At 38.6% G+C, this 144179-nt stretch overlaps 3 protein-coding genes and 1 long non-coding RNA gene across 6 annotated transcripts in view; 2 read left to right on the forward strand and 2 right to left on the reverse strand.

Moving 5' to 3' along the window:
• Positions 1 to 548: 548 nt before the first annotated feature.
• rpp25l (ribonuclease P/MRP 25 subunit-like) lies at positions 549 to 6720 on the reverse strand. 2 transcript variants are annotated; one of them, XM_067600387.1, is made up of 3 exons: positions 6572 to 6703; positions 4253 to 4313; positions 549 to 2684 (listed from the first exon to the last, which is right to left on the reverse strand). In XM_067600387.1, coding segments are annotated over exons 2-3 (666 nt in total). In that variant the 5' UTR covers positions 4255 to 4313; positions 6572 to 6703; the 3' UTR covers positions 549 to 2020. The 2 variants fall into 2 exon arrangements, with proteins under 2 accessions (XP_067456488.1, XP_067456487.1); XM_067600386.1 differs by lacking the exon at positions 4253 to 4313 and having other exon boundaries at positions 549 to 2686; positions 6572 to 6720.
• A 6556-nt stretch (positions 6721 to 13276) lies between these two features.
• On the forward strand, positions 13277 to 69364 carry LOC137190747 (collagen alpha-6(VI) chain-like). Its single transcript, XM_067600329.1, has 38 exons — positions 13277 to 13392; positions 18962 to 19066; positions 19412 to 19999; positions 22767 to 23324; positions 25305 to 25919; positions 26295 to 26846; positions 30289 to 30840; positions 31716 to 32384; positions 32480 to 32826; positions 33803 to 33881; positions 34960 to 35102; positions 36545 to 36637; positions 37522 to 37575; positions 37970 to 38041; positions 39484 to 39510; positions 39700 to 39744; positions 41260 to 41313; positions 41487 to 41549; positions 42396 to 42461; positions 43061 to 43114; positions 44379 to 44414; positions 45161 to 45223; positions 48183 to 48245; positions 53399 to 53461; positions 54857 to 54919; positions 55025 to 55075; positions 55366 to 55401; positions 55516 to 55578; positions 56593 to 56655; positions 56826 to 56861; positions 56955 to 56991; positions 57141 to 57152; positions 58576 to 59066; positions 60308 to 60404; positions 63351 to 64001; positions 64385 to 64475; positions 65996 to 66131; positions 68767 to 69364. The coding sequence occupies exons 2-38, from the start codon at positions 18976 to 18978 to the stop codon at positions 68815 to 68817; spliced, it is 6825 nt and encodes a 2274-aa protein (XP_067456430.1). The 5' UTR covers positions 13277 to 13392; positions 18962 to 18975; the 3' UTR covers positions 68818 to 69364.
• A 5384-nt stretch (positions 69365 to 74748) lies between these two features.
• On the reverse strand, positions 74749 to 76081 carry LOC137190772 (uncharacterized). Its single transcript, XR_010930284.1, has 3 exons — positions 76049 to 76081; positions 75521 to 75646; positions 74749 to 75053 (listed from the first exon to the last, which is right to left on the reverse strand). It is a non-coding gene; the product is annotated as an uncharacterized lncRNA (long non-coding RNA).
• Positions 76082 to 79915: 3834 nt separating this feature from the next.
• Positions 79916 to 144179, forward strand: part of LOC137190746 (collagen alpha-6(VI) chain-like) — a 75899-nt gene continuing 11635 nt past the window's right edge. Inside the window, exons 1-33 of one of the 2 annotated variants that reach the window (XM_067600327.1) lie at positions 79916 to 79996; positions 92675 to 92779; positions 93125 to 93712; positions 95813 to 96370; positions 98352 to 98966; positions 99342 to 99884; positions 103242 to 103793; positions 104662 to 105393; positions 105477 to 105832; positions 106809 to 106887; positions 110045 to 110190; positions 111070 to 111162; positions 112206 to 112259; positions 112830 to 112901; positions 114262 to 114288; positions 114478 to 114522; positions 116522 to 116575; positions 116749 to 116811; positions 117972 to 118037; positions 118643 to 118696; positions 119955 to 119990; positions 120734 to 120796; positions 132332 to 132394; positions 137612 to 137674; positions 139075 to 139137; positions 139243 to 139293; positions 139582 to 139617; positions 139731 to 139793; positions 140796 to 140858; positions 141029 to 141064; positions 141158 to 141194; positions 141344 to 141355; positions 142755 to 143236. In XM_067600327.1, the coding sequence (XP_067456428.1) occupies positions 92689 to 92779; positions 93125 to 93712; positions 95813 to 96370; positions 98352 to 98966; positions 99342 to 99884; positions 103242 to 103793; positions 104662 to 105393; positions 105477 to 105832; positions 106809 to 106887; positions 110045 to 110190; positions 111070 to 111162; positions 112206 to 112259; positions 112830 to 112901; positions 114262 to 114288; positions 114478 to 114522; positions 116522 to 116575; positions 116749 to 116811; positions 117972 to 118037; positions 118643 to 118696; positions 119955 to 119990; positions 120734 to 120796; positions 132332 to 132394; positions 137612 to 137674; positions 139075 to 139137; positions 139243 to 139293; positions 139582 to 139617; positions 139731 to 139793; positions 140796 to 140858; positions 141029 to 141064; positions 141158 to 141194; positions 141344 to 141355; positions 142755 to 143236 (5856 nt within the window). In that variant the 5' untranslated portion in view covers positions 79916 to 79996; positions 92675 to 92688. The remainder of the gene's footprint in view (positions 79997 to 92674; positions 92780 to 93124; positions 93713 to 95812; positions 96371 to 98351; positions 98967 to 99341; positions 99885 to 103241; positions 103794 to 104661; positions 105394 to 105476; positions 105833 to 106808; positions 106888 to 110044; positions 110191 to 111069; positions 111163 to 112205; positions 112260 to 112829; positions 112902 to 114261; positions 114289 to 114477; positions 114523 to 116521; positions 116576 to 116748; positions 116812 to 117971; positions 118038 to 118642; positions 118697 to 119954; positions 119991 to 120733; positions 120797 to 132331; positions 132395 to 137611; positions 137675 to 139074; positions 139138 to 139242; positions 139294 to 139581; positions 139618 to 139730; positions 139794 to 140795; positions 140859 to 141028; positions 141065 to 141157; positions 141195 to 141343; positions 141356 to 142754; positions 143237 to 144179) is intronic. The other variant, XM_067600328.1, reaches the window with a different exon arrangement.

The following is a 144179-nucleotide window of genomic DNA, read 5'->3' on the forward strand; positions in this document are numbered from 1 at the left end:
CTATAGGTGACGATACAACATTTGGAGAAAGAATTCCTGTTAAAGCAGCAACTTGCAGTGACAGTAGCAGTAGTGGCAGCTAGCAGCAGTAGCTAGCAGTTTGCAGCTCCCACATGCAATTTCTTTAGAAATTGCATAATTTTCTAATTATTTATAAGATTTGTTCTCTGGTATTATTAATCTATCTGCTGCAACCTTCCCATTTGCAATATTATATGCTGAATATTTTGTTTGTTTTTAATGGTGTGTTATTATGTGTAGTTTATGTACTTCTGTTGTACTTTGGGAGAAGCCAAAGACAAATTTACACTTAGGAGGAAAAAGTCAATCAATAGGTATAAAGTCCAATGACCATCAGCGACAACAGGATTCATCCTCAGTGGACAGTCTCATGATACCAGACATCAGAGCCAATCAAAGATTGGGGATTTCTAAATGCACAGTAGCTGCTTGAATGGCGGCAAGAACAGCCACTAACAAACCTACGGCTCTTACATTTTATGAAGGACACGCCTTCCCTGGAAATGATGACCAAAAAACAATTTAACTAAATTCGGAGAAACAAATAAAACCTCTTTAATTATTTTTCACTCATTTGCAAAACACATTTTCAGAACTCAGATTTCAGACACACAAAACCTTCAACAGATGAAAAAAAGGTCAGAGATTTACCAAAAAATCATGTCAGGATTCCTCAAAACACTTAATTAAAAACATAATGTTAAAATAAAAAAAGCTGTTGGTGATAAACTTTAGAAAAACAAATTACTGAACAGAAAGCTGCAGATTATCATCTTAATATAATATAATATAATATAATATAATATAATATAATATAATATAATAAGAACACATTGGTGGTGCTTCATGTTCACTCACACACTCACACACACACACACAACAGCAGCAACAGTTTTAGGAGACAGAATACATCACAGTCAACTTGTTCATATAAATTAGATAATCTGTGTTTCTGTAACAGAGAATATGGGTTGAATATGAATGATTCACCTCATCATTCTGTGCATCAAGTAAGCAGATTACTGTGGGCTTTCTGCAGTAATCTGATAACTAAAGCATCATGTAAACCTTGTTTCTGTGACCAGGATAAAGGGTCAGAGAAACCTGATTTCATGTAACTGGATATATGAACATCTTCAGACGGGAAAAGTACCACTGTAACTGCAGACAATCTTTAAAATTAAGATAACTTTAATGTCAGATTGAAGTAACTAAAATTGAAAGTTATACAAAGGAGGTGACGAAACCATCTCACTTGTTCTCCCCTTTGCTGGCTTGTTCCAGAGCTTTTGACCACATCACACAGTCTTCATTAGCACATTGTTCTCACTTTCAGTCACTTTAAAAAAGGATGTAGGACCCACGTTTAACAGTTCATTAGTAACCATGGAAACAGCAGCCGATGAACACCGTGTGTTAAAAGCTGCAGAACAAGCGAGTAAGTGGACCTAGAGTTGAGATTGTTTAGTCAACTGGAGCTGCATCAATTAGTTAATCAACAGACGATTAATCTATCAAGTATTTGATCAATAATTTTGAGTCATTTTTTTAAGTCAATAAACTTTGTGTTGTGAATAAAACAAGACATTTGATGACATCATCTTTGAGAAACACTGATCCACATTTTTCATCATTTTCTGACATTTTTTATGTCATTTTTATGTAATTGACTCATCTAGAAGATAAGAGTTAGTTGCAGCAATGTTGTCAAATCACACAAAGTCGCCTCTGCACGCTCAAATAACTCTATTTCAATAATAATAATAATAATAATAATAATAATAATAATAATAATAATAACTGATGACAATCAGTAAAAATGTAACTTCAACAGAAGAGCGTTGAGCTGACTGTGATGGATTCTCTCTCTGCAGGTTGATCTTTACAGAAATGAACTGAAACTAATTTTGTGTGAAAGTCTTTGAATCTGCCGACTTGTCACTTCGTTCTGCTTTAAAGCGCTTCAGTCTTTGTGTCCATGCAGCGTGTAAAACCTAAATCAGCTCTGTCCTTTAATCGGCTCTCTGGAGCGTCCAGTCTGACGGCCGGGTCCCTTTCCTCTGCTGCTGCTGCCGCTGCCTCCTCCTCCTCCTCTCTTCCTCCTGTGTCCTGCTCTCTGTCCAGTGAAGCCTCCACCCTCCTCTCTGCTGACAGACTGAGCCCACAGGGTGTCGTAGCGGCCGGGCGCCTGGTATCCGGGCTGGCTGCAGTCCAGCGGCTCCCTGGAGAGGAGTATCCAGATGGCGGGCAGGTTCCTGCTGACCGTCAGGCTGTCGAGGCCAGCGGCGGGCTCCAGCGGCTCCCACACCTCCTCCACAGTGTTGTACAGCAGCCTGGTGAGCTGGTGGAGCCCCTTCACACGCCGCTTCACAATCTCCGCACACGTGATGGCTTTGGACACGCCCTTACCGCTCGCTGTGAAGACGACATGGCGGCAGAGCGGCCGGCCCGGCGCTTCCTGTTGCCCCTCTTCAGCCACGCCTCCCCCCTCCTCCTCTCCCACCGCTGCTCGGGGCTTGGCCTCCATGCGGCTCAGGGCGTAGCGCAGCAGGTTGCGGATCTTGCTGCCATCTTTGACGCGGACCTCAGGTGTGTCGGCGGGGAGGCCGGGGAACGGACAGACGGACGGCTGCTCCACCGTCCGAGCTTTACTGTAGTTCTCCATCTGCAGATGGACAGACAGACAGATGTTACTGATGCTGAGAACAGTCACAATATTCATCACATCTTTTCTTATATTAAAATTGGAGCTGCAACGATTAATCGATTAGTTGATCAACTGGGAAAAAAAGCCAAACATTTGACGGTTCAGCTTCTAAGAAAATGGAAGAATCTTCAACTTCTTCTTCTGGAACATTACAGTAAATTAAATATTTGGGGGTTTTTAAACTGTTGCTCAGAGGAAACAAGACGTCACCTTCAGCTCTTTACAGATGAATCCTCACTGTTTCTTATTCGCAGCTTTATCAGAATCACAAAGACAAATGTACACAAATCTCCATGAAATAATCATAACTAACCTGTTTTTGACTGTTATGCACTACATGAGACCAAACTCTTCATATCCGTTAAACAACTTAGTTTATTCATTAATTAGTTAATGTTTAAAAAGGAGTTTTATGAATCTTTAACACTTAATAATCTAACAACTATTTTCATTATCAATTAATCTGTCGTCCTTTATAAAATCTCTTTAACCAGAAACTGAGATATTAATTTTTTTTATTATTATTGACAAAGCAAATAGATGCATTTACTTTTTATTTTATTTTCATTATTCTATTTTATTATTAAAGGTTTTAAAATTCATTACTGTTTTCTTTTCCTCTGTTAGTGTGTTAATATTTTTATGGCCACTCATGTAGACAGCTGCATTTTCAAAGTTTCAGTTGTTAAAAGCAAAACAGAAACTGTTAAAACAAACATTTAAATTTATGAATGTCACTCTTAATTATTGCAGTTTCGGAACTTTATAGATTATTTTTTAATGGGGCTTCAACTGACGATTATTTTCGTTATTGAATATTGTCTTAACTCTTGTTATTTTCTTGTGTTATATGTTTTTAATGCTGTGAGATTCACTGTGAATAAAAAGTACAATACAGATTAAATGCATTATTGTTAGGTACATAAAATGTCAGAAAATGGTGAAAAATGTGGATCAGTGTTTTCCAAAGACCAAGACGACGTCCTCAAACATGATATTCAGTTTACTGTCAGAGAGACTAAAGAAACCAGAAAATATTCACATTTAAGAAGCTGGAATCAGAGAATTTGGACATTTTTTCTTAAAAAATTATGTCAAATGATTAATCAATCATCAAAATAGTTAATCAGATTGTGTCTTTGTGATATGAATCAATGATGATATTGAATTACTGTCCAGCAGCAGCTCCATAGTCAGCATCATAACATTATAAAATCAATACTTTGGGATTATTTAGCTGCTGATCACTTTGGGCTCTTTGATAAATATTTACATTGTTTAAACAAAAAACAAAAAACATAAATCCATTAGGAAGTGTTTCAATACTCTAGAAAACCAAATGCTTCATCCCAACAACCCTCCAACTGCTGAGGTCTTGAGAATTTTAGTGATTATAAGTCAGAAAAGTACAACACAAAATGTTTAATTGATGTATCCACACTATTATTCAGTAGGTAAAGATGATCAATACTGAAAACTATGTCTTGCTTAAATGAATCAAACGTATTTAAACTGTTGATACATATCACAAGGTGGCGCCAAATCACTAAGAAATCCTTCCACTGTAGACGTCTGCATGCAGATCCTGAGTGACAACGTTAGACGGGATAAAAGCTGATATTTACCAGTAATGGAAAGCAACTAAGTACATTAACTCAACTACTGCACTTAATTTTGAGGTTCTTGTACTTTACTTGAGTATTTCCATGTGATGCTACTTTCTACATTTCAGAGGGAAATATTGTACTTTCTACTCCACTACATTTATTTGACAGCTTTAGTTACTTTTCAGATGAAGATTTGACACAATGGATAATATAACAAGCTTTTAAAATACAACGCATTGTTAAAGATGAAACCAGTGGTTTCCAACCTTTTTGGCTTTTGACGTCTTACAAAAAGCAGTGTGTAGTCGGGGTCACATTTCACATGTCTATGAGTTGTTAACAGCTCCACCAAATAGTGATTTTTCCCTCTAAACTTCTCACATGCTTTCATTTCAATAAATGTTCAAATGATCCAATATTTCAGCAAAAATCAAAGATTAGAGAAAAAGTCCAAAAACTGAAAACAGATTTGTGTATCAGAACTTTGTTTTTTCTTCTTTCCTCTCCCATTAATCATCTCACCACCCCTCAGATTTATCTGCTGACTATTTGGAGGGGCCCGACCCCTAGGTTGGGAACCACTGGACTAAACTAGCTAACTGTATATAAAGTAGTGTAAACTAGCTCCACCTCCAGCAGCTACAACAGTAACATGCTGCTCTAACACTGATGCTTCACTATTAATAATCTAATGATGTCATATATAATAATATATCAGTCAGAGGGACCAAACCACTACTTTTACTGCAATACTTTAACTACATCAAGCTCATAATACTTATGTACTTTTACTGCAATACTTTAACTACATCAAGCTCATAATACTTATGTACTTTTACTGCAATACTTTAACTACATCAAGCTCATAATACTTATGTACTTTTACTGCAATACTTTAACTACATCAAGCTCATAATACTTATGTACTTTTACTGCAATACTTTGACTACATCAAGCTCATAATACTTATGTACTTTTACTGCAATACTTGAACTACATCAAGCTCATAATACTTATGTACTTTTACTGCAATACTTGAACTACATCAAGCTCATAATACTTATGTACTTTTACTGTAGCAGGATTTTACATGCAGGACATTTACTTGTTATGGAGTATTTTTACATTAGTGGAGTGGAGGTATAAAGTAGCATAAAATAGACATTTCCAAAGAGTACAGTACTTGAGTGAAAGTAAAAGTACTTTCCAACACTGCTTAGGAAGGACTTCATGCAAACTTAGTGATGGATTTCCAGACAGCAGGTGCAACCTAATCCTGAGGTTGAATATAGTCAAACTAAAATATAATTAATTTATTAGGCTTTTAGCAGCTTACTGAGGTAAAAGATCTGAACACTTCTTTCATCACTGTTGTTGAGAAGTACAACAGTAACTTCACTTTCAGAGCTCAGTTCAGTATTAACAGTGTTGCTGTGCTGCCTAACAGGATTATGCTTTATTGTCACTGCATATTAAAACACAGTGAAACTTAGTTTTGCAGCAATCCACTCCAACAATCACACCAAACTGCCTTAACAATTCACTACAATACCACTTAAAATGTTTCTTACAGGCCAGACATTCAACATGAAGGAATATAAAAAAAAATCTGTATCTTCCAGACAATTTGGTTTATAAATAATTACATTCCACGGTGAAGAAATACGTATTTTAGTGATTTTCTTACTTCTGCCATCATGGTGACACGTTTAATTGAAGGCTGAGTTAGCAGCATGCAAGCTAACGAACTCATTGTATAGTTTAGCTAAAAACCAACAGTGTTCGGGGTCCTGGATGAATGCCGAATTGAGGAAGACACTGAAATAATTCAAGACATTATTTAGACATGTTGTACTCTGAGTGCAGTTTCACATCTGGCAACGAAAAGTTTAAATGTGGTAAGTTTTTAACGGAGATCGGCGCAGTGGCTTTTCGACGCCTAACAGACGTTTCACGGTAACGTTGAGGGTGAAAGTAAACTTCATAGAATCAATTAACTAAATTAACAGATGCATCGTATATCTCAGATAATATTGTACAAACTGACAGAAAACGAAACCGACTGGGTTATTAGCTGTTAGCGAAATGCGGCTAAACTACAGTCTAACAGCTTTAACTTAACTAATTTTTTAAGGGAAGTGCACTGAATGCAAAAACAGACGCGTCATAATAAAACGCGTCTTCTATGTGATAATTTCATTTTAAAAGTATTTAAATTCTGGGTTTATGCTCTCACCATAAGGGTTTTCTCCGGCTACAGGACTCTCCTCATGTTTACTTCATAGATGTATGAAGATAAGAAGTGTCGTAAACTGCCGTGCTGTTTTTCCTTCTTCTTCTTCTTCTTCTTCGTCCTCCTCTTCTTCTTCTTCTTCTTCTTCTTCTTCTTCTTCTTCTTCTTCCTGTTGAGTATTACGGCTGTTTGCAAACAACGTTATGGCGCATTACTGCCACCAACTGGAATAGAGAGTAGATCGGGATTCCAACTATGCAATCATTAATTAAATTATATTCTCTCTATCATGTTCTCTCTCCTAAGATATTGAAACAAAAACAGATAACACTTTACTCCAGAACTTCTTTGTAAAAGATCACCTAAATCAAAGCATAACTTTATTTCTTTAAGGTTCAGTATTACTTCCCTTCTCTCAGCCTCATATTTTAGACAGTAAAACATAAAGTGTTCTAAAGTTTCTTCTTGATCACAAAATTCTCACCTTCCTGTATGTTTTTCTATTTTAAATAATTCACTGTTTAATCCTGTATAACCACATGTAGCCTGGATATTGTTGTTTCCTCTCTCCAGGTTCTCACCATGCTTCTCATCATACCTGCTTTCCTTTGAATTTCAGCCACCTTCAGCTAGTTCATCTCCTTTAATTCCTGTATGTGCTGGAATCCATACACATGTCTTACTTAGTCCCATCATTTGAATTCTTTAGTGTTTGCTGCATCTCTGTTAAAACATTTGGTCGGCGGTCTGAATGTTTGTGCTTCAAGCTGGTTAATGACGAGCTGGAATCAGAGCATATTATTGCTCTCAAAGGTCTCACATCTTCAACCCACTGTAATGCGAACAAACTTGCCAGCATGTCTCCAGTATACAGTATACAATGATTCACTGATTCGTTTGTGAATTTTAATGTTGAAATCTGGAACTATGAATGAAATACCAACTTTGTTAGCTGAGTTCTTTGGAGCATCTGTATAAATTTGAACATAACTTAAGTAGTTATTTTCTATATAGGTTTTTATTGTCTGTGGAGGTAAAATAAACTCCTTATCCTTGTTCTTGTTGCCAATCAATGTGAGATCTACAACAGGGTCAGGAAGTATCCACAGATGCATTATTGATGTCTTACCTTTGGACTAATGTTTATGTCAGTTATTTCAAGTTCTTTTGCTTTCTGCTCTATTGTCCATCTAAAACATTTTGTTTCTTCCCTCTCCTTTTCCAAACAGGGTTTTAGTGCATCTTGTGTTGGATGATCTTCATAATGTCCTTTTAAATTAACCCAGTAGTTTAAAGACAGCTGCATTCTTCTTAATTCCACTTGTAATGCTGATTTTGGGGTTGTTCTACTGGCACCTGAACATAGTCTTAAAGCCTGATATTGAACATTGTCCAACTTTTTGAGAGATGTGTTTGCTGCAGATCCAAACTCCACACACCCATAATCTTATACTGATTTTATAATTCATATGTACTGTAAATGGTTTTCAATGCTGTTCTCTCTGCCCCCCATTCACTTCCTACCAGACATCTAATTACATTTAATGCTTTCTTATACGTGTAGTTTCTTCACAATAAATTTCAAATTCCTTCCTCTCTTCCAAATTGCCCCATCACCTACAAAAAGAGAAAATCTCATCCCATTCTCCAAACTTACAAAAACATCATTTATCATAATAGAAAATAAATAGGACTCACTAGTCTCAACAACAAAATGTCCTGATCAACACTTCTCTATTCTTACTTGAATCGATCTTCCATATAAAAAGTCCTTGAGCCACCTATAGATCAGGCCTTTAATCCCTAATTTACTTAGTTTAATTAATAATCCTTCCTTCCAGATGGAGCCAGAAGGAAAGATTATTAATCCAGACAGACCATCCGGCTCAGATAATACTCACACAAGATCAAGGAAGACAATACACTATTTTATCAAATAATTGAATTTGTTGGATATATGGAGACATGGAAAACCAAATGCCGTAGAATATTCCTGTTATCCCAGCACATATAAAACTTATTCACGTATAGACTATTTTTTAGTTGCAGCTTTACTTGTTTCCAAAATTGACGAATGTCAATATAGCAGTATAGTTTTATCTGACCGTGCAGATATACTAAACTCATGAATGATCCTTCAATGTGTCGCTTTCAACCAAGATGGTTTATGAACCCCACATTCATAGATTTTTTAGATTGACTTATATTTTGAATGTAATACTTTCCAAACATCTGCAAGCACAAGATGGGAGGCATTCAAGGCCTTTATTAGGGGTCAAAGAATTAGTTTTACTAGCTCAAAGAAAAAGAGTGCACAACTTGAAGACATTAAATGAAAAAATAAAAAAACTTGAAACAGATCTCTACCAAAACAAGCCTGGCTCTATAGCTGCACATGCAAAACTACTCCTACTTAGATCACAGTATAATGAACTGTTAGCTAACAAAGTAGCTGCCAGTTTATTGAGACTCAAACAGTCCTACTATGTCCGGGGGAAAATCTGGGAAATTTTTAGGACGGTGCATTAAACAACAACGGACAGAAAGGTCTATTAACTGCATTGATGCTCCAAATGATATAACTATAGTGGACCCTGAAGAGATTATCGAGGCCTTCAAGGCCTTCTATGGGATATTGTACAGCTCTGAGCGCTCTTCCAGCCTGGATTTACAGACACAATTCCTAAAGAACCTCAATATTCCTAGAATTTCTGGGGTGGATAATAGAACATTAGATGTAGAATTAACAAAACTAGGAATTGCAAGAGCGATTGGCTATATGCAGGCTGGAAAAGCAGCGAGTCCAGATGGCATCTCTATAGACATATATATACAAAATTTCAGTCCAAATTACTTACACCCCTCTTAGAGATGTTTCAGGAATCCTTCAGGAATCGTCTTCTTCCTACATCTATGAGAGGTGCATTTGTGTTTAAGTGTGTTGGGTGCAAATTCCTGTAATTCCTGCAGCGTCGGAGTGAGTGGCAGTAGGTCAGGAATGGATCAAGTCGCTTTGCTATGCCTCTTGTTGCTTTGGCTTATTTTTGAGCAACAGAGGGTAAAACAAAAATAGTGTGAATTATTGTTTGATTTGACATAGTACACTGGTGACAAGAGAACTGTTACCATTAGTTAAAAATAATTAGGTTAGTTATTTTTACTCTTTCAGGAAATCATAATAGTATAATCTGAGAGCAAGCATAAAAACAACCAAAGTTAAATTCTGGTAATAGTAGTTCAGAGAAAGTCAATAATTGCAGCTTGTGGAACCTAAAGATTGTTTGCTGATTCTGGCTCCTGCTGCTGCAGCTGTTCTGGGTAAAAGAGGATGTGTCATGTGATCAGCTCTTTACTGTCAGCAGCAAAAAATGTGGTTGAGGGGCACTTTTCCTCTTTAAAACAAACACTCTAAGTGCTCTAAGTGTTGCTGTGGTGACAATAAAATAAAAACAGCTTCAAAATCAAGGTTATGTACAATTTCTACATGTTTTTAAAAACATATTTCTCCACTCTGCCTCTGCTTATATTATCATAGCCTGTAACTACAAAATCTAATGCTGGTTTAAGCCAAGTTTCTTGAATAAATATCATTTCTGGTTAACTCCTGAGTCCTCTAATAAATCCTTAACTTCATGACCATTTGCCATGAAACTCCTTGCGTGCCATTGAGGGATAATCATCAGGGCTTTTATCCAAAGACCCCCGGTTTCCTATCTGCCTCAAATCTTTTGTTGCTTAGTTCCCAGGAAAGATCTTTCATAGCCAAAAATTTTCAGCTCCCTTCACAATTATTTCAGTTTTCTGTTTTATCTTGATTATCTTGTTTTATCTTTTGAATACGCAAGCAATGACCAAAATTAGCTTGAGCTTTGAGCTTTCTTCCTTTCCCTTTTGTCCTTGCACTTTTATTTCTTCACTGCTTTAGTTTAACTTATGTTGTTAACTGTTTCCACTTGTTGAATTTCCACTGCTCTTTTGTTGACTTCACATCCCCAATATGTCACATGGTGCTGGCCACCGCAAATGCAACATTTAGTCTGCACATCATCTCCACAGTCCTGAAATGTATGTTCTCCACATTTGCCACTCCTTTGCAAACCATTGCTTTATGCCCAAACCTCAGGAACGTAAGGCCTGACTGAGAAACTCATACAGCCTATCTTTATTTTATCTCCTCAGCATTTTGCCTTCAAGTCTCAAGTCAAGTGGAGTCTAACAGCATGCAGACAGCTCTCGTTTTAGCTTGTTCATATTATCTATAATTATTATCTCAACGGTTCATTTTCGGGACAAACAGGACAGGATTGGGGATTTGGGACAACTGCTCGTAATCAGGGACTGTCCCGAATGGTCACCCTAGCTACAGTGGAGCCTGTGGTGAAAGCACGTGTCAACAATGTTTTTGTAATTACTCTCACTGCCAGAAGGAGGAGACAAAAGTCCTGCACTCCAGCTTTAAGAAAGTTTTTTGATAGCCAAAATTAGCATCACAATTTCACAGTTAACGTGAATTACAGTTGCTAGTGCTAGCGCTTTGGTTAGCTCAACCCTCTCGTCCAAAAATGTTCACTTCTGGTTCCAAAACCAAGATGGCAACATCAAAAAATGCATGGATGTATTATAAGAGTGGATACGGCACCAACACTCAGCCTTGTAGCCAGTTTTTCCCGGTGGTCATTCTCGGCATTGCAGTGAAAAATCCTCCCGCAGCCCAAAAAGCATCTTCCCATAGACCACCACTGTAAAAGAGACGTATGTAAAACTGCTGACAGGACGCCTCTTCAAACAAGGTCAATTATGACGCTATCATGAAGTTTTGATCCATGGAGGTTTTGTATTTGTAAGACTTTCCTCAAGCAGAGAAAAGCGATTTTAAAATCTGTGACATCATCACAATGTAAAGTCTATGGGCCGAGCAGATAAACACTACTGCATATATTCAGTGGGCTGCAAAACACCGGAAGTAAACCCAGAAGCTAGAAACGTTTTTTGCCGTATGTGCCAGGCAAACTATTCTTACTGGACTAAATAGGCACCATCTTCAGTCCGGTATCCAGCTCTTATGATACATCCATGCCAAAATGCCAAAATTGAGGCTTGAAAACGGTGACATCACAATGGCTATGTCCATTACTTTTATACAGTTTATGTGTCTGACAGTAACAACATTGGCTATGTGCCAGTGTGCAAAAGGTCATCGTTTTCTACCTTTTCAGCCTACAACCTACACTAAATATTGAGTTTAATGTTATCGATGTAACCTCCCCCCCAAAAAAGTACAATAAATAGGCATAAATATAGCAATTAGAAAACAAACTGTTGATTTCATATAAATGACAAGTTTTTAGTGAGGTTAAAAATTGTTGACAGTCCCTTTCATTTGAACTTGATCCTTCCTTGATCAACAGAAAATGAATTTGAATTTTTTTCTTTCTAAAATGCCAAAAGTTTTCTGGTTGCAGCTTTTCTAATGTGAAGATTTTGTCATATATGATTGTAAACTGAATATATTTTTGGTCTGTACAAAACAGAACAAAACATCAGAAGAAGATTAACTGATGATGAAGATAAAATTGAAATATGACTTAAAGTAAATTATTTCAATGATCACTTAATTAAATACATGTAAGTTTGTATATATTTGAATTTGATAAATACTGTGAATGTAAATATTAAATGTAATATATTAAATAGTGTTAGTATAGTGTAAACGTTCAAAATGCTCCACTATGTTCACCAGGTAGTTTCCAGCTGAGACTGAACCAGACAGGTAAGGAGAAACAGAGAGTCTGCTTTCATTTGACCCATTTTATTAAAAAATACATTGATTACAGCATGGCATCAAGTCACATAACACTTATTAACATCTTTTCTTCAGAATTTCCTCAGAACTGGAAGCTGGCCTGTGGCCAGGGTCAGATTCAGTTGAATTATTTTCTACAGAAATCATCCAGAAGATTTCTAAAACAGAATTCTTCCCAACATAATGTCCTCCCACTGTCTCAGACACTCACTCTGCCAGAGCACTAACACCTGTTTTAGCTTTTAAACCAGAGTACATTTGAACTTGGAAGAAGTTTATTGGACATTTACAGTTATTTAGAATTTGATCAAAAGTGGAGCTGCAGTGATTTGTCAATAAATTGATTACTCTATCAACAGAAAATTAACCATTTTCATAATTGATGACTCATCATTTCTCAAGCAAAAATGCAAAATATTACATTTTTTATACCAGAGTTAATCATTAAACTTTGGTATAAAAATTGATAAATCAAACGTTGACCTTCAAATGCTACCAACTGTAACCGTTTACTCAACATGTATGCAAAAATTCTCAAAGTGTAATTAACTGTTGTGAGACAGTAGTGGTCTGATGAATACAAGGAGAAACCTCTGGGAACCTTTTAAAAACTACTTGCAAAGATTTGAGAAAAATCCCCCAAACTGAAAACACATTTGTTAGCAAAACTTTGTTTTTTCTTCTTTCCACTCCCATCAATCATCTCATGACCTCTCAGTAGCCCTTTTTATTTATTTATATTTTTTAATCCTTTTAGAGCCAGAAACAGCTCTGATGGCCAGATTTCCTCTAAAATATGTTTCACGTTAAAATCCAACTCTGATTCATTGACAGCAATTTAAAAAATTAATTAGAGGTTATCTATCTCTTCTGTAAACTGTGGTGAGAGGAGGACGAAGAGGAGGAGGAGGCTGGCTTCTACTCTTTCTCCTCCTCCTCCCCCTTTATCTTCAGCACCTCTACATGACGGAGCAACTCCTGCGTTTGGATGCAGAGGGAGCAGATGCAGAGCAGCAGATCTGTAAGTGACTCTGAATGATTCTTTACTTTCTTAGTCTATTCTGTACACGCAACATCTATTTCCTGTCTGTCGTCCTGAAGAGGGATCCCTCCTCTGTTGCTCCTCCTGAGTTTACTTACATTTTTTCCCCATTAAATGGTTTTTGGGGAAGTTTTACCTTATTTGAATCAAGGGTCTGAGGACAGAGGATGTTGAGGATGTTAAGCTATATAAATAAAGCTGACTTTGCGACTTGTGTGCATTGATGGAAAAGTTTAGTCTTTTTAACAGGATGAAATGTAACTTAGCACTCACCTTCACATCTGCAGGACAGAGATCACAGCTTGAAATATTCTTTGAGACGTCTTGCATGCACATTTCACCCTTTATCCTCTATTTATTTTGTGTTTAAGGAGGTTTTAATGTACAAAGGGCTTGTGCAATATGACCATATATACTATTATAGTATATAGTTTAGTATCTGGGCGGCTGTGGTTCAGGAGGTAAAGCGGTGGTTCAAGCCCCGTCTCCTCCTGTCTGCATGCTGAAGTGTCTTTGGGCCAGATACCAAACGCTGATATTTGTGCGGCACCTTGCACGGCAGCTTGCCGCAATCGGTGTGTGAATGTGTGAATAATTGTGTGAATGAGCAGCAGAAACATTGTAAAACACTTTTCATGAATGATGCTATAGTTTTCAGTTGCCTGTACCAATTCAACACGTTCTCACTCCCAACTCGTCACATATCGAAGCTTGGTCAGGACCCGCTGGCGTCACTTTTTAACGCACAGTATCACGGCAGTCACTGTTAAAAATAATTGTATTTTATGGTGTGACAACGCGGTTGTTAAGGTCTGGTTAGGTTTAGGCACAAAAACCACTAGGTAAGAGTGGTAAGATCATGGTTTGGGTTAAAATAAAAAAAAAAAAAAGAAAATAGAATAAAAACTTTAAGGTGGTCTCGAACCGTGATTTCCAACTTTCTGCCAACATTACATTGTATGTAGCATTTGAAACCGAAAAAAGAAATAACAGCACTATATCATTGTAGTCATTATTATATGATATAAATTTGAGATTTTGCCTTAGTGATTGTCAAATTAATTAATATCAATATCATAGTATAAATTTACAAAAACTGTGAAGATTTATCCCATATTTTACTCCCATTCTGGTATTTAAGAGACTGAAAATGAGATTTTATATTTCAACTATAAAAAAATATATAAATAAGTTTTATTATATTTGCTTCAAGCTGGGAAGTCGGGTGTTGATTGTCTGTAAAATCGACAGTAAATGTGGACCTTCTGCTTCATTATTCACTGGTGTTTATATTGAAGATTTAGCTTGATGCAGCTTTAACTGTAACATACATACAACCTAACAGCCAAATATGGACGTGCGGAAACCTGAAAATTAAAGAATGTGCAGAAAATCAGGATTTAAAATTCAATGTCTTGCAGATTTGATCACAGCTTAATTAGAACATGTTACATGAACAGAGACTTCTGTCACACTGGAGCCAACAAATAAATTCCCCCTTTTTATCAGCGGCAGTTCATCTGTTTCCCACAAACCTTTTTGTGATGGGTGATTAACAAAATTACTAATGCGCCGCTGAATCATGTTAATGTTTTGTAAGAGCTGGAGTCAGTCTGCACACAGTTTATCACATTTATAAGCATTTATAAGCACATTTATGAGTATTTCCATGTGATGCTACTTTCTACATTTCGGAGGGAAATATTGTACTTTCTACTCCACTACATTTATTTGACAGCTTTAGTTACTTTTCAGATGAAGATTTGACACAATGGATAATATAACAAGCTTTTAAAATACAACGCATTGTTAAAGATGAAACCAGTGGTTTCCAACCTTTTTGGCTTTTGACGTCTTACAAAAAGCAGTGTGTAGTCGGGGTCACATTTCACATGTCTATGAGTTGTTAACAGCTCCACCAAATAGTGATTTTTCCCTCTAAACTTCTCACATGCTTTCATTTCAATAAATGTTCAAATGATCCAATATTTCAGCAAAAATCAAAGATTAGAGAAAAAGTCCAAAAACTGAAAACAGATTTGTGTATCAGAACTTTGTTTTTTCTTCTTTCCTCTCCCATTAATCATCTCACCACCCCTCAGATTTATCTGCTGACCCTTTGGAGGGGCCCGACCCCTAGGTTGGGAACCACTGGGCTAAACTAGCTAACTGTATATAAAGTAGTGTAAACTAGCTCCACCTCCAGCAGCTACAACAGTAACATGCTGCTCTAACACTGATGCTTCACTATTAATAATCTAATGATGTCATATATAATAATATATCAGTCAGAGGGACCAAACCACTACTTTTACTGCAATACTTTAACTACATCAAGCTCATAATACTTATGTACTTTTACTGCAATACTTTAACTACATCAAGCTCATAATACTTATGTACTTTTACTGCAATACTTTAACTACATCAAGCTCATAATACTTATGTACTTTTACTGTTGTATGATTTTTCATGCAGGACTTTTACTTGCAATGGAGTATTTTTACATTGCTGAATTCATACTGTTGGGCCTTGGCTACAAGTTTGGCTATCAGCAATAATCAATGATTATCAAAGGTAATTATTAATTATTAAAATCAACAAAAAAATTATTAATAAGAATCAATAATAAAGGGGCACCACCCTGGAATCAGGGAAAAAGATAGACAATTCAGTCTCAAAGTATTCTAATCTATCAATTTGGAACTTTGATTAGCAATTAACTTAAAGACTATAAACAAAATCACCATATCAATAGCTAGTATGGTATGAATGATTTTGGAGCTCTTTGCAGTATATCCAAAGCATTTATTTAACAAACAGGTAAAAGAGCAAAACACACAATATTAATCTAGCTAAATGTACTATATACATCAAGTGTATAGCTGTGTCTCAAATCACATACTTCTGTCAGCACACTTTCATGTAGTACACTGTGTACACTATGTACTTACTGGCGTAGTGCACAAATTTCTACAGGGTAGTGTTGTCTCAAATCAAACACGGCCGTTGTGCACTTACCAGAAATGACGATCGCTAATTAGCATTAGCTAGCGTTAGTATTCGTGTTATCGTTTGCGCTACCAAATCATTACAGACTGCTAAATTAACCCAAAAAACATACTGATGGCTTATATCCGACAACAACATAGTAGTGCTTGGTGCTAAAAAACACATTTGTATAATGTGGCGATATTCACCGTAGTTACAACATACTCAGCCACCATTTCCAATTTGAAAAGTGAACCCTCCCCATCCGCTACGTAGCCAAAATGCTGACCATTGAGGGCAAGAAGTGTCCATAGTTCCACACTCAACTTTTTGACCATTTTGAGTGCACCATCCGGGTTGTCACAGTGCACTGCATTTTTCCATACTTCTCAGTGTGAACGCACTTATGCACTCAAAATATTAAGTGTAAGAACAGAAGTATGCGATTTGAGACACAGCATATGTGTGTGAGTGTGTGTGTGTGTGTGTGTGTGTGTGTGTGTGTGGGGGGGGGGGGGTTGACTGAGCACATGGCATGCAGACAATATGGCTGACAAAGAGAACCAAAGAGACAAAAGGCCAGACCATGTGGTGTCTTGAACCACATGTGCTGCATGAACCAAAGTGTGCGAAGCTGGGTTTTAAACCTCTTAACTGTGTGGTTCTCTGTTTAAGGCCATTTGGTGTAGGCTAAAGGTGACGGGTTAGGAAGAGGTTAGTTGCATGCAAGGCCTAGATACTGGATGTAATGTGTGTTAAGCATGCTAATATTAACTTAGTGGTGTGGCTATGCAATAACCTGACCATGATCAACAAGGACATTACAACAATAGTTCAACGAATAACCTTAGCCAAATCAATACACGTACAGTACATTGATTGAGTTAAACATTCTTGCTTAGCCGTGCTATGCTACACTATATTGCTAGGCTATGCCCAGTTGTTACCAAGTCCATGAAGAAAGAGATGCTTCGTGGTGTTCTGCTTCTTAGCTGGTGAATCTGTGGATGAATCAGGCTGAGAGGAGTTTTGTTCGAAAGCTGAAGGATGCAGGCTTTGCTGGGTAGACGGTGCTCCAGTCGTGCAGGTTAGAAGGCCCAGGTCACTCCTTTGTGCAGTCTTTACAGAGTTAGCGGCAAGCTAACTCTGCTTTGTGGCTCCTGTGCTTGTTAAATCAGCCAGCAGACTTGTGTGGTAGCTGCTGGCACTAGATAACTTTAGTTTCTGAGTCGTAGGCAGACTCTGCTGTGAGCAGACCACACAAGAGAGCAGAGAGCTGCTCCAGCAGCAGCTATGAGGAGAAAGAGGATGAGAAGAGGGGGATCTCTCGTCTTGTTAACCTGGCTCCATGGGTGGGGATTTCACACTTAGGTGTGAACAACCAAGGACTCAGGTTTCTTAGAGTCTTGAAACATGCGGTCAGCTAGTGAGACCCAACAATACTTTTTCTTAAGTAAAGGATCTGAGTACTTCTTTTATTGTTGCTCTTTTCTACAATTTTAACTAACATGAAACTCTCCTGGTTGAATCATCAATACAAAAGATGAACAACTGTTAGAAAATATCTGGTTCTTTGATAAAAAAGCAAAGGTACAAACTTGTGGACAAAAAACTTTGGGGTAGAAGTTAAGTATGACTCCCAAGGTGGATTTTGGCTTCCTCAGAAACATTGAGCACTGCGCACTTCGACTACCTTTAGCTTACAAACGAGCTGCACAAATCAGAAAGCAGTTGCACCTCGGAGATAAGTTACAACCAACTAACAACTAAATATTTACACACATGCCCCTAGTGTAGGTGTAAATCATAAAATGTCACAGAACTCACTAATGGTAAAACAGCAGTTTTTCTGCAACACAGCCTCATTTTTTTATTAATTGCTGCCATTTCACAACACAGTAATTCAGTAGAGACCTGATTAATTGATTTGATATTTCAATATCAATCCAGCTTGCCACAATCTGTTACGACTCCAAATGGTACAGTGCAGTTCATCTGATCAGCTGAGATGAGCAGCTCCACCCTCTGCAGCAGGAGCCGGCTGCTCCAATAACGTCGGTGCAACTTTCAAAATAGATGTTATTTGGATAAACTGACCACATATTAGGAGTTACAGTGACTCGCTATCGCCCCTCAGTACAAAGTGGTATTACGAGACAGTACGGGCCGGACGGGGCCAGGGCTAGCTGGTTAGCATGCTAACTTCAGTAGGTATCTCTGCAACACAATACATATTGGTCTATGACATAACGTCAAAACTGTTACTTTTTTCAAATTCTGTTGATAATTTTAGTTAATTTGGGAATGTTTTAAACTAAAATTCTTATACATTATACCTTTGAGGTACTTTAGCCTCAAGACGTGGTAAATCCTGCTTGGACACTTTGCAACTTTATTAGCCTCTCTTTATTTAAATTTATGTTTTTAATGTCATGCTTTTTATGTCCTCTCTTAGTGTTCTTAGTTGTTTAATTTATAGTGTGAATGGTGAAGCTGATTACAATTCTCCAGTGTGGACAATAAAGCTCCAACTAACTGTATTATATCTGTATTACAGGAAGAGAGAAACTCATGAGGCATTCCAGCATGAAGGGGAGAACAGGTCTGCTCTTCAGCCTCATCATAGCAGCGTATTTCTGTGGCACTGCTGCTCAGACAACTGGTGGGTAATTAAATGGAACTTGTGATGTTTCTAAATGAGGGATCAAGTATAGTAGATGTTTGGTATATTCCCCTGATTTACAACAATAAAGAAAGTTGTTGAATTGCCTTTTTCATAAATGATGAATAATGTTTGTTTTTTTCATTTCAACATCATATTCTGGAATATTTCACCAGTTTTAAATTTTTTAAGAATTTTAAAACTGTTGAAATAGGAGCTATCTAAAGCTATCCGTTCAAAAATGTTTCATTATTTCATCACAATGAACTTTGTGATCTGTAATCTTACTTTCAGAAAATCTATTTTCAGGCAATGCAATACTGACTTTATTCTTCTCCTGTCCAGAGTGTGAAAATGCCAACATGGCTGACATCGTCTTCCTGGTCGATGGCTCCTCCAGCATATCCCCTGCAGACTTTCGGAAGATCCAGAATTTCCTTCGCCAAATCGTCAGGACCCTCAACATCGGCGACAACAAAGTTCGAGTCGGCTTGGCGCAGTATAGTGATGATCCTTCCCAGGAGTTCCTGCTGAAGGATCACAAGGACAAGAGGTCCCTGCTGGCTGCACTGGACAGATTATCTCACCGACGAGGAGGCACGAAAACAGGCAAGGCCATCGAATTCCTAAAGGAGCAGTACTTCACCAAGGTTACTGGCAGCCGAGCCAATGAACGGGTGCCTCAGATCGCTGTGGTCATCACAGATGGGGAATCCACGGATGATGTGAAAGTGCCCGCCCAGAACCTGAGGAAGCACGGAGTCATTGTGTTTGGTATCGGGGTGGGACAAACAAACCGCAAACAGCTAGAGTCCATCGTTAACTGGCCCCCAAGTCGCTTCCTCCTCACCTTCAATAGTTATGAGGCTCTGCAGAGGGAGATGGGGCGTCTGCTGCAAACTGTTTGTGTCACCATGGAGGAACAGAGGCAAGGTAAGGCGAATGATTGGAGAAACATTGTTTAGTTGTCCATTTGTTAATTTTGCAATAAAATATAAAATACTTATCCAAGACATCTAAATAACTAAAACAACCAAAGTGTATTTGTAGATATACACAAAAGCAGAGAGCATCTGTGGCTGCTAATAAGACTTTAGATTCACTTTGTAGAGATCATACTGGGTTTGTTTGAATCTTAGAGCTCTGAGGAGTTTTCTTGCAAACAAAGAAAAGTTTGGTTTATATTCAGTGTTCAGTCAAAAAGCATTGTTTAAAACATTTGCAAAGCTGATTTGTTGGCATGTTACAGCCACCAGCTGCAAGCAGGATATAAACAAGACGGGGACTCACTCGTAAAACATAGTTCCATAGCATTACAAGTGGTCAAACACTCCACCAGGTACCTTTAAGTAGAGTTTGATCACCCTGCCCCCACTCTAAGTGTTATGGTCTACTTGGTGATTTGTTTACTAGTGTTCCAATCACAGGTCCACTTAGTTAGTTGTGTTGTAAAACAGTTTGACTGCTTTCTGTTATTTCAAGGAAATTAGGTTTATGGCTGTTTTGAAAGTGCTTTATTTGCAGAGAGCTGGATCCTGTAACTGATAAATTCAATACATTTAATGAATTACATTATTAATACTGAAGCATCAGTGTTAGAGCAGCATGTTACTGTTGTAGCTGCTGGAGGTGGAGCTAGTTTACACTACTTTATATACAGTTAGCTAGTTTAGTCCAGTGGTTCCCAACCGAGGCGTCGGGCCCCTCCAAAGGGTCAGCAGATAAATCTGAGGGGTCGTGAGATGATTAATGGGAGAGGAAAGAAGAAAAAACAAAGTTCTGATACACAAATCTGTTTTCAGTTTTTGGACTTTTTCTCTAATCTTTGATTTTTGCTGAAATATTGGATCATTTGAACATTTATTGAAATGAAAGCACGTGAGAAGTTTAGAGGGAAAAATCACTATTTGGTGGAGATGTTAACAACTCATAGACATGTGAAATGTGACCCCGACTACACACTGCTTTTTGTAAGACGTCATAAGCCAAAAAGGTTGGAAACCACTGGTTTCATCTTTAACAATGTGTTGTATTTTAAAAGCTTGTTATATTATCCATTGTGTCAAATCTTCATCTGAAAAGTAACTAAAGCTGTCAAATAAATGTAGTGGAGTAGAAAGTACAATATTTCCCTCCGAAATGTAGAAAGTAGCATTACATGGAAATACTCATAAATGTGCTTATAAATGCTTATAAATGTGATAAACTGTGTGCAGACTGACTCCAGCTCTCACAAAACATTAACATGATTCAGCGGCGCATTAGTAATTTTGTTAATCACACATCACAAAAAGGTTTGTGGGAAACAGATGAACTGCCGCTGATAAAAAGGGGGAATTTATTTGTTGGCTCCAGTGTGACAGAAGTCTCTGTTCATGTAACATGTTCTAATTAAGCTGTGATCAAATCTGCAAGACATTGAATTTTAAATCCTGATTTTCTGCACATTCTTCAATTTTCAGGTTTCCGCATGTATCAAGTTCTGATACACAAATCCGTTTACAGTCTTTATGATTTTCTCTAATCATTTTTGGTCTTTTTTGCTGGATTTTTGGTGAAATACTGGATCATTTGATCATTTTTATCATTATTATTAAAATGAAACCATCTGAGAAGTTTACAGGGGGATGTCTCTATTGTGAAAACAACTGATAGATATCTGAAAAATGAAAAGGGGCCCTATCTAGACACTGACACTAAAGCTATGGAATAAATGTAATGGAGTAGAAAGTACAATATTTCCTCCTGAAATGTAGTGGTGGAAGTATAAAGTAGCATCAAATGATAATACTCAAGTAATAATGTTGTCAGACACTTATAATAACAATCTGAGCCTGTCAGTGACAAAAACAAGCACTTTTAGTGGACGTACATTGATGGGGTGCTGTTGCCCCGTCCGAATACATTTACAGCCTCTTTTCACAGCTGTCAGCTGCAGCGCTCTCACTCAATACTGGACCGATTTCAAAAAGTATTGTCCCCATTAGTCACTTACACACAAAAAGATGGGAAAACAGGTTGAAAAATATCAAAGTTTGCCTTTAAGGGGTCAGCTTACGTCAAAGAAACTAGTTTGTACAATTGTTGTGTCCCGGATGGCCCAATGAAAGGTGGAACAAAAAGCCTGCCGTCATAGAGAGGAACAAGAAAAAACACATAACACACACTTTCAGACAGTTTCTCCTTAGAAGGTGTTCATTCAAGAAGTTTTGTGAAGCATACAAGATGAGTTCTTATTTCAGAGAGAGGTTCAAAATACTGTCTGCTTTCTCACATTTGCATTCAAAATTGCTGGATAAAGTGGACATGGTTGGCAGATTGTCAGTTTCAGAAAGTTATAAAAAATTGCCAGATGTAGCCTCCCAATTCTGACATCAGAGAAGACAAGTGGAGGGTAGTTTAAGAGGAATTCAACATGATTTTGTTTTTGTATGCTGTACACATAATCGCTTATTGTGCGCACAATGCATACAAATAGGTTTTTGCCTCTCAAAACCTATTTGTATACATCTTCTTTGAGATAAAAGTTCAGTTAAGTAGAAATCTTTGGCTATTCCTCAATCAAATAACAAACTCTGAGGACTGAACATACACTTAACCAATCCAACAAGCTCTTTGTATCTAATAGACTGACTGCTTTTGCCTGATCATCAGACTCCACTATAATACTGATGTAATTTTTCTGTTTTTTGTCTTTCAGCTTTGGCGGAAAGGTTTGCAGATATTTTCTTCTTGGTGGACAGTGGCATAGCTCAAGGACACTTCTCCCAGTTCAAGACAGAACTTAACAAATTGATCAATCAACTTAACGTTAGAGCCTCCACCTACCGTATCGGGTTGGCCCAGTACGGTCAAAATACCGAAGTTGCATTCTCTCTCAGTGCTTTTCAAACCAAACAGGAGACCCTGGCTGGTGTCAAGCATTTCCGACTGCACCCTCCACAACCCAACGAACCGCGTTACCTGTACCGTGCTTTGGAGTACGCCAGAGATAACTCTTTCACCAGTGGGGAGGGGGGCCGTGCTGAGAAAGGCTTCCGACAGTTCCTGGTCGTCGTGAGTGGAAAAGCCTCACGTGATCGTGTGTCTACAGTGGCTCGTGAGATCAAATTAGCAGGGGTTACTGTTATTGGGATGAGCGCAGGTGCACCAATGGATCTAATACGCTTGTTGAGTGATCAGTATGCGTTTGATTCTGTCAGAGTAACTCTTCTGAAGGATCTCTTCATGACTGAGAAACAGGAGGTCATTACTAAAGGTGAGAAAGTTTTATAATTAATTTTTTATATATAAATATCTAATTTACTTGATCAGTTACTATAGAATAAACTATGTAATATATCAGGGCTTAAACCAATGATTATTATCATTATTGATTAGTGGATAAAAGTCTATAAAATGGTGAAAAATGTCAAAAGATGCAATCTAAAATGTCTTATTTTGTCCTGACCAACAGTCCACAACCCAAATATATTCAGTTTACTGTCATAGAGGACTAAAGAGCAAAAAATATTCACATTTAAGAAGCTTAAACTTGAGAGTTTTAGCACTTTTTCTTAAAAAAAAATATTCAAAAGGAAAAAATGGATTATCATTTTCTGTTGATCGACTAATTGATTAATTAACTAATTGTTGCCGCTCTAAATAATTATAATCTATTTGAAAGTGTTTTTTTCTCTTAATTGTTGTTTTTCACAGGGATTTTGAAAATGTATTTTCTAGCACTTTATCGACAGTATATCTCATATTTAGCCGTTTGTGGAAAATTACACCAGAATTTAACACTTTTTTCTACACAAAAATTGAGTGAATCTCATGCTCACTTTTGTGATATATTTCTTACTGAGTGACTATCATATTTGTATTTACAGTTTGAGTTGTAATTCAACACCTTTCTTCATACATCACAGGTTAGGCAGATGTGATATGGGCTGACGTGTTTATAACCATAGACCATGTTAGCAGATAATAAACAATGGTTGGAATCACTCAGTGGTATTTTCAAACACATTTCATCACTATTTTAAAGTAAACGTTTCAATGAGATCTCCAGAACATTCAGGGCTGAGCAGCAACTTAATTCTGTTAGTTTGCCAAACTAAAATATAAGCTAATGTTGGCTAACGTTATGTTAGCTAAGCAGCCAAAATTGAAACTGAGAACTGTAGGATCATTCTCTGATATCAAATATCTTCAACTTTAACTGTCAGACCAATTATAGAATTATAATAAGAACATTAAATTATCCTAGTAAAGTGAGAAGAGGATGTTTGACATGTTTGCCAAAAAATGTATTCAAATAATTATTCCCCCTAAAATCTCAAAATGTGGATATTATTTTTCTGTTTCTGTGCATGTTAAATAAACAAGATACAGCATTTTAATTGGTTAGCTTTAGGTGTGTTGGTAGGTCTATTTTTTCAGATAGAGCCAGGCTAGCTGTCCCCTCTTTAGTCCTTATGATACGCTAGGCTAAACATGTCTGATTCCAGCTACTTACTCAACACAAAGATATAAAATTGACATTGATCTCCTCATCTCACTCTCAAATGATGACACACCAAAATAAAAAAATAAAAATAATTAACAATTCCTTTCAGGTTAGTTGAGCTATAAGCTCAGCGGCTACAGTGTGGAGCTTACTTAGCTCACTACTTGCTGGCAGATTTGTTTCAGTTAATACTGAGTTACTGTCAGGCTGCAGGACTTGTCCGACATCAGTCTCTCCCCTCACCTTTGCGATGTCACAGTTTCATTTTGCAGTTACCTATGAGCTCATTTTATGTGTTAGTGTTCATTTCCTTGTGAGTGAAAGGACAACATTTTTTCGCATTTCATTTGAACAAACTACAAATATAATCTTCCTTACCAAAGATTGTGTTTTCTGTTTTGTCATTTTTCAGTTAGAAGTGGACATTATAGATCAACTTTACACTCAGGGAGGAACAAATAAGAAAACACTAGTTTTATTTAATTTAAAGTTAATGAATGCTGTTGAAATAAGTGTTAAGGATGAAAATTAATAAATGTTACCTTCAATACTTCATGCCAGTTTTTAACCTAGCCACCTTTACAATTGCAAACTCACAAAATCATGCTTACTTGGTCAGGCTGTTAGGACACTTGTAGACCTCTAAGCAACACATAATGAATATCGCTGTTATATATTTCATCTTCAAAGATATTTGAATGTTCAAGTAGCAGTTGCTCAAATTAACTAATTATATTCCTTTCACAGATTGCAAAACAGGCAACATGGCAGATATTGTGTTCATTGTTGATGAGTCGACAAGCATCGGAGAAGCCAACTTCCAGCTTGTACGCAATTTCCTACACTCGATTGTAAGCAGCCTGGATATTGGTAAGAAGACAGTCCAAGTAGGCATCGTTACATACAACAAAATCTCCACAGCACAGGCCTACCTCAACACTCTCAATGACAAGACTGAAATCCTACAGTTCATCAAGCTGCTGCCTTATAATGGTGGTGACACGAAAACTGGAAAGGCCCTAAACTTCACCCGGGATGAAATCTTCACTGAGCGAAAAGGCAGCAGGAAGGGCGTCCAGCAGGTGGCGGTGGTGATCACAGACGGTGAATCCCAGGACGATGTGAGCGACGCCGCAATCATTCTCCGTCGGACTGGGGTCACAGTTTTCGCTGTAGGAATTGGAGATGCCAAAGAGGAGGAACTGAACGAGATGGCTACTCACCCCCCTCTCGAGCATGTTTTTTATGTGAACAGTTTCACCCATCTGAAACCCCTGAAAGAGAGACTGCAGGGAATCCTGTGCAAAAAGATCTTTGACAAAAAGTTCACAGACAAGAAAAGAAAAGAAAACATCAAAAAAGGTTTGAACCAGTGGTTTTTGATAGTTGTCAAAGTTTAAATATTGTGTGAGTATAAACGATGCAGCAAATTAAATTAAATTAAATTAATGTAAAGAGAGAGTAAAGCTGAGAATGACATGTGTGGACCAAGTTTTGAATCCTTGTTCTGAAACAGAATGAACCCTGAGAGCCAGAAATCTTGATCAGCTTTCAAGTTGCAGTTAATTTATCGGTTAACACCCTGTTGACTAAAACCATATTTCATGGTTTGTTTGTGCTTTGGGGATGTAAAATTGTAGTTGTTACCTCCTTGAGTAGCTGTTGATTGATTTTTAGCTTTCCCTCTCTCTGACTATGTGTAAAGAACTAATTCTTACAGTTGCTTTTCTTCTCCAGCTTGTGTACAAAAGGATAAAGCGGACTTCTACTTCCTGATAGACGACTCAGGAAGCATTACTCCAGACGACTTCAGTGACACAAAGAACTTCATCATTGAGTTTCTGCATACCTTAAATGTGGGGCCACAAAATAACCGTGTGGGGCTTGTGAAATATGCAGATTCTCCAACTGTGGAATTTGACCTGACAAAGCACGCAGATGCAAATGCACTGGAGAAAGCTGTGAAGGATATTATGCATAAAGGAGGTGGGACAAATACAGGGAGAGCACTGTCTTCAATGGGTGAGCGCTTTAAGAGACACACTCATAGTCAAGTCCCAAAGTACCTGATTGTCATCACTGATGGAGAATCCCAGGATAGAGTCGAGGATCCTGCAGAAGAACTGAGGGAGCAGGGCATCATCATCTATGCCATTGGGGTGAAAAAGTCAAACAAAATTGAGCTGGATGAGATTTCCGGTCACCCTAACAGGACTTTCAAAGTCACCAATTTTGATGCCCTGAAGACGCTCACAGATGTCATTATCACAGACATCTGTTCTCCAGAATGTAAGAAAAACACTTGACTTTAAAATGCATGTCTAGCATGTAGACAGGATCTGTTCCAGAAGTAAGAAAACTTCATTCAAATCACACTGACAGTTGTAGTGATGTAAATAAGTAAAAGGAGGGAACTAAACCATACTCAACAGTATGTTGTGTTGTTCAGTCCATATGTTTAGTCAAGAACTGAAAAAAAAAATCTGATATAGTAGTTTATTTAAATATTTCTGTGTTTTTGCAGTCTTAGACAAACAGCATTTCCCATAAGCCCATAGACCATTGCGGGTTAAAAGTCACAGCTTTTTGACTCACCAAGACCATGGGCCAGTCAAGGGGTTGCGTTTAGTTCAGAGATGTCTGAAAATGGTTAGTTCAGACATGTTTGTAGAAAATACTGTTAAAGAATTTTATGGATATGGACAAAATGTTATTTGATGCACTACATCATGTACATTTTCAAGGGAGCTGTTTTTTGTATGGTCACTTTATTGCAGTAAATTTTGTCACAAAGTCACAAAGTTTGCAACATCTGATAGCAACTCTTGCAGTGAAGATGATTTGTCTTACAATATAGGTAGTAAATTCCAGGAACACGCCTAATTTTTTCAGAAAGACCAATTAAAGAAATGCAGAACCAGAAATTGTGTTGAGTTACAGAGCCTTGGTTGTAGTGTCATAGTGACTTTTCAGGTGTTGTTCCAGAAGTAAGAAAACTGTTATTTAATATTTCTGTTTTTGGCAATCTTGAGTGAACACCATTACTATACACTCTAGACCAAATGTAACTAGCTCAACATAAGAGTCTAGGCAAGTGGCCGTGGCTACTTCAGGTAACTTCAGGATAGAGACAGTGTAGACATTTTCAGACAGCAGAGTTTTCAGCTTGAAGTTGGAAAAATTACAATACAAAAGATTGTTGGTGAATAGTACCACTATCCCTATGAATCTTAAGACACACAGGGACATATGTGGATTTTTAATAATTATTGGTATTAAAATTACAAAAGGCAAAGTGATTTTGAATCAGGTTTTCTCACTATTGAAACAGAACCTGGAAGTTCCAGTTTCACTTTGGCTCTGTGTAGAGTGTATAGTAGCCAGACTGAGCTACACTCTCTTCCACTGCACAAGTGGATCCTTACTAATTTGGGCAAAAGGTTATCTAAGAAGTGCTCTTTTAAAGGGCTAGATAACAATGGAAATGAGCTTTGGGGTGGATTAGAGTGATGGTGGGTCTTCCTGTGCTGTAACATAATTTTATCTCCTCAGTCTTTTAAGTTATTTGAAATTTTGAAATTTGTGGCTCAAGATCAAGCGGTGTTGAGGCGGTACTCGTTACTATGTCACACCAGAAAGTTATCAAATATGCAGGAAGCTTTAGCATGAGGCCACTGCCACCCAGTGCTGCACTGAGGGTGTAAGTAAGAGTTTGTATCACAGCCATTTGATAAGCGAAGGAGGACACTGGAAATGTTGCTGGTTGTTCAGCAGCTAAAAAGTCGTTACAGCCTTCCAGAGGATGGAAATATACATCAGGAATGGCTGAAATTCATTTTGGAGACAGTCTTCCCTTACCATGTGAGGCAGCTGGACTCGTGAGATCACACAAGAAGGGAGAATGTTGGACTGTCTGGAATTGGTTTTAACTAGCTTTCCTCATATCTTTGCAGAAGAACATTTTTTGTATCAATAGATGACCACTCCTCCAAACACCATGAGGTTACCTGTGGGGTATCACAAGGATCAATTTTAGGACTGTTTTTAATCTGTACATGCAACCCCTGAGCAGTGTCACCAGGAGGCACGGTGTCTCTTTCCACAGCTATGCTGATGACACTCAACTCTATGTGACCGTGTCTCCTGATGACACTGGGCCGAGTGACTCACCTTTTAACTGTATTTTAGATATAAAGGCCTGGATGTCACAGATTTTTTTTACTGCTCAACCAGGATAAACCAGAGGCACTGATCATTGGCTCAGAGGCTCATAGAGAGAACCTGGCCTCCAAACTAAACACACTGAGACTCAATTAAAGCCAAGAGGCAAGAAATCTAGGAGTGATTTTTGATTGTGATTTTAATTTCACAGCCCATGTGTGGCGTGTCACAAAAACAGCATTTTATCATTTGAAGAACATCTCCAAAGTGAAGCCATTTCTCTCTCTGAGCAACACAGAGAGACTGATGCATGCATTCATTACTAGCAGGCTAGACTATTTTAATGCTCTCCTTTCTAGTCTACCAAAGAATACAATTAATCAGCCACAATTAATTAAGAATTCTGCTGCACGAGTGCTAAGACCAAAAGGAGAGCACATATTACGCTTATTTCAAAGTCTTTACACTGGTTACCTGTTAGTTTTTGTATTGATTTAAAAATGATTTTATTAGTTTATAAGGCACTTCATGGTCTTGCATTAAACTACATTTCAGAAATGCTTCTGATTTATGAACCAGGAAGACCCCTCAGATCCTTCAGTTCTTCTCTTTTAGCTTTTCCACAAAGCAGAACAAAACCCTTCAGTGATGCTGCTTTCAACCATTACGCTCCAAGCTGCTGGAACAGAGAAGAGCTATTTAGTCTGGCTTTTATGTAGTGTCTTATAATTTAATGGTTTTATTATTTAAATTTATTTTATTTATAATCATTATTTATTTTATTCTATTTTGTTTTATCAACATTTTAATACTGATCAATAGAATTTATATTATATTTATTTTGGGTAGTATTACACAATTTTATTTTTTGTTGTTATTTTTATTGCTTGTGTTATATTTTATTATGTATCTTTTATTATCTTAATTATCCATCTTTTGTTGTTGTCTTATTCGGTTAACTTGTTTTTCAGTTCTTTTAGTGCACATTTGTCTCCAAATCCATTTTTAAAATCCCACGTTTTGTCAATTGCTTTCTGAAGCACTTTGAATTGCATTTAGATTATTATAATGTTTTTGATTATCATTATGATTGATTTGGTAGTATTTGATTAGGTAGTATTCTGTTGGCTGGGGGTGAAAGTGGGGGCCACACCTCCAGCCAATCAGAGAAGATGGTCATTAATAATACAGATTTTATGTAGACAGCCTGCTGGAGGACAGAGGGGAATCTGGGCTGTAAGGAAAGATGGATTTAGAGAAATCTAAATAACTGTTGATAAAAAAAATGTCACACATATGTTTAAAGTAATCATAAAAATTAGTCAAAAAAGGCCATGATACCAGATCTTTAAGCAAAGCTCTCCAAAGCTACCACTTTTAGCTTAGTGGATTTGACATCAGGACAACATGTGCTTGTAAACAACTAGTCATTTAAAAATTCATATACTTAGTAGCTTGTCTTGTTGCCTGCAATCTCCCAAAATATTCCTGGTTTGACAGGGCCGTCAGGTAAGAAAAGGGGGATAAAAGAGGAACACCATACTAACATTTATGTTCTCTGTGTCTACAGTTTGCAAAGGCGCATCAAGTGATGTAATTTTCTTAACTGACAGCTCTGAGAGTATCTCTGAGGAAGACTTCAAGAAAATGAAAGACTTCATGAAATCTGTCATCAACAAGATTGCGATCAGGGAGGATGCAGTGCATGTTGGCCTCATGCAGTTCAGCACCGATTACCAAATAGAGTTCTCCCTCAGCGAATACTACGACAAAGATCAAATGTTTCAAGCCATCAATGACATGCAGCAGATGAAAGAAGGCACGCACACGGGTAAAGCCATCACAGCGGTGTCGCAGTATTTCGATAAATCGGAGGGAGGACGTCCTGAGCTGAAGCAGAGGCTGGTGGTGATAACAGATGGCAAATCCAACGACGACGTCAGAGAAAGCGCTAAGCGAGTGATGGACAAGGGAGTGATTATCTACACCATCGGAGTGATGGACGCCAACACCACCGAGCTGTGGGAGATCAGCCACTCAGAAGACAGGGTTTATTATGGGTGGGACTTTGACGCGCTGAACAACTGGGAGAGCCAGCTGGCTTTGGAGATCTGTGAGACCGGTGAGAGTCCAGGACTGTCTCAAAACAGCACTTTTGAGTAATAATAGTAGTATATCTGAATTTAATGTATTTATTTTATTTGTAAGGGACCATATACAGTGTTTAACATAAATGTTACCATTTGATGTTCTGTGCTAGAATTAGCTTACAGCTAATTTTCCTCTGCAGTCACTTCAGCAGGTCACAAATAAAACATACTGTATGTGCAGAAGCAGAACAGTACCAAGCAAAAAACACCCAGGAAACATAATACAAATTTACACACAGTAGCACATTACATACATCCACCGTGTCAACTAGAACATGACAAATATATACTTTACAAATTAAAGTTTAAGTTTAAGATTATTCACATACATGAGAAGAACATGAGATAAATGTAGAGTCAATGGTAAAAGAGTTGAGTAGCAGACTTTTTAATTTGGTTTTAAAAGTACTGATGGAGCTGCAGCTCTTCATGTCGTCAGGTAGGAGCTTTCACAGAGAATGCTGACTGCATATTTAAAGCTTTAGTTACTTGCAAATTTTGAAAAGTAAACCTAATCAGATTAAAAAGAAGGGATTTGAAAGGTAGGGGGGGGGGGAGTGTCATGAGAGGATGACGAAAATTAATCCATCAAATTGATGGAATTATTTGTAATTTATCAAAATTTCCCCCTCAGACCAGGCCCTGTTCGTACAATGGTACTTCATAAACATGTGAATGTGCAGCTTAATAGTGTATGTTTGCTCAATACACCTGGCATCAATAGCAGAGTATGGCAAAAGTCTTAAACCACCAGAATATAGTTTAAATCACACTATAAAGTGAAAAAGTTTCATAGTACACTTGGTGATTAGTAATGTTGGCAAATGCCCTTCCTTTTCTCTGGCAGTTCCTCCTGTGGAAGTTTGCAAGGCTGACCTGGTTTTCCTACTTGATAAGTCCAGCAGCATCACACCTGACAACCACACAGTCATGTTGGACTTCACGGCAGGACTTGTGGAAAGCTTCAACATAAGCAAAGAGTTTGTTCAAGTTGGAGCTGCACAATTCAGTGATGATCCTAAGCATGAGTTTTACCTTAACACGTACTACGAGAAGGAAACTATGATCACAAAAATCCGCAAAATGGAGTACAGTGGTGGAAACACCTACCTTGGAGAGGCCTTGGACTACATGAAGAATTACTTCACACCGGAACATGGTAGCCGTAAGTCTGCTAATATCCCCCAGATACTGGTGGTGTTCTCAGACGGAGATGCTCATGATGAAGTGGAGGACAAAGCCAACAATCTCAGGACTAAAGGGGTTGTGATTTTTGTCATCGGTGTTGGAGATGTCCACCTCCTGCAGCTCTTGCAGATCACTGGAAGCCCTGTGAGAGTGTTCAATGTGCATCAGTTTGACAAGTTGGACAACATCAAGAAAGACCTGGCCTCCGCCATCTGTAAATGTGAACAACCACAAAAAGATGAACCACCTACACCTACACCTAGCCCTCAACCTACATCTGAACCTGGACCTCGACCTAGACCTGTACCTACACCTGAACCTAGACCTGGTGAGTTGAGAAGTGCTATTTTGCCTTAATTTTTCTACATTTCTGCCATTCTTATATTTTTAATGTCGCTGCAAAATATAAAATCTCTACTTCAGGTCCTTTAGTACAAGGAAACTGCAGCATCGATATCGGCATCGGATTTGATATTTCACAAAGAGCCAGAGATCATTGGAAGATGCTCCATGACAACCTGCCGGCTATTTTCGAATACATTTCCTCTGTGGACGACCTGTGCTGTGACAAGAAAGCCAACATTGCCTTCCGACTGGTAGACGAATATGGAAAATCCCTGTATGACACAAACTTTGTGAGGAACTTTGTGAAACTCAGTGAGGACGTGTTACAGAGAGTCATGAAGATATCTAAACCTACTTACTTCAACACCGCCCTGCTGAACTCCTTCAAAAAGATGTTTAAGGACAAATCCAAAGCTCATGTGAAGGTGAGAGTGACGCAGCTTCCAACCCTGGAAAAGGATATGTTTTCATTTATTTATCATGAAATTAAGGTGAAGGATGATTTCTCATTCTGTGACAGCAGTGAATGTTTTCAATCAGACTTCAATTCTTGAAAATGTGAGTTAAAAGTGGTTTTAGAAAATCTAATATATGGAAAAGGAGATAACACTAGTACTGTTTCATATTTTCCAATGTCTTTACAGTCTATGTATGGCTTATTATGGCATATTTGGTAAACAAACCAGATGAAGAGTCTACAGCCATGCTACCAACTCTGTGAGGCTTCCTACTTAGGCACAGCGATGCTTCAAGCTGTATGCTATAATCAGCATGCTAACAAGCTCACAATGACAATGCTAATATGCTGATGTTTAGCAAGTGTAATGTTTGTCATGTCCACCATCACAATGGAGCATATTAGCATACTAACATTTGTTAATTAGTAATTAATAGAAAGTACAGCTGAAGCTGAAACTAATGGCATTTCCATTAGTTTTGTGGGTATTTAGTCAGAAACAAAAATACTGAACAAAGTGAAATTTTGAACAGATGATGGCGCTAGATAAAAAGTCAGAGCATCACCAAAGTTACTGCAATTCATCTTGACATGAATTAGTCTAGACCAAATTTCATGCCAATCCATCTAAAATTTGTTGAGACATTTCACTCAAAACCACAAATCTAAACCTTGTGGTGGTGCTAGAGGATACTTCAGAGAATCACCAAAGTCAGTAGGATTCATCCTCTGGAGAGAACAATTGTCTCTACAACGTTTCTATGGTAATAAAATATTTGTCAAGTCTGGACTAAAGTGATGGCCTACAGACAGACAGACATTGGCATCCCTAGAAGCTTGGCTAAAAACATGTAAACAGCATACAAAATAGTTTCTCCTTTGCAGACCTGAGTGAGTGATTCTCACTAAGAACAATCTAACATGTGACCAACCTCACCCTTCAGGTGCTGGTGATCTTCTCAGACGGACTCGATGAAGACGTGATGATTTTGAAGCGTCAGTCAGAACTGCTGAGAAAGTCAAGTAAGTACTGGGAGGCAGAGGTGTTTCCAAAAATGCTCTGATAAATAGAAATATAGAATAATATCATATTATAATATTTATAGTCATACCACTACTCCACTTCTTTTTCCATGCTTCCATTTTTCCAATCTGTCCTCTTCTTCTTCTTCCCCTTTCTCTTCTGTAGTTCTTTCTTTCATTCATCTCTTCTACCCATCTTTCATTGCCTCTTTTTTCCCCCTTATGCCTTTTTACCTCTTTTTTTCCATCTTTCTTGCCCATCTCCCTCTGACTTCCTTTCCAGCCTTTACTTGGTAAAAAATGTCACGCACTATACTCAAGTCATCGTGGTGTAAATGGTTTAAATTCTTCAAAAGTATATAATAATAAATAAAGTAGGGATATCCTGATCCCAATATGAAATTTTTAATGTTTATTATCTAGAATAATTTACTTGTAGTTTTTTCTACACAAAACATCTCAGCAGGGCACATTGAAGGGCTCGGCCCAGCCCCTGCGTCAAAGCATGACAAACCTGACAACCTGCTCTATCCATTCATATGTGGATATTTATGCTGTATTGAAAACTTGTGCACATAAAGACATTTTTACATTTTTTGTTTTTTTCCATAAAAAGTGTACTAGAGCATGTCTAGTACTACTCTCATACAAAATGACATTTCTGAGTAGCCTAAATAAGCAACAAAAACACCCTAGGGTTGAAAGGATTAAGAAAATACATTCTGCATCATAGTTTTTGATGATTTACTCTGCTGTAATATGTAATATTATGTCTCGTAGTGTTTTATGTTATGTCAGTCCTGCAGTTTTCAACCTCCATAAAAAGATGATGTTTAGCTGGTTTGCTGGCAGGCTAACAAACAAAGGATAGAAAATAGATCATACATACATCACAAAAATTCATCAATGTCTCTCGAGCCTGTGAATCAGCTTGGGATATTCCTAAAATCAAGTTGAATGTAGCCATTTGACATAATATTTTATAAAGTGCATTATGTCAGTTTGTAGACCAATGACACATGAACTTCTCTGAGGTAGTAAATCTCTTATCTGATGTTGTGTTTATTGTCTGCTGAAGTCAGTGCTCTGCTGACTGTGGCTCTGGAGGGAGCCCATAACCCCGCCGAGCTGCAGACGGTTGAGTTTGGCCGAGGTTTCGACAACAACAATCCTCTCAGCATCACCATGCCCAGCATCGCCAGCACCATCCGCACACAAATTGTGAGTCTTTCATGTTAGATGTTCTCAGTTGTACACATAAAAGGTGATGGAAGAAGTTGGGTGAATAATGAAAAGAGAGCGCTTGAGGTAGAAGTTCAAACTTCTGCCTACTTTTACGCCACTGTACACATGACCAATCACAACATGATGTCAGATTGTTGGATTGTCAGACTCTAGAACGCAACCTTCAATTCTGTGGTCGTTTCAGATGACTCAAGAGAACAATACAAAGACAAGACAAAACATTACAAAGACTAGAGTAGGGCTGTAGTCAACCAAAGAAAATCTTGATCGAGTAAAATCGCACATAATCTTCAACAAATTGATTAGTCGCGCGCGCAGCGCGGCGGGGGGGGGGGGGGGGGGGGGGGGGGGGGGGGGGGGGGGGGGGGGGGGGGGGGGGGGGGGGGGGGGGGGGGGGGGGGGGGGATGTAACGGGACAGAGACAGAGAACTCGGCAGCCACACATTTCTCCGTTCTGTATTTCTCTGTTTTGTGTCTTCAGCTTATGCTAACCCATTGTTGCTAACTTTGGAGCTAACCCCTTTTACTTTTCCAGCATTTGGGGAAACAACAGACGTGACTTTTTAGCATTTATTAACCCACACACTGTAGTCGGTACTGTACATTTACTGCCAGAAAGTTGTGAAAACAACAGGGGTGCTTTGAATACACCCCCGTTTTCACAGGTAATTTGTTAGTCTGTCCCTCCCGCCGCAGGAAATAATGGATTACTCCTGGAAAGCTACTGATGTAGCACTTTTCTCCTTATGAAAATAACACGGAGATGATTCGACCAATGAGAATTTAGTTGGACGAGAGCATATCGACCAACTAATCGACCAGTCAACCAGCAGACTACAGCCCTAGACTAGAGAGTGCAAAGATGAGCCAAAACAGTGCAAAGTCAAGACAAAATGGTGCAAAGACGAGTCAAAAACAGTACAGAGACCAAAAAGTGTTGTTAGACAATCCGTTTAGCACCTCATCTTAAGCATACTGAAGCCTTTACTCTCCATTAACATCAACTGGAACAAAAGTCTGACAGAAAGATAAAAGATGTCACTTGTAGGATCAATGAACTTTGTATTGACTTATTCATCACTGATAGGACATTGTAAAATGACATTTATTATATGGAATGTATTGAAATAGTTTAGTTTGTGTTGGAAGTGAGTGAATTCATGTAACAGTGTTGGTCTAGTTTAGCATATTTATAATGGAAAACAGTTGTGTTGTGTATAACTCAATCAAAAGTGAAATAATACACCTTCCAACAACTTCAAAGTTGTCTGATTTACATGTTGTATAATTGTCTACGTAGTTTGAGTTTTGAAATAAGGCCATTAGAAAGAAATTTCAAAAACTGTGCTGTTTTATATTATTATATATATAAATTTATATTAAATCTTTTGTCTTCTGCTCTCTGTGTCTCTCTGCAGGTTACCGTGTCAGAAAGGGAGTGTTGCAACGTCATGTGCAGATGCTCGGGACACCCAGGCATCCGTGGCTCTCCTGGCCGCCCAGGGTCAAAGGTGACTGCCATAAATCACATCTTTAAACTTTAAACATGATGTCAAGAACGAAAATCTGGTCTGGGCTGAGAGCAAGTGGATAAACTTGCTATATACTCTCAAAATTAGGGGTCTGTCCTTGTTTTTTTAGGAAGTAATTCATTTTTCGAAATGTGTTTATTTATTTAATATTTATTAATTTATTTTATTTATTGCGTGTGTGTATGTATATCTGCACTACTTTTACTCTTGCCCTATTGTCTGTAACTGTTAATCATTCAATTATGTAAAAGTTTTCACTGTCTACTACTCGTCATCTCTAACGGACGTCTATCATAATCTATGAATTGTGTAGTTGCAAGATCTGGATCTGTTTTGTTTTGGGCGGAGGGTTTGAAGGTGTGTGGGTAATTGCACCATATTGGTGATTTCATGTTGACTGTATATTGTATAAACATTCTCATAATAAAACATATATATATATATAAAACAACAGTCAACCATATAATCATCAAGATAAGTGGTTGCTCAGGTGTATTTATAGAAGGTAGACATACATATAATGGGCTGCCTTGCGTAATGATCCGTCCAGACATGTTTGACGATATATAAACTACTTTACGTTGAATAACTTTAAAAATTAAAAACTTTAAATTTTGTGTCCTCCTTCACTAGTTGTGATGTCACAAATCCTGCTGATATGTCCACGTGTTAAACTGAGATTTAAGGTGAGCTCAGAGAAACTTTCCTCCTTCAGCAGATGAATGTGAAAACAACCTCTGCACAGAGAAGAGAACAACATCCAGCTGCACGAAGAAGAAGAAGAAAAAAAACATGTTTTTGAGTTCATTTTTGGCTTCAGTTAATAATCTATTTGAATCTGTTTGTGTCTGTTTTATAAACAGGGTTTGCCTGGTAGGAGGGGTCACTCTGGCTTCCTGGGAGAGGAGGGGCACGCCGTAAGTGCTTCTTCATACAGTTTTTACTCCTTTTAAGATGAGATGAAACTTGGTGGAGTGGTGAAAAAAACTGGAGGCCTTTTGTCGCTGAAACAGCTTTTGGCTGTGTTGAAACTTGAACTGAAATGTGGGTTTAAAACAACCTGCTCCTCTTTGAACTCTTAGTATTTTTTGAGTGTAATAGATTTAATAATTGATAAAATAAAATTTATCAGCCTTACCTAGCATCACCTTCCACCAAATTTTTTTGAGATTTGTTAACATGTAAATTACTAAAATGCCAGTAAAACTATCACAAGGAAATTGTTCATAGGATGAAACTGCTTGACCTGCTCGTATCTTCTGGACTCTTGTGTAGTCTGCAGTCACAGTTTGATTTGTCTGGTTGTTGCAGGGCGACCGAGGACTTCCTGGACGAGTTGGACCTCCGGGCATCCAGGGCTGTCCTGGAATCAGAGGACAGAAGGTACAGCACTGCTTAATACTACCGAGAGGAACACAATAACACTGAGGATGGAAAAATGCCTCCTACTGAGTGATGTTAAGACCAAATAAAAAGGGAATTAAGTGCTGTGGTCTGTTGTGTTTGTGGGGCTCTAGAGGGTGTGTCATTGCCAGTATTGATACCATGACTGGATGTTTTTTACATCAGTTCTTCTTTAAAATAAGATTAAGTAAAGTAAGAATGTAACAATAACATTTTGTCATGGCTTCATGTTCTTCACCACCATAGTTCACTGTCCACACTGCCCTACAAAGGCAGAGGATGCAGTGAAGTTTAAGGGCGGCTGGGGGAGTAACAAATAGAAAACTTGTCATTGTTATTTTATGTAGTTTCAGACCACAACAAATAATTGCATAACCCACATGTAGATACTGAACTATGGATAATCTCCACAGGATGTAAGGAGAATATACAGTATCTACCAACAGCATGTCCATTTTTACTACTTTGTTTACATATTGATTTTTAACAGGGATGCACAATACATTTATTTTTCCAGATAAATCCAAGGGTGCACGTTGCTGAAGTAAAAGATAACAGTCAGTCGTGGTGGATTACAACATTACGGAAAAATAGGCAATAAGAAAATTAACTTTAATTTGATTATTTAATATATTTTGGGAATTGAATCTGTGTTTTGCAAGGTATCTACCCATCCTTCCACCATTGATATTTATACTGAAATCATTTAAAATTTATTACATTTCAATACGTGACTTCAAAAGGTACCTCAGCCACCAAATCACATGAATTCTATGAGGTAGAAGCTAAAATGGTTGTTACTGCTCATCTACTAAGCTAGTTAGCTTAAGCAGGAGTTTAGCTGGGTTTTTATTCTCCATCATGATTGGATTTAGCTCCTGCTTTGTTTAGTTATGTGAAATAACTGACCGAATTACCAAAATGTCAACAGCTACATAGCTTAATAACTATATTTAAATTTAGTTTTAAGGCTATCTCACAAGCTAGCTGTGATTTAAAGCTAACTCAACCACCAAATTACATGAATTCCGCCAGAGTTAGAAGCTAAAATAGTTGTCACTGCTAAGCTCGTTAGCTTTAGCAAGAGTTAAGCTGAGGTTTAATGCTCCATCATGATTTTCACATAATAATTTGCACAGTTTCACAATTTTCTATATAATAGAACAGATGTAATGTAAGACTCTGGTCTGAACCCACGTTTCACCAAACACGTCTTTTCTACATTTTTTGCCCGTGTGGAGCGACATCAGAACCTTTTGGCTTCTAGTACATATCTGTCCAAAAATATGACATTTAATTTTATACAAACACTTACAAGTTTACTGTGAGAGTAGCCTGGAAATGTTTATAATAGTGATAATATATGCTGATCTTGTTGTCCTTTGCCTGGTATGTTTATATCCTGTTGTTTGTGTGTGCAGGGCAATCCAGGATTCTCTGGCGACAGGGTGAGTGACTCAGGCTTCCTGGAATGTGAAGACAATGAATTAAGCAAGAGAGCAAATGTGAAATGCAGCATTAAGTGAAGAGTGTTTGGACAAATATTTAAATCTAGACAAACATTTTAGTTCAGATGTGTTCTCATTAAGAGAGGGCAGCTGTGAGATGTTACAGATAATTCTCTTCCAACGCTGCAGGGTGAGAACGGAGAAGACGGACTGGATGGAATCAATGGAGAACAGGTACGAATGTCAGCAGATATATCAGTTCAGCATATCATTAAAAAGATAAACCAAGACCTCAAATCAGCTTTCTTCTCTTCATTAAATATAATAATTTATTATTATTATATTATGTTAACACCTTAAACCTCCTCACAGTGTGGTTTCTTATCTTGAGATTTCCCGTATAACATTCAACAATCAAAGTCAAAGTTTGGGAAAAAGCATCAATTTTTGTTAATTATTAAGAGTTTAACAGTCAAACACCCAGCAGGTTTGATCAGATTTGACTGACATTAGACTGACTTCCCAACTTTTAAATTTATCGCCAACTATTTTAATTTTGATTAATCATTTTAGGTAATTGTTTAATAAATTTAAAAAGTCAAAATTTTCAGATTCCAGCTTCTTAAATGTGAATATTTTCTGGTTTCTTTAGTCCTCTATGATAATAAACTGAATATCTTTGGGTTGAGGACAAAACAAGACATTGGAGGACTTTAGGAAACACTGATCGACACGTTTCACCATTTTCTGACATTTTATAGACCAACCGACTAGTGGATTAATCGGGAAAATGATCGACAGATTAATCGATAATGAAAATAATCGTTAGTTGCAGCCATAATCTTATGCAATGTGTCCCATTTTTTCATTTGTTCCATTTCCAGTTTTGTCTTTTAACTTGCTGTTGCTTTTGCTGGTTGTAGTCAACACAAGTCAACAATCTGGGTCCTGAATGGTTCACACAGCCTATTTCTCAAAGTTGGAAAGATGATTTTCACTGTGTTGGTCTGTAATCTGATTTACCAACATAAATAAAAGCACATCTTTTTTTTTTTTAAGTCTCTCGTGTTCTTTCAGCTTTGTCCTACATGCTGTACGTTATAAAACTGATCAGTTGTTTGCTAAAATGTAGGTGCAAGATGATCACAGTCATCGGATGCCAATATATACAATGCAGTATATCCTCACGTCTGATGTAGACAGGAAGTTAAAAGACAACATTATGAAGTCGGAGCGTTTCATTGTAGCTGAAACTCATAAGGTCAATAACCTAAAGGATTTTTGAGGCCCATACTGATATTCATATTTGAGCATTTTTAAAATACAATAATATCATCCATTATTATTTTCTTTACACTTTATTTTCTTTGTGTTCATGTTGGACTCTGTTGCTCAGAGTAAAGAGTTGATTGAGAAAGGCTTTTTTCAACCCTGATTCTCTCTCTCTGTAGCCGCAAAATAAGGAATTTAGCAAGATCATTTAGTAGAAAGAGGGGAATACCAGCAAGATGTAAAAACATCTAAATATAGATATCAGATCACGTTGTAGATAAATATTATGACTTGTGAAATTAAACTATGGAACAGACGTGGATGTCAACAGTGGAAGTATAATCATGTAAACCTGTGTTTCTCCTCTGGAGAGTTAAAGCAAACAATAGACTCTTGATGTGATGTGTGATGTGAGATGATGTGAAAGAAGGTTTTCAGGCTCTCAGTGCTGAGCTGTTTCTGGTTTTTTGTTTGCAGGGAGTGACAGGACTGAATGGAAGTCGAGGAGAGCGAGGACATCCAGGAGAGCCAGTAAGTAAACTAAGAACCTTTTCTCATGACATTTCCCTGCGTGGTGGTACTCGCTGGTCTTTGGGTTTTGTCTGGCTTTATATTTACTTACTTTTGATTCACTGCATAAAAAAATCACATGAAGTGAAGCTCAGAGGTGTTGGCTGATTGACAGGTTGAACTCTTGTCCTCAGGGTATCCCAGGTGGAAGAGGAGAGGAGGGTCTGAAAGGAGAGCAAGGACTGAGAGGAGATCCGGTAAGGTCTGACGTTATCTCTGTTTCTCTGTTTGTCACTCACTTTCTCACCATCAACTTCTTGTTTAACATCCACAATCCCTCACTGGCTTCCCACACTCAAACACCTGAGCTGGGGATGTACATGATGACTGGTGAGACGATTTTGAATCTGATTGGGGCATCGCGACTGATTGGGCAGGAGTCGGAGCGGGTCAGTGCCAGTCTGGGTCAGTTGGTGTTGACAGCCAGCAGATAAAATCATATAGTGTGTGATTTGTCTAATTTTACGTCTTCAGATTCAAACGCTTCCAGTCGCTCTCATAAATACTTTTTTAAACATGTTTGATATTTACAACCAAAGACGTCACTTGTGTGTCAACTCAAACAAGCCAAGTCTACATACTTGGATGTTGCCGAGAAAGTGAGTCTGCACTCTTGGCTCAGTGTTTATGGTTAAGGACAGTTTAAGAGGCTGATATCCCAACATCCACCATTTCTCATCAACAAACCCTTAAACTAAGAGCAAAGTCCTACAGCTCACATCTCATCCAAATCCTTTTGTAACTATAAGTAATTAACAGATAAACAAAGAGAATTTATCCATAAGTGTTTTTGGCAACATCTTAAAGTCAGTCCTGCTCAGCTCATTCTCAGCCTTTTTAGTCGTCTCTGCAGTCGCATTACATCGTTATATTTACAAGAGTCAGTGACATATAGCTTTAATTTCAATAAATCTAAAAGCAACTCTGCTTTCAGGCGGTCACAGCTGGAACACAGCTGACGGCTCCACTTTAGGAAACTTTGTAGAGTTAATTTTTTCAAAGTGATCGTGTTAAGATTCTGGTTTCTGTGTTTTGTCTGAAAGGGAGAACCGGGCATAACTAACATCCAACAAGGAACCAAAGGAGAACCCGGGAACCCAGGATTACCAGTAAGAAACATCACAGCCTGCATGTGTGCTGAGATCAGTGCTGTGAAATCAACCTCAAGTCCCACAAAGCACTGCTGTTGGAAACATCGAATCAGAGATCCTGTACTTAGGATACGTGATGACGCCTGAACTACTTCACTTTGCTAAAGAGAGTCACAGGATATGGTATAAATGTCTGGGAATAGCATAGTAAATGGACCTTGTGTTTGAAATATTCTGGATGAACAAACAAACAAACGTAAAAAAGAAAAGACTTCTGATGGTCATAATATAATCTTAAAGGTCTGTGTTTCAGTGTTGAGACGTTTTGAAGTTATTATGTAAAGGGAACTTTTTGAAAATGTAAATATATACATTCTATTCATACAGAGCTTTTAAAAGGCACTCAAAGACACTTTACATAGATAAACAAGTTGGCAAAAAACATGCTACACACAACAACAACAGAGCAGCTACTCTACTCTGACATTGCACCCGGGTTTGTGTTTGTTACACACAAAAAAAATCTCCATATTAAAGTATTTCATCTGTCATTGGCTGAGTCCTAAATCATATATTGTGTATCACTCTGCTGAACTGTGATGTTTCTAAATCTGCAGGGATCACCTGGTCTGGACGGGAGAACAGGAGACGCCGGGGTCAATGGAAACCCGGTAAGATAAAAGATACTCAGTTCATCACAGACATCTGAGAGAAGAAGAGAGTATTTATATTTGAGGCCTGGAATTAAAGAACACTCTGCATCTTTGCTTTTAAAATGATTTGTATTATTACTGGATCATCAAAATGGTTCTCTGTTGATCAATTAACTGATGATTATTTTCATTATCAATTAATCTGTTGATTATTTTCTTGTTTAATTGATTATTTGTTTAGTCTATAAAATGTCATAAAATGGTCATTTTATTCAGCCACGACAGAGTTGCAGAGAGGAGTGCCGGGAGGAGTTTGTTGTGTTGGAGAACAGAAAGTGTAGCTTAATGTTAAAAAGATTTTCAAAGTCATGGCTGAATAACTCAACTCTCAGGAAATTTCAGAGCGAGACTTCTCCTCCAATGAGACTTGGTCAGACACAATAACATACAGACTGGATCAAGCGAAAGGTTTAATTTCTACGTTTAATTTCTCTGTATGGTCCTTTCTATAATGTTGTCGGACACTTATAATAATAATTTGAGCCTGTTGGTGGAAAAAACAAGAACTTTTAGTGGACATACATTGACGGAGTGTTATTACCCCGTCAGATTACATCACAGCCTGTTTCACAGCTGCTGGTTGAAGCGCTCTTATTCAATACTGGGCCGATTTCAAAATTTGTTGTCTCCATTAGTCACTTAGACACAAAAAGATGGAAAAAGAGGGTCCAGGTTGAAAAATATCAAATTTCACTTTGAAGAAGCTGAAACCAGAGAATTTTTCTTGAAAAATTACTAATAACAATGAATCAATTAACGAAATAGCTAACGATTAATTTTATGTTGATTGACTGATCTCTGCAGCTCCAGACTGGTCCACTAATTGCCTCACCTCTGATATCATAAATAAAGACTGACCAGTGCTGGAGCAGTGTTACCAATGTTTTTGTTTGTTAGCGCTATGTGCAGTGTGATATTGATATTTGATATTGATGCTGTCATGTTTTGCTAATTTATATTTTATATTTGTGGGGAAAAACTAATGAAATTTAATACTTTTTTAAATAGCCTGAAAGATACTCGATCGATATGTTATATGGAAACATTTCCAATCTGTGCAGATGAGTCATCGCCTCAATTTGTATCACACAGATTATTAACTGAAACAGTTAATAAAGAAAATACTCAGCAGATTAATTGTTAATGACAATAATCCTTATTTGCAGCCTGAGATCAAATATTCTTTAAACATGTTTAAAACTGTTGTTTTTCTGCTGTTCAGGGTCCAGATGGAAGAAGAGGTCCGTATGGTGGGAAGGTATGAACTCAAACAACACTCAGTTTAGCCGGAAAAGGTTTATGTAAATATATCTGTATCTATATCTATATTATATCTATATATTATATTCGAATTATGACAAATAATTGTTTTTTGTATAGAAATAGAACTAACCTTCCTCTGCTTTGTGGGAAAGTGATTGTTGAAACTTTTTTTTTTCTCTCTCACATGAATTATGGTAATGTTATTTATAAGCAGCCTCCACTCTGAAGTCCTTGGATCCTGTTTATCATTCTGCTCTTAGATTTATTACTGGTGATATTTTTAGCCCTCATCATTGCATCCAGTATGGAGAAGATGTGTGGTCTTCTCTGTCTGAGAGACGTGACAGGCATATGTATTTGTTTATCTGTAAGGATCTTATTGGGAAGCTGCCATCTTATAATATCTTATAATATATAATATACATATTATATATAATATCTATAATAGATATCTATAATAGATAGACATCAAACTTGGCTTTCACTGCAAGTCCCTCGAGTTTGCACTGAGTTTGGAAGATCTGCTTTTAGTGTCTACCACCCTGAACTCTTTACAGAGCACCCCAAAAATTAATACTTTGGTAACCCTTGATCAGTTTAAATCTATGATCACAAACCACTCAGCTTCTGTTTGTACCTTTTTCAGCTTTGTTTTTTCAAGTTTAAATAAAAGGAAAAAATAATATATCTATTAAACACTGAAACACCTGTCATTTCACCTCTGTGTGTGTCTTCCTGCAGGGTGCCCCTGGAGGACCGGGAGCTCCAGGACTCCAGGGCAGCCCAGGTACTCCTGGTCCACAGGTGAGTGATCAGACAACAGCAGCCATCCAACAGCTGAGAATGTGAAGCCAGATCTAAAGGGTTAAAGGGACAGTAGTTCATCTGATGAGGTTCTCTCTCCTTACAGTTTATTGCTGTTGTCCTCCTTTCTGCATCCAACGTCTCATCAATATGTCTAAACTACTTTTGAGTTCCCACACCATATGTTTTGTATCCCCTCTGATCAACATAGGAAGGCTGAACTGTATTATGAAAAAGCATGATGTGTTTATATGTCATGTGTTATGTAATATGAAGCTTCAGCGTCCAAATGAGTCAAATCAAGTAGATATCTTTCAGCGTTACAGTCTTTTTAGTGCCAAAGTCCCTCTTTTTGTTATTATACTTCCACCGCAGCTCAGCAGGGAAACACTGTCTGAGGAAACACAAAGAGGGAATTTAAACTTTAAATCCAATATCTACCCGACTTGTGCAGCATTTATCAGCTAAATGTTTTGGACCAATTAAATTACAGTATCAACATGGACATCTATACAGATTTAGTAGCAAAAAATATTTTAATTTAATTTCTAAAGCCTGTACTTTCAGCTTTTGTTACACTGCCATCTATATCCACAGTTACGCATCAAACTGAAACCTTTACATTTGTTTATTGATCAGTGAAGGAACCCAAACAGAAGCTGAACATCAGCAACTTCACTACTTTCATGGTTTCATTTCATCCAGTATGAAGGATTACAAAGTTACACACAAGGAAAATGTGTAAATACAGACTGCGATGTGTTTCTATTCAGAAAGGCTTCTGTTAAATTCTTAAAAGCTCAGTTACAGCTGTTCATTTACTGCTCACAGTCATCTCTCTGCCAAACACACAGATGTTTCTAGTTTCACAGAACAACAAAGATCAGACTCATGTAGATAGTGCCTGTGTTTTTCCTGGAAGGTGGATTTGATAGATTTGGATGTGATAAATGGCTTGGCTGGTGAACAGACTTCCATGGAAATTCAGTGGAGCTTTCCCAGGAAAGGGAAACTGTGTTTTTCTCTGTGGGGTTTTTGAATGAAGAGAAAAAGGTTTCCAATTCTCCTGTTGTTAGATCACTGTCCTCCTCTAAATGTCTTGAAAAGATCTGATGTGCTGTATCTTTGAAAAACATTTATATGCACTGGTCTAATGAAAAATGGGAAATAATCACCAACTATCACCCTTTCTGCTGCAAGAGTTACTTAAACCAGTCGAGGTCTAACTAGCTGCAGCTCTGTGAGGCTGTAGTCAGGCACAGTGGTACTTTAAGTTAATAGGTTAACTTAAATTACAAAACGATACTTACAATTACTTACAATAGTTGTTTCTCCATCCACATGTTTTTATGCACATTTTTAATTAGCACATAAAACAACGTGAGTAGAAATGTTAATAATTCTAGTAAAAAAGATCAATATATATTTTTATAGGTCAGTTGAAACATTTTATTGTTCCAGACTTTCTATTTCCACTCTGGTTTTAAAGCAGAGCTTCTAATACATGGAGAGATCATTTACGACACTAAACACATAATGATGATTTTAGCTGCATTTTAATAGTATTAAGTTTATTAAGCTGACAGTGTGGATGATTTTACACTCTGATTCCATCACTACAGCTAAGAATAACTGGAAATGAAAATGAAATATTGTTTTTTATTAGAAAAATAATCAACACTGTTAATTGGCTCCCGTGACTATAAAGCAACATTTGGGTCAGATAGACCGCATCAGTCATTTACTACTTTTACACTCTTTGTTTCAGTAGCAGAAACAGTCTGACGTTACTTTTGTTTTTTATGTGACATATTCAGATGGTTTCTTCATCATCCAACAAAATAGCAAAAATTACTCTCTGTACTTAAGTCATATATGATAATTCCTACATGTATTTTAAGCCGTAGCCTAATATGTGGAAATTATTGCTAGTGTTTCTACATCTTATTCTGTTGTGTGATTACAGGCTGTCATTTACATTTCACTTCGTTGAATATGACTTTTTGCTGTCTCCTAAACAGAAGTTTTCCGCAGGTACTTGGTATCACCGTTTCATCTCATATCATGAAGTACTTCATTCATGGTTCTGATTATGTCACTCGTAATTAACAACCCCGCTTCTTTCAGATGAACACGCTCGTAGCTGGAAAACCTTGGGTTTACTGAGCTAATTGATAACCAGCTTCGTAGTTCTGGTTATCTGGACGGCCAATGTTAGGTTCAGTGAAGCCAGATAATGAAAAGATATCCTGGGTATGTTGAACTTGCATCGTAGTACAGGCCTCTGGTCTCCCTGAGTGACCCCTTTAAGTGCATGTAAACATACTAAATGATAAAGAGACAAAATGTTTTGTTATAAAAATTAGAATTATACTGTGATTCGATGTCTTAAAACCTTACTATGTGCGCGTTCTTGTTTTTGCATATCATGATGAATCTTCCTGTTTTCCTCTGCAAAGTTGCAGAAACAGCAAACGTAGCAGCTAAGATTAACGACGGGGGGCCAGTACATGCATTAGAGGACATCAGGAGGGAATAAAGGTCAGAGACAGGTCAGAAGGGAGTTATCTCGATTCAGGGACCTACACCTGGCCAACCAATTAGAGAACTGAGAAAATGTCATGACATTATCTGTGGAATATGTCTGTAAACATTAGGAGAAATATGAGACGCCCATTTGTAAGGTATATAAACCAATTGTGAATATTCTGAGACAAGCCTTTTTCTCTGTAACCCTGTTTGTGTGTTGCACCGTGAAACACTCCTTCCTGTACAAGAAAATAAATTCCAGTCTCCATTATTTAAAGGTCATTAGGAAGAAATTCTTTTAACATGTATCAGGATCTGTCTGATTCAATTCAGGAGGTGACAATTATTGATCAATCAGAATTTACACTGAAGTGGAATAACACATCTGTATGAGGAGTGTGTTTTAAATCTGTCCATGTTGTGTTTGCAGGGACGCAGTGGAGGAAACGGTGAACGTGGACCCAAAGGGATCTCTGGCTTTCCTGGACCTCGGGTCAGTAAATAACCTCAACAGTCTTGTCTCCAACAACCAGGGTCTCACTGTGGTCAGCGGTGGTGGTCACTTTGATCAAATAGTGACGAGTTTTCTAGCTGGCAAAAGTTGTCACTGGTAGGACTTTTCCACAACAGGAACTCAATGACCTACAACTGTATTTTCTGTTTTATGTAACATTTCCAGTAGTGAGCTATTTTTTCTACTTGATAGTGGAGCAGAGCGACTAAATGCTTCATACTATATTTTATTTTACCTTGAAGAAAATAATTAGAAACCATTGTGCTATATCTCTGTTCCGCTCTGTCAACCTCCTACTGTGTGTGGAGCTGTCGTGGGAAATCTTCAAATGGGCCAATAAATCTTCAGGTCACCCACAACTTAGTATTAAACTCAAAACCTATAAGAGAAAGACTCAAAAAATACACTTGAAGCTGGTAGAATTCAATGTGAATAGGTTTACTGTGCATAAAGAGCAATACAAAGCAAACCAAGGCCTTTATCCCAGGATAAAAAACCTAATGCAAAATCATAAAAAATGATAGTCCATACTTCTCATAACCCCTCTTATTGTGGAGCTTATTTACAAGACTCCACCTCGTATTTTAATCATATTCAAAACTATTTGGTCATTATTGCTGAGTTCATTAGGGATCTTGACACTTTGGTTTATCGTAGAAAAGAGAGAACCAAAACGTCATATTACTGATTAGCCTTCTGTTCAACTTCCCTGGGAACTTTCTCTTATTGACATAAATGTTACTTTCGCATATTCACTTGTACATTTGTTTGATCATGGGAAGGCAGTCTCCACCACAGAGCTCTTCCAATAATTTAGCAATACTAAGGTTTAAGAGTCAAAATATATATGAGCTCCACTTATTCTGTTGATGTCTGCCCCACAACTTACCTGCACTCGCCACGCTCACCTACTGACCAGCACATAACGATGGCAAAGTTTGTTCCAGTGTGGACATACAGCGTAGCTTTTTCAGAGACTTACATCTGAAACTTTCTGGTTTGAAAAACACAGTGGAAATACAAAACAGAACCTGGGCCTTACAGGTTCTTATAAATTCAGGTTCAGGGAAGCTCCAGTTTACAAGTTTTCAATTTCCTGTAGTAGAAAAAAGCTCTAATCTCACTTTAAGTTTGCTTAAAAAGAATATAAATCAACTCAAAAGCCTCCTGTTGAAGAGGAAGTTGAACTATTGAATTTATTAAAGATTCTATAGAAAGTACTTGGAATGTATAAGACAGAATTGTACAAAATTATGCCTGAAAAAGGGAGAACACTGTTCCTGAAGAATTTGTTTAAGATGTTTTTTTTTTAATAAACAAAGATGATGAGTGTTGGACAATATGTAAGTTTGAATTCCATAAAACAGGACTGGACCTGAAAAGACCTTTAGTCATTGAGTTATCTTGCTGCGGATCAAACTGTTGGATAGATTAAAGCTGCCAGCAGTGATGAACAGGCCCTCACGCCCCATGCACATTGGATTGTGACGTGGTCGGTGGGTCTGGACTTCCTCATACACAGGCGTTTTTTGGACAGTGCATGAAGTGGTGAAGCTATTTTAGAACTAGAAAACATCCACAAAGTAACAAACACACCTGAGAAATAAAGGCATGTTGTAGTTTATGTTGTTAGGAACATACTATGTAATATCATGCAAACCTGATGATGTGTGTTGTAAGGCAGAATTCCTGTGCACAGTAGGTGGCACTATGAGAAACAAACAATATGGAAGCATGGTGAGTTTGTGTCTAAAACAAATTAATTTCCTAATTTTCATCAAGTCTATTTTTAGAAAAGGAAAGACTTCAAACCCACATGACCTGGTCAAAGTTTGATTGAAATGTGTACTGTCAGGCGTGTAGAGACAATAACTGCAGCTGGACACAGAAAAATACTCATATTTGAATGGAGAGTGTGAGCGAACCCACACCTTTTTGAACATTTACCGCTTCCACAAAGTTTTAGAGACAAACTTCATTTGAACTTTAAATGAATCACGAAACTTTGACTTACAAATCTTGAATTTACATGGTTTTTCTATCTTTTACTGTTTTTGAGATATTAGAGTGTGAGTTTTAAAATATTTTCTCTCTCCTCCTGTGATTTTATGATGAGTGTGTATTGCGAAATGTGTCACAGCCCTGAGGGAGTGACATCACCAGGAGCAGTTGAGGAGGAGTACACTTCTGGTGAAATATCCTCATAAATCCCATTACTTTGATTAAAAATCATATATTAGTAGGAAATTTTGTGGCGAATCCATTGATACAGGTTTGAAAGTGGTCAGACTTATAGTTTAGACGTCAGAAGCCTCTGTGTGACACAAAGTCCATGCCTCCGACATTGTTTTACATTGTAAGGGGTACATTTGATGTGATGTGGCACTGCAACTTTCAGGGCTTATAAAATCCAAACCATTCGAGTTATTACAAAGTTTTTAACAACTTTTTTTCAGCACAGTGTCATAAGTCATTTATTTAAGTTTGAAGCCGATACCATAAACGCCTTCGGAGGAGATAGCGTTTGTTCAGGGGCCAAAATTAAGGCAAAGTCTCATATTGACAGGATAACTGTGGACTTCCTGTTGGATTTAGGTCAGGGGTGTCAGCATATGATTTGTAGGTCTTGATAAGACGAATAATTGAGTTTTGGTTTGATCTCTCTATAACATTCCTATGGGCTGTGGCAGCCATTTTAGTTACATAGGTGGCGCTAGAGAGCACATTTTGGCTTTTTGGGGATTCATTTTTACATTTTATCAAATTTTTTACCACGCCTGATGTGCGTGCCTAATTTGGTGAGTTTTTGAGCATGTTTAGGGGGGTCAAATTTAGGGTGTAAGTGGCGTAATAATAAAGAAAGAAAGAAAGAAACACACGAAATACATGGGACTCCCCAAGAAATTTCCTACTAAAATGTGATATTTAATGTAAGATTTGGCCAAAGTCGTGGGATTTATGAGGCGATTTCACAAGAAGAGTGACATTCTCCTTTACAACTGAGAGGGAGAGAGAGAGAATAGGAGGGGGGGATGGGTGTGGGGGTTGAATGGAGCTCATTTTTGTAGGATACAGCAGAAAGATCTATATACATGCAGTACATTATATACAAACTTTGTATGAAGTTTGGTGTTATTATCATTTATTTTACAATAATTATAGGTCTTACATGTATAATTCAGTAGTGGGGATGACCTATGAGGGGAAGGGAAAAAATGGAGTGAGGGTGACAGTTTAGTGAGAAAGTGCTGCAGAAAAATAAAATCAAAACTAAAATTTGTAGCTCTGTACTGCAGTTTTTCCTTTATTAGGCCCCGAGCACCTAGTGGTTCGCTCACACTCTCCATTCAAATATATGCGTATTTTTCTGTGTCCAGCTGCAGTTACTTATTGTCTCTACACACCTGACAGTACACGTTTCAATCAAACTTTGACCAGGTCATGTGGGTCAAAGGTCTTTACTTTTCTAAAAATAGACTTGATGAAGATTTGGAAATTAATTTGTGAATGTGCCCAAAACTTGCATCATTTTGATGACACAGGTGTGAGTAAGGCAGACATGTCTCACTCTGCAGAAAATTCTCATCCTCACACCGTTGAGATTTGATGTTTCGCCATGACAGAGGAAGTTGCTATAACTTTATTGTAAATGCTCCAGTTGCACCAAACTTTACATGTTTGATAAGAGTCCCGGCCTGAACACGTCTACATGACAATATTCCATCAGTGATGCAAACTGGCTGAATAGCGCGCCCTACAAAATTTCAGTGAAGCAGCCCCAGCAGCAGGCAAAATAGTGGACAAAGTAAGTGATGTTTATCTCCTTCTTGCACTGTCTGAAAACAGCCGGGTCTGAAGACATCTACATGCCCGTCACAGAAGCCCTTCGATTGCACCGCAGCCTGACGTGCGCGGGCCCATTCAACGCTGCTTGCAGCTTCAATTTAGTCTCATATGGTTTATCCACACAAACCTTGTTCAGTTACCTTTTCTTTAAAATCCATAAAACATCATCTCCTTACAGAAGCCCCGAGAGGCAAGTAGTGATCAATTTTCTAAGTCTGATCTACATTTTTTTCTCTCCTGTGTTTGTGACTTAAGAAGAGGTAAAATAAAAAAAAAAAGGTTTACCATGACAATCTTTCGAAGTTCCTTTTTTTTCCATCTGTGAAACAGGTGGAAAAAAGTTTTTACAAGTGAAATTTTTTGGACTAAAAGCATTAAAAAAATTCACCTTGAAAAACTTTTCCACGTGTTTCACAGATGAAAAAGATTGAATAACTTAGAAAGATTATCCTGGCAAAACCTGTTTTTCACCTGTTTTTAAGTCATAAACACAGGAGAGAAAACAATTTAGATCAGACTTAGAAAATGGATCACCAGAATTTGTTTTTGTCACTTGCCTTCAGGGCTTCCGTATCTCCTCCTTGTTCTTCATGTAAAAATCCAGCTCCCACTCTCATAAAGAATTTTCTGAAAATGTTTTTTGTTTGCAACTGATGTCAGTGAGCAATGATGTCTCTTTTTGTTTGTGTGTCACCTGAGGGAGACGTACCAGTAAGTAAACAGAAGAAGAAGAAAGGTTTGTGGTGTGAGAGAAATGGAGGAAAGTCTGATTAAGCTGTAAAGAGATTTAACGCCTTTACAACATTAAAACCAAGATCTACACAGACGACCAGAACCTGAAGTTTCTGAAGCTTCATTTTACAAACTTCACTTACCTTCAGTTACAGTCCACATTTCCCACTTATCTTCATCCAGGATCTCACACACCATTTCAGCTTCCTTTGTCCTTTTTTTGCCTTTTCAGCGCAAACTTTACAAATGGCTGGTTGTTGTCCATGTTTGTTATAGTACAACACATGATAATTGGCATTTTCACTGGATTTGCAGGTCATCTACCTGCAGAACTCGAGATGTTTCTGAGCAGTGGTTCAGTGTGTTGTCTGTGTGATTACAGCCATAAGGTTTATGCTCCTTCCTGACTATTGAATACTAAGAAATCAGCACCAGTCGGTGGAAACAATCCTTCTGTGGTCTATCCAGTCTTCAGCTCGTCGTCATGTTTGTCTCCAGCTTTAGGTGTATGTAGCTCTGTTCTTCCTGCTCTGACTCTGTTGGTTTTCCTGCAGGGTGAAAATGGAAAACCTGGAGACCAAGGACAATTTGGACATCGGGGTCCTAATGGACAAAAGGTGTGTGACATCATTTCATGTGCCTCATCTGTAGTTCTACAAATACTTCACCATGTTAAGAATAGATAAAGGAAGGCCAGATTTAGGGGTACAACTAACAATTATTTTATTATCTGTCAATTATTTCCTCAATTAATCAATAAAAGTCTATAAAATCTCAGAACAGACTCAAAACAGCCAATTGTTGCAGCTCTAACCAGATTACATCTAAATATAGTTCTTGGCTATTGCAGGGTTAAGTCAGGGCCATAGCTGCCATTAAAAGGACCAGTTTGTATAGTTAGTATGTTTTAATCAGTATATAATCACCTGAAAACAAGAATTATTGTGTTGTCTTTACCTTAGAATGAGCCCTTTGTATCTATAGAGCAAGCAGGTCCTCTTCCACGGAGCCCGCCATGTTGTACTGTCATATTTCTATAGTAGCGAGTTTCATGGCCACTGTAGAGTCTCCTACATGCTTGGAAGTGGAGGCGGGGGGATGGGGATATTCAGTTTATTGCAATCTGCAACCTCACCGCTAGATGGCACTAAATCCTACACACTGGTCCTTTAAATGACACAGAGGTCACGTATTTCTTGTAATCTGGTGATTGTAATGACATGAGGACGAGTCTGCATTCTACAGTTATACATATATAACACATGAGGAGTAATTCTGATATTTTTACAGATGCAAGTCTGAGTATTCAGGCACACCAGTGCTTTCAGCAACATGCTAACATCAACATGCTAATATGCTCATGATGACTATGTTAGCAGGTTTAAAGCTCACCATGTTTACCATCTTAGTTAAGTATGCTCACATGCAACACAAAGCACAGCTGAGGCTGATGGGAATGTCATTGATTCTGCAGATAGTTGGTCAGAAACCAAAGTATTGGACATAAATGAAAAGTCAGACAGTCACCAAAGTTATTGTAATTCATCCTCTGGGAAATGTGAATAACTGAACCAAAATTCTTGACAATCCATCTAATACTTGTCAAAAAAATCACTAAAAACCAAAAGTCAACCTCAGTGTGGTGCTAGAGGAAAAGTCAGGGGATCACAAAAATCAGTAGGATTCATCCTCTGGGGTAAATGAATGTCTCAACCAAATTTCGTGACAATCCATCAAATAATTATTGAGATATTTCAATCTGGATTAAAAGTGGTGGACCGACCAACAGAGCAACAAACATTGCCATCCCTAAAGTCATGCTGTTAGCGTACTAATAAAAACTAAATAAACTAAAATAAACAGGGTTTATGGAAATTGTAGACCACAATATAGGAAGGTAAAATTTACAGAAAAGTAAAATTTTTTAAAAATAGTGAGAAAATTTAACAGTTCGGTTGACCTGATAAGTTCAGTACAGTGAAAGTTTAAACTGTTTGTTGATGTTGTTGAAGGGCCAACTAGGAGATCCAGGTGTAAAAGGTGGTCCAGGTTCACAGGGACACAGAGGAATGCCGGTAAGGAGCTGGGACACCTGCTGTGCTTGTATACACAGTATAATTTAAAGTGTATATTTATAGTCCACTCAGTGACTCTGACTGTCAGTGTTTGATCTGTTTCAGGGTCAGGATGGTGCAGATGGTCATGGATTTGCAGGACCCAAAGGTTCCAAGGTAGAGCAGACCATAATAACTTAAAAGAAGTGTTTCAAATTTTAGGAAATCCTCCTTATGTCTGTCTTATCCAGATGGAACTAGGCCAGCAGTTTCCCCCTGCTTCCAGTCTTTGTGCTAAGCTTACTAGGCTAAACACGTCTTGGATCTGTCTTTGTACTGGAGGCACACAGATGAAAAGACAGAGAAGAAGATGAAATCCTGAAATGCTCTTTTATTAATAAATGTATTCATATTAATACAAACGGCATGAGATATTTGAGTGACTAAATCTTACTTTCTCTTTACAGGGAGATCCTGGTTTTCCTGGTTACCCTGGTTTACAGGTGAGTCCATTTATTTTACCTAAATTTAAAATAGAATTGCTTGATAAACTCTAAACAAGACTAAAACAAAACTGCTATAAATTCATGTATGAGTGTTTTTTTCCTTGATTTCAGGGTGAGGAGGGCCTGAAGGGAACCAAAGGATATAAGGGACGTGATGGGAACCAAGGTCGAAGGGTGAGCAACAACAAACACACCTGTGATTTTTCTTTCTCTTTAGTGACAATATTTCTGTTTCATCAGTGTGACTTTAAGTGGTGAAAAGTAAACGAGTACATTTACTCCATTACTGTACTTAAGTACGATTTTGAGGTACTTGTACTTGAGTATTTCCATGTGATGCTACTTTATACTTCCACTCCACTACATTTCAGAGGGAAATATTGTACTTTCTACTCCACTACATTTATTTGGCAGCTTTAGTTACATTTCATATGAAGATTTGACACAATGGATAATATTACAAGCTTTTAAAATACAACACATTGTTAAAGATGAAACCAGTGGTTTCCAACCTTTTTGGCTTTGGATGTCTTACAACGAGCAGTGTGTAGTCAGGGTCACATTTCACATGTCTATGAGTTGTTAACAGCTCCACCAAATAGTGATTTTTCCTTTTCTACTTCTCACAAACTTTCATTTCAATAAATGTTCAAATGATCCAATATTTCAGCAAAAATCAAAGATTAGAGAAAAAGTCCAAAAACTGAAAACAGATTTGTGTATCAGAACTTTGTTTTTTCTTCTTTCCTCTCCCATTAATCATCTCACCACCCCTCAGATTTATCTGCTGACCCTTTGGAGGGGCCCGACCCCAAGGTTGGGAACCACCGGACTAAACTAGCTAACCGTGTATAAAGAAGTTGAAACTAGCTCCACCTCCAGCAGCTACAACAGTAACATGCTGCTCTAACACTGATGCTTCACTATTAATAATCAAATGATGTCATATATAATAATATATCAGTCAGAGGGACCAAACCACTACTTTTACTGCAATACTTTAACTACATCAAGCTCATAATACTTAAGGCTCATAATGTACTTTTACTGTAGTAGGATTTTTCATGCAGGACTTTTATTTGTAATGGAGTATTTTTACATTGTTGTACTGGTGCTTTTACTGAAGTGAAGGATCGGAGTACTTCTTCCACTACTGGTGACTTTTTATTTCTTATCCAACTGGTGCAGGGAAACCCAGGCAGACCGGGAGAATCAGGCACAATTGGAGACCCGGGAGGTCCAGGACACAGAGTGAGTGAGGGATGGAAGGAGTATCATCATCAAAATCATCATCATCTTTTAAAAGAAAAGGAAATCCTACCAACTTTTCTCTTAGAGTAGAAGCAGACAGTCAGTACTGATTCGTTGAGTTGAGTTGAAAGAGTCAAGGTTAATAATTCTTCTTATTTTTCTCCATCCAGGGTCCCAGAGGTCCTCCTGGAGTCAAAGGCTTGACTGTAAGTCCACCTTAAAGTCATTTCATCTGTCACCATTAAAGGAAAATATCTAAACATGCACATGGTATTTTCACTTCCTTTCTGTTGTGTTAGGAATGTGAGCTGATCACCTACATCAGAGACAACTGTGGTAAGTGTTGTAGCATTGATTTACTGAGACAAAAAATAGTCAAAAGTGAAAACAAATGTCTACAATTTCATGTGAATGAAGTGCAAACTTGTTTTAATTGCCTCAGTAACTCTCCAGCACAAATCTTATGATTTTTCTCCTCCACACAGTATGCTGCCTTGGTATGTATCTCCATTTTGTTACCCTGAAAATATGGTAAGTACAGTAAGATTTACTCTTGAGATGTTTGATTTTTTTGGTGTGGTTTTTCATCTCTGTAACGTTTGTTGATTTTGGCAGCATGACTCTAGGGATGGTGTTTCCCGTTTGTCGGTCCACCACTTTGGTTCAGACTGAAATATCTCAGCAGCTATCAGATGGATTGACATGAACTTTGGTTCACACATTCACGTTCCCCACAGGATGAATTGTAATAACTTTGATCTCCTGACTTTTAATCTAATGAGCAAATTTAGCCTCACAGAGCCGCTAGCAGGTCTGTAGACTCTTAGTCTTGTTAAAAGAAATGTTTGTGTTGAAAAATGACTGTTAGTGTCTGTTATTCAAGGTTTGCCTTCCACCTTCACGTTTAAGGGAGTTAAGCTGGGATAAACATGAAGTCACCAAACTACATGTATAATAATGGAGTAATAAGAATGACAAAGATATATAGGATATCCTTTTCCAACTTTGTGGTTCAGAACCCTGACGTCACATTAAATAAACTAACTTCAGCATTTAACAAAGCCTGGATTCAAATGCCAGACTTAAAATTTGAGGTATTGCCCCAGTCAAGGAGTAAAGAGAGTTAAGCTCAGTCTGTAAACACCCACACAGTCCTGAGAAAAGGTCTAATAAGACAAAATAAAACACACCTGTGTGAGTGGACCATAGGGTGTGCGCATTTGTTGTCTTTGTAAACTTTGTTATCTCCTTAACCAGGTAGCACACTCCTGGTTAAGTACTTAGAATAGGTATCAATATGTCCAAAAACATAACTTTAATTCACAATTTTTGAAGGTTACTTGTGGTGTTCCCCAAGGCTCAGTGTTTGGCCCATTATTGTTTATTTTGTAAATAAATGATATAAGTTTCCAAATTATTAAAATGTATTTTATTTGCAGATGATACTACTTTATTTTGTTGTGGTAAGAAACCACTTTAGGATGCAGAGTTGGTCTGATTCTAACAACCCTAACTAACACTGAATTAAGTAAAACTAAATGTATCATCTTTGTTAATTCTTTAAAAGTTTACAAAGCAAACACATGATACAGGATGTTGAAAATGAAAGTGTATGAAATTAAATTTCTTGTAGTGATAATAGATATTAAATTATGCTGGAAGCCACATATACATTACATACCTGATATCATTACATCAATATCTTCCTGCCTAACTACAATGTAAGAATGAGCAGCGAGGAAAGCTTACATGCCTGAATTTGTGTGACAGTACAGTGAACCTGTGTCTGTTCATGTTTGTTGACCTCGTTCCACCACTGACAGCTGTGTCGCAGTTTGACAGACATTTGTCCAGTTTTGGGTTTTAAGTGTACAGTAGTTTTACATTATTCTCCACTTTTCTCATCATTAACCCCTCCAGGTCAGTCAAAGTGTCCGGCCTACCCCACTGAGCTGGTGTTCGGCCTGGACATGTCGAAGGACGTGGCCAGGGCTGCCTTCGAGAGGCAGCGCACTGCACTTCTTTCTCTGCTGGAGGACATCTCCATTGCTGAGAGCGACTGTCCGACGGGCGCCCGCGTGGCTGTAGTGGGATACAATGACCAAACCAAGTACCTGATCCGTTTCCAGGACTACCGCCACAAGACTCAGCTGAATGACTCTGTGATAAACATCACCCTGGAGCGCACATCCGACCGGCACTTGGGAGCCGCCATGCGCTTCGTAGGTCAGAACGTCTTCAAACGCTCCCGTGCAGGAGCTCTGATGAGGAAGGTGGCAGTGTTTTTCTCCAACGGACAGACGCAGAATATCAACGACATCATTTCCGCTGTAATGGAGTACCGGGCCCTAAACATCATCCCTGTAGTCATCTCACTGAGCGGCGATCCTGATGTTAGGAGAGCGATGGAGGTGGGTTTGATTTGTCAGCAGAGCTCTGTGGCCTCATAGGAATCACATCCAAACAAACATGTTGTCGCTTCAGCTTTTAAAGTGTCGTCCTGGAGTGAGCGATCACTTCAAACTAAATCAAATTAGAGCTGAAACGATTAGTCAATTAATCAACTGACATGAACAATTATTGTCAACTACTTTGATAATTCATTAATTGTTTCAGTCATTTTTCAAGCAAACATTCTCAGGTTCAAGCATCTGAAATGCTGTTTTTGTCACATATTGTTGTAAACTGAACATCTTTGGGTTTTGGACCACTGGAGAAACAAAACAAGACATCTGAAAATGTCACCTCAGTCTCTGGGAAGTTGTGATGGGCATTTTTCACTTTTTGACATTTCATTGACGAAACGATTATTTGATTAACCAAAAAAATAACCGGCAGGTTGATTGATAATGAAAACAATCCTTATTGAATCAAATGTCAGGACAGTGTCTAATGCTGGGATCAGACTACATGATAGTTTTAGGGCTGCAACTAACTATTATTTTTATTATTGATTAATCTGCGGATTATTTTCTTGAACTCAATCAACTTATCATTTGGTGTATAAACCATCATAAAACAGAGAAAAATGCCCATCACAATATGCAAGAGCACAAGGTGATGTCATTAAATGTCTTTTTTTGTCCTACCAACAGTCCAAAACCCAAAAATATACAATTTACTATCATGTAAAATGCTGAAAAATTCTCACATTTGACAAATTGTAACCATCAAATATTTTACATTACTTTAACGATTAATTGACTATCAAAATAGTTGCCAAATAATCTTTTGATCAGGCAATAAAAGATTTCTTAAACTTGTGTCGTGACTTTGCCGAGAGACATTGCAGACAGTTTATGTGTTTTCATCCACCTGTTTATTTATGTAACAAAATGCAGTGTAAACAGACTTAGTGAATAAATGTCACAAATGTCACTGAAGAGCTGAAAACATCATATCTGTGTGGAGCGATGAGGAGACTGTAACCTTCCTCAAATCTTTACGTGAAACTAACAGAAATGTCATGTTTTCCACATGGTTTTCCATCATTTGAGCTTTGACTGACACTCTTTTAATGATGTCATTTCATTGTGTCTTCTTCCTCTGCAACGGTTTAATGACACCGACTGGAGAAAAGCCACTGAAGTAAAATTCTTTTTGGCAGGTGTATATTGAGCAGTAAATAATGACAGCTGCTGTTTCATCTCAGGTTGACGACACAGGACACTCCATCTTCATAGAGTTGGGGAGGCCGCAGGACCAGGCTGCCAATCTGAGAAAAGTCAAGAACTGTGCAATCTGTTTCGGTAAGCTCTGAGCCTCATGCTTGAATTAACATTTCATATCAATCATCCAGTAATTTTCTGTCAAAACTGTGTTTCATTTGTAATTTCTGCATGTTTGGCTCTGAAAGGTTGTGCTGAAAAAGTGATTAAAGTGTGAGATTAAACTGAAAAGAAGGCTGAGCCCACGCATCCTGTCGAGAAAACTCATATTGGTCGTTTGCATCCAGAATCAAATTCTTTCTGTCACTATCCAGTATTCATGATCATAGGTTAAGTCAGACACAACACGAGGGGGGGGTGGATGTGTGTATTTACTGCCAGACTGACAACTTACTACTAACCTTTTCCTCTGCTCCGCTCGCATCCACTGTCACTTCTCTGCCCCTCGCTCTTTCCTACTCGCTACGCAAACATGCTCCTTAATGGAGCCACGCTACCAATAGTTTCCCAGGCAATGACAGAGGTTGACTCACGTACCAGAACAGTGCTGCACAGAGACTCCCAAACACTATCAAATAATAAAAAAATTTTTTGGGCTGTCAGTATAGAGAAACACAGATTCAGTAAACGTTCAGTAAACGTTGAGTACAGTTAGACCCAGCAGTCTCCATTAGGTTGGGCGAGTTCAAAGTTGTGAAAAGTGTTTTGAATACACCCCCGTTTTCACAGGTAATTTGTTAGTCTGTCCCTCCCGCCGCAGGATTACTCCTGGAAAGCTATTGATGTAGCACTTTTCTCCTTATGAAAATGACACGGACCAATGAGAATTTAATCAGACGAGAGCATATCGACCAACTAATTGACTAGTCGACCAGCAGACTACAGTCGTACAAAATATAACTTACTGATAACAGATGTCATTTTTCTCATCACAGCTTATTGTAATATTCATTTGGCTAAAAATGATTCATACGCAAATATACAATATGTTCTGTGCTGCACTTCAAGACAAGAGACGTATTTTATTGCTTATCCACCAATATATCCTGCTTCTGAGTCACGTTTGGTTGATTAAAAGTTCTGATTTGTTATCTTAGGAAATAACGGCATCAAACACACCATTTCTGTGAGACCACCACCTAAACATGTTTGTGAAGAACGAATCTGTTTGGTCAAATTGGCTAAAATTGTGAAATTAAAACAGTATTGGAATTAACGCATATAAATTTAATTTCTGGAAGGTTAATTAGAGTTAATTTCAGCGCCATGCACTGTTCAAATAATATGGCACCACCACAATATTAATGCCGCTCGTCATCTGTTGGCAGTATTAGAATTAACAAGCTTTTATTTCATCGGGATTTTCATGAGCCTTGTATTTTTTTTTTCTTTATCTGCAATAGATTTGTAAAAAATGATGTAAACATTTTAATGTAAACTATGAAAGTCACAACTTTCATCAAGGAGCCAAATATTTTAACTGGAGGGCCGGATTTGGCCCAAGGGCCACTACTTGCCAACCACTGTTCTTTGGTGTGCCTCTATAGGTGTGTTCCCAATACTGTTTTTATTTGCATTTTTTTGATTTGCACATAAAAAAAAACCTGAGTGGAAACACCAGAAATTCAATAAAAATCTTGAAATATCACAAATAAGTTTTTACACTTGGCTGAGGTGGAAACAGATTTAACAATTTAATCATGGCGTCCATCTACGTTTCCGCTCTACCAGAGAAAAGAAAAAACGGCAGCAGATGAAAAACATCAGATCAGTGTGAAATGATGAGGAGACTGTAACGTTCCTCAAAATAATACATGAAACAACCTGTAAACCACTGTATTTGTTCACAGTTTGAACTTTGATTGCCAGTCTTTTAATGATGTCATCTCATTATCTCCTCTTCTTCTGCAATTGTTTAATGGCACCAACTGGCAACTTCTAATATTCTTGAACGTCAGAAGATGGAAACGCACATTTATTAGAATTTTCTTTTGCAGATATTCTGGGAATACTGTTAAAATTTACACTAAATTTGGATGGAAACCTGGCTTATGATGGCAGGCTTTTCACCTTGCTTTTGAGTGTGGCCATTCAGAACAGCTGTGAACACTTTTGCCTTATGTAATCATACATTTGTTTGTTTGTTTCAAGCATGCCCTGACCTTCATCCCAACAGAAATCTGGTTTGATGAAGCCAACAGAATTTTATCGTTGACAAAAGCAGAGACTCAATCCTGAAGTCACTAAATTGGACCCTCTCTGTCCATCAGATGTACCTTCAGATTTTGTCCATGAATCTCAAAAACTCTGCTGGTGACAAGGAGCCACCTTGTCCCGAGCCCAACCGAGAATATGCTTGACTTACTGGTGAGAATATGGACACTCATGTCATGGCCCCGATGACTCATAGCAATGGCTCAAGCCCTTGATATTTCTGAGGTACAACCCACAAAACACCCAGGGGAAGTCCCAATCCAAATCCACAAAGTTCATGTCCCTGCTAGTATCCTCGCAAGAGTGAGCTGTTCCAGTGAGGATCTCCACATCACTTCTAAATCCAAAGTTCACAATCAGCCAGTCTTCTTTACAGCACAAGATTCCCTGGGAATTTTAGCTGTGTGATACTTGATAGTTGGAGCACACCCTTCAGTGCCCTTTCTTAAAAATGGGAACTACCACCCACATCTATTAGTATATGGGAATGTCCATGTGACATTTGAAAGGCCTTATCAATGGAAAAAGCCCAACAACATCCAGAGTTTTAAGACCCTTAGTAACCTTCACATTTTCTGGCTCAGACTCCTCCACTGAGGGCATGTTGTTAGGGTTCAGGAGTTCCTCAAGTTATTACAAATTTCAGCTGTAAACTGTTACGTAAAGAAGGCAGTAAATACCAACATTTGCAAAATTGCAAATCAGGTCAAAATTTTTAAATACCATCATAAATATTTTACAGAGAGACAAATCCGGAGCCATTTTCCAACCACAGTATCCGGTTTCTGAATATTTCCTCTATTGTTTTTTCAGACCCCTGCAGACGTACACAGGAGTGTGCCTCCATCCAGGAACCAGTGCGGCCTCAGGAGGTGGATGTGGACCTGGTGATGGTGGCGGACAGCTCCAGGCAGATGCAGGCTGACGAATACACTGGCATGCAGCAGCTGTTGGGCTCTGTGGTGGAGCAGCTGGTTGTGAGTCCGCAACCCCAACGGGCCAGGAACCAGGCCCGAGTAGCTGTAGTCCAGCAGAGCGGCACTAAGGCTAAGGTGGAGTTTGGCCTGCAGGAGTACGCGAACCACCAGCTGATGAAGAAACACCTGGTCCAGAAAATGCAACAGCAGGGCGGCTCCTCGGTGCTGGGACAGACGCTGGAGTTCTCCCTGAAGGAGGTGCTGCTGAAGGCCAGACAGCCTCGCAGGAGCAAGGTACTGCTGACCGTGGTGGGCACCCACACGGCTTACAAGGATCAGGCAAAGCTGCACTACATCTCCCAGAAGGCCAAGTGTGAGGGGGTGGCCATGTTTGTGGTGGCGGTGGGTGGGCGCTACAACCAGACGCAGGTGGAGAATCTGGCCAGTTTCCCTGTACAGCAGCACCTGCTCCACATTGGGCGGCTGAAGGCTGACGAGCAGGGCTACACCCAGCGCTTCTTCAGAGTCTTCCTCTCCGCCCTCAACAGTAAGAGCAGATGGTTACAGTCATAAAATCACAGGTTGTCTTTAACTTTTCTGCACAGTTTTCTGTCTCCAGATATCATCCAGTTCACAATAACAAGGATATTTGGAGGGGCGGGTCGTCCACTACTTAGGAAGTCGGTGGTTCGATCCCCAACTCCTCCTGTCTGCATGTCGAAGTCTCCCGATGGTTGTGCCAGCACCCATCAGTGCATGAGTGTGTGTGTGTGTGTGTGAATGGATGATTGAGCAGCAGAAACATTGTAAAGCGCTTCGCATTTATATAAAAGCATCATATAAATGCAGCCAGTTACCATTTCAAAACATTTCTTCATATTGTTTCTTAGCAACAACAAACATGAATTTATTCTCCTCTGCTTGTTTCAGAGGGAATTAACTCATATCCTCCTCCTTCTTTAAAACGGACCTGCAACCAGCTGCCAGACCTGACAGACGAAGACCAACTTTTCCATAACGGGTAACTCACTCTGCCTGCAGAATTACACACAACAAATTAAACATACCAGCAAAGCATCTGTCAGACAGGTAACATTTGGACACTTTTGGCCAACAAAGCTGAAAAATACGACTTTAAAGCCAAAAGCTTTCCAAATATGGTTTTAGTTACTCAGCTTTCATGAAATCCTGCTCTGTGATTCATCAACTGATTCTGATAAAGACGCTCAGATTAGAGAGAGCAGGACAGTCTGTTAGGAGCTAGTTTGGTTATTTGCAATAATAAATAAATATTGAAGATAATTATTTAAAAAAAGGTAATAAAAGTGTATGAGGCCCAACAAGTCTTTACCAGGAAGATAAAGGTGGTGATGAAGATACTTGTTGGAACTGTAGTTTCAGAGAAAAGGAGGAATCTGGAAAGTATCTAGTAATCTAGACCTTCAGGTTAAAACTGGACTGTATTAGTTTGAATAAAGGTGACATAACCTTCGTTTCAACAGCATTTCAGTGACTTTATTTCAATATAAAGAAGTTCTTAACTACACAAATTTTAGTAATACTGAGGTCCAAATTTTTCAGCACAAATCCAGTAGCCACCAAAACAAGTCTGTAAATGTTTCTGATAATAAATAAAATAAAAATGTCACATTTTTTGAGATGTAGCTGTTTAATTATATTTTCTGTTTTTTTCTCTTTTTTTTGCCTAAAGATATAAAGGTATGGAGGCAAAAAAAACATCAGAGTCTGTCTAGAAATCTACCATGTGTTATTTGGTATCATGTCCAGATAAGGATTTAAGTTGCCATTAATAATTTTATTAATGTTGTCATGTGATCAGTTGTTAATACACAAATATTGATTAGTGCAGCTTTAAGTCAATAAGATGCATACAGTCCTTTACAGCCACTTTAATATGAATATTTGATCTGTCAGTGTGTAATGTGTTGGTGATGAACCTACAGAGAATTATCAGTGACTCTGCAGCTCCTCTCGGCTCTACGCTTTATAGTGAGTTTCAGCTCATTGTTTATCTGTCCGGCTGCAACTTTACTGTTTTGGTTCACTCTCAGCGCTCTCATAGCGTCATTTTGGGCCACAGCTGGCAGCTGTTTTCAGAGAAAAAGCTGTAAAAAGCCACTGTACACAACCTGCTCAGCACCAAACGGCAAACAATCACAGTTAGCTGTAGACTAGCTGGTGAACATAGTGGAGCATTTAGCAGCTAAAGAGCCAGATATTTCCCTCAGGAGTTGGTAGAGAGTAAAAGCAGAACTAAAAGAGAGTGAATATTGGACTTACATTCACCAGCTGGACAGAAACACAACTCTGGATGTGGAAATAAGCAACTGTTTGCTAACAAGTTCAACATATCAACTTGAAAGCTGATGATATGTTGAGAGTTGAGTTCACTACTTGTTTCTGATGACAACTAGTTGACAAATAAAGAGTAAAAAGTGTGACTGAAGATGTAACTTTTATGACTGTGTTATTGAGAATAATTTACCGTGAATCAGTGAACGTCTGCTGCTGTGTGTCCAGTGACGGGTCGGCAGAGCTGATGGATGAGGATGTGGAGTTTAAGGAGCAGATGGGAGTAATGACTTGGACCAGACAGCTGGATGTCATCGACACATCAACCGGCGAGGACAGACAGCATCTGGAGTTAACCTCAATGGTAGCACACACACCACTTTACACACAAAAACACACACTGTCAGCAGCTGATGATCAGAACTGGATTAAAAATATCTGTGAATACATTTCATGGTTTGTTTTAAGCTCCTTTTGTGTCAGAATGGTGGAGTTTGATACAGTAAATTGTCTGGTTTGGAGAAATATTGTTATGCATTACCACATTTATTAAACGTCTTCCAGCGGCTTTTGGCATCCTCTAGTGGTTTGTTTTCCTCAGACTTTGAATTTGTCTCAGTTACGGATACGTCTGATGATTGTCTACATTTTTCTCTTTGTCAAGAAATCCCACATGCAGACTCAAACCAACAATGAACTCATCTAGTGTTGTGTTGTGATATGTCACATCACTATGAACACACACACACTGTAGTTTATTTTGACTCAATTCCATTTATATAGCAATATGAAGGTGTTGATTGTGCTACTGCTCACATCTCATGAGGGCACATAGAATTGTACAGTGAGTTTGTACAGGTATAAAGGTTTGCTGAATCTGACTTGGAAGAAAGCTGTATTGGTTACGATAAGTGTAACCTAGATGGTTTTTTATGTCCTGGTGACATAACTTTTGTTTAAACCACATTTTAGTGACTTTTTTCAATGTAAAGCAGATTGTAACTACACTGAGGACTGTGAGCAAGATGTTAGAAATACTGAGGTCCAAGTTTTTCGAGCACAACTGTCAAATTTAAAGATACGGAAGCAAAAGAACATCAGAATCTGAACTGACCTTTGTAAGCCTAAGTGGGGGTTGATCAGTGATGCTCAACAGACTCAGGAAGACCTCCTAAGAAACCATTTCAATAAGCTGAATTATGACACAAACTTAAAGCATGAAATGACCCTAAAGGCCACTTGGACTGGAGAAAAACAACTCTCACCTTAGATGGAGCACGGACTCTTATCACCAAAGCCATGAACTAACCCACATTCCTGACGACTTTGTGAAGCCTCCCTGAAAATCTGAGGCAAACCTGAAATTCATGTAAATTAAATGTCTAATTGAATTAATATTTGTCATGTAAATACAAGAAGAATGGTATAACTTTCAAAGGTGTATGACTATCTACTAAAGAGATATAAGACTTAGATTTTATTGACCTTTTATACTACAGGTAACAATACTGCCCTCTATTGACAAGAGTTAAATTCCCTTATGTGAAGAGATAATGAATGTTTGATAACCATGTGTTTGTTTTTTAAAATCACCCAAGTGTTTAACTTGTGATCTATTAACCTCATAGGCAATCATATTTTAATAGTTAAATTAGACGAGTAGTTGTGTTGAAAGAATTAAGTTTCTGAAGTAATAGGAATGTTAAGATATAATGTTTGAAGGATTTGAGTTTAAAGTTTTCTTTTTTTGTTAAACAATAGTCACATTGAATGCTTTTATATTGAAGTAAGAGTTCTGCTCATCTTATATTTAAATATGTTTCTGAAAGTAATATAATAACATAAGTGTTGCCTAACTTTATTTCCTTTCACTATAGTATTAAACTTTATTTCAGTAGATGGTTTAAGATGTGTAGATAGTTTGAGAAAGTTGAACCAATGAAGGTTGTATGCTTAGATATCATGAAGTGTTAATATGAGGGTTAATGTTTGTTATTAGGAGAACTGACTTCTTATGAAACATAAGTAAACTGCTTAGCTGTTATCAGTCAGAAAATATCATGAAATGCTTGAACATTATGAAAAGAATGTATTTACAGCTTTAATGTGAAATATTAGGCCACAGTGACTCTGAAGTGTGATTCTTGCGTGTTAAAACTCAGAATTAGACTTCTACAAAATTCCTTTACTCCAGGAGATGCAGGCTGCAAACCACCAGTCACACCTAAAGCCCTAGAACAAAGAAATTGAATATTCATCAATAATTCGGCACAAAAACCTTTAGACCCAAACTCCTCCCGTTTTATCGTAACTTATAAAAACAGCCTCAAAAAGATTCCTCTTTGAGCCGGCCTCCAAGTACTCAAGAAAATTCTTAAGACGTCTCTTTTATTTGTTTTTCAACCAAATATATCCGTATTTAACCTTTTATTGCAACAAGTTAATTTGTTTCTGTTATATTAGTAACATTATCTCGTATTTCCACGTATAGTAATTTTATTTTGAAGTTAACACAGTACGCTTACTGTAATTTATTTTACAGTAAGTTTACTGTGTTTTTATTTAAAGTAGCAAATGTAAAATGAAACAGTAATTTTATGGTACTGTATCTACTTTTACAGTAGCTGTACGTAACTGTAAAATAAAATATAGTAATTTTATGCTACTGTGTAATGGATTACAGCACCAGACATTGGTGAGATTTAAATTTCAATAAATGAGTACAGAACCAACTCTTTAAATGACAATTATTTATTATCTGTTGAACAGCAACTACTGCATTTTACTTATTACTTATTTTCACTGCCATCTTTTAATTGCTATATTTCTATAACTCCACTGTCTGAGCCGTCTGTGTGTAATGTGTTGTGTGTCGCTCTCGCTGAATCTGACCTGGAAAAAAGTTTTAAAATAAAATATGATAAAAATATGGAAATGTTCTTGCATTAGTCTCACTGTTTAGTGTAACACTTGAATGTCTCTCCTGTGTCTCCATCCAGAAACCTGTTTTCTCAAACATGACGTCGGCGGCTGCCAGAACTACACCTTAATGTGGTTCTTCGACAGCAAACGTGGGGAATGCTCCCCCTTCTGGTACGGCGGCTGCAGCGGCAACAGCAACCGCTTTGAGACGCAGAAGGCTTGTGAGAAGCTTTGTCTGACGAAGAGTCGATGAGGAGGATGTTGGGCGAAGAAGATGAGAAAACTTTCAGAAAAAAGCACATTTTCAAGGAAATAACCAAGGAGACTTCACAGATATTTTTAAATTTCTTATTCACGGCTGGGCTTTTTGTCACATGGAGTTTCCTTTAATTTTCTTCTTGAATGAATGCAAGTTTTGTTCTTCTGAAAAAAGCAGCTTTATTTTTATGAGTATGGAGATGTTTTTTTTTTTTCCACTGGTGATTTGCACTCTTTCTGTTGGATGTTGATTCCAGTTGCTGGAAATGCTTCTTTCAGGACTTTTATGAAGAGATCAGGTGCTGTTTTTGAAAAAAAGAGGAGCTGGATAAATCTGGATTTAGTAGCATTTCTGAAGCAACAATCAATCATTTTATATTTTGTTCTGTTTCCGATTAAAATTCATATTTCACATTACTCATCAAAACTCAGCATTGTCTATCAATATCAAAAACTGCAGATTCATTTTCAAATCCTGTTATCAATTAGCCAATCAGAGGGCTTTTTCCTTTCCCTGAGGTGAGGGACTAATTGATGTTGATCCTGTGCAGCTTGGTCTGGTTTGGTTCCAGACTGCAGCTAATGATTATTTTTATTAGCGATTAATCTGTCAGTTGTTTTCTCCATTAATCGATTAGCTGTTTGGTAAATGTTGAAAAATGTTGATTAGTGTTTCCCAAAGTCCAACATGACATCCTCAAATGTCTTGTTTTGTCCACAACCCAAAGATATTCAGTTTATTGTCATAAGGGATTAAGGAAACCAGAAAATATTCACATTTAACAAACTGGAATCAGAGAATTTGGACTTTTTTTTCTTAAAAATGGCTCCAAATGGGAGCGCCCTGGTAGCTGAATGGTTACTGCATATGCCACATAAGCATTTTTCATATCAGGGACAACACACATTAACATCAATATGATGTAAATGTGTCAGATTTGCAGTCTCTGTGCAGGTCGAACAAACAAGACATACAAAAAGCAAACAAAAACATCAAAGCACATGTAAGCATATGTTGTGTATTGATTGCTGATCCATTTGCTAGACTCAAACATGTTTGAGGACTGTGCAGCCTCAGTGGAAACATGAGCTCTCTTAAAAATGCTTTCTAGGTCAGTAAGTTCAAGGAAAATATCAAACAGCTGATCATCACTGCCAGGAAAATCCTGATTAAATAAATCTCTTGATGTATAATATCATGTATAATACAACTAGAGTTAAAATGATGTGTAACAAATGCAACCTGCAGTTTCCAGTAGAGCAGATCAGTACTGCGTCATAGCCACAAAGTGTCACTAAAGCACTAGAAAAGCTGCAGGTGTCCTCACAGTGAAGGTCTACATAGAGCTCGTTTACAGAGCAACATGGGTCAGTTTCTATTACCATGGAGTGATGATGTTATTCAGTTTTTTAGAAGTAAGAGAGGTATATTTACTCTACTAGCAAAGCTTATTAATCCTTACATATGTGCAGTAATATATGTCTGAAATATGCTCCAACAGTTAAGTTTATCAATACTGTAAGAACAGAGATTTTAGTTTGCAGATAGTTTCTAGGTTTGTTATCACTCAGTATTCTTTACAAAGATTCTCTCATAAAACACATCAAGCACACAGTGAGAGGAAGCATGAAAATTGCCTCAGTAACTACTGTAGGAAAACAGCTTGACACACAACATACACACCTGACTCCATACAAAGACTACACTATTTAAATGCAGGTCAGTCATGTTAGTTTTCTACGGAGCCCCTAAAGGGACATGGGAAAAAATTTTTTTTTAGATACATTTCTCGTGCGCACGAGAACATTTCTAGTGCTCACGAAAACATTTCTAGTGCGCACGAGAACATTTCTAGTGCTCACGAGAAAATTTCTAGTGCTCACGAGATACTACTTTTTCGTGCGCACAAGAAAACATCTCGTGCTCACACGAAATGTTCTCGTGCGCACGAGAAAGCATTGGATGCGCGCGCATGTTTTGTGGGAGATCCACTGCATTTGGTTTGAGGTCTGTGTGAAAATGCCAGTTCAGGAGTTAATTCGGCTGTATTTCGAACTAGGACTTCATTGTAAGGACATTGCTGCTTTGCTTGCAAGTCGTCATCGCTATGTTGTGTCTGAAAGACATTTAAAACGAATTTTGAAAGCATGTAGTCTGTTTCGGCGCAAGGGATACACCCCTTTGGATCGTGTGGTTGATTTCATTCACCAACAGTTACAAACAAGTGGCCAGCTGTGTGGGTATAGGTGGATGTACACTAAATGCAAGGAGAACGGATTACACATCAAGAAAGTAGAGGTACACTTAATTCTTAAAGAACTTGACCCAAGGGGTGTTGAACTCAGAGGAAGGAGGCGGCTCCATCGTCGAAACTATTTTGCAAAAGGGCCCAATTATATTTGGCAATTTGACTCTTATGACAAACTGAAACCATTTGGTATCTGTATAAACGGCTGTATTGACGGATTTTCCCGGAAAATTATCTGGATGAATGCATTTACGACCAGCAGTGACCCAAAAATCATTGGAGGCTACTATATGGAGGCAGTCCAGAAATTCGGTGGTTGTCCAAGAATTGTCAGAGGCGACCGGGGCACTGAAAATGTTAAAGTCAGAGACTTTCAGCATTTTCTCCGTCGTAACATTCATGACGGCTCTGATATTGACAGCTACATCGAAGGGGCAAGCACAGCAAATCAGCGCATAGAGAGTTGGTGGGGTTTCTTCAAATAACTATAATCTGTCTTTACTTTACACTCGACTTCTAGATGTATTATGTTGAACGTTACCGCTGTGAAACAATCATAAAATTGATCTGATGATTTCTGTCTTCATTCGACAACAGCAAGGTGGTGAAGTTAGTTTTAGGTTGAACTTTTGACAGCTGTTCGGATATTCATTGTGGGTTCAACAGTATTAAATATTCACCCTGAAACTCACTTCACCAGTGTCCTGTAGTCTAATCTCTCTCAGCGGGTAGAGCTGTCTCCATACAGACACAGACATACAGAAGAAGAGTTGTGACAACTTCACTCATTTAACTATCCGCATGAAATAACGTCTCATCATATAATAGTGATTTTTCCCCAGTACAAGCATAGTGGGCAGCAAACACTGTTTTTATTAATTTATTTTTTATTAATTTATTAAATTATTTATGCTGGTCCTTTTCCACTCAATTTCTCCTAACTTCATCAAAAACTTCAAGATTTAACATGATTTATTTCAAGTCATCTCATAACTTACTTAAGGAGCGCATGATGAGAATAACAAATTGCATATTAATTAACTTTTCTTTCTCTCTATACTGTTTTTCCAGGATGAATTAGACGAGACCATCCATGTGTGGGATTCACATGTCATCAGACCATCAAAGAATGACAGGGTGCCCAGTGGTCGCCCCCGAATCATGTACATGTTCCCAGAACTCTACACAACTTATGACTGCATTTCCCCAGTGTACAGAGCTGATGCACAGTTGTGTCAGAGTAACTGCACATTTCGACCAGCAGTGCCATGTGACACAGACATCTACAACATCTGCAACATTCTGATGGCAGAGCCACAGCTGCATCTTCCAGCTGATGCTTATCAAGCATTGGATTTGTACCTGCATTTGAGGAATGAGATAACATCTGCTCTCTAATTTGAGATGGATTATTATTCAGATTATTCAGGGGTACAACATGTGCACACTGACTACACTGGAACAGTGCTATGCCACAGACATTAAGAACATTTTCAGCAATATTGAGGGGCAAAAAGGATTGATATGTCACTATATGCACACTGACTACAAAGAGAAACAACAAGGCAGGACATGAAAGAGGAACTGAATATTTATTTGAGAATATTATGCTCTTTGTAGTTAACTGTCAGTATATTTACCATATGAGGCTCAAAGAAAAACAGCCATTTGAAATGGTACTGTATGTGCATTGAACAGGTATTTCTTTGTTGAATGCTGACGAAAATGCTGAATGATGAACTTCATTCAGAATAACAATTGCATTGCAAAGATGCACATGAAAATGTAATAATTGTACAAAAAGGGACACTCACCTGTGAGAGCAGACCCTACTGACTTATCAAAATTATGAATCTTTAACCGTCTTGTGGAAAATTTCAATCTCAGTGTACTAACAAATTACAGAAAAATCATTTACAATAAGAAAATAAAAAATCAAAAAATGTCAACTGTTTCTGTTTTAATAAGAACAATAAATGAACAATGCTTCAAGGATTTAAATCTAAATAAATGTAAATCTGTAGAAACAGTTTTGCTTCAGACAAATGCCATAATAATCTCAGTGTAGAAGAGGGATGTGCAAGATCCTTTGCATTCACTACACAATATCCATTGTAAAGCAGTCGCCAGACAAGACATTATCAAATTCTTTACGAAACTCAGGGTATGAGCTGTAGGTGTATGGTAACTCAAGAACTGCTCCACATGTGTGTGCTACAGGCCTGCGACTTAAACCACACAATGCATTAAAAATTACTTCGATTGTGTCTTTGCACAGCACAGTAGATCCTGTGCAGGAGCGTAAGAAGATCTCCAGTCGTCTTTGGTCGATGCTTCTCACATACCGTAGCAGGTGGTTAAGAGCAGTCTGCTCTTGTGGATTTAGGCTTTCAGTTGATGGTTTTATCATCTGGGCCACTTTCTTGTTAGTTGGCCTCTTAGATTCATAGAGCTCCATTATGTTGTCTTTGGTTATGAGCGTTGGCATAGCATTGTGAACACTGGAGTGGAAACAGTCAATTATGAACTTTGGCTCTTGAAGAAGAGCTTTGTGTGCCATTGTTAAAATGGCAGCCCGTAAGTTGTCTTTAGGGGGCAGGCAGTGTGAGCCCATTCTTGAGAAGACATTGAGTAAGTCCTCCTCAACAGTTTCATCAATGTTGCCCTGTAGTGCTTTTTCAAGCGACGCACGCTCATTCTCTGAAAGAAATCTGGCAAATGACATCATCAAGAGTTCTTCATCCACTGAGCTAACTCATTGACAACAGGCAAGAACAAAGGCTGGTGACAGTCTGATTGGTAGGAATTTGTGGTCCAGGTATCCTTTCAACCACACTCTTCCGAGAGCTTGCCATTTCTTCTCAGAATAGTCTGGTCGTAGTCTGGGTACTCGTTCATCTTCCCCCTCACACTGGTCCAAGAAATGGTCCCAGAATGCGGAGTACGCCTCTCTTGACACACCATCACTGTCCATAGCTTTCTCATTTGTAAACTCCATTCTTAGACTAGCATTCAGTACTTTTGGATCCATGAAGACATTAAGGACATCATCAACTATGTTTACTCATCTTAATTTTAAAAGGAGGATTTCTTTGTCAAATGGATCTGGTGATGCTGGAAGACAGCTTGATGATACACGTCTATCATTGAATGTAGAGTGCTGCAAGATATTTTAAAAAGGTAATTAGGTGTGATTATTGATTGATTAATCACTTAGTGAACAGAAAAAGAATCAAAGATCTTGACAATCAATATATCAATTAGCATGCAAAAATGGTGATAATGTTGTGGTTTTAGATTTGCTGCTTTTCTATTTCATACTATGATGCATGAAATTGGAAATTTATTTTGGAATGTTTGGATGAAAAATGAATTTAAAAAAAAAGATCTTGGGGTGAGAGAACTTGGGATGGTAATGTTACAGTTCTTGTACATTTTATAGACAGAATAATGAATAAGAAAAACTCTTTAAAGTAATTGACAATGGCACTAATAATTTTACAGTACTATTAGAACTTAGTTCTACATTTTACCTGCATGCTGCTCAAGTCATGACGATTCCAGGGAAGGGTGGTGTCTTGATTATCACTATCATCACCAGCAATGGGTCCAAAGTTCACTTCAAAGTCCTCAAGAGATTGTTGAATGGCAGGAGCAAGAGGGGAATCTGAGACATCACTTAACAACTGGTCTGCATCTTGATTTGGCACAGGCTTTAAACAGTCATCTTCAGATCCATGCCTTCTTGTTGACTGCTGAGTATGACTGCCAACATCATCAGAAGGTCGTGGATGCAGGACCTCTGTGTTACCCATCTCAGGAGTTGCTGATCTTGATTGGCTGATTGTCTCTCCTCTCTATTGATAATTAAACATAAAAAACAACAAAACAAACAAATGTATTATTATTAATGTGTAATTATTATATTATCTATGTTTTTGAATCATCTGATCCAAGCTGTTATGTGTATTCATGTGATTATAACACCCTGCACCTGAGTACATTTTTTGGTGTATGCATTTTGACTTAATGTAGCATTAAACTCAAAACCGTTCGTAGACTCCCATCTTAACTGCAGTTAAAATTTAAGATGGATTTACAACTTGCAACAAAATTGTGGTCTCTTAAAGGCCATTTCTGTGTCCTCATAGACTTCACCTGTCTATGTGTCACCACTACAGGAAACTATAACTTTTGATTAATCAATTTTTGTTTGAATTTTAAAGAATACTGAACATTTTGGTACAAAAAAATCTTCAGACAATACAAGTTCTGTACTGTATAGCACAGACTGGGTCCATAAAAATGCAATACTAGGGCTTACTTTTTCATGGTTTTTCTGCATTGAGCCACTGGGAGCTAGATCTAAATCAGAGGAGCTCTCTGGATGATCCACTTGATGACGTCTCCTGGTCTTGTTCCTCAAGGATCGTGTCTTCATTGTCCTAGCCTATAAAAAAGTCAGCAAATCAGCAAATTATGGGCTTATACAGACTTGACATAGAGTTAAGACAATAGATTTATCCTAAAAAATAACTGACATCTGTGAATGTACAGGTCACATTGAATAAGAGCACAGGTAGGAAAGCTAAGGTGAAACTTATTAAATTACAATAAATATGTATCAAATGCATATCTTTTTACAGCATACATCATACTCAGCATATGAGACAGGTGTGGTATACAACCACACCAACCATAAAGGAAGTCATTAATTCTACTTATATTGCAGCATTTTCACCCACAATCTGCGCCGTTTTAAAACCATAGCAATAAACAACCAATCAATATAAATTAAATATCTACAGTAGCCTATGTATTGATACCACAAATGTGGCAGAAGATAAATTACCTTCATTGGCCTCTTATGTGTTGGCTCGAAGTCCAATGAATCATCTGAGAGGAGTATAATGTCTTTAGCCTTGGTGGTTGTGTAGATGCGCAGCATTCGTAGTTTAGTCTGTTCGTACAGCTGGCCCACCGTGACTTCATGGGGCACAGAATTGTGACTGTAATCACAAATGTCAAACTCGAAGTCTTCCATTGGTCCTTTGGATGAATGCCCATTTGGAAAAAACAAGTCTTTGCCTGTCTCCACCAGTTCACCCATAGTCACTGATTTCTGGACCGACAGATTCCGTGTTCCTCCTCCTTTTCTCGTTCTGACCTGGTGATAAGTTCCGCTCTCAAAGTGGAGCCATCCCATTTCAACCCGCCGGGTGACTTTGGCTGCATGTTTATTGCCAATACCGGGGCCTTGTGTGTCACTGTTAGCAGGAGTTCTTAATCTGTCTCTTAATTTCTGCATGAGAGAGGACTTCACTGTCTCTACTCCTCCCGACTCTTCGTTTGTCACAGTTCTTTGACGACAAAATGCTCTGAGCGCAAGTCGGTCCCCATATCTTACGATATACTGGCTTAACTCCTCATCTGTCATAACACCTATGACGTTGATGTCGATCTGTAAAATGCAAGGCAAACGTTTGCAAAATTACACTGCCTCCAGAAAGCTAGCAACATTAAATGTAGGCTATTGCTTACTTTATGTGAAAGTTAACAATTATCCTCTATTAGCACTTCTATTTCAACTGCTGTTTGAGATTCTTTTAGCATTAGTATTCAATTGCAGCATTAAATGTTTCTGTATTTATTCTGTCTGATGTTTCATTGGCAAAATTTCAGCAGCTAGCACATAATTTTTCCGTCATAAACTTTGAACTAACTGATACTTAGCAAGTTAGGCTAGTTTTTGGTCAAAGGTGTATTTGCATATCAAAGTCTCTTAATAATTCATGACTTTGACGTGTAAATTTATATTTTAGTTCCTATAATATATCCATGGTCAAAGATAAGGAAAGTTGAACTCTGCTGGCTGTGGACCATGACATTTATGCTTGGGAAACTTTAAATATCTACAATTAACTGAATTGATTAAAGACATTTTTCTACCTTTAGGCCACCAAAACATCAAGAAAGAAAAGATTCTGTGTTTCAGTGAGTGTTGCCTCACCAGATTTTAATTCCTGGCTGTGTGGAAAAGGTTTTGAAACAACATTTAAACTTTATTGTGGACATGAAAGTAATATAATGTGAAAATGAAAGTAAAAAAATTACAGACTTTCAGAGGGTTGAAGTCACAACCTCCTAGCTATGCATCAATTTTTTTTTAAATTAATTAATTTTGGTCTGAAATGTCTGTTATAAATTATGCAATGAGCAGACATTTGGACTGAAAGTAACTGAACTATAATCTCACATGGGTGTTCTCTGGCTGCTTAATTGGACTTTTCCTGTTTGGAAATATTAAGAGAAACAGATACTTTGCCCTAAGTTGCTCACCAGGTGCATATGCCAAAGACTTTTATCAGGTTTCTGCATTTCTGGGACATTAGGATGTGAATTACAGTCCTTCTGCACACATGAAAGGAACAAAAGTAATACATGAGCCTTTATTGGTCTAATAATTTAAATTGTAATAATGCAATTGTTTCTGAATGTGTGTGATGCTCAGTAATTTTTTGTTTCATTATTTTACAGCTGTGTCTTGGTTTGTAGGAAAAAGTATTTTTGGGGACTCGAGTGTGTCACATGACCTGCAATTCCAAAAGGGACCACCTGCAGACCCAGGGAGGAAGGTGAGTTACTCCTACTTAAAAACTCTAAACATTGCTTGTCAAACATCCTTGTCAAATAAAGTTCAGATTTTTTCCCTTGGGAGTAAAAATTGATTCTGAAGTTAACATTGATAAAACAGGCTGAATACTGTTCAGGAGTTATTGAGAACAAGAGGAGAAAGCTCTTACTGAACTGACCGCAGCTGCGACCAGCGTTTTCAATTCCCCTGCAGACGTAAGAAAAGGATTTTTCTTCAGGAAGACGCAGAACTTCTCTGCCCCGCTCTTCTTCAACTGAGTCGATTCTGCTGTTTTCTCCACAACGTCGCTGAGAATCAGCCACTGTGAGATTCACCGTCAGAGCGAGGACGGCCACTATCAGCATCCGAGCCGAGGACAGAGCCGGACGGAAAGACAGACATCACAGACGCCCTGCTCTTTTTCTGAAGCGACCAAGTAAGAGGCTTAAGTCTGGGCAGAGGCAGTGTTAGTTGTGTGTTCTTTTCAGCATCAGTGCTGTTATGAATTGTTACTGATAACCAAACGTACTCCTACCCATCCCAACAAGTCTATGACATCACAGTGGCTACATCCATTACTTTTATACAGTTTATGTATTTGACAGGAACAACATTGGCTATGTGCCAGTGTGCAAAAGGTCATCGTTTTCTATTTGGATGTTGTTACTGCATTTTCAGCCTACAACCTACACTAAATATTGAGTTTATTGTTATCGATGTAAACCCGCCCCCCCCCTCAAAAAAAAAGTACAATAAATAGGCATAAATATAGCAATTAGAAAACAAACAGTTGATTTCATATATATATGACAAGTTTTTAGTGAGGTTAAAAATTGTTGACAGTCCCTTTCATTTGAACTTGATCCTTCCTTGATCAACAGAAAATGAATTTGAATTTTTTTCTTTCTAAAATGCCAAAAGTTTTCTGGTTGCAGCTTTTCTAATGTGAAGATTTTGTCATATATGATTGTAAACTGAATATATTTTTGGTCTGTACAAAACAGAACAAAACATCTGAAGAAGATTAACTGATGATGAAGATAAAATTGAAATATGACTTAAAATAAATTATTTCAATGATCACTTAATTAAATACATGTAAGTTTGTATATATTTGAATTTGATAAATACTGTGAATGTAAATATTTTACCTGAAATTTGTAGAATATATTTAATAGTGTTAGTATAGTGTAAACGTTCAAAATGCTCCACTATGTTCACCAGGTAGTTTCCAGCTGAGACTGAACCAGACAGGTAATGTGCTGCAAAACCAAAAGTAGGAGCTAAAAAGTTCTGAAAAGCTTTGTCAAGTGGAGGGGAAACAGAGAGTCTGCTTTCATTTATCCATTTTATTCAAAAAAACATTGATTACAGCATGACGTCGAGTCACATAATACTTAACATCTTTTCTTCAGAATTTCCTCAGAACTGAACAGAATTCTCCCACTGTCTCAGACACTCACTCTGCCAGAGCACTAACATCTGTTTTAGCTTTTAAACCAGAGTATATTTGAACTTGGAAGACGTTTATTGGACACTGAATATATTTAACTTTTTTATGGACTTTTTTTCAGACATGTTTTATACCAGAGTTAATCATTAAACTTTGGTATAAAAATTGATAAATCAAATGTTGAACTTCAAATGCTACCAACTGTAACCGTTTACTCAACATGTATGCAAAAATTCTCAAAGTGTGATTAAATTTTGTGAGACAGTAGTGGTCTGACGAATACAAGGAGAAACCTCTGGGAACCTTTTAAAAACTACTTGCAAAGATTTGAGAAAAATCCCCCAAACTGAAAACACATTTGTTAGCAAAACTTTGTTTTTTCTTCTTTTTCTTCTTTTCTTTCTCAGAAGCCCTTTTTTTTTTTTTTTTTTTAAATCCTTTTAGAGCCAGAAACAGCTCTGATGGCCAGATTTCCTCTAAAATATGTTTCAAGTTAAAATCCAACTCTGATTCACTGACAGTAATTTAAAAAAAATTAATTAGAGGTTATCTATCTCTTCTGTAAACTGTGGTGAGAGGAGGAGGAGGAGGAGGAGGAGGCTGGCTTCTACTCTTCCTCCTCCTCTTCCTCCCCCTTTATCTTCAGCACCTCTACATGACGGAGCAACTCCTGCGTTTGGATGCAGAGGGAGCAGATGCAGAGCAGCAGATCTGTAAGTGACTCTGAATGATTCTTTACCTTCTTGGTCTATTCTGTACACGCAACATCTATTTCCTGTCTGTCGTCCTGAAGAGGGATCCCTCCTCTGTTGCTCCTCCTGAGTTTTCTTACATTTTTTCCCCATTAAATGGTTTTTTGGGGAGTTTTACCTTATTTGAATCAAGGGTCTGAGGACAGAGGATGTTGAGGATGTTAAGCTATATAAATAAAGCTGACTTCGCTACTTGTGTGCATTGATGGAAAAGTTTAGTCTTTTTAACGGGATGAAATGTAACTTAGCACTCACCTTCACATCTGCAGGACAGAGATCACAGCTTGAAATATTCTTTGAGACGTCTTGCATGCACATTTCACCCTTTATCCTCTATTTATTTTGTGTTTAAGGAGGTTTAATGTACAAAGGGCTTGTGCAATATGACCATATATACTATTATAGTATATAGTTTAGTATCTGGGCGGCTGTGGTTCAGGAGGTAAAGCGGTGGTTCGAGCCCCGACTCCTCCTGTCTGCATGCTGAAGTGTCTTTGGGCCAGATACCAAACGCTGATGGTTGTGCGGCACCTTGCACGGCAGCTTGCCGCAATCGGTGTGTGAATGTGTGAATAATTGTGTGAATGAGCAGCAGGAACATTGTAAAACACTTTTCATGAACGCTGCTACAGTTTTCAGCTGCTTGTACCAATTCAACCCCACACACTGTATTCTATATACTCTTTATTTATTTTATTTATATGTTTTTTTAAAGTTTAGTTTTAAATTCTTCTAAAGTTTGAATACCTCTTACATTTATGCTATCTTATCACCAAAACCCGGGTAAACGCAATTGCATGTCTTCCTATGTAGCGTTTGAAACCGAAAACTATAAATGTAACCGTGGTGAGATGACAATAAAGGTCTTCAATCCTTGTATAAAAGTGCTCAGTACCACCACTCCGCATACGCAGAGTATGCAGGGCGCGTGGGGCCTCAAGTACCAGGCGGGGGCCCCAAAAATAAGGTTGATAAAATGTCATGATAATTATCACATTATTACATTTTAACACAAATTGAAAAAATATATAAATTTGTTATGGACATGCCCACCATTAGTTTTTTCATCGTATGTACCCTATCACTCAAGGCAAATTAGATGTTTTTACCTAATATATAAAAAGAGCCCCCCCGCCCCTTCCTCGAAATGGTACAACCTTCAACGCCCTCGTCTGTTCGCTTCGGAGTTCGCTTCAGTTCGCTTGTAGCCTACTACCAGCCTCTCGCCTGAAGTTTGCCATATTAGCCTGCTTTATCAAGCTGTTTTTGAATGAGGCCATAAGCGGAGTGACCGTGAGGGCAGAGGGGGCCGCCGCCCCAGGGCCCACGCTCAGTAAGAGCCCACTGGGGATGTAGCACTGGACCCCGTGGGTGCAGCAGGAACAGGAGAACTTAACTCTCAGCTTCCTCTATTCATTCTCTATGGTAGTTCTTATCTCTATGGGTGTCATCCCCCCTCCCACCACAGTGTGGGTTGCAATGGCAGAGTGGTGCTGTCCGTATTTCTGCTCATTAACTCTGCAGGAAGTGAAGACTGCAGAAGCAGCGATTCAAAGTTTATGACTAACTTCGCTGAAAACTTTATCCAAAATATGAGATATTCGTGTCTTTTTATGTTTATGGTGAATGAAACTTGCCAGACAAAGTTTCAGCCTTCTGAGGCTCATTAAGAGCTATTTGCGTTTGTGTGTGGATGAGGCCAAACTATCCAACCTCACTTTGCTGTGTGTTGGACATGAACACTAATTAAAGCTGCAAGCAGCGTTGAACGGGCCCTCGCGCCTTTGCGCACGTCGGGCCACAGCGCAGTCGAAGGGTTTCTGTCACGGGCATGTAGATGTCTTCAGACCCGGGCTGTTTTCACACAGTGCAATAAGGAAATAAACATCACTTTCTTTGTCCACTATCTTACCTGCTGCTGGGGCTGCTTTGCTGCGATTTCGTGGGAGGTGCTATTTAGCCAGTTTGATTGCACTTCTATGTGGCGTACGTATAAATGTACATTGTTACGAGTACTTGCTGGACAAAAGCTGGACATGTAACTTAAGTTTTTCACTGTTATCTAACATTGCATGAAGGAGTTAGATGTCATTTCTTGAGTCCACTATATGGTGCTAGAAAACACCCATTAAGTGAACATCATGTCGCTGTATATCAACTGTAGAGCACACCTTGAAAATTTCATGTGAATCAGATGATGTTTGTCATATAAGGCTGAGTTGCTCACACCTGTGTCATCAAAATTGTACAAGTTTTGAACACTTTTAACCCACATGATCTGGTCAAAGTTTGATTGAAATGTGTACTGTCACAGGGCTCTACAGTGTGAATATTTCACTTGCATTTGCCCCTAAAAATAGATATGTGCGAAGTGGAGAAATAATTTACTCGCACACTGTGCAACTACAAATTACAACCATAACACTATATGAAACGCTAGAGGGATTTAAAGTTGAAACAACGGATACAGAAAGTGGTGACGCTCCTAAGGCTAGCGGAGCGTAAGCTGCAGCATGACCGGAAAGAAGCACAACTGGTTAGCCTCCGCTGGGCTCTCAGCTAGCCCCAGCTCTCTGTTTGGATCCAACTGGACCACTGAGCCCCAGTTTGTTATTCAGGTTAAGTGGGAAAACCAGCGGGTCTGTCAGCCAGCTGAGTGAAGTGAAACCGGTGGAAGAAACATCGGGATCATCATGGAGAAACAGTCCGTAGAGGAGCTGCTGTGTTCAGCTGCACAGATAGGAAATCCTGCGGCTGACAGGATGTACCACTCTGTTTGGAAAAATATTTTACTCTCTTTTTGGTTCATAACAGCAGTTGGCAACGTCAGGACGGGCAGTAGTGCGTTTGGTTATTAGCAATAATTCATTATCATCATAGATAATTACGAATTATGAAATCAAGATATTGTTAACCTTAATCAATAATTCGGGCACCAACTGTTGGATCTGTGAGGAACGCAGTTGTTTATTTGCAATAATTATCAATTATCAAAGATAATTAACTAATTATAACAATTAATAGAATTATTAATATGAACTAACAAATACAGGGCACCACCCGGAAACCGGGACCAATAACCAAACAAGGTAGTCTCATAAATGGGAGTTCACCTAGAATGTTAATATCTGAGAGATATCAACATTCAAGGGTGAACAAAGAAGGGTTGAATTCGAGCTCTGACTCCTTCAATCAGCCACTTTTGACAATATGTTACACACAATAATGACAAAAGAACTTCTCTTTAAAGATATAACAGTGTTTATTAAACTTAGCAAAATTAACAAAGTTAACAAATGCTTCATTCAATAAACAACTATTCTAAAATCTAATTCTACCAAACAAAACACAAACATCTATGTACAGGGTTGGACACATGCAGGGGAATACATGTATGTGTGTGTGTGTGCGACAAGATGGCGACTGGGCCTGACGTAATGATGTCGTCAGTCTGCGACGCAGACGTGACTATCGGAGGAAGTCATGTCACGCGAGACCAGAATGGCAGAAGTGTGTCTTGGCCAGACAAAAGCAAGATGGCGCCGCCTGGTGGTCGGCGTCTTGCACTCACCCAATTCTGTGAAAAACACACGTGTCTGATGACGGATAAGGAAAGACAAAGCAAAGCTTTGTCCGACGTTATCTGACCATCAGATGTGCAAAAAGATGTCGGTGCGTGTATCTGTGCATGCATGTGAGTGTGTGTGTTAGTCACAAGAGAGGGAGGAGGGAGAGCGATCGTGAGAGGGAGAGAAGCGGTTCCTTTGTCCACAGACAGCATGTGTATGGACAGCAGTCTGTAACGCACGTTGTCTGGTTTCTGATTGACAAAGCAATTTACTTTCTCACTCACGGTGGCACAAACACAGCAGTAGTCCCGAGCGGGACAAACACAAAATAGTCTAGCGTGGTGAACACAACTAAGAGGCAGCAAACTTAAAATACTCCTCAGAGTAAAGCAGAGAAAAATGGACTCGGCGGTCTGTCAACAACACAACAAAACAATGGCAATAAAGCTAAAAAGCTTTGCTAAACAACAGCAACTGATGCTGAAAAGAACACACAACTAACACTGCCTCTGCCCAGACTTACGCCTCTTACTTGGTTGCTTCAGAAAGCGAGCAGGGTGTGTGTGTAGTCCGTCTTTCTGTCCGGCTGTTCTCGGCTCGGATGCAGACGGTGGCCGTTCTTGCATGGTTGGCGAAAATCACGGCAGCTGGCTCTCAGTGGCATCGCGGAGAGAACAGCAGAGTCGACTCGGTGAATACGAGCAGGGCAGAGACGTTCCACGTTCTCCTGAAGTAACTTTGTTCTTCCTTCTCAAGGGAATTTGAGGATGCTGGTTGCAGCAGCAGTCTCTCTCGAATCCAGGAATGTGTTCGGGTGAACACGGGCGAAGTCTCGTCTCGTCCGGCAAGGGGAGTCTTCGATGAGCGGAAAACATGTGCGTGGAGTACCCCCTTTAGTCAAGCTGACTCACAGAAGTACAGAAGTTAACCCTAGCTCTGTGACATGGGAAAGGCGTGTGTTTCAGGGCATGCTCAGTTTTTAAAGGGGCGGTGATGTTATGGCTGCGTCATCAGGATGCTGTGCTGTGCAGGAGCGTCTCTGCCAATGAGGGACTGTATGTTGACTGTTCCCTGCTGCGGTGTGAAAATCGCAAAGCATCCTTGGAAATGGAGTTTGCAATGGACTCCCATTGTCTGTAAGCAGTATTTTGGCACTATTCCTTTGTCTCAGGGGAAACAAAAGAAAAAGCACCTCGTGGTCAGGCCTCACAGGTTACATGTAGGCCTTCTCTGTGTGACCTCCTGGTTTGAGGCCAAACAGCAACCAGCATGTTAGATGCATTACTGCCTCCCTCTGCTTTGGACTACGCACCATTGATTAAATCCTTCACATTAATCCTGTCTGTCTAATAAACTAAAAAAAAAACTGCTGCTCCACCCTCATGGCAGGTCCTTTAAAGTTTTAATGCTGTGCTGCGAAACTCCAGTCTTCCTGAGTTCTTCCCTCATATAGGCTATAGTCTTTCTTGATCATTAGTACAATATATGATTGCATATGTAATAGTCTCCTCAGCCAAGAGGGAAAAAATATGTGCATATATCAACATCGGCAACTGGCAAAAATGACAGTCAAAAAGTGATCGTGTTAAATAATTGTGATCCAATACTGAACAAGATAATCGTGATTATGATTTTTGCCATAATTGAGCACCCCTAAAAACAACATAAATTGTGATTTACATATACACACACACACACACACACACACACAAAGAGTTTCAATATGTAAGTGATAAATTGTATGTATGTATGTAATGAATTGTTTTCTTTAAGAAACTTTTACTTAAACATTTTTCAGTGTGCTCCTAAAGTTATATGTGGGCTCCTAATTTTTTTCATTTAGGAGCACATGTACTCCTTGAAAAAAAAGTAAGCATTGAACACTGCTGTCAGATGTGTAGAAACACTAAGTAACTGGAGTGTGGCGCAGTCCAAGGGCTTCTGTCACAGGCATGTAGATGTTTTCAGACGTGGGCTGACAGGTCTGACTTTACCCATCCCCCCCCTCCCATCTCTCTCTCTCCCTCTCAGCTGGACAGAAGGATTTCAGAGTACTCTTCTTGTGAAATATCCTCATAAATCCCATGACTTTGGCCAAATCTTACATTAAAAATCACAGTTTTTGTAGGAATTTTCGTCGTGAATCCATTGATACAGGTTTGAAAGTGGTCGGACTTATAGTTTAGACATCAGACGACCCAGTTTGGCACAAAGTCCATGCCCAGAGATTGCCTCCCCATTGGTTTATATTGTAAGGTGTGATGTCGCACTCCAACTTTCAGGGCTTACTAGATCTAAACCTAGGTCTGAAAACATCTACATGCCTGTGACAGAAGCCCTTGGACTGCGCCACACTCCAGTTACTTAGTGTTTCTACACATCTGACAGCAGTGTTCAATGCTTACTTTTTTTCAAGGAGTACATGTGCTCCTAAATGAAAAAAAATTAGGGGCACACATATAACTTTAGGAGCACACTGAAAAATGTTCAAATAACAGTTTCTTAAAGAAAACAATTCATTACATACATATTTACAATTTATCACATACATATTTAAACTCACACAAACTGTGTGTGTGTGTATGTAAATCACAATTATGTTGTTTTTAGGGGTGCTCAATTATGGCAAAAATCATAATCATGATTATCTTGTTCAATATTGGATCACAATTATTTAACACGATTACTTTTTGACTGTCATTTTTGCCAATTGCTGATGTTGATATATGCACATATTTTTTCCAACTTGGCTGAGGAGACTATTACACATGCAATCATATATTGTACTAATGATAAAGAAAGACTATAGCCTATATGAGGGAAGAACTTTAATGCTGAGCTACTGAACTCCAGTCTTCCTAAGTTCTTCCTTCATATATTGTCTTTCTTGATCATAGTATAATCTATGCTTGCATGCATAATAGCCTCCTCAGCCAGCTGGTAAAAATATGTGCATATATCGGCATCGGCAATCGGCCACAATGAGTTGGAAATATCAGCATATTGGATATCGGCAAAAATCCAATGTCGTGCATCCCTAGTTAAAAGTCTTTACATTAATTTGTTTTACACACAAACTCATCAAGGATTTTCAATTAACTCATTGAAATTCAAGTGAATGGGCACAAAACTTGCATGATTTTTATGACACAGGTGTGAGCAAGGCAGCCATGTCTCACCCTGCAGAAAATTCTCATCCTCACACGATGCAATTTGATGTTTCACCATGACAGAGGAAGTTGCTATAACTTTATTGTAAATGCTCCAGTTGCACCAAACTTTACATGTTTGATAAGACTCCCGGCCTGAACACGTCTACATGACAATGTTCCACCAATGATGCAAGCTGGCTGAATAGTGCACCCTCCGAAATTTCAGTAAAGCAGCCGCAGCAGCAGGCAAAATAGTGGACAAAGGAAGTGATGTTTATCTCCTTCTCGCACTGTCTGAAAACAGCCCGGGTCTGAAGACATCTACATGCCTGTCACAGAAGCCCTTTAATTGCGCCGTGGCCCAACGTGCACAAGGGCGCAAAGGCCCGTTCAACGCTGCTTGCAGCTTTAATTTCTTTCTGATTATTCTTTCTTCATTAATCCGCCACTTCAACCCTAAATTTGACCCCCTAAACATGCTCAAAACCTCACCAAATTTGGCACGCACACCAGGTCTGGTAAAAAATTTGATAAAATGTAAAAATTATCCCCCAAAGTGCCAAAATGTGCTCTATAGCGCCACCTATGTATCTAATATGGCCGCCACGGCCTGTAGGAATGTCGTAGAGAGATCAAACCAAAACTCAATTATTCATCTCATCGAGCCCTACAAATCATACACTGACACCCCTGACCTAAATCCAACAGGAAGTCCACAATTTACCCATGAAAGTATGACTTTGCGCCAATTTTGGACCCCGATCAAACTATATCTCCTCCTAGGGCGTTAAAGGTATCGGCTTCAAACTTTATTACATGACTTATCACACTGTGCAGAACAAAAGTTATTAAAAACTTTGTAATAGCTTGAACGGTTTAGATCTAGTAAGCCCTGAAAATTGTAGTGCCACATCACCCTTACAATGTAAACCAATGGGGAGGCAAACTCTAGGCATGGACTTTGTGTCAAACAAATGGTTCTGATGTGTAAACTTTAAGTCTGACCACTTTGAAACCTGTATCAATGGATTTGCGATGAAATTTCCTACAAAAAATGTGATTTTTAATGTAGGATTTGGCCAAAGTCATGGGATTTATGAGGCCAAGACACCGCCGTACTTCTGCCATTCGGGTCTCGCATGACGTGACTTACTCCCACAGTCATGTCCACATCGCAGACCGACGACGTCATCACGTCAGGCCCCGTCGCCATCTTGTCGCACACACACACACACACATGCATTCCTCTGCATGTGTCCAACCCTGTACATAGATGTTTGTGTTTTGTTTGGTAGAATTAGATTTTAGAATAGTTGTTTATTGAATGAAGCATTTGTTAACTTTGTTAATTTTGCTAAGTTTAATAAGCACTGTTATATCTTTAAAGAGAAGTTCTTTTGTCATTATTGTGTGTAACATATTGTCAAAAGTGGCTGATTGAAGGAGTCAGAGCTCGAATTCAACCCCTCTTTGTTCACCCTTGAATGTTGATATCTCTCAGATATTAACATTCTAGGTGAACTCCCATTTATGAGACTACCTTGTTTGGTTATTGGTCCTATTCTATTAATTGTTATAATTAGTTAATTATCTTTGATAATTGATAATTATTGCAAATAATCAACTGTGTTCCAACAGTTGTTGCCAACAGTTGGTGCCCGCATTATTGATTAAGGTTAACAATATCTTGATTTCATAATTCATAATTATCTATGATAATTATGAATTACTGCTAATAACCCAATGCACCACTGCCTGTCCCAACATTGAGATAGTGGACATCCAACTGCCTGTGACAGAAACCCTTCGACTGCGCCGCCACCCAACGTGCACAAAGGCGCAAGGGCCCATTAAACGCTGCTTGCAGCTTTAATTGTAGTTGATCCATGATTCATACAGATCGCCCCCAACGGTTCAGCAGATATATGAACTGCGGATTAATTGCAAAATATAATGTCTCATTTAAGACAAAGCAAACAAACTGCTGTAAATACAAGTCATGGGCAGACAGCGTGTCGCTAACAGGGATTTTGAAGGGTAATGATCAAACCAGCATCTAACGGGTCCGCAGTGACATCTGTAGGTATGTTTACACGCTGTTTGATGTGCTGCAGCTGCGCAGCTAATTAGCATCTAGCTGCTAACTGACGTTAGCGGTGAATGTTTGTTTGGTGGCTCATTCAACAAGCTGCAGGACGAGACGTGTGTTCATGTTTCTAAGTTATCATCAAGTTTTGATGATGTAGACAGAGGCTGTTTCATTCACTACCGTGTTTAAAAGAGGAAGGTATCATGCCTCATATTGCAATGATTGAGCATTGAATATTTTACATATTTTATTTTATTTTATTTAAACATTGGAGTTCTTAAATGTTGTTTTCATTTCAGACCATGGGCAAAAGTTAATTGCTGTTCCTTGCTATAAGTTACAGAATAAATGGAGAACAAAGTTTTATTTGTCTGACTCAAATCCATGATACGATCTGAACCGTGAGTTTTGTGATCCGTTGCACCCCTAGTGTTAACATGTCAGCTTTGTAGACTATATTTTGTATGTCATGCACATAGATCAGAGTGTGTAAGTCATGTATTTGATACATACATTAATACTTTCTGATGTGGACCTACACTTTTAGATCTGTGAATGTTTTTAGTGTTCAGTGTTTCTAGTATTCAGCACTGATCTGTTCCTGTATCACATTATGAGCTTTGTGGTACTTTATATATTTCTGTATACTAAGAAAATACAGGAAACACGTGTAAATCATGTGATATCTTGTCTGTTTTTGATGAGAATATAAATCTGTTGTCACAATAGAACAATACTATAAATTTGAATTTCACTTTGTTGGTAAAATCACACATCTGAACCACTGCATGGCTAAAATGAGCTCTTCTTTGTTTAGAAACAAAATGTATATGCTAAATGTCTTTAAAGAAGCAGCCTTTACACCACTCAGGCTTTTTTTTTTTAAAAGCAAATTGTTTTATTGGCATATAAAATTGCCCCCCACCCCTCCGATTTCATCAGGTGGGGGACAATGATATACTTTGATGCGGTATGTTGGTTTTCCTCCTGTCCTCCCCAGTTTTTTGAGTCACTAGCTGCCACTGGTGTGGGGGTTTAATGCAGCTCATTTTTGTAGGATACAGCAGAAAGGCCTATATACATACAGTACATTATATACAAACTTTGTATGAAGTTTGGTGTTATTATCATTTATTTTACAATAATTATAGGTCTTATATTTATAATTCAGTAGTAGGGATGACCTATGAGGGGAAGGGAAAAAATGGAGTGAGGGTGACAGTTTAGTGATAAAGTGCTGTAGAAAAATACCATCAAAAGTAAAATTTGTAGCTCTGTACTGCAGTTTTTCCTTTACTAGGGCCCGAGCACCTAGCGGTTCACTCACACTCTCCATTCAAATATATGAGTATTTTTCTGTGTCCAGCTGCAGTTACTTATTGTCTCTACACACCTGACAGTACACATTTCAATCAAAGTTTGACCAGGTCATGTGGGCTAAAAGTCTTTACTTTTCTAAAAATAGACTTGTTGAAAATTAGGAAATTAATTTGTTTTACACACAAACTCATCAAGAGTTTTCAATTTACTAATTGAAATTCAAGTGAATGGGCCCAAAACTTGCATCATTTTGATGATACAGGTGTGAGCAAGACAGACATGTCTCACTCTGCAGAAAATTCTCATCCTTACACCGTTGAGATTTGATATTTCGCCATGACAGAGGAAGTTGCTATAACTTTATTGTAAATGCTCCAGTCTGTACCAAACTTCTCCCGGCCTGAACACGTGTACATGACAATATTCCATCAGTGATGCAAACTGGCTGAATAGCGCCCCCTACGAAATTTCAGCGAAGCAGCCCCAGCAGCAGGCAAAATAGTGGACGAAGGAAGTGATGTTTATCTCCTTCTTGCACTGTCTGAAAACAGCCCGGGTCTGAAGACATCTACATGCCCGTGACAGAAGCCCTTCAATTGCACTGCAGCCCGACGTGCGCAGAGGCCTGTTCAACGCTGCTTGCAGCTTCAATTTAGTCTAACATGGTTTATCCACACAAACCTTGTTTAATTACCTTTTCTTTAAAATCCATAAAACATCATTTCCTTGCAGAAGCCCCGAGAGGCAAGTGGTGATCAATTTTCTAAGTCTGATCTAAATTTTTTTCTCTCCTGTGTTTGTGACTTAAGAACAGGTAAAAAAATTGCGGCCCGATGGCGCAGAGGCGCAAGGACCCGTTCATCGCTGCTTGCAGCTTTAATTAATTATTAAAATCAATAAAAGTTATTAATAAGAATTAACAATAAAGGGGCACCACCCTGGAGTCAGGGAAAAAAGATAGACAGTTCAGTCTCAAAGTGTACTAATCTATCAGTTTGGAACTTTTTGGTTCAATTTGGTTCTTTGATAAAAAAGCAAAGGTACAAACTTGTGGACAAAAGACTTTGAGGTAGAAGTTAAGTATGACTCCCAAGATGGATTTTGGCTTCCTCAGAAACACTGAGAGCTGCGCACTTCGACTAACTTTGTGAAACATTGCAACAATAGTCCAAGTCAGTGTGAGTATTGGAGCCGAGGAGAACAGCAGGTGAGCCAACTGTCAATCACAGCTGTCAATCAACACTCACATGGCAGACATCAAAGGAACTATAAGTCTTCAAATCTTATTAACGGAACAGCAATTTCCAAAATGACTATCAGCACACTTACTAGAGAACCTGAGTTTAGAGATTGAGACCATAATGACTCGTTGAAAACAATGAATGACTCTTCTATTTCTAGAGAGAACTTGAGGCTTTTTGAACGGGAGTCAGTTGGAACATCTAGTGGCCGCCAGTAGCACTATAATGGTATAATGTGTAAGAATTGGCCACTTGATCCAAACAAATAGAGGACACACACACACACCACCCCACCACCATTATCACTCACTGACTATATCGTAAAGCTTACTGTTTACAGTGAATCTGTGCTATGGCATTGTCAAGATATCAAAATGCAGTAAGAGGTAAATTATAAACGAGCTGCACAAATCAGAAAGCAGTTGCACCACGGAGATACATATACACATAACAACATAACTCCAACTAACAACTAAATATTTACACACATGCCCCTAGTGTAGGTGTAAATCATTAAATGTCACAGAACTCACTAATGGTAAAACAGCAGTTTTTCTGCAACACAGCCTCATTTTTTTATTAATTGCTGCCATTTCACAACACAGTAATTCAGTAGAGACCTGATTAATTGATTTGATATTTCAATATCTATTCAGCTTGCCACAATCTGTTACGACTCCAAATGGTACAGTGCAGTTCATCTGATCAGCTGAGATGAGCAGCTCCACCCTCTGCAGCAGGAGCCGGCTGCTCCGATAACGTCGGTGCAACTTTCAAAATAGATGTTATTTGGATAAACTGACCACATATTAGGAGTTACAGTGACTCGCTATCGCCCAAGTGGTATTACGAGACAGTACGGGCCGGATGGGGCCAGGGCTAGCTGGTTAGCATGCTAACTTCAGTAGATATCTCTGCAACACAATACATATTGGTCTATGACATAACGTCAAAACTGTTACTTTTTCAAATTCTGTTGATAATTTTAGTTAATTTGGGAATGTTTTAAACTAAAATTCTTATACATTATACTTTTGAGGTACTTTAGCCTCAAGACGTGGTAAATCCTGCTTGGACACTTTGCAACTTTATTAGCCTCTCTGTATTTAAATTTATGTTTTTAATGTCATGCTTTTTATGTCCTCTCTTAGTGTTTTTGTTTAATTTATTATTATTTGTTTAATTTATAGTGTGAATGGTGAAGCTGATTACAATTCTCCAGTGTGGACAATAAAGCTCCAACTAACTGTATTATATCTGTATTACAGGAAGAGAGAAACTCATGAGGCTTTCCAGCATGAAGGGGAGAACAGGTCTGCTCTTCAGCCTCATCATAGCAGCGTATTTCTGTGGCATTGCTGCTCAGACAACTGGTGGGTAATTAAATGGAACTTGTGATATTTCTAAATGAGGGATCAAGTATAGTAGATGTTTGGTATATTCCCCTGATTTACAACAATAAAGAAAGTTGTTGAATTGCCTTTTTCATAAATGATGAATAATGTTTGTTTTTTTCATTTCAACATCATATTCTGGAATATTTCACCAGTTTTAAATTTTTTAAGAATTTTAAAACTGTTGAAATAGGAGCTATCTAAAGCTATCCGTTCAAAAATGTTTCATTATTTCATCACAATGAACTTTGTGATCTGTAATCTTACTTTCAGAATATCTATTTTCAGGCAATGCAATACTGACTTTATTCTTCTCCTGTCCAGAGTGTGAAAATGCCAACATGGCTGACATCGTCTTCCTGGTCGATGGCTCCTCCAGCATATCTCCCGCAGACTTTCAGAAGATCCGGATTTTCCTACGCAACATCGTCAAGACCCTCAACATCGGTGACAACAAAGTTCGAGTCGGCTTGGCGCAGTATAGTGATGATCCTTTCCAGGAGTTCCTGCTGAAGGATCACAAGGACAAGAGGTCCCTGCTGGCTGCACTGGACAGATTATCTCACCGACAAGGAGGCACGAAAACAGGCAAGGCCATCAAATTCCTCCAGGAGCAGTACTTCACCAACGTTACTGGCAGCCGAGCCGATGAACGGGTGCCTCAGATCGCTGTGGTCATCACAGATGGGAAATCCACGGATGATGTGAAAGTGCACGCTCAGAACCTGAGGAAGCACGGAGTCATTGTGTTTGGTATCGGGGTGGGACAAGCAAACCGGACACAGCTAGAGTCCATCGTTAACTGGCCCCCAAGTCGCTTCCTCCTCACCATCGATAGCTATGAGGCTCTGCAGAGGGAGATGGGGCGTCTGCTGCAAACTGTTTGTGTCACCATGGAGGAACAAAGGCAAGGTAAGGCGAATGATTGGAGAAACATTGTTTAGTTGTCCATTTGTTAATTTTGCATTAAAATATAAAATACTTATCCGAGACATCTAAATAACTAAAACAACCAAAGTGTATTTGTCGATATACACAAAAGCAGAGAGCATCTGTGGCTGCTAATAAGACTTTAGATTCACTTTGTAGAGATCATACTGGGTTTGTTTGAATCTTAGAGCCCTGAGGAGTTTTCTTGCAAACAAAGAAAAGTTTGGTTTATATTCAGTTTTCAGTCAAAAAGCATTGTTTAAAACATTTGCAAAGCTGATTTGTTGGCATGTTACAGCCACCAGCTGCAAGCAGGATATAAACAAGACGGGGACTCACTCGTAAAACATAGTTCCATAGCATTACAAGTGGTCAAACACTCCACCAGGTACCTTTAAGTAGAGTTTGATCACCCTGCCCCCACTCTAAGTGTTATGGTCTACTTGATGATTTGTTTACTAGTGTTCCAATCACAGGTCCACTTAGTTAGTTGTGTTGTAAAACAGTTTGACTGCTTTCTGTTATTTCAAGGAAATTATGTTTATGGCTGTTTTGAGAGTGCTTTATTTGCAGAGAGCTGGATCTTGTAACTGATAAATTCAATATGTTTAATGAATTACATTATTAATACTGAAGCATCAGTGTTAGAGCAGCATGTTACTGTTGTAGCTGCTGGAGGTGGAGCAAGTTTCAACTACTTTATATACAGTTAGCTAGTTTAGCCCAGTGGTTCCCAACCTAGGCGTCGGGCCCCTCCAAAGGGTCAGCAGATAAATCTGAGGGGTCGTGAGATGATTAATGGGAGAGGAAAGAAGAAACACAAATCTGTTTACAGTCTTTATGATTTTCTCTAATCATTTTTGGTCTTTTTTGCTGGATTTTTGGTGAAATACTGGATCATTTGATCATTTTTATCATTATTATTACAATGAAACCATCTGAGAAGTTTACAGGGGGATGTCTCTATTGTGAAAACAACTGATAGATATCTGAAAAATGAAAAGGGGCCCTATCTAGACACTGATTTTTTTTTAAGAGCTCACACTAAAAGGTTGGAAAACACTGGTTTACTCTTTAACAATGCATAGTAATTTATAAGCTCATCATTTGTTAATTCATGTAAAACTTTAATCTAAAGAGCAACTAAAGCTATGAAATAAATGTAGTGGAGTAGAAAGTACAATATTTCCTCCTGTAATGTAGTGGTGGAAGTATAAAGTAGCATCAAATGATAATACTCAAGTAATAATGTTGTCAGACACTTATAATAACAATCTGAGCCTGTCAGTGACAAAAACAAGCACTTTTAGTGGACGTACATTGATGGGGTGCTGTTGCCCCATCCGAATACATTTACAGCCTCTTTTCACAGCTGCCAGCTGCAGCGCTCTCACTCAATACTGGACCGATTTCAAAAAGTATTGTCCCCATTAGTCACTTACACACAAAAAGATGGGAAAACAGGTTGGAAAACATCAAAGTTTCCTTTTAAGGGGTCAGCTTACGTCAAAGAAACTAGTTTGTACAATTGTTGTGTCCTGGATGGCCCAATGAAAGGTGGAACAAAAAGCCTGCCATCATAGAGAGGGACAAGAAAAAACACATAACACACACTTTCAGACAGTTTCTGCTTAGAAGGTGTTCATTCAAGTATTTTTGTGAAGCATACAGGATGAGTGCTTATTTCAGAGAGAGGTTCAAAATACTGTCTGCTTTCTCACATTTGCATTCAAAATTACTGGATAAAGTGGACATGGTTGGCAGATTCAGAAAGTTATAAAAAATTGCCAGATGTAGCCTCCCAATTCTGACATCAGAGAAGACGAGTGGAGGGTAGTTTAAGAGGAACTCAACATGATTTTGTTTTTGTATACTGTACACATAATCACTTATTGTGTGCACAATGCATACAAATAGTTTTTTGCCTCTGGCTATTCCTCAATCAAATAACCAACTCTGAGGACTGAACATACACTTAACCAATCCAACAAGCTCTTTGTATCTAATAGACTGACTGCTTTTGCCTGATCATCAGACTCTACTGTAATTCTGATGTAATATTTTCTGTTTTTTGTCTTTCAGCTTTGGCGGAAAGGTTTGCAGATATTTTCTTCTTGGTGGACAGTGGCATAGCTCAAGGACAATTCTCCCAGTTCAAGACAGAACTTAACAAATTGATCAATCAACTTAACGTTAGAGCCTCCACCTACCGTATCGGGTTGGCCCAGTACGGTCAAGATACCAAAGTTGAATTCCTTCTCAATGCTTTTCAAACCAAACAGGAGACCCTGGCTGGTGTCAAGCGTTTCCGACTGCACCCTCCACAACCCAACGAACCGCGTTACCTGGACCGTGCTTTGGAATCAGCCAAAACTATCTTTTTCACCAGTGAGGCGGGGGGCCGTGCTGAGAAAGGCTTCCGACAGTTCCTGGTCGTCGTGAGTGGAAAAGCCTCACGTGATCGTGTGTCTACAGTGGCTCGTGAGATCAAATTAGCAGGGGTTACTGTTATTGGGATGAGCGCAGGTGCACTAATGGATGAAATACGCTTGTTGAGTGATCAGTATGCGTTTGATTCTGTCAGAGTAACTCTTCTGAAGGATATCTTCATGACTGAGAAACAGGAGGTCATTACTAAAGGTGAGAAAGTTTTATAATTCATTTTATATATATAAGTATCTAATTTACTTGATCAGTTACTATAGAATAAACTATGTAATATATCAGGGCTGAAACCAATTATTATTATTATTGATAAATGGATAAAAGTCTATAAAATGGTGAAAAAATGTCAAAAGATGCAATCTAAAATGTCTTATTTTGTCCTGACCAACAGTCCACAACCCAAAGATATTCAGTTTACTGTCATAGAGGACTAAAGAGCAAAAAATATTCACATTTAAGAAGCTTAAACTTGAGAGTTTTAGCATTTTTTCTTAAAAAAAAATATTCAAAAGGAAAAATGGATTATCATTTTCTGTTGATCAACTAATTGATTAATTTACTAATTGTTGCAGCTCTAAATAATTATAATCTATTTGAAAGTGTTTTTGCGCTTAATTGTTGTTTTTCACAGGGATTTTGAAAATGTATTTTCTAGCACTTTATCGACAGTATATCTGATATTTAGCCGTTTGTGGAAAATTACACCAGAATTTAACACTTTTTTCTACACAAAAATTGAGTGAATCTCATGCTCACTTTTGTGATATATTTCTTACTGACTGACTATCATATTTGTATTTACAGTTTGAGTTGTAATTCAACACCTTTCTTCATACATCACAGGTTAGGCAGATGTGATATGGGCTGACGTGTTTATTACCATAGACCATGCTAGCAGATAATAAACAATAGTTGGAATCACTCAGTGGTATTTTCAAACACATTTCATCACTATTTTAAAGTAAACGTTTCAATGAGATCTCCAGAACATTCAGGGCTGAGCAGCAACTTAATTCTGTCAGTTTGTCAAACTAAAATATAAGCTAATGTTGGCTAACGTTATGTTAGCTAAGCAGCCAAAATTGAAACTGAGAACTGTAGGATCATTCTCTGATATCAAATATCTTCAACTTTAACTGTCAGACCAATTATAGAATTATAATAAGAACATTAAATTATCCTAGTAAAGTGAGAAGAGGATGTTTGACATCTTTGCCAAAAAATGTATTCAAATAATTATTCCCCCTAAAATCTCAAAATGTGGATATTATTTTTCTGTTTCTGTGCATGTTAAATAAACAAGATACAGCATTTTAATTGATTAGCTATAGGTGTGTTGGTAGGTCTATTTTTTCAGATAGAGCCAGGCTAGCTGTCCCCTCTTTAGTCCTTATGATAGGCTAGGCTAAACACGTCTGATTCCAGCTACTTACTCAACACAAAGATATAAAATTGACATTGATCTCTTCATCTCACTCTCAAATAATGACACACCAAAATAAAAAAATAAAAATAATTAACAATTCCTTTCAGGTTAGTTGAGCTATAAGCTCAGCGGCTACAGTGCGGAGCTTACTTAGCTCACTACTTGCTGGCAGATTTGTTTCAGTTAATACTGAGTTACTGTCAGGCTGCAGGACTTGTCCGACATCAGTCTCTCCCCTCACCTTTGCGATGTCACAGTTTCATTTTGCAGTTACCTATGAGCTCATCTTATGTGTTAGTGTTCATTTCCTTGTGAGTGAAAGGACAACATTTTTTCGCATTTCATTTGAACAAACTACAAATATAATCTTCCTTACCAAAGATTGTGTTTTCTGTTTTGTCATTTTTCAGTTAGAAGTGGACATTATAGATCAACTTTACACTCAGGGAGGAACGAATAAGAAAACACTAGTTCTATTTAATTTAAAGTTAATGAATGCTGTTGAAATAAGTGTTAAGGATGAAAATTAATAAATGTTACCTTCAATACTTCATGCCAGTTTTTAACCTAGCCACCTTTACAATTGCAAACTCACAAAATCATGCTTACTTGGTCAGGCTGTTAGGACACTTGTAGACCTCTAAGCAACACATAATGAATATCGCTGTTATACAATATATTTCATCTTCAAAGATATTTGAATGTTCAAGTAGCAGTTGCTCAAATTAACTAATTATATTCCTTTCACAGATTGCAAAACAGGCAACATGGCAGATATTGTGTTCATTGTTGATGAGTCGACAAGCATCGGAGAAGCCAACTTCCAGCTTGTACGCAATTTCCTACACTCGATTGTAAGCAGCCTGGATATTGGTAAGAAGACAGTCCAAGTAGGCATCGTTACATACAACGAAATCTCCACAGCACAGGCCTACCTCAACACTCTCAATGACAAGACTGAAATCCTACAGTTCATCAAGCTGCTGCCTTATAATGGTGGTGACACGAAAACTGGAAAGGCCCTAAACTTCACCCGGGATGAAATCTTCACTGAGCGAAAAGGCAGCAGGAAGGGCGTCCAGCAGGTGGCGGTGGTGATCACAGACGGTGAATCCCAGGACGATGTGAGCGACGCCGCAATCATTCTCCGTCGGACTGGGGTCACAGTTTTCGCTGTAGGAATTGGAGATGCCAAAGAGGAGGAACTGAACGAGATGGCTACTCACCCCCCTCGCGAGCATGTTTTTTATGTGAACAGTTTCACTCATCTGAAACCCCTGAAAGAGAGACTGCAGGGAATCCTGTGCAAAAAGATCTTTGACAAAAAGTTCACAGACAAGAAAAGAAAAGAAAACATCAAAAAAGGTTTGAACCAGTGGTTTTTGATAGTTGTCAAAGTTTAAATATTGTGTGAGTATAAACGATGCAGCAAATTAAATTAAATTAAATTAATGTAAAGAGAGAGTAAAGCTGAGAATGACATGTGTGGACCAAGTTTTGAATCCTTGTTCTGAAACAGAATGAACCCTGAGAGCCAGAAATCTTGATCAGCTTTCAAGTTGCAGTTAATTTATCGGTTAACACCCTGTTGACTAAAACCATATTTCATGGTTTGTTTGTGCTTTGGGGATGTAAAATTGTAGTTGTTACCTCCTTGAGTAGCTGTTGATTGATTTTTAGCCTTCCCTCTCTCTGACTATGTGTAAAGAACTAATTCTTACAGTTGCTTTTCTTCTCCAGCTTGTGTACAAAAGGATAAAGCGGACTTCTACTTCCTGATAGACAACTCAGAAAGCATTAGTGAACCCGACTTCAATGATACAAAGAACTTCATCATTGAGTTTCTGCATACCTTAAATGTGGGGCCACAAAATAACCGTGTGGGGCTTGTGAATTTTCCAACTTTGGAATTTGACCTGACAAAGCACGCAGATGCAGATGCACTGGAGAAAGCTGTGAAGGATATTATGCATAAAGGAGGTGGGACAAATACAGGGAGAGCACTGTCTTCAATGGGTGAGCACTTTAAGAGACACACTCGTGGTCAAGTCCCACAATACCTGATTGTCATCACTGATGGAGAATCCCAGGATATAGTTGAGGATCCTGCAAAAAAACTGAGGGAGCAGGGCATCATCATCTACGCCATCGGGGTGAAAAAGTCAAACAAAACTGAGCTGGATGATATTTCCGGTGACCCTAAGAGGACTTTCAATGTCACCACTTTTGATGCCCTGAAGACGCTCACAGATGACATTATCACAGACATCTGTTCTCCAGAATGTAAGAAAAACACTTGACTTTAAAATGCATGTCTAGCATGTAGACAGGTTCTGTTCCAGAAGTAAGAAAACTTCATTCAAATCACACTGACAGTTGTAGTGATGTAAATAAGTAAAAGTCCAGCCAGGGAACTAAACCATACTCAACAGTATGTTGTGTTGTTCAGTCCATATGTTTAGTCAAGAACTGAAAAAAAAAATCTGATATAGTAGTTTATTTAAATATTTCTGTGTTTTTGCAGTCTTAGACAAACAGCATTTCCCATAAGCCCACAGACCATTGCGGGTTAAAAGTCACAGCTTTTTGACTCACCAAGACCATGGGCCAGTCAAGGGGTCGCGTTTAGTTCAGAGATGTCTGAAAATGGTTAGTTCAGACATGTTTGTAGAAAATACTGTTAGAGAATTTTATGGATATGGACAAAATGTTATTTGATGCACTACATCATGTACATTTTCAAGGGAGCTGTTTTTTGTATGGTCACTTTATTGCAGTAAATTTTGTCACAAAGTCACAAAGTTTGCAACGTCTGATAGCAACTCTTGCAGTGAAGATGATTTGTCTTACAATATAGGTAGTAAATTCCAGGAACACGCCCAATTTTTTCAGAAAGACCAATTAAAGAAATGCAGAACCAGAAATTGTGTTGAGTTACAGAGCCTTGGTTGTAGTGTCATAGTAACTTTTCAGGTGTTGTTCCAGAAGTAAGAAAACTGTTATTTAATATTTCTGTTTTTGGCAATCTTGAGTGAACACCATTACTATACACTCTAGACCAAATGTAACTAGCTCAACATAAGAGTCTAGGCAAGTGGCCGTGGCTACTTCAGGTAACTTCAGGACAGAGACAGTGTAGACATTTTCAGACAGCAGAGTTTTCAGCTTGAAGTTGGAAAAATTACAATAGAAAAGATTGTTGGTGAATAGTACCACTATCCCTATGAATCTTAAGACACACAGGGACATATGTGGATTTTTAATAATTATTGGTATTAAAATTACAAAAGGCAAAGTGATTTTGAATCAGGTTTTCTCACTATTGAAACAGAACCTGGAAGTTCCAGTTTCACTTTGGCTCTGTGTAGAGTGTATAGTAGCCAGACTGAGCTACACTCTCTTCCACTGCACAAGTGGATCCTTACTAATTTGGGCAAAAGGTTCATCTGAGAAGTGCTCTTTTAAAGGGCTAGAAAACAATGGAAATGAGCTTTGGGGTGGATTAGGGTGATGGTGGGTCTTCCTGTGCTGTAACATAATTTTATCTCCTCAGTCTTTTAAGTTATTTGAAATTTTGAAATTCGTGGCTCAAGATCAAGCGGTGTTGAGGCGGTACTCGTTACTATGTCACACCAGAAAGTTATCAAATATGCAGGAAGCTTTAGCATGAGGCCACCGCCACCCAGTGCTGCACTGAGAGTGTAAGTAAGAGTTTGTATCACAGCCATTTGATAAGCAAAGGAGGACACTGGAAGTGTTGCTGGTTGTTCAGCAGCTAAAAAGTCGTTACAGCCTTCCAGAGGATGGAAATATACATCAGGAATGGCTGAAATTCATTTTGGAGACAGTCTTCCCTTACCATGTGAGGCAGCTGGACTCATGAGATCACACAAGAAGGGAGAATGTTGGACTGTCTGGAATTGGTCTTAACTAGCTTTCCTCATATCTTTGCAGAAGAACATTTTTTGTATCAATAGATGACCACTCCTCCAAACACTATGAGGTTACCTGTGGGGTAGCTCTATGTGAGCGTGTCTCTTGATGACACTGGGCCGAGTGACTCACCTTTTAACTGTATTTTAGATATAAAGGCCTGGATGTCACAGGATTTTTTTACTGCTCAACCAGGATAAACCAGAGGCACTGATCATTGGCTCAGAGGCTCATAGAGAGAACCTGGTCTCCAAACTAAACACACTGAGACTCAATTAAAGCCAAGAGGCAAGAAATCTAGGAGTGATTTTTGATTGTGATTTTAATTTCACAGCTTATGTGCGGCGTGTCACAAAAACAGCATTTTATCATTTGGAGAACATCTCCAATGTGAAGCCATTTCTCTCTCTGAGCAACACAGAGAGACTGATGCATGCATTCATTACAAGCAGGCTAGACTATTTTAATGCTCTCCTTTCTAGTCTACCGAAGAATACAATTAATCAGCAACAATTAATTAAGAATTCTGCTGCACGAGTGCTAAAACCAAAAGGAGAGCACACATTACACCTATTTCAAAGTCTTTACACTGGATACCTGTTAGTTTTTGTATTGATTCAAAAATGATTTTATTAGTTTATAAGGCACTTCATGGTCTTGCATTAAACTACATTTCAGAAATGCTTCTGATTTATGAACCAGGAAGACCCCTCAGATCCTTCAGTTCTTCTCTTTTAGCTTTTCCACAAAGCAGAACAAAACCCTTCAGTGATGCTGCTTTCAACCGTTACGCTCCAAGCTGCTGGAACAGAGAGGAGCTATTTAGTCTGGCTTTTATGTAGTGTCTTATAATTTAATGGTTTTATTATTTAAATTTATTTTATTTATAATCATCATTATTTATTTTATTCTATTTTGTTTTATCAACATTTTAACACTGATCAATAGAATTTATGTTATTATATTTATTTTGGGTAGTATTACACAATTTTATTTTTTGTTGTTATTTTTATTGCTTGTGATATATTTTATTATGTATCTTTTATTATCTTAATTATCCATCTTTTGTTGTTGTCTTATTCGGTTAACTTTTTTTCAGTTCTTTTAGTGCACATTTGTCTCCAAATCCATTTTTAAAATCCCACGTTTTGTCAATTGCTCGTGAAGCACTTTGAATTGCATTTGGATTATTATAATGTTTTTGATTATCATTATGATTGATTTGGTAGTATTTGATTAGGTAGTATTCTGTTGGCTGGGGGTGAAAGTGGGGGCCACACCTCCAGCCAATCAGAGAAGATGGTCATTAATAATACAGATTTTATGTAGACAGCCTGCTGGAGGACAGAGGGGAATCTGGGCTGTAAGGAAAGATGGATTTAGAGAAATCTAAATAACTGTTGATAAAAAAAAATGTCACAGATATGTTTAAAATAGACTCAGTAATCATAAAAATTAGTCAAAAAAGGCCATGATACCAGATCTTTAAGAAAAGCTCTCCAAAGCTACCACTTTTAGCTTAGTGGGTTTGACATCAGGACAACATGTGCTTGTAAACAACTAGTCATTTAAAAATTCATATACTTAGTAGCTTGTCTTGTTGCCTGCAATCTCCCAAAATATTCCTGGCTTGACAGGGCCGTCAGGTAAGAAAAGGGTGATAAAAGAGGAACACCATACTAACATTTATGTTCTCTGTGTCTACAGTTTGCAAAGTCGCATCAGGTGATGTCATTTTCTTAACTGACAGCTCTGAGAGTATCTCTGAAGGAGACTTCAAGAGAATGAAAGACTTCATGAAATCTGTCATCAACAAGATTGTGATCGGGGAGGATGCGGTGCATGTTGGCCTCATGCAGTTCAGCACCGATTACCAAATAGAGTTCTCCCTCAGCGAATACTATGACAAAGATCAAATGTTTCAAGCCATCAATGACATGCAGCAGATGAAAGAAGGCACGCGCACGGGTAAAGCCATCACAGCGGTGTCGCAGTATTTCGATAAATCGGAGGGAGGGCGTCCTGAGCTGAAGCAGAGGCTGGTGGTGATAACAGATGGCAAATCCAACGACAACGTCACAGAAAGCGCTAAGCGTCTGATGGACAAGGGAGTGATTATCTATGCCATCGGAGTGATGGACGCCAACACCACCGAGCTGCGGGAGATCAGCCACTCAGAAGACAGGGTTTATTATGGGAGGGACTTTGACGCGCTGAAGGACTGGGAGAGCCAGGTGGCTTTGGAGATCTGTGAGACCGGTGAGAGTCCAGGACTGTATCAAAGCAGCACTTTTGAGTAATAATAGTAGTATATCTGAATTTAATGTATTTATTTTATTTGTAAGGGACCATATACAGTGTTTAACATAAATGTTACCATTTGATGTTCTGTGCTAGAATTAGCTTACAGCTAATTTTCCTCTGCAGTCACTTCAGCAGGTCACAAATAAAACATACTGTATGTGCAGAAGCAGAACAGTACCAAGCAAAAAACACCCAGGACACATAATACAAATTTACACACAGTAGCACATTACATACATCCACCGTGTCAACTAGAAATGACAAATGTATGCTTTACAAATTAAAGTTTAAGTTCAAGATTATTCACATACATGAGAAGAACATGAGATAAAATATAGAGTCAATGGTAACAGAGTTGAGTAGCAGACTTTTTAATTTGGTTTTAAAAGTACTGATGGAGCTGCAGCTCTTCATGTCGTCAGGTAGGAGCTTTCACAGAGAATGCTGACTGCATATTTAAAGCTTTAGTTACTTGCAAATTTTGAAAAGTAAACCTAATCAGATTAAAAAGAAGGGATTTGAAAGGGGGGGGGGTGTCATGAGAGGATGACGAAAATTAATCCATCAAATTGATGGAATTATTTGTAATTTATCAAAATTTCCCCCTCAGACCAGGCCCTGTTGGTACAATGGTACTTCATAAACATGTGAATGTGCAGCTTAATAGTGTATGTTTGCTCAATACACCTGACATCAATAGCAGAGTATGGCAAAAGTCTTAAACCACCAGAATATAGTTTAAATCACACTATAAAGTGAAAAAGTTTCATAGTACACTTGGTGATTAGTAATGTTGGCAAATGCCCTTCCTTTTCTCTGGCAGTTCCTCCTGTGGCAGTTTGCAAGGCTGACGTGGTTTTCCTACTTGATAAGTCCAGCAGCATCACACCTGACAACCACACAGTCATGTTGGACTTCACGGCAGGACTTGTGGAAAGCTTCAACATAAGCAAAGAGTTTGTTCAAGTTGGAGCTGCACAATTCAGTGATGATCCTAAGCATGAGTTTTACCTCAACAAGTACTACAAGAAGGAAACTGTGATCAAAGAAATCCTCAAACTAAAGCACACTGGTGTAGACACCTACCTTGGAAAGGCCTTGGGCTACATGACGGATTACTTCACACCGGAACATGGTAGCCGTAAGTCTGCTAATATCTCCCAGATACTGGTGGTGTTCTCAGACGGAGATGCTCATGATGAAGTGGAGGACAAAGCCAACAATCTCAGGAATATGGGGGTTGAGATTTTTGTCATCGGTGTTGGAGATGTCCACCTCCTGCAGCTCTTGCAGATCACTGGAAGCCCTGTGAGAGTGTTCAATGTGCATCAGTTTGACAAGTTGGACAACATCAAGAAAGACCTGGCCTCCGCCATCTGTAAATGTGAACAACAACAAAAAGATGAACCACCTCAACCTACAGGTGAACCTACATCTGAACCTAGACCTGAACCTACACCTGAACCTAGACCTGAACCTACACCTGAACCTAGACCTGAACCGACACCTGAACCCAGACCTGAACCTACACCTGAACCTAGACCTGAACCACCTGGTGAGTTGATAAGTGCTATTTTGCCTTAATTTTTCTACATTTCTGCCATTCTTATATTTTTAATGTTGCTGCAAAATATAAAGTCTCTACCTCAGGTCCTGTAGTACACGGAAACTGCAGCATCGATATCGGCATCGGATTTGATATTTCACAAAGAGCCAGAGTTCCTTGGAAGACGCTCCATGACAACCTGCTGGCTATTGTCAAATACATTTCCTCTGTGGACGGCCTGTGCTGTGTCAAGACTAAAGTCATACCCAACATTGCCTTCCGACTGGTAGACCGTGATGGAAAATCCCTGTACGACACAAACTTTGAGGTGTACAGTGAGGACGTGTTACAGAAAGTCATGAAGATATCTAAACCTACTTACTTCAACACCGCCCTGCTGAACTCCTTCAAAAAGATGTTTAAGGACAAATCCAAAGCTCATGTGAAGGTGAGAGTGACGCAGCTTTCAACCCTGGAAAAGGATGTGTTTTCATTTATTTATTATGAAATTAAGGTGAAGGATGAGTTCTCATTCTGTGACAGCAGTGAATGTTTTCAATCAGACTTCAATTCTTGAAAATGTGAGTTAAAAGTGGTTTTAGAAAATCTAATATATGGAAAAGGAGATAACACTAGTACTGTTTCATATTTTCCAATGTCTTTACAGTCTATGTATGGCTTATTATGGCTTATTTGGTAAACAAACCAGATGAAGAGTCTACAGCCATGCTACCAACTCTGTGAGGCTGCCTACTTAGGCACAGCGATGCTTCAAGCTATATGCTATAATCAGCATGCTAACAAGCTCACAATGACAATGCTAATATGCTGATGTTTAGCAAGTGTAATGTTTGTCATGTCCACCATCGTAATGGAGCATATTAGCATACTAACATTTGCTAATTAGTAATTAATAGAAAGTACAGCTGAGGCTGAAACTAATGGCATTTCCATTAGTTTTGTGGGTATTTAGTCATAAACAAAAATACTGAACAAAGTGAAATTTTGAACAGATGATGGCGCTAGATAAAAAGTCAGAGCATCACCAAAGTTACTGCAATTCATCTTGACATGAATTAGTCTAGACCAAATTTCATGCCAATCCATCTAAAATTTGTTGAGACATTTCACTCAAAACCACAAATCTAAACCTTGTGGTGGTGCTAGAGGATACGTCAGAGAATCACCAAAGTCAGTAGGATTCATCCTCTGGAGAGAACAATTGTCTCTACAAGGTTTCTATGGTAATCAAATATTTGTCAAGTCTGGACTAAAGTGATGGCCTACAGACAGACAGACATTGGCATCCCTAGAAGCTTGGCTAAAAACATGTAAACAGCATACAAAATAGTTTGTCCTTTGCAGACCTGAGTGAGTGATTCTCACTAAGAACAATCTAACATGTGACCAACCTCACCCTTCAGGTGCTGGTGATCTTCTCAGACGGACTCGATGAAGACGTGACGAGTTTGAAGCTTCAGTCAGAACTACTGAGAAAGTCAAGTAAGTACTGGGAGGCAGAGGTGTTTCTAAAATTGCTCTGATAAATAGAAATATAGAATAATATCATATTATAATATTTATAGTCATACCACAACTCCACTTCTTTTTCCATGCTTCCATTTTTCCAATCTGTCCTCTTCTTCTTCTTCCCCTTTCTCTTCTGTAGTTCTTTCTTTCATTCATCTCTTCTACCCATCTTTCATTGCCTCTTTTTTCCCCCTTATGCCTTTTTACCTCTTTTTTTCCATCTTTCTTGCCCATCCCCCTCTGACTTCCTTTCCAACCTTTACTTGGTAAAAAATGTCACGCACTATACTCAAGTCATCGTGGTGTAAATGGTTTAAATTCTTCAAAAGTATATAATAATAAAGAAAGTCAAGAGGGGCTGCCCCTCAACATGATGTCAGTGCCCCTGTTCACCAGATGCGGAATGTGGAGGGCTCTCAGAGACAGAAGGTGTTCTGAGCCCCACACCAACAAGTTCTACACTATCTTCAACAGGGCTGCGGACCGGACCCCACCCTGCCTGTTGATGTAGTCAACTGTGGCGCAGTTGTCTGTTCTCACAGTCTACCCTGAACCACCATTGCAGGCAGCATATGTGCAGGAGCCCCAGTGGAACGACTCGATGGCCCGCTGCCATGAGCCCCAATGCCTGCATGACAGTCAAAGCTGTCACCGCCACAGCCTGAACTGCCACTGAAGTGCCGTCCATCTGGGTTCTGACAGAACAGCCCGCAGCCTGGCCGAATCTGGCACTCTTCTTCCAGTTGATTGCAAAGCCTAACTGAGTTAGGTGCAACACTAATCTGGCTGTGTGGAAAATGGCCCATCCTCTGGACCTGGCCATGACAATGAGGTTATCTAAATAGAAGACGACACTCTCACCACAGTTGCAGAGCAGTTGCAGCGCTGTGTCCACACACTTGCTGAACGTGCAGGGAGATGGGGAGTAGTCGAACGGCAGCCTGTTGTAGTCATAGGCTATCCCCTGGAAGGCAAAACACAGGAACTTCCTGTGTTTCGGTGCCACCTTGACATGAAAATAAACACCTTTCAGGTTGATGGTGGTGAACCAGTTGCCTGATTGAATCAGTTCCAGCAATCTCCTCATGGTCAGCATGTGGAACGTCTTTGCCAATGTATTGGTTCAGAATGCGGATATCCAAAATGGGTTTGAAACATCCCATCTTCTTGGGAACAAAGGAAATACGCAGAGTAAAACCCCTTCTGTCTGTCATGAGTGGGAATGACCGACACCTTGTTTTGATAACAGGTGCTGGATCTCATCAAAGAGAAAATCTATTTCCTCTTGAGAGAATAGATTTATTTCCTTGATGCCCAAATATGGAGGAGGAACACAGCAGAACTAGAGAGAATAACCCAGTCTCAGTGTTTTGTCCATCCACTCCGATAACACGCAGCTGTGATGCCATTTCTCGTCACAGCGGAATGGGACACCACATCGTCGAAAATGTTCCCACCATTTCTGGCATAGATCTGGAGGAAGTGCTAAGCAGAATACGCAGGGCGGTGGCTGTATCATGCCACTCTCTGCGTAGTGCCACCCGAGGTACTCAAACTGGGAAGTGATGCCCGGCGAACATGAGACCAAGGCACGACGGAAGGAACGAGCATGTACCGGCGACTCCATCCCTGGAGAAGAGAGATAAGTGAGCTGATTCGCCATTGCTGAAGAAAAGAAGAGCTAGTAGAAGAGCGGTAGCTAGACACTGCTTATATAGGGTGCAGGATATTTGAATCGGTAGGCGTGTCCTGATTGGCTGGCTACGTACATGCAAATTTCAGTGAGCAATTGTGTGTGTGTGATTGGGGAGGAGTATTACCTATAGAGTCCAGTAGAGGGGGGAGCCTGTGTGAGAACTTTTACTATGTCATTTGTTCAGCGTTGCTGTAAAGACTCAGAAGTGAGGGTGAAAAAATCATATAAATAATCATTAAACAAAAAGAAAGAATTTTAATATGGTTTAAAGTGATATTTATATGAAAATATTTCATTTGAAATAATGTCATATTGTAATTGAATTAGCTCATTTTTATGTATTTCAACATAAAGACCACAGTTGTGGAACATGAACAAAAGTGGTATTTGGACCCATAAAATGCTTCATAAATTTTATTAAATCACATTATTTAGTAATTATTCTTCATGTCAAGATGTGTAATAACACTGTGTATATATTTATCAAGTGTCATATGTACACCCATATGTAGACAGTCATTTTGCAAGATTTTGAGTGTAAATTATACAAACTTCTTTCTTATTTTTCGAGTTTTGATATAACAAACTTGATAAAATCACTACAATAACCATCTCAATCAATTCCTCATGCCAAAATTATATAGAAAAATGGGGTCATTTGTCTCTGTATGATGTCTTGTTCAAAAGTTATGTCAATTTTCAATTTCCGCCAGAAATCCAAGATGGCCGCAAAAAATGGCTGCCAAACGGACCCATGGGACAATATTTCGAGTTGGGAACATGAAAATTTGTTTACTAGACACCTTGAGGATTACAAAAAACTAAGTTAGAAAAATATATCAGTGGGGTGCATGGGAACCCCCCCTTCCTACTAGACTATTATGCTTTATTGAAAACTTCTGCACATAAAGACATTTTTACATTTTTTGTTTTTTTCCATAAAAAGTGTACTAGAGCATGTCTAGTACTACTCTCATACAAAATGATATTTCTGAGTAGCCTAAATAAGCAACAAAAACACCCTAGGGTTGAAAGGATTAAGAAAATACATTCTGCATCATAGTTTTTGATGATTTACTCTGCTGTAATATGTAGTATTATGTCTCGTAGTGTTTTGTTATGTCAGTCCTGCAGTTTTCAACCTCCATAAAAAGATGATGTTTCAGTGTTTTAACAGAGCTCACAATTTAGCTGGTTTGCTGGCAGGCTAATAAACAAAGGATAGAAAATAGATCAGGCTTTACATACATCACACAAATTCATCAATGTCTCTCGAACCTGTGAATCAGCTTGGGATATTCCTAAAATCAAGTTGAATGTAGCCATTTGACATAATATTTTATAAAGTGCATTATGTCAGTTTGTAGACCAATGACACATGAACTCCTCTGAGGTAGTAAATCTCTTATTTGTTGTTGTGTTTATTGTCTGCAGAAGTCAGCGCTCTGCTGACTGTGGCTCTGGAGGGAGCCCATAACCCCGCCCAGCTGCAGACGGTGGAGTTTGGCCGAGGTTTCGACTACAACAATCGTCTCAGCATCACCATGCCCAGCATCGCCAGCACCATCCTCACACAAATTGCGAGTCTTTCATGACGTGACTTTTTAGCATTTATTAACCGACTCACTGTAGTCTGTACTGTACATTTACTGCCAGAAAGTTGTGAAAACAACGGGTGTGCTTTGAATACACCCCCGTTTTCACAGGTAATTTGTTAGTCTGTCCCTCCCGCCGCAGGAAATAATGGATTACTCCTGGAAAGCTACTGATGTAGCACTTTTCTCCTTATGAAAATAACACGGAGATGATTCGACCAATGAGAATTTAGTCAGACGAGAGCATATCGACCAACTAATCGACCAGTCAACCAGCAGACTACAGCCCTAGACTAGAGAGTGCAAAGATGAGCCAAAACAGTGCAAAGTTAAGACAAAATGGTGCAAAGACGAGTCAAAAACAGTACAGAGACCAAAAAGTGTTGTTAGACAATCCGTTTAGCACCTCATCTGAAGCACACTGAAGCCTTTACTCTCCATTAACATCAACTGGAACAAAAGTCTGACAGAAAGATAAAAGATGTCACTTGTAGGATCAATGAACTTTGTATTGACTTATTCATCACTGATAGGACATTATAAAATGACATTTATTATATGGAATGTATTGAAATAGTTTAGTTTGTGTTGGAAGTGAGTGAATTCATGTAACAGTGTTGGTCTAGTTTAGCATATTTATAATGGAAAACAGTTGTGTTGTGTATAACTCAATCAAAAGTGAAATAATACACCTTCCAACAACTTCAAAGTTGTCTGATTTACATGTTGTATAATTGTCTACGTAGTTTGAGTTTTGAAATAAGGCCATTAGAAAGAAATGTTTAAAACTGTGCTGTTTAATATTAATATATATATAAATTTATATTAAATCTTTTGTCTTCTGCTCTCTGTGTCTCTCTGCAGGTTACAGTGTCAGAAAGGGAGTGTTGCAACGTCATGTGCAGATGCTCGGGACACCCAGGCATCCGTGGTTCTCATGGCCACCCAGGGTCAAAGGTGACTGCCATAAATACACATCTTTAAACTTTAAACATGATGTCAAGAAAGAAAATCTGGTCTGGGCTGAGAGCAAGTGATTTCATGAAGTCAGCAACAGGCCTGGTTTTGTGTATTCAGAAAGTAATAGTCTGGTAAAAGATAAACTTGCTATATACTCTCAAAATTGGGGGTCTGTCCTTGTTTTTTTAGGAAATAGTTCATTTTTCGAAATGTGTTTATTTATTTAATATTTATTAATTTATTTTATTTATTGCGTGTGTGTGTGTATATCTGCACTACTTTTACTCTTGCCCTATTGTCTGTAACTGTTAATCATTCAATTATGTAAAAGTTTTCACTGTCTACTACTCGTCATCTCTAACGGACGTCTATCATAATCTATGAATTGTGTAATTGCAAGATCTGGATCTGTTTTGTTTTGGGAGGAGGGTTTGAAGGTGTGTGGGTAATTGCACCATATTGGTGATTTCATGTTGACTGTATATTGTATAAACATTCTCATAATAAAACATATATATATATATATAAAACAACAGTCAACCATATAATCATCAAGATAAGTGGTTGCTCAGGTGTATTTATAGAAGGTAGACATACATATAATGGGCTGCCTTGCATAACGATCCGTCTAGACATGTTTGACGATATATAAACTACTTTACATTGAATAACTTTAAAAATTAAAAACTTTAAATTTTGTGTCCTCCTTCACTGTAAAGTCCATTCTCACTGTTTGTGCCCTTGAAGCTTTAAGTTTTCACATCACACTTGTGTAAGTTGCATACTGGACCACGATTGGCTCCAAACTAATTGTGATGTCACAAATCCTGCTGATATGTCCACGTGTTAAACTGAGATTTAAGGTGAGCTCAGAGAAACTTTCCTCCTTCAGCAGATGACTGTGAAAACAACCTCTGCACAGAGAAGAGAACAACATCCAGCTGAACGAAGAAGAAGAAGAAAAAAAACATGTTTTTGAGTTCATTTTTGGCTTCAGTTAATAATCTATTTGAATCTGTTTGTGTCTGTTTTATAAACAGGGTTTGCCTGGGAGGAGGGGTCACTCTGGCTTCCTGGGAGAGGAGGGGCACGCCGTAAGTGCTTCTTCATACAGTTTTTACTCCTTTTAAGATGAGATGAAACTTGGTGGAGTGGTGAAAAAAAACTGGAGGCCTTTTGTCGCTGAAACAGCTTTTGGCTGTGTTGAAACTTGAACTGAAATGTGGGTTTAAAACAACCTGCTCCTTTTTGAACTCTTAGTATTTTTTGAGTGTAATAAATTTAATAATTGATAAAATAAAATTTATCAGCCTTACCTAGCATCACCTTCAACCAAATTTTTTTGAGATTTGTTAACATGTAGTTAATATATCATGCTAACTAACATACAGACATACAAATGGGACCAAAATTGATACGAGTATGAAGCCAAACAAAAGAAACCAAACAAAAGATGATTTTGTGGATACACAATTTGTCCTAAAGTCAATAAAAAAATGAAAGAGCCTTAAAACAGGCTTTTAACAAACGTAAATTACTAAAATGCCAGTAAAACTATCACTTAAAAAGGAAATTGTTCATAGGATGAAACTGCTTGACCTGCTCGTATTTTCTGGACTCTTGTGTAGTCTGCGGTCACAGTTTGATTTGTCTGGTTGTTGCAGGGCGACCGAGGACCTCCTGGACCAGTTGGACCTCCGGGCATCCAGGGCTGTCCTGGAACCAGAGGACAGAAGGTACAGCACTGCTTAATACTACTGAGAGGAACACAATAACACTGAAGATGGAAAAATGCCTCCTACTGAGTGATGTTAAGACCAAATAAAAAGGGAATTAAGTGCTGTGGTCTGTTGTGTTTGTGGGGCTCTAGAGGGTGTGTCATTGCCAGTATTGATACCATGACTGGATGTTTTTTACATTAGTTTTTAAAAAAAATAAGATTAAGTAAAGTAAGAATGTAACAATAACATTTTGTCATGGCTTCATGTTCTTCACCACCATAGTTCACTGTCCACACTACCCTACAAAGGCAGAGGATACAGTGAAGTTTAAGGGCGGCTGGGGGAGTAACAAATAGAAAACTTGTCATTGTTATTTTATGTAGTTTCAGACCACAACAAATAATTGCATAACCCACATGTAGATACTGAACTATGGATAATCTCCACAGGATGTAAGGAGAATATACAGTATCTACCAACAGCATGTCCATTTTTACTACTTGGTTTATATATTGATTTTTAACAGGGATGCACAGTACATTTATTTTTCCAGATAAATCCAAGGGTGCACGTTGCTGAAGTAAAAGATAACAGTCAGTCGTGGTGGATTGCAACATTACGGAAAAATAGGCAATAAGAAAATTAACTTTAATTTGATTATTTAATATATTTTGGGAATTGAATCTGTGTTTTGCAAGGTATCTACCCATCCTTCCACCATTGATATTTATACTGAAATCATTTAAAATTTATTACATTTCAATACGTGACTTCAAAAGGTACCTCAGCCACCAAATCACATGAATTATATGAGGTAGAAGCTAAAATGGTTGTTGCTGCTCATCTGCTAAGCTAGTTAGCTTAAGCAGGAGTTTAGCTGGGTTTTTATTCTCCATCATGATTGAATTTAGCTCCTGCTTTGTTTAGTTATGTGAAATAACTGACCGAATTACCAAAATGTCAACAGTTACATAGCTTAATAACTATATTCAAATTTAGTTTTAAGGCTATCTCACAAGCTAGCTGTGATTTAAAGCTAACTGATTTAAAGGTTTAATGCTCCATCATGATTTTCACATGATAATTTGCACAGTTTCACAATTTTCTATATAATAGAACAGATGTAATGTAAGACTCTGGTCTGAACCCGCGTTTCACCAAACACGTCTTTTCTACATTTTTTGCCTGCGTGGAGCGACATCAGAACCTTTTGGCTTCTAGTACATATCTGTCCAAAAATATGACATTTAATTTTATACAAACACTTACAAGTTTACTGTGAGAGTAGCCTGGAAATGTTCATAATAGTAATAATATATGCCCATCTTGTTGTCCTTTGCCTGGTATGTTTATATCCTGTTGTTTGTGTGTGCAGGGCAATCCAGGATTCTCTGGCGACAGGGTGAGTGACTCAGGCTTCCTGGAACGTAAAGACAATGAATTAAGCAAGAGAGCAAATGTGAAATGCAGCATTAAGTGAAGAGTGTTTGGACAAATATTTAAATCTAGACAAACATTTTAGTTCAGATGTGTTCTCATTAAGAGAGGGCAGCTGTGAGATGTTACAGATGATTCTCTACCAACGCTGCAGGGTGAGAACGGAGAAGACGGACTGGATGGAATCAATGGAGAACAGGTACGAATGTCAGCAGCTATATCAGTTCAGCATATCATTAAAAAGATAAACCAAGACCTCAAATCAGCTTTCTTCTCTTCGATAAATATAATAATTTATTATTATTATATTATGTTAACACCTTAAACCTCCTCACTGTGAGGTTTCTTATCTTGAGATTTCCCGTATAACATTCAACAATCAATTCAATCAATCAATCAATTTTTATTTATATAGCGCCATATCACAACAGAAGGCACTTTTCACATAGAGCAGGTCAAGACCGTACTCTTTAATTTACAGAGACCCAACAATTCCCCCATGAGCAGCACTTGGCGACAGCGGTAAGGAAAAACTCCCCTTTAACGGGTAGAAACCTCAAGCAGAACCCGGCTCTTGGTGGGCGGCCATCTGCTTTGATCGGTTGGGTTGAGAGAGAGAAAGAGAGAGGGAAAGGGGGAGGGGGGGGGACAGAACAGAACAGAACAACAATCATAACAATAACAATAAGTAAAAGCATCAATAGCCAGGGAAGGATGCCATCAGGACTGTGAAGGACCGCAAAGGCTCGGCCCGGGACTCAGGTTTTCCTGTGAGATGAGAAAGCACAAAAAACTCCGGGGAAGAAGCAAAGTTAGTGACATGCATTGATGTTACATGAATGCATACAGATGGAGAGGAGGAATCAAAGTCAAAGTTTGGGAAAAAGCATCAATTTTTGTTAATTATTAAGAGTTTAACAGTCAAACACCCAGCAGGTTTGATCAGATTTGACTGACATTAGACTGACTTCCCAACTTTTAAATTTATCGCCAACTATTTTAATTTTGATTAATCATTTGAAGTAATTTTTTAATAAAATAAAAAAGTCAAAATGTTCATATTCCAGCTTCTTAAATGTGAATATTTTCTGGTTTCTTTAGTCCTCTATGATAATAAACTGAATATCTTTGGGTTGAGGACAAAACAAGACATTGGAGGACTTTAGGAAACACTGATCGACACGTTTCACCATTTTCTGACATTTTATAGACCAACCAACTAGTCGATTAATCAAGAAAATGATCGACAGATTAATCGATAATGAAAATAATCATTAGTTGCAGCCATAATCTTATGCAATGTGTCCCATTTTTTCATTTGTTCCATTTCCAGTTTTGTCTTTTAACTTGCTGTTGCTTTTGCTGGTTGTAGTCAACACAAGTCAACAATCTGGGTCCTGAATGGTTCACACAGCCTATTTCTCAAAGTTGGAAAGATGATTTTCACTGTGTTGGTCTGTAATCTGATTTACCAACATGAATAAAAGCACATCTTTTTTTTTTTTAAGTCTCTCGTGTTCTTTCAGCTTTGTCCTACATGCTGTACGTTATAAAACTGATCAGTTGTTTGCTAAAATGTAGGTGCAAGATGATCACAGTCATCGGATGTCAATATATACAATGCAGTATATCCCCACGTCTGATGTAGACAGGAAGTTAAAAGACAACATTATGAAGTCGGAGCGTTTCATTGTAGCTGAAACTCATAAGGTCAATAACCTAAAGGATTTTTGAGGCCAATACTGATATTCATATTTGAGCATTTTTAAAATACAATAATATCATCCATTATTATTTTCTTTACACTTTATTTTCTTTGTGTTCATGTTGGACTCTGTTGCTCAGAGTAAAGAGTTGATTGAGAAAGGCTTTTTTCAAACCTGATTCTCCCTCTCTGTAGCCGCAAAATGAGGAATTTAGCAAGATCATTTAGTAGAAAGAGGGGAATGCCAGCAAGATGTAAAAACATCTAAATATAGATATCAGATCACGTTGTAGATAAATATTATGACTTGTGAAATTAAACTATGGAACAGACGTGGATGTCAACAGTGGAAGTATAATCATGTAAACCTGTGTTTCTCCTCTGGAGAGTTAAAGCAAACAATAGACTCTTGATGTGATGTGTGATGTGAGATGATGTGAAAGAAGGTTTTCAGGCTCTCAGTGCTGAGCTGTTTCTGGTTTTTTGTTTGCAGGGAGTGACAGGACTGAATGGAAGTCGAGGAGAGCGAGGACATCCAGGAGAGCCAGTAAGTAAACTAAGAACCTTTTCTCATGACATTTCCCTGCGTGGTGGTACTCGCTGGTCTTTGGGTTTTGTCTGGCTTTATATTTACTTACTTTTGATTCACTGCATAAAAAAATCACATGAAGTGAAGCTCAGAGGTGTTGGCTGATTGACAGGTTGAACTCTTGTCCTCAGGGTATCCCAGGTGGAAGAGGAGAGGAGGGTCTGAAAGGAGAGCGAGGACTGAGAGGAGATCCGGTAAGGTCTGACGTTATCTCTGTTTCTCTGTTTGTCACTCACTTTCTCACCATCAACTTCTTGTTTAACATCCACAATCCCTCACTGGCTTCCCACACTCAAACACCTGAGCTGGGGATGTACATGATGACTGGTGAGATGATTTTGAATCTGATTGGGGCATCGCGACTGATTGGGCAGGAGTTGGAGCGGGTCAGTGCCAGTCTGGGTCAGTTGGTGTTGACAGCCGGCAGATAAAATCATATAGTGTGTGATTTGTCTAATTTTACGTCTTCAGATTCAAACGCTTCGCTCTCATAAATATTTGATATTTACAACCAAAGACGTCACTTGTGTGTCAACGCAAGGGAGACGTACCTGTAAATGAATAAAAGAGAGACGGGATACGGTGAGTAAAAAGGTTTGTGGTGTGAGAGAAACGGAGGAAAAGCTGACTGAGCTGTTAAGAGAAAGAGCGTCTCTACAACATCAAATCAAAGATCTACGTAGCCGACCGGGACCTGAAGTTAGCTTCACTCACACATTACCCACAGCTCTCCATCAGGATCTCACACAAACTCTGACCTTTTTTCTTTGGATGTATCAGACATATATGATGAGGATGTCAAAATGTTCTGACTTCTTGCTTTGTTAAATACTGTTCAGGTATTTAACCTTCCCAATAAAACTCAAACAAGCCAAGTCTACATACTTGGATGTTGCCAAGACAGAAGGAAAGTGAGTCTGCACTCTTGGCTCAGTGTTTATGGTTAAGGACAGTTTAAGAGGCTGATATCCCAACATCCACCATTTCTCATCAACAAACCCTTAAACTAAGAGCAAAGTCCTACAGCTCACATCTCATCCAAATCATTTTGTAACTATAAGTAGTTAACAGACAAACAAAGAGAATTTATCCATAAGTGTTTTTGGCAACATCTTAAAGTCAGTCCTGCTCAGCTCATTCTCAGCCTTTTTAGTCGTCTCTGCAGTCGCATAAATCGTTATATTTACAAGAGTCAGTGACACATAGCTTTAATTTCAATAAATCTAAAAGCAACTCTGCTTTCAGGCGGTCACAGCTGGAACACAGCTGACGGCTCCACTTTAGGAAACTTTGTAGAGTTAATTTTTTCAAAGTGATCGTGTTAAGATTCTGGTTTCTGTGTTTTGTCTGAAAGGGAGAACCGGGTATAACTAACATCCAACAAGGAACCAAAGGAGAACCCGGGAACCCAGGATTACCAGTAAGAAACATCACAGCCTGCATGTGTGCTGAGATCAGTGCTGTGAAATCAACCTCAAGTCCCACAAAGCACTGCTGTTGGAAACATCGAATCAGAGATCCTGTACTTAGGTTACGTGATGACGCCTGAACTAGTTCACTTTGCTAAAGAGAGTCACAGGATATGGTATAAATGTCTGGGAATAGCATAGTAAATGGACCTTGTGTTTGAAATATTCTGGATGAACAAACAAACAAACGTAAAAAAGAAAAGACTTCTGATGGTCATAATATAATCTTAAAGGTCTGTGTTTCAGTGTTGAGACGTTTTGAAGTTATTATGTAAAGGGAACTTTTTGAAAATGTAAATATATACATTCTATTCATACAGAGCTTTTAAAAGGCACTCAAAGACACTTTACATAGATAAACAAGTTGGCAAAAAACATGCTACACACAACAACAACAACAACAGAGCAGCTACTCTACTCTGAATTTGCACCCGGGTTTGTGTTTGTTACACACAAAAAAAATCTCCATATTAAAGTATTTCATCTGTCATTGGCTGAGTCCTAAATCATATATTGTGTATCACTCTGCTGAACTGTGATGTTTCTAAATCTGCAGGGATCACCTGGTCTGGACGGGAATAAAGGAGACGCCGGGGTCGATGGAAACCCGGTGAGATAAAAGATACTCAGTTCATCACAGACATCTGAGAGAAGAAGAGAGTATTTATATTTGAGGCCTGGAATTAAAGAACACTCTGCATCTTTGCTTTTAAAATGATTTGTATTATTAATGGATCATCAAAATGGTTCTCTGTTGATCAATTAACTGATGATTATTTTCATTATCAATTAATCTGTTGATTATTTTCTTTGTTTAGTCTATAAAATGTCATAAAATGGTCATTTTATTCAGCCATGACAGAGTTGCAGAGAGGAGTGCCGGGAGGAGTTTGTTGTGTTGGAGAACAGAAAGTGTAGCTTAATGTTAAAAAGATTTTCAAAGTCATGGCTGAATAACTCAACTCTCAGGAAATTTCAGAGCGAGACTTCTCCTCCAATGAGACTTGGTCAGACACAATAACAAACAGACTGGATCAAGCGAAAGGTTTAATTTCTACATTTAATTTCTCTGTATGGTCCTTTCTATAATGTTGTCGGACACTTATAATAATAATTTGAGCCTGTTGGTGGAAAAAACAAGAACTTTTAGTGGACGTACATTGACGGAGTGTTATTACCCCGTCAGATTACATCACAGCCTGTTTCACAGCTGCTGGTTGAAGCGCTCTTATTCAATACTGGGCCGATTTCAAAATTTGTTGTCTCCATTAGTCACTTAGACACAAAAAGATGGAAAAAGAGGGTCCAGGTTGAAAAATATCAAATTTCCCTTTGAAGAAGCTGAAACCAGAGAATTTGGACATTTTTTCTTGAAAAATTACTAATAACAATTAATCAATTAACGAAATAGCTAACGATTCATTTTATGTTGATTGACTGATCTCTGCAGCTCCAGACTGGTCCACTAATTGCCTCACCTCTGATATCATAAATAAAGACTGACCAGTGCTGGAGCAGTGTTACCAATGTTTTTGTTTGTTAGCGCTATGTGCAGTGTGATATTGATATTTGATATTGATGCTGTTATGTTTTGCTAATTTATATTTTATATTTGTGGGGAAAAACTAATGAAATTTAATACTTTTTTAAATAGCCTGAAAGATACTCGATCGATATGTTATATGGAAACATTTCCAATCTGTGCAGATGAGTCATCGCCTTAATTTGTATCACACAGATTATTAACTGAAACAGTTAATAAAGAAAATACTCAGCAGATTAATTGTTAATGACAATAATCCTTATTTGCAGCCTGAGATCAAATATTCTTTAAACATGTTTAACACTGTTGTTTTTCTGCTGTTCAGGGTCCAGATGGAAGAAGAGGTCCGTATGGTGGGAAGGTATGAACTCAAACAACACTCAGTTTAGCCGGAAAAGGTTTATGTAAATATATCTGTATCTATATCTATATTATATCTATATATTATATTCGAATTATGACAAATAATTGTTTTTTGTATAGAAATAGAACTAACCTTCCTCTGCTTTGTGGGAAAGTGATTGTTGAAACTGTTTTTCTCTCTCACATGAATTATGGTGATGTTATTTATAAGCAGCCTCCACTCTGAAGTCCTTGGATCCTGTTTATCATTCTGCTCTTAGATTTATTACTGGTGATATTTTTAGCTCTCATCATTGCATCCAGTATGGAGAAGATGTGTGGTCTTCTCTGTCTGAGAGACGTGACAGGCATATGTATTTGTTTATCTGTAAGGATCTTATTGGGAAGCTGCCATCTTATAATATCTTATAATATATAATATATATATTATATATAATATCTATAATAGATATCTATAATAGATAGACATCAAACTCGGCTTTCACTGCAAGTCCCTCGAGTTTGCACTGAGTTTGGAAGATCTGCTTTTAGTGTCTACCACCCTGAACTCTTTACAGAGCACCCTAAAAATAAATACTTTGGTAACCCTTGATCAGTTTAAATCTATGATCACAAACCACTCAGCTTCTGTTTGTACCTTTTTCTCCTTTGTTTTTTCAAGTTTAAATAAAAGGAAAAAATAATATATCTATTAAACACTGAAACACCTGTCATTTCACCTCTGTGTGTGTCTTCCTGCAGGGTGCCCCTGGAGGACCGGGAGCTCCAGGACTCCAGGGCAGCCCAGGTACTCCTGGTCCACAGGTGAGTGATCAGACAACAGCAGCCATCCAACAGCTGAGAATGTGAAGCCAGATCTAAAGGGTTAAAGGGACAGTAGTTCACCTGATGAAGTTCTCTCTCCTTACAGTTTATTGCTGTTATCCTCCTTTCTGCATCCAACGTCTCATCAATATGTCTAAACTACTTTTGAGTTCCCACACCATATGTTTTGCATCCCCTCTGATCAACAGAGGAAGGCTGAACTGTGTTGTGAAAAAACATGATGTGTTTATATGTCATGTGTTATGTAATATGAAGCTTCAGCGTCCAAATGAGTCAAATCAAGTAGATATCTTTCAACGTTACAGTCTTTTTAGTGCCAAAGTCCCTCTTTTTGTTACTATACTTCCACCGCAGCTCAACAGGGAAACACTGTCCGAGGAAACACAAAGAGGGAATTTAAACTTTAAATTCAATATCTACCCGACTTGTGCAGCATTTATTAGCTAAATGTTTTGGACCAATCAAATTATAGTATCAACATGGACATGTATACAGATTTAGTAGCAAAAAATATTTTAATTTAATTTCTAAAGCCTGTACTTGCAGCTTTAGTTACACTGCCATCTATATCCACAGCTACGCATCAAACTGAAACCTTTAGTTTGTTTATTGATCAGTGAAGGAACCCAAACAAAAGCTGAACATCAGCAACTTCACTACTTTCATGGTTTCATTTCATCCAGTATGAAGGATTACAAGGTTACATACAAGGAAAATGTGTAAATATAGACTGCACTGTGTTTCTATTCAGAAAGGCTTCTGTTAAATTCATAAAAGCTCAGTTACAGCTGCTCATTTACTGCTCACAGTCATCCCTCTGCCAAACACACAGATGTTTCTAGTTCCACAGAACAACAAAAATCAGACTCATGTAGATAGTGCCTGTGTTTTTCCAGGAAGGTGGATTTGATAGATTTGGATGTGATAAATGGCTTGGCTGGTGAACAGACTTCCATGGAAATTCAGTGGAGCTGTCCTAGGAAAGGGAAACTGTGTTTTTCTCTGTGGGGTTTTTGAATGAAGAGAAAAAGGTTTCCAATTCTCCTCTTGTTAGATCATTGTCCTCCTCTATTTGTCTTGAAAATGTTGTATCAAATTGTTGCAGAAAAAGGTACCAGAGCAAAAAACTCTCTCTCGAAAATAAAAAGGGAGTCAGAGATCCAAGTAGCAAAGTGTTCTTTAATGCCGGCAAAAAAGGGGAGTAATCAGCACTTTACAACGAATCAAATCACTCCAAAGGTTTTTTCTTTGGGGCATTGTTTTTATGCCCTTGGGTCGGCTTAGGTCACACCTTATCATCCACCCTCCCTAATTTTTAACCAATTATTATGTTACTTTTATCTCCGTCACTCGTTGTTGGTCAAAACTCTTCAAAACAGGTTTTGAGCTGTTTGAGGATATGTACTGGCATATTCAATTCTACCTGATTATATCCAATTTTTATATATAAGTATTGGGAATCATTTTACACCATTATTGCCAAGTTGTCTTCTGGCCTCTTATTTTTTTATAAGTTATTCTAGTCATTTTACACCCTTATTTCCTGATCTCCTCCAGAGAGTATTTTTTTTACAAGGTGAAGACTTTAATGCAGGCCCAAGCAAAGTGACATGTAATACAAACACACTCAAATTTCTCCAGTGTATGATTATGATTCTTCTACCGTGCCTCTATACGTACATTGTGATTAAATATGGTTCATGAGATTATAACTACACCAATACAAATTGTATCACACTAGCCCTTATTGCTTGTGAACTTATAAAATCAATCTGCATAGCTTAATATTGTCTTTAAGCACACCAATGACATTTAATGAAAATACACCACATTTCCCCCCTTTGGGACTAAAAGTCTCATCGATAATGCACACTGTTTTTAGGTTCACAAACCATGTCATATCTTAATAACAGGGATCCTGCAATATGGGGAATGGGTGACAAATACATCAAAGTCATAGGGGTTCAGGCACATCCATTTAGTTTCAGTATCATAAGAATTAGTAGTAGTCTTAAGTAGCAAGAAAACAAATCAAAAACAATCATTGGACAATACAGTAGTTAATTGATTGTAGGACTAGATTTTGGTCCTTCCCGCAAGAAGGGTGGAGCGGGCAGCAGGTCAGTCACCACTGAGTTGTTATCAATTTCTCGTTTAATAGTGGAGCTGACGCCCTCCCCCCTTTGATGCCTTCTGATTCAGTGTATAAGTACTGCATGGGTTCCAACGGTGGTTGTGGTTGCTGTTCCTGGCAGATCCTGCTCCTCAAGAGCCATGGAGTTGATGGTGGCTTGTAGGGTGGTGGTGGTGGTCTGCTCTCAGTCCAGGTGGGTTCTGCTGATGATGGCTGGAATGCCCAGGTATACACACCGGCCAAACCTGGAGCTGCATTTCCCCCTGGTGTTGGTCCTGTTGGCATGTGTAGGCCATCCTGGTAATCTGCATTTGATTGCCCATCCATGCCATAATAGCACAGCCACTGTTCAGCCATGTCTATCTAGGGTGGAACATCACATAATGAGGATTGATACAGACTTCTGCCAGCTATTACTCCTCTTCCTCCTCTGCTTCAGCATCCATCTCCCTGCCAAGCTGCCATAACTCAAGTATCCTTTTATACTTCTGCTCGTATCTAGTTGATAGTCGTTCTAGTCCTGCCCTACCGCCTGATGGTCTTTTGGTATTCCAATGGGCTCCTGGTTCCATGCTATATATATGTTATCATCCAATTTCCATGGAGTCTGAGCCATTCGCCTAATTCTTTTGGTTGATCTATCTTTTGCTACTTGCTCACTAATTACAGTAACTTGTCCGGTTACCATAACTGGCGCGCATATCCCTGTCCACTTTTTAGGTAACGTTACTTTTACTTGTTGGTTGTTGTCACACAGCCAAAATATATCTGCTAGTGGTCTTGTGCCGTTGTCTAGGGATGGTAAGATGAACTGAGTGTAGTACGTATTAATGTTCATAACAATCAGTGCTAGCCCTTGGTCTATTATAACTTGCTCACATTGTATTGCCGCAGCATTTGTAGTATTATATATAAAGTAAGGCATGTTGGTTGGTAGAAATTTAGCTCTCCCCTGTTCTGGCATACGCAGCCACCTATAACTTAGCTGTAGACCGTCTTCTGATTCTACACTTAGCACTATTCCCAAGTTGCTAACATTATCCGTCGTTGCCCCCATTTGTTCCAATGTTATCTTTTCAGTTTGCTGCAGTAGCTTACTACTGAGCGCTGGCATTTTCTTTTTTATTTCTTGTCCCCTTGTTATACAGAAGGGATGTTTTATCTTTCTGGTTATTTTAGTTAAGGATGGTGTCCATGTGTTCAGTTCATTATCTACTCGTTGAGGGCATATAGATGTATTTTTAGTCCAATTCATATTTGTTATACTCTCCCAACTTGCCATTACCGTTGCACAGTATGCAAAGCAAGTGGATTTATTCGAACATGTTTCCTCTTTTATCCCTGGCATTGGTTTTATTTCTGGCAGTCTTTCTGAGTTATAGCATGTAATACAAGCGCGTTGGCTGACCTGTCTAGCAGAATATTTTACCAATTGATAAAACAAATTGCTCTCCCATCCTAATACCTCCTCTTCATCAATTTGGTGCACTGTTTCCTGCAAGCTTCTAACTTTACGATGGTTCACATACACCCGAGTCAATTTGATCGCTTCTTCGGCAGTCATTGTGCGATTGGACCTTATGTTTGTACACTGATTGTGAGAGCATTGCACCCGTATTTGTACTATCTCCTCTGTCAGGCATTGTTGGTGGACTGCATAAGTGTCTATTTTCATGTCTCCAGGTCCTAATGTTAGGGTTTGATTGTACTGGGCTGATCTTATGTATGTGAGTGCAATTACTTCTTCCTTCCATATCTTTCCCTCTAATGCTGCTACTAGGCCTGTGGCTAGGGCGCACTCTTCCAACTGCTCTTCTTTTGACACTCTTCCTGTGCTACTATACCTAGTGAGCATTACACCCATCCCCAAAACTACTAGTAGCAAAGCTTTCCGTCTGTTACTCCCTGGACTTCTCCCATGCTCTTGTCTTCCAATTATAGTAACTCTGTGGGTTACATTCAATGGGAATGGCTCCGGCTGATATTCCCTCTCCTGATGAGGCACCTGAAGTTTCCCTGACTTCTGTTGGATCCTCATGACTCTGTCTGACTGGGGTTGAGCTACTACTCATTGGCTCACCACTGGTTGACCCTCTATCTGTCTCTCCTCCCACTGCTTACTGACTCTCTACGTCTAGCAGCTAATCTTTGTGATCTTCTTTCTCCTTGAGGCCCGCACTGCTGTCTCTCCTCTTGTCGGGAGGCATTGCCATCCCTTTCTGGTTCTTGTCGGTGCTGTTGTCTATCTTCCAGTTGGGAGGCGTTGCCGTCCCTTTCTGGTTCTTGTGGACTTCGTGCTCTGCAGCAATGGTTGAGATGAAACCAAAATCTCTTACCCTCTACTTTCAGTGCAGTTGGGGTAGCTAGGATCACCTTCAATGGTCCTTCTCGTCTTGGCTGATCCCACTTTCGTTCGAATACTTTCACGTAGACCCAGTCACCAGGCACAACTGTCCTCAGTTGTTCTGGGAGTTCCACGTCCTTGCTCTCGGCCACAGTTTTTATCTGTTGAAACACAACCTTGTGTATTTGGGTTAGATGTTGCAGATAACATGTTAGTTCTCTTTTACATTGTTCAAGGGGTGGCCCTTCATATGGCCCCCTACGATAGGGAACCGGCATCGGTCTCCCTGTAAGCGCTTCATGCGGTGTTAGATGCGTTAGTCGGTTAGCTTGTGTTCGCATAGACATCAATGCCAACGGCAAAGCATCCACCCAGTTAACCTTGTATTGGCTATCTGCCATAATTTTTCTGAGCTTCGTCTTTAAGGTACCATTTTCCCTTTCCACAGCCCCCTGAGACTGTGGATGGTACACACACCCAAACTTTTGTTTGATCCCTAACATCTTTAAGGCTATTTTGACTGTCTCTGCTACAAATGACGGCCCATTATCAGAACTGATAGAATCTGGTATTCCAAATCTCGGAAAAACCTCTCTACACAAGAATTTAGCTACTGATCTACAGTCCGGACCTTTCGTCGGGATCGCTTTTATCCCTTAGCCTCTCTCCCTCCAATTTAGATGGGTCCATCTTTTCAGGGTATTGTTTCCTCAGCTGGGCCCATATTCGGCTCCAATATCCATTAAATCCGAAAGGATCGTGGCTGTTTCCTAACAGCACCGCCGGCATGTGTGCTCCCATAAAAACTTCTTCTGTAGCAGCACTTCCTGCCATGTGCATGAGCAATGCTTTGATGTCACCCAAAGCCAAAGTGACTCCTGCTGTGCTTTCTTCTGATGCTGTGATCCACTTATTTGCTCCCTCATTCAAGTCTGGCAGTCTTCCTGCTAGACCAATCATATCACAGAAGGACCACGGAGTATATTGAGGAATCTGGTTTCGACCCTTGGTCACTAATGGCATCTGGAGAAGGGGTGCCTGTTTAGCATTTGGTCCTGTAGTTTTTCCATTTCGGAGTTGCATATCTAAGGGGCTGAAAGAGGCTTCTGGCCTGGTTGTCCATTCCGCCAATTCTATTGATTCCCCTTCTAATACTCTTTAATGTCTTTGCATCTCTTCCAGTTGTTCCATCTCCTCCAGATGTTCCAGCACCAGCCATTTTTTTTTCCAAATCTTTTAGCATTTCTCGTTCTCTCTGCTCTTTCTGCAGACGCTCCTCTAGGCGTTCTTTTACTCTCATAAACTCCTCACCTAATATTGCTCGGCGTCTTTTTCCCTCCACTTCATCTTCCACTGTGTGAGCTCCTCTTGGTGATGGGAGCTGAGTCCCCTCACATTTTGGGAGGGAATGAGCACGGGGTGTCATTAGGTCGTCAGTTTGGTATCGTCGTTCTGTATACTGTGACCCCTTCTGGCTGCATTCCTCCTTTTTCTGGCTCTGTACAGGTAAGGTGTGTCGTCTCTCCGATCCACAGGCTGTCATTTCCTTATCATTACATGTTGTTCTGGTTTTGTTTGGATCTAATTTGTCCACCTGGGAGCGTGTCTTCTGTCCGTAAGTCTCATAGGCATCGAGATATGCTGTCCTGGCTTTATCTGTATCTAATTCATCCTCCAGGGAGCGTGTAGTTTGCCTGTAAGTCTCATAGGCGTCGTCGAACCGACACTTCCTCTCTCTGTGAGGAAGAGAGAGGAAGTGTCGGTGCAGCTGATACCCTTGATGACTCATTGCGCGCTGGAAGATCTTGTGTGTCCCAGTTCAATATGAATCGTCCGGTGATTTCTCCCTCAGCTTTAGCTTCTCGTCCCACCAGTGGGCACTGTTTTACTCGTACAGCTTCTTGCTGGGGGGAATATGGAGGTGGCTGGCTTGTTTCCATCGGAGCTGAGGGGGTAATTTGCTGCTCTGCCTCCTTTTTCTTGCTTTTCAAAGCGGGCATCTGTTTTATGTCCAGTATATGTTGCTTAGCAGTGTCTCTAAACCAGCTGAGCACTTCACGTTCTCTGGCGCGCTTTCCTTCCCTGCTGTTGCTGGTGTCTTTTGCCTTGTAGTGTTTGATGTTAGCTTCTACTTCTTTACAGCAGGCCACATCGAAAGTCCCCTTCTCAGGTCACTGAAGGATGCCTGTTGTTCGCTTATGCCACGTCTTCATACAATGTCTTATTTGTTTGACCTGGTCTGGATGCTGTCTTATCACTAACTCCACTGGGGTTAGCAGTCCTTCCTGTTTTGTTATTTTAGCTCCCATCACTCCTTGTTTAGCACTGCCTTCTTGCCTGGTGATTTCTGGCTGTCCGTCTTCCCTTGTTTAGTATTAAAACTAATATTTTGCCTACTGTAGTAGCCTGTTTTAACTTTGGTACTAACTCTGGGTTGTACTTTAAGAACTCACTCCCGTCTTCGGCTCGGGTTTTTTCGAGATACCCAAATTTACCTGTCTCCCACTCTACGTTCCTGGGAACAATCCAAATCTGCAGCCGCGGATCTATTGCCCCCCTATTTCTCCCCGAGATTGTTAAATTTTCAGGGATTCCTAAAAAAGGGCGCAAAGGAAGAATAGCTACACCTTTGGGGTTTAGGCACAGGTTATCTAATGTTACGGCTAGGGTGAATGGCACCCATAAACTGCGTATCACGTCTTCCCAAGGTACTGCTGGGAACTCTTCTTTTGTTTGATTCAAATTTATGATCTTTGTCAGTTGCCACAATTTCTGGTTAATTTCTTGTTCAGTTTGCCAGTGTTCTATGCCGTCCTCGTCAAAATATGTGTGTTCCAGCCAAAAATGTGTTTTTACGCCTTTAGTTTCCACATTTCCCTTATTTAAAAAATGACTGGGGGTCAATACCTCATCATCACTATCACTTTCCTCTCTCTGTTTAGCCATTCACTATTTTTACACTCTGTTGTATTTATTTAGTTTTACTCTTGTGTGTTTGTGTCTTTTTCCCCTTTATTCTGCAATATTTTATGTTGTTCAGAGCTATTCTAGTATGTTCGACACAATCATACACCTTTTCTGCACCTGTGTATGTGTGTATGTGTGTGTATGTGCGTGAGTATGAGTGCGTGTAGGTGCATGTGTGTATGTGTGTGTGTGGGTGCGTGTACACGTGTGCGTATGTGTGTGTATGTGTGTAAGTGTGTGTGTGTGTGTGCTCTGCACTCCTTATCTACAACAGTTCTGGCTTCGCGCCCAGACTCATGCACAGGCTTTAAGGTCCCTGCCTTGGCACTACGCCCAGGCTTATTATCTGTTGTTTTCGAGTTTTCTCTCTTTTTTAGACTCAAGTTCATACACTTTTTAACACTAAAAAAGGGCCTTTTGATTACATTTCATACATGTATATATATTTATGACATACACTACTTCATACTAACTTTAACAGAATTATCACTTCTTCTAGATGATGTAAAAAGATATGCCCTTATCCTAGAGGCATAACTTTATCAGCTCATTTTACCCTAAAACGCTAATTTCTAATTCTCGAGATATATTTTTTTCTCCCGTGCAGACCCCCCACTCTTTGGGAGCGGTATCCGTGAACTTTCAGATATGCCCTTATCCTAGAGGCATAACTTTATCAGCTCGTTTTACCCTAAAACGCTGATTTCTAATTTCTCGAGATATATTTTGTTCACCCGTGAAGACCCCCCACTCTTTGGGAGCAGTATCTGTGAACTTTCAGATATGCCCTTATCCTAGAGGCATAACTTTATCAGCTCGTTTTACCCTAAAACGCTGATTTCTAATTCTCGAGATATATTTTTTTCACCCGTGCAGAGCCCCCCCTCTTTGGGAGCGGTATCCGTGAACTTTCAGATATGCCCTTATCCTAGAGGCATAACTTTTCTTTGACTCTAAGCGCTTACAAAAACTCACACTTGTGTTTGTTTTGATTAGGTATGGCGCAATACTGGCAGCAGTCTAATTTAAGAAAACCTCAACATTTGATCTGTTGGGCTGGTTGCATTCCATGGTATTCCTATCTACCAGATTCAACTTAATGAATGTTCCAGGATGGAGATAACATGCAGCTCCCAACTCAACGCCTAAATTTTTACATTGGGTTAAGAGAAGTTCAACACTTAAATCTTTTTTGCTTGTTGAGTCCCATAGCATTCCAGTCTACCAGATTCAACTTAATGAATGGTCCAGGATGGAAATGTGATGCGACTCCTAACTCGACGCTTCATTGATTTTTACATTGGGTGTCAGGGAAATACTGCTCTGATCTTTCTAGCTATCCCTGATTTATTGCCAACCTAATCAACCCTCCCGCAAAAACCACAGTTGCTAACATCCAAACAGCTATACATACATTAAATATGATCCCATCACATTCATTCCTTTCCGCACCATGGTTTTGCTGAGGCATAGCAAACACAAACATCAAAAGACAGACAAAAACACTTAACACATATTACACCAGCTACTTGGCCTCTTATAATTGCTTAAATTTAGACAGGTTAGGTTCAGAGGAATGGATCATTTACCTGGGCGGATCACATCTCCCGCACAGACACCACTATTAATTGGCAGATATTAAAAAGGCTCTGCTTACCTTAAGAGATTTGGTGGCCCGTAGGTCTGGGGGAGGTGAGAGTGCCGCCTGGCAAAGGATCCGACTTCCTCCTAGCTGAGGCTCGCCATGTATGTTGTATCAAATTGTTGCAGAAAAAGGTACCAGAGCAAAAAACTCTCTCTTGAAAATAAAAAGGGAGTCAGAGGTCCAAGTAGTAAAGTGTTCTTTAATGCCGGCAATAAAGGGGAGCAATCAGCACTTTACAACGAACCAAATCGCTCCAAAGGTTTTTTCTTTGGGGCATTGTTTTTATGCCCTTGGGTCGGCTTAGGTCACACCTTATCATCCACCCTCCCTAATTTTTGACCAATTATTATGTTGCTTTTATCTCCGTCACTCGTTGTTGGTCAAAACTCTTCAAAACAGGTTTTGAAGAGTTTTGAAGAGTTCAATCATTTTACACCATTATTGCCAAGTTGTCTTCTGGCCTCTTATTTTTTTTATAAGTTATTCTAGTCATTTTACACCCTTATTTCTTGATCTCCTCCAGAGAGTATTTTTTTTTTACAAGGTGAAGACTTTAATGCAGGCCCAAGCAAAGTGACATGTAATACAAACACACTCAAATTTCTCCAGTGTATGATTATGATTCTCCTACCGTGCCTCTATACGTACATTGTGATTAAATATGGTTCATGAGATTATAACTACACCAATACAAATTGTATCACACTAGCCCTTATTGCTTATAAACTTATAAGTTAATAGGTTAACTTAAATTACAAAACGATACTTACAATTACTTACAATAGTTGTTTCTCCATCCACATGTTTTTATGCACATTTTTAATTAGCACATAAAACAACCTGAGTAGAAATGTTAATAATTCTAGTAAAAAAGATCAATATATATTTCTATAGGTCAGTTGAAACATTTTATTGTTCCAGACTTTCTATTTCCACTCTGGTTTTAAAGCAGAGCTTCTAATAAATGGAGAGATCATTTACGACACTAAACACATAATGATGATTTTAGCTGCATTTTAATAGTATAAAGTTTATTAAGCTGACAGTGTGGATGATTTTACACTCTGATTCCATCACTGCAGCTAAGAATAACATGAGACAACTGTGTGATGATAACTGGAAATGAAAACGAAATATTGTTTTTTATTAGAAAAATAATCAACACTGTTAATTGGCTCCCGTGATTATAAAGCAACATTTGGGTCAGATAGACCGCATCAGTCATTAACTACTTTTACACTCTTTGTTTCAGTAGCAGAAACGTTGTTTTTTATGTGATATATTCAGATGGTTTCTTCATCATCCAACTAAATAGCAAAAAATACTCTCTGTACTTAAGTCATATATGATAATTCCTACATGTATTTTAAGCCGTAGCCTAATATGTGGAAATTATTGCTAGTGTTTCTACATCTTATTCTGTTGTGTGATTACAGGCTGTCATTTACATTTCACTTCGTTGAATATGACTTTTTGCTGTCTCCTAAACAGAAGTTTTCCGCAGGTACTTGGTATCACCGTTTCATCTCATATCATGAAGTACTTCATTCATGGTTCTGATTATGTCACTCGTAATTAACAACCCCGCTTCTTTCAGATGCACACGCTCGTAGCTGGAAAACCTTGGGTTGACTGAGCTAGTTGATAACCAGCTTCGTAGTTCTGGTTATCTGGACGGCCAATGTTAGGTTCAGTGAAGCCAGATAATGAAAAGATATCCTGGGTATGTTGAACTTGCATCGTAGTACAGGCCTCTGGTCTCCCTGAGTGACCCCTTTAAGTGCATGTAAACATACTAAATGATAAAGAGACAAAATGTTTTGTTATAAAAATTAGAATTATACTGTGATTCGATGTCTTAAAACCTTACTATGTGAGCATTCTTGTTTTTGCATATCATGATGAATCTTCCTGTTTTGCTCTGCAAAGTTGCAGAAACAGCAAACGTAGCAGCTAAGATTAACGATGGGGGGCCAGTACATGCATTAGAGGACATCAGGAGGGAATAAAGGTCAGAGACAGGTTAGAAGGGAGTTATCTCGATTCAGGGACCTACACCTGGCCAACCAATTAGAGAACTGAGAAAATGTCATGACGTTATCTGTGGAATATGTCTGTAAACATTAGGAGAAATATGAGACGCCCATTTGTAAGGTATATAAACCAATTGTGAATATTCTGAGACAAGCCTTTTTCTCTGTAACCCTGTTTGTGTGGCACTGTGAAACACTCCTTGTACAAGAAAATAAATTCCAGTCTCCATTATTTAAAGGTCATTAGGAAGAAATTCTTTTAACATGTATCAGGATCTGTCTGATTCAATTCAGGAGGTGACAATTATTGATCAATCAGAATTTACACTGAAGTGGAATAACACATCTGTATGAGGAGTGTGTTTTAAATCTGTCCATGTTGCGTTTGCAGGGACGCAGTGGAGGAAACGGTGAACGTGGACCCAAAGGGATCTCTGGCTTTCCTGGACCTCAGGTCAGTAAATAACCTCAACAGTCTTGTCTCCAACAACCAGGGTCTCACTGTGGTCAGCGGTGGTGGTCACTTTGATCAAATAGTGACGAGTTTTCTAGCTGGCAAAAGTTGTCACTGGTAGGACTTTTCCACTACAGGAACTCAATGACCTACGACTGTATTTTCTGTTTTTCCAGTAGTGAGCTATTTTTTCCACTTGATAGTGGAGCAGAGCGACTAAATGCTTCATACTATATTTTATTTTACCTTGAAGAAAATAATTAGAAACCATTGTGCTATATCTCTGTCCGCTCTGTCAACCTCCTACTGTGTGTGGAGCTGTCGTGGGAAATCTTCAAATGGGCCAATAAATCTTCAGGTCACCCACAACTTAGTATTAAACTCAAAACCTATAAGAGAAAGACTCAAAAAATACACTTGAAGCTGGTAGAATTCAATGTGAATAGGTTTACTGTGCATAAAGAGCAATACAAAGCAAACCAAGGCCTTTATCCCAGGATAAAAAACCTAATGCAAAATCATAAAAAATGATAGTCCATACTTCTCATAAACCCTCCTATTGTGGAGCTTATTTACAAGACTCCACCTCGTATTTTAATCATATTCAAAACTATTTGGTCATTATTGCTGAGTTCATTAGGGATCTTGACACTTTGGTTTATCGTAGAAATAAAACTGTCTCAGCATCTTACACATTTATCAAACAGAGAACCAAAATGTCATATTACTTATTAGCCTTCTTTTCAACTTCCCTGGGAACTTTCTCTTATTGACATAAATGTTACTTTCGCATATTCACTTGTACATTTGTTTGATCATGGGAAGGCAGTTTCCACCACAGAGCTCTTCCAATAATTTAGCAATACTAAGGTTTAAGAGTCAAAATATATATTAGCTCCACTTATTCTGTTGATGTCTGCCCCACAACTTACCTGCACTCGCCACGCTCGCCTACTGACCAGCACATAAGGATGGCGAAGTTTGTTCCAGTGTGGACATAAAGCGTAGCTTTTTCAGAGACTTACATCTGAAACTTTCTGGTTTGAAAAACACAGTGGAAATACAAAACAGAACCTGGGCCTTACAGGTTCTTATAAATTCAGGTTCAGGGACGCTCCAGTTTACAAGTTTTCAATTTCCTGTAGTAGAAAAAAGCTCTAATCTCACTTTAAGTTTGCTTAAAAAGAATATAAATCAACTCAAAAGCCCCCTGTTGAAGAGGAAGTTGAACTATTGAATTTATTAAAGATTCTATAGAAAGTACTTGGAATGTATAAGACAGAATTGTACAAAATTATGCCTGAAAAAGGGAGAACACTGTTCCTGAGGAATTTGTTTAAGATGTTTTTTTTTTTAATAAACAAAGATGATGAGTGTTGGACAATATGTAAGTTTGAATTCCATAAAACAGGACTGGACCTGAAAAGACCTTTAGTCATTGAGTTATCTTGCTGCGAATCAAACTGTTGGATAGATTAAAGCTGCCAGCAGTGATGAACAGGCCCTCACGCCCCATGCACGTTGGGCTGTGACTTGGTCGGTGGGTCTGGACTTCTTCATACACTGGAGTTTTTTGGACAGTGCATGAAGTGGTGAAGCTATTTTAGAGCTAGAAAACAACCACAAAGTAACAAACACACCTGAGAAATAAAGGCATGTTGTAGTTTATGTTGTTAGGAACATACTATGTAATATCATGCAAACCTGATGATGTGTGTTGTGAGGCAGAATTCCTGTGCACAGTAGGTGGCACTATGAGAAACAAACAATATGGAAGCATAGTGAGTTTGTGTCTAAAACAAATTAATTTCCTAATTGTCATCAAGTCTATTTTTAGAAAAGTAAAGACTTCAAACCCACATGACCTGGTCAAAGTTTGATTGAAATGTGTACTGTCAGGCGTGTAGAGACAATAACTGCAGCTGGACACAGAAAAAATACTCATATGTGAATGGAGAGTGTGAGCGAAACCACACCTTTTTGAACATTTACCGCTTCCACAAAGTTTTAGATACAAACTTCATTTGAACTTTAAATGAATCACGAAACTTTGACCTACAAATCTTAAATTTACATGGTTTTTCTATCTTTTACTGTTTTTGAGATATTAGAGTGTGAGTTTTAAAATATTTTCTTTCTCTTCCTGTGATTTTATGATGAGTGTGTATTGCGAAATGTGTCACAGCCCTGAGGGAGTGACATCACCAGGAGCAGTTGAGGAGGTTTATGAAATATCCTCATAAATCCCATTACTTTAATTAAAAATCATATATTAGTAGGAAATTTTGTGGCGAATCCATTGATACAGGTTTGAAAGTGGTCAGACTTATAGTTTAGACGTCAGAAGCCTCTGTTTGACACAAAGTCCATGCCTCCGACATTGTTTTACATTGTAAGGGGTACATTTGATGTGATGTGGCACTGCAACTTTCAGGGCTTATAAAATCCAAACCATTCGAGCTATTACAAAGTTTTTAACAACTTTTTTTCAGCACAGTGTCATAAGTCATTTATTTAAGTTTGAAGCCGATACCATAAACGCCTTCGGAGGAGATAGCATTTGTTCGGGGGCCAAAATTAAGGCAAAGTCTCATATTGACAGGATAATTGTGGACTTCCTGTTGGATTTAGGTCAGGGGTGTCAGCATATGATTTGTAAGTCTTGATAAGACGAATAATTGAGTTTTGGTTTGATCTCTCCACGACATTCCTACGGGCCGTGGCAGCCATTTTAGTTACATAGGTGGCGCTAGAGAGCACATTTTGGCTTTTTGGGGATTCATTTTTACATTTTATCAAATTTTTTACCACGCCTGATGTGCGTGCCTAATTTGGTGAGTTTTTGAGCATGTTTAGGGGGGTCAAATTTAGGGTGTAAGTGGCGTAATAATAAAGAAAGAAAGAAACACACGAAATACATGGGACTCCCCAAGAAATTTCCTACTAAAATGTGATATTTAATGTAAGATTTGGCCAAAGTCGTGGGATTTATGAGGAGATTTCACAAGAAGAGTGACATTCTCCTTTACAACTGAGAGGGAGAGAGAGAGAATAGGAGGGTGATGGGTGTGGGGGTTGAATGGAGCTCATTTTTGTAGGATACAGCAGAAAGATCTATATACATACAGTACATTATATACAAACTTTGTATGAAGTTTGGTGTTATTATCATTTATTTTACAATAATTATAGGTCTTATATGTATAATTCAGTAGTGGGGATGACCTATGAGGGGAAGGGAAAAAATGGAGTGAGGGTGACAGTTTAGTGAGAAAGTGCTGCAGAAAAATAAAATCAAAACTAAAATTTGTAGCTCTGTACTGCAGATTTTCCTTTATTAGGCCCCGAGCACCTAGTGGTTCGCTCACACTCTCCATTCAAATATATGCGTATTTTTCTGTGTCCAGCTGCAGTTACTTATTGTCTCTACACACCTGACAGTACACATTTCAATCAAACTTTGACCAGGTCATGTGGGTCAAAGGTCTTTACTTTTCTAAAAATAGACTTGATGAAGATTTGGAAATTAATTTGTTTTACACACAAACTCATCAAGAGTTTTCAATTTACTAATTGAAATTTAAGTGAATGGGCCCAAAACTTGCATCATTTTGATGACACAGGTGTGAGTAAGGCAGACATGTCTCACTCTGAAGAAAATTCTCATCCTCACACCGTTGAGATTTGATGTTTCACCATGACAGAGGAAGTTGCTATAACTTTATTGTAAATGCTCCAGTTGCACCAAACTTTACATGTTTGATAAGAGTCCTGGCCTGAAAACGTCTACATGACAATATTCCATCAGTGATGCAAACTGGCTGAATAGCGCGCCCTACAAAATTTCAGCGAAGCAGCCCCAGCAGCAGGCAAAATAGTGGACAAAGGAATTGATGTTTATCTCCTTCTTGCACTGTCTGAAAACAGCCGGGGTCTGAAGACATCTACATGCCCGTCACAGAAGCCCTTCGATTGCACTGCAGCCTGACGTGCGCGGGCCCATTCAACGCTGCTTGCAGCTTCAATTTAGTCTAATATGGTTTATCCACACAAACCTTGTTCAGTTACCTTTTCTGTAAAATCCATAAAACATCATCTCCTTACAGAAGCCCCGAGAGGCAAGTAGTGATCAATTTTCTAAGTCTGATCTACATTTTTTTCTCTCCTGTGTTTGAGACTTAAGAACAGGTAAAATAATAAAAAAAAAAAAAGGTTTACCATGACAATCTTTCGAAGTTCCTTTTTTTTTTCCATCTGTGAAACAGGTGGAAAAAAGTTTTTACAAGTGAAATTTTTTGGACTAAAAGCATTAAAAAAATTCACCTTGAAAAACTTTTCCACGTGTTTCACAGATGAAAAAGATTGAATAACTTAGAAAGATTATCCTGGCAAAACCTGTTTTTCACTTGTTTTTAAGTCATAAACACAGGAGAGAAAACAATTTAGATCAGACTTAGAAAATGGATCACCAGAATTTGTTTTTGTCACTTGCCTCTCAGGGCTTCCGTATCTCCTCCTTGTTCTTCATGTAAAAATCCAGCTCCCACTCTCATAAAGAATTTTCTGAAAATGTTTTTTGTTTGCAACTGATGTCAGTGAGCAATGATGTCTCTTTTTGTTTGTGTGTCACCTGAGGGAGACGTACCAGTAAGTAAACAGAAGAAGAAGAAAGGTTTGTGGTGTGAGAGAAATGGAGGAAAGTCTGATTAAACTGTAAAGAGATTTAACACCTTTACAACATTAAAACCAAGATCTACACAGACGACCAGAACCTGAAGTTAGCTTCATTTTACAAACTTCACTTACCTTCAGTTACAGTCCACATTTCCCAATTATCTTCATCCAGGATCTCACACACCATTTCAGCTTCTTTTGTCCTTTTTTTGCCTTTTCAGCGCAAACTTTACAAACGGCTGGTTGTTGTCCATGTTTGTTATAGTACAACACATGATAATTGGCATTTTCACTGGATTTGCAGGTCATCTACCTGCAGAACTCGAGATGTTTCTGAGCAGTGGTTCAGTGTGTTGTCTGTGTGATTACAGCCGTAAGGTTTATGCTCCTTCCTGACTGTCCAATACTAAGAAATCAGTGCCAGACGGTGGAAACAATCTTTCTGTGGTCTATCCAGTCTTCAGCTCGTAGTCATGTTTGTCTCCAGCTTTAGGTGTATGTAGCTCTGTTCTTCCTGCTCTGACTCTGTTGGTTTTCCTGCAGGGTGAAAATGGAAAACCTGGAGGACAAGGACAATTTGGACATCGGGGTGCTAATGGGCAGAAGGTGTGTGACATCATTTCCTGTGCCTCATCTGTAGTTCTACAAATACTTCACCATGTTAAGAATAGATAAAGGAAGGCCAGATTCAGGGGTACAACAATTATTTTATTATCTGTCAATTATTTCCTCAATTAATCAATAAAAGTCTATAAAATCTCAGAACAGACTCAAAACAGCCAATTGTTGCAGCTCTAACCAGATTACATCTAAATATAGTTATTGGCTATTGCAGGGTTAAGTCAGGGCCATAGCTGCCATTAAAAGGACCAGTTTGTATAGTTAGTATGTTTTAATCAGTATATAATCACCTGAAAACAAGAATTATTGTGTTGTCTTTACCTTAGAATGAGCCCTTTGTATCTATAGAGCAAGCAGGTCCTCTTCCACAGAGCCCGCCATGTTGTACTGTCATATTTCTATAGTAGCGAGTTTCATGGCCACTGTAGAGTCTCCTACATGCTTGGAAGTGGAGGCGGGGGGATGGGGATATTCAGTTTATTGCAATCTGCAACCTCACCGCTAGATGGCACTAAATCCTACACACTGGTCCTTTAAATGACACAGAGGTCACGTATTTCTTGTAATCTGGTGATTGTAATGACATGAGGAGGAGTCTGCATTCTACAGTTATACATATATAACACATGAAGAGTAATTCTGATATTTTTACAGATGCAAGTCTGAGTATTCAGGCACACCAGTGCTTTCAGCAACATGCTAACATCAACATGCTAATATGCTCACGATGACTATGTTAGCAGGTTTAAAGCTCACCATGTTTACCATCTTAGTTAAGTGTGCTCATATGCAACACAAAGCACAGCTGAGGCTGATGGGAATGTCATTGATTCTGCAGATAGTTGGTCAGAAACCAAAGTATTGGACATAAATGAAAAGTCAGACAGTCACCAAAGTTATTGTAATTCATCCTCTGGGAAATGTGAATAACTGAACCAAAATTCTTGACAATCCATCTAATACTTGTCAAAAAAATCACTAAAAACCAAAAGTCAACCTCAGTGTGGTGCTAGAGGAAAAGTCAGGGGATCACAAAAATCAGTAGGATTCATCCTCTGGGGTAAATGAATGTCTCAACCAAATTTCGTGACAATCCATCAAATAATTATTGAGATATTTTAGTCTGGATTAAAAGTGGTGGACCGACCAACAGAGCAACAAACATTGCCATCCCTAAAGTCATGCTGTTAGCGTACTAATAAAAACTTAATAAACTAAAATGAACAGGGTTTATGGAAATTGTAGACCACAATATAGGAAGGTAAAATTTACAGAAAAGTAAAATGTGATTTTTTTTAAAAAAATAGTGAGAAAATTTAACAGTTCGGTTGACCTGATAAGTTCAGTACAGTGAAAGTTTAAACTGTTTGTTGATGTTGTTGAAGGGCCAACCAGGAGATCCAGGTGTAAAAGGTGGTCCAGGTTCACAGGGACAAAGAGGAATGCCGGTAAGGAGCTGGAACACCTGCTGTGCTTGTATACACAGTATAATTTAAAGTGTATATTTATAGTCCACTCAGTGACTCTGACTGTCAGTGTTTGATCTGTTTCAGGGTCAGGATGGTGCAGATGGTCATGGATTTGCAGGACCCAAAGGTTCCAAGGTAGAGCAGACCATAATAACTTAAAAGAAGTGTTTCACATTTTAGGAAATCCTCCTTATGTCTGTCTTATCCAGATGGAACTAGGCTAGCAGTTTCCCCCTGCTTCCAGTCTTTGTGCTAAGCTTACTAGGCTAAACACGTCCTGGATCTGTCTTTGTACTGGAGGCACACAGATGAAAAGACAGAAGAAGATGAAATCCTGAAATGCTCTTTTATTAATAAATGTATTCATATTAATACAAACGGCATGAGATATTTGAGTGACTACATCTTACTTTCTCTTTACAGGGAGATCCTGGTTTTCCTGGTTACCCTGGTTCACAGGTGAGTCCATTTATTTTACCTAAATTTAAAATAGAATTGCTTGATAAACTCTAAACAAGACTAAAACAAAACTGCTATAAATTCATGTATGAGTGTTTTTTCCTTGATTTCAGGGTGAGGAGGGCCAGAAGGGAACCAAAGGATATCCGGGACGTGATGGGAACCAAGGTCGAAGGGTGAGCAACAACAAACACACCTGTGATTTTTCTTTCTCTTTAGTGACAATATTTCTGTTTCATCAGTGACTTTAAGTGGTGAAAAGTAAACAAGTACATTTACTCCATTACTGTACTTAATTACGATTTTGAGGTACTTGTACTTGAGTATTTCCATGTGATGCTACTTTATACTTCCACTCCACTACGTTTCAGAGGGAAATATTGTACTTTCAACTCCAATACATTTATTTGACAGCTTTAGTTACATTTCATATGAAGATTTGACACAATGGATAATATAACAAGCTTTTAAAATACAACACATTGTTAAAGATGAAACCAGTGGTTTCCAACCTTTTTGTCTTTTGACGTCTTACAAAAAGCAGTGTGTAGTCGGGGTCACATTTCACATGTCTATGAGTTGTTAACAGCTCCACCAAATAGTGATTTTTCCCTCTAAACTTCTCACATGCTTTCATTTCAATAAATGTTCAAATGATCCAATATTTCAGCAAAAATCAAAGATTAGAGAAAAAGTCCAAAAACTGAAAACAGATTTGTGTATCAGAACTGTGTTTTTTCTTCTTTCCTCTCCCATTAATCATCTCACGACCCCTCAGATTTATCTGCTGACCCTTTGGAGGGACCCGACCCCTAGGTTGGGAACCACTGGACTAAACTAGCTAACTGTATATAAAGTAGTGTAAACTAGCTCCACCTCCAGCAGCTACAACAGTAAAATGCTGCTCTAACACTGATGCTTCACTATTAATAATCTAATGATGTCATATATAATAATATATCAGTCAGAGGGACCAAACCACTACTTTTACTGCAATACTTTAACTACATCAAGCTCATAATACTTATGTACTTTTACTGTAGTAGGATTTTTCATGCAGGACTTTTACTTGTAATGGAGTATTTTTACATTGTTGTGCTGGTGCTTTTACTGAAGTGAAGGATCGGAGTACTTCTTCCACTACTGGTGACTTTTTATTTCTTATCCGACTGGTGCAGGGAAACTCAGGCAGACCGGGAGAATCAGGCACAATTGGAGACCCGGGACATCCAGGACACAGAGTGAGTGAGGGATGGAAGGAGTATCATCATCAAAATCATCATCATCTTTTAAAAGAAAAGGAAATCCTACCAACTTTTCTCTTAGAGCAGAAGCAGACAGTCAGTACTGATTCGTTGAGTTGAGTTGAAAGAGTCAAGGTTAATAATTCTTCTTATTTTTCTCCATCCAGGGTCGCAGAGGTCCTCCTGGAGTCAAAGGCATGACTGTAAGTCCACCTTAAAGTCATTTCATCTGTCACCATTAAAGGAAAATATCTAAACATGCACATGGTATTTTCACTTCCTTTCTGTTGTGTTAGGAATGTGAGCTGATCACCTACATCAGAGACAACTGTGGTAAGTGTTGTAGCATTGATTTACTGAGACAAAAAATAGTCAAAAGTGAAAACAAATGTCTACAATTTCATGTGAATGAAGTGCAAACTTGTTTTAATTGCTTCAGTAACTCTCCAGCACAAATCTTATGATTTTTCTCCTCCACACAGCATGCTGCCACGGTATGTATCTCCATTTTGTTACCCTGAAAATATGGTAAGTACAGTAAGATTTACTCTTGAGACGTTTGATTTTTTTGGTGTGGTTTTTCATCTCTGTAACGTTTGTTGATTCTGGCAGCATGACTCTAGGGATGGTGTTTCCCGTTCGTCGGTCCAGCACTTTGGTTCAGACTGAAATATCTCAGCAGCTATCAGATGGATTGTCATGAACTTTGGTTCACACATTCACATTCCCCACAGGATGAATTGTAATAACTTTGATCTCCTGACTTTTAATCTAATGAGCAAATTTAGCTTCACAGAGCCGCTAGCAGGTCTGTACACTCTGTGTTGAAAAATGACTGTTAGTGTCTGTTATTCAAGGTTTGCCTTCCACCTTCACGTTTAAGGGAGTTAAGCTGGGATAAACATGAAGTCACCAAACTACATGTATAATAATGGAGTAATAAGAATGATAAAGATATAGGATATCCTTTTCCAACTTTGTGGTTCAGAACCCTGACGTCACATTAAATAAACTAACTTCAACATTTAACAAAGCTTGGATTCAAATGCCAGACTTAAAATTTGAGGTATTGCCCCAGTCAAGGAGTAAAGAGAGTTAAGCTCAGTCTGTAAACACCCACACAGTCCTGAGAAAAGGTCTAATAAGACAAAATAAAACACACCTGTGTGAGTGGACCATAGGGTGTGCGCATTTGTTGTCTTTGTAAACTTTGTTATCTCCTTAACCAGGTAGCACACTCCTGGTTAAGTACTTAGAATAGGTATCAATATGTCCAAAAACATAACTTTAATTCACAATTTTTGAAGGTTACTTGTGGTGTTCCCCAAGGCTCAGTGTTTGGCCCATTATTGTTTATTTTGTAAATAAATGATATAAGTTTCCAAATTATTAAAATGTATTTTATTTTGCAGATGATACTACTTTATTTTGTTGTGGTAAGAAACCACTTTAGGATGCAGAGTTGGTCTGATTCTAACAACCCTAACTAACACTGAATTAAGTAAAACTAAATGTATCATCTTTGTTAATTCTTTAAAAGTTTACAAAGCAAACACATGATACAGGATGTTGAAAATGAAAGTGTATGAAATTAAATTTCTTGTAGTGATAATAGATATTAAATTATGCTGGAAGCCACATATACATTACATACCTGATATCATTACATCAATATCTTCCTGCCTAACTACAATGTAAGAATGAGCAGTGAGGAAAGCTTACATGCCTGAATTTGTGTGACAGTACAGTGAACCTGTGTCTGTTCATGTTTGTTGACCTCGTTCCACCACTGACAGGTGTGTCGCAGTTTGACAGACATTTGTCCAGTTTTGGGTTTTAAGTGTACAGTAGTTTTAAATTATTCTCCACTTTTCTCATCATTAACCCCTCCAGGTCAGTCAAAGTGTCCGGCCTACCCCACTGAGCTGGTGTTCGGCCTGGACATGTCGAAGGACGTGGCCTTCGAGAGGCAGCGCACTGCCCTTCTTTCTCTGCTGGAGGACATCTCCATTGCTGAGAGCAACTGTCCGACGGGCGCCCGCGTGGCTGTGGTGGGATACAATGACCAAACCAAGTACCTGATCCGTTTCCAGGACTACCGCCACAAGACTCAGCTGAATGACTCTGTGAGAAACATCACCCCGGAGCTCACATCCGACCGGCACTTGGGAGCCGCCATGCGCTTCGTAGGTCAGAACGTCTTCAAACGCTCCCGTGCAGGAGCTCTGATGAGGAAGGTGGCAGTGTTTTTCTCCAACGGAGAGACGCAGAATATCAACGACATCATTTCCGCCGTAATGGAGTACCGGGCCCTAAACATCATCCCTGTAGTCATCTCACTGAGCGGCGATCCTGATGTTAGGAAAGCGATGGAGGTGGGTTTGATTTGTCAGCAGAGCTCTGTGGCCTCATAGGAATCACATCCAAACAAACATGTTGTTGCTTCAGCTTTTAAAGTGTCGTCCTGGAGTGAGCGATCACTTCAAACTAAATCAAATTAGAGCTGAAACGATTAGTCAATTAATCAACTGACATGAACAATTATTGTCAACTACTTTGATAATTCATTAATTGCTTCAGTCATTTTTCAAGCAAACATTCTCAGGTTCAAGCATCTGAAATGCTTTTTTTTGTCACATATTGTTGTAAACTGAACATCTTTGGGTTTTGGACCACTGGAGAAACAAAACAAGACATCTGAAAATGTCACCTTGGTCTCTGGGAAGTTGTGATGGGCATTTTTCACTTTTTGACATTTCATTGACGAAACGATTATTTGATTAACCAAAAAAATAACCGGCAGGTTGATTGATAATGAAAACAATCCTTATTGAATCAAATGTCAGGACAGTGTCTAATGCTGGGATCAGACTACATGATAGTTTTAGGGCTGCAACTAACTATTATTTTTATTATTGATTAATCTGCGGATTATTTTCTTGATCTTGATCAACTTATCATTTGGTGTATAAACCATCATAAAACAGAGAAAAATGCCCATCACAATATGCAAGAGCACAAGGTGATGTCATTAAATGTCTTTTTTTGTCCTACCAACAGTCCAAAACCCAAAAATATACAATTTACTATCATGTAAAATGCTGAAAAATTCTCACATTTGACAAATTGTAACCATCAAATATTTGGCTCCACACATTACTTTAACGATTAATTGACTATCAAAATAGTTGCCAAATAATCTTTTGATCAGGCAATAAAAGATTTCTTAAACTTGTGTCGTGACTTTGCCGAGAGACATTGCAGACAGTTTATGTGTTTTCATCCACCTGTTTATTTATGTAACAAAATGCAGTGTAA

The sequence above is a fragment of the Thunnus thynnus genome, chromosome 10 (genome assembly GCF_963924715.1).
Source record: "Thunnus thynnus chromosome 10, fThuThy2.1, whole genome shotgun sequence".
Lineage (NCBI taxonomy): Eukaryota > Metazoa > Chordata > Actinopteri > Scombriformes > Scombridae > Thunnus > Thunnus thynnus.

Coding starts and splice junctions, on each gene's coding strand:
- LOC137190747 (XM_067600329.1), top strand. CDS start 18,976: ATGAGGCATTCCAGCATGAAGGGGAGAACAGGTCTGCTCTTCAGCCTC. Junction 36,638..37,521: donor CTGGCCGCCCAGGGTCAAAG/GTGACTGCCATA, acceptor TTTTATAAACAG/GGTTTGCCTGGTAGGAGGGG. Junction 64,002..64,384: donor CTTCCTCTCCGCCCTCAACA/GTAAGAGCAGAT, acceptor TGCTTGTTTCAG/AGGGAATTAACTCATATCCT.